At 39.8% G+C, this 121,896-nt stretch overlaps 4 protein-coding genes across 5 annotated transcripts; 2 read left to right on the top strand and 2 right to left on the bottom strand.

Moving 5' to 3' along the window:
• Nucleotides 1-218: 218 nt before the first annotated feature.
• On the top strand, nucleotides 219-29,576 carry adam10a (ADAM metallopeptidase domain 10a). The gene is made up of 16 exons (XM_036136364.1): nucleotides 219-449; nucleotides 11,060-11,210; nucleotides 16,674-16,792; nucleotides 17,122-17,280; nucleotides 19,379-19,479; nucleotides 19,785-19,943; nucleotides 21,213-21,305; nucleotides 21,471-21,654; nucleotides 23,055-23,218; nucleotides 23,304-23,487; nucleotides 23,579-23,729; nucleotides 23,829-24,012; nucleotides 24,587-24,698; nucleotides 25,101-25,321; nucleotides 25,436-25,562; nucleotides 26,922-29,576. Exons 1-16 carry the CDS (start codon nucleotides 398-400, stop codon nucleotides 26,987-26,989), a joined length of 2,229 nt encoding a protein of 742 aa, XP_035992257.1. The 5' UTR covers nucleotides 219-397; the 3' UTR covers nucleotides 26,990-29,576.
• Nucleotides 29,577-29,892: 316 nt separating this feature from the next.
• On the bottom strand, nucleotides 29,893-44,806 carry lipca (lipase, hepatic a). Of its 2 annotated transcripts, none has more exons than XM_021312043.2 (9): nucleotides 44,397-44,806; nucleotides 41,912-42,096; nucleotides 41,511-41,693; nucleotides 41,316-41,433; nucleotides 39,899-40,132; nucleotides 34,961-35,203; nucleotides 33,408-33,522; nucleotides 32,872-33,090; nucleotides 29,893-30,257 (listed from the first exon to the last, which is right to left on the bottom strand). In XM_021312043.2, the coding sequence occupies exons 1-9, from the start codon at nucleotides 44,476-44,478 to the stop codon at nucleotides 30,101-30,103; spliced, it is 1,536 nt and encodes a 511-aa protein (XP_021167718.2). In that variant the 5' UTR covers nucleotides 44,479-44,806; the 3' UTR covers nucleotides 29,893-30,100. The 2 variants fall into 2 exon arrangements, with proteins under 2 accessions (XP_021167718.2, XP_012710635.2); XM_012855181.3 differs by having other exon boundaries at nucleotides 41,511-41,690; nucleotides 44,397-44,803.
• Nucleotides 44,807-48,159: 3,353 nt separating this feature from the next.
• Nucleotides 48,160-69,917, bottom strand: aqp9b (aquaporin 9b). Its single transcript, XM_012855183.3, has 7 exons — nucleotides 69,807-69,917; nucleotides 67,801-68,087; nucleotides 66,943-67,069; nucleotides 57,582-57,719; nucleotides 57,358-57,476; nucleotides 55,287-55,504; nucleotides 48,160-48,458 (listed from the first exon to the last, which is right to left on the bottom strand). Exons 2-7 carry the CDS (start codon nucleotides 67,900-67,902, stop codon nucleotides 48,296-48,298), a joined length of 867 nt encoding a protein of 288 aa, XP_012710637.2. The 5' UTR covers nucleotides 67,903-68,087; nucleotides 69,807-69,917; the 3' UTR covers nucleotides 48,160-48,295.
• A 2,802-nt stretch (nucleotides 69,918-72,719) lies between these two features.
• Nucleotides 72,720-106,583, top strand: aldh1a2 (aldehyde dehydrogenase 1 family, member A2). The gene is made up of 13 exons (XM_012855179.3): nucleotides 72,720-72,960; nucleotides 82,616-82,720; nucleotides 83,714-83,854; nucleotides 84,208-84,337; nucleotides 86,501-86,562; nucleotides 87,224-87,352; nucleotides 91,695-91,808; nucleotides 98,634-98,736; nucleotides 100,962-101,146; nucleotides 101,798-101,962; nucleotides 102,901-103,058; nucleotides 103,821-103,895; nucleotides 105,480-106,583. The coding sequence occupies exons 1-13, from the start codon at nucleotides 72,844-72,846 to the stop codon at nucleotides 105,550-105,552; spliced, it is 1,557 nt and encodes a 518-aa protein (XP_012710633.2). The 5' UTR covers nucleotides 72,720-72,843; the 3' UTR covers nucleotides 105,553-106,583.
• Nucleotides 106,584-121,896: the final 15,313 nt, after the last annotated feature.

Raw genomic sequence — 121,896 nt, 5'->3', positions numbered from 1 at the left:
GCACACATGAATACAACCAAGGGGGTTAAAGAAATATGCAGCCGGGGATACCCGGAAGTCTCAATTTATCCGTATGAAATGATGAGCGTGGTCGTATCCCTGCCCTGCTGTAAACCGAACTGTTGTTTAGTTTTTAGAGGTGATTCGCCCTGCCGCTTCACCGGCTGAATGGGTTATCTTGGCAGAACACACCGGAAGGGAGGCGGGGCCGGGGCCGCCCGTGTGCGTGACTCCGTCGCGCGGAGCCGCCGCCGGTGTGTGTTCGTTATGGGAGCCAGATAACCAGGAAGAGGGCGATGACTAAAGCGCTTCAAGTGAAACCACAAAGCGAAACGAGAGGCACTCTGCGCCTTTTGGCCGTGTGTGTTAGTTTGCTAGCCCCAAACGGCATTCAGAAATGATATTTGTCAAGTTGCTGCTGGCGTGTTGCTGCCTACGGGACGTTGGAGGTAAGTTTGCCGTTATTGCCTCGCGCGGCGAAAGTGTTCGGCGGTGGGATCAAACGGCTGTTTAACCTGCTAGCTGGGTGGCTAACTATGGCGATAAAAGTGCTGCTTGAACCCGTGTCAGACGAAATTAGACCGTGACAAGGTGCTTCCGGCATCAGGCTCAATAACTAAACGCGAGAAAGCCCAGTTAAACGGAAGAGTCTGAATTTTGACAGGTGGGGGGAAACTTAATGTCACCGCGTCAAAGTCTACCTGGAGCAGTTCGGGAGGAGGGGGGCAGCTAGAAAAAAAAATATATTATGAGAGAAGCAATTACTACTGTGTGAGATGTTTAAAAGATGTCAGGATGGAAAGTATGCCCTCTTGGTTTAGTTGGGGGAAAGAATACTCAAATAGCAAACTTCCGATAGGCTTTGATTAGTCAGCAAGTACAAAAATGACTCGACTGATCATAATAATGACTCTTCTGTGTTGTAGAAAATCAACCTGAACAATAACAGCTCACTCTTTGAGTCATACTGGACAAACAAACATACATCTGAAGTGTCCTTTTCTTTTCAATGTAAAAGTAGAAGTCTCACAAAGACCCCTATTTAACAAATGCAGCTGTGTAACTTATACTTCAGTCTTTTTGTCTTCTTCATCCTAATAGTGCGCTTTGGGGTCCTCTGGTCTTAAATGGTATACAAGTACAGGCCATTTACCAATTTGTTTTTCTTCGTCTCCACACCCACATTTTGCCATGGAGCTGGTCTTATCAGCTTCTGGTTGCTCAACAGATAAGCAATAACGTATCTTTGTAACACAATAAACCGTGGCATGCTATTTTGAACAGGTAACCGGAAAAAGTGACATAAATTCAGTCCATGGTAACAAATGACTTTGCTTTTAACAATTGACAAACAAGATATATTTCTTGTTCAAATAATGTTTTTAAAATAAAATCATCCTATTTTCATGCTTAAAGACATCATCATCAGTGCAGATATAATATTTATGAGGAGAAAATGTGTTTTTGAAATGTTATTACACAAGCAGAATCCCCTTCTTGAGTCATCAGATAACTGGGTCCTCCCCTTGGTCCAGTGGCTCCGCATCAGTGAGAAAACTGTTCAGGTATTAACCTGTTCTCGGCCTCCTCTGGTTCTTTTATCTGATAATGTGGTGTTTGCATTGTAGACTTCTGTAGTAATAAAAAGACTCTTCAAACCACAACTATATTTTACCATATTTAATCTAAATGGCAGAGGAATGGTTTACAGACACATCAGCGCTGACGGGCTCTTGATCGAACATGACGCAACGGCAATGAACGTTGAATGATCATTTCTTAAGCCTTATAAAGAAGTCTAGGTACATGCCCATGCAAGGACTGTACGCTTCCTAACATGTCGTCAGTAAAATAATGTGTCACCACTTGGGTGCTACCTGATGACCCTTCAGCCTTGTGTCCCAGACTGTCTAGGTGTGCATGCATCTCCCAGGACCGGCGTTCCACTCGCTCATCCCATTTCTACATTCTACTCATACGCCACATTTCTAACAAAACCCTCCCAACATTTGTTATGTACGAGGGAAGTGCAAAGACAAACTGTGATCTTCAGTGGTTCTGGGTAAATGTGTCAACACACTCCGAGTATTGAGGAACTTCTTCTCGTTCCCACAGTCACAAGACCAAAATGATGCCCTTTTGTTGTCACAGGCCTTTGCTTTGGGAGTTCTCGTTCTTGTTCGCGACGCATCGTCTGGGCAGAACTTTTGTCTCTCAGGGGTGTCCGACAACTGTTGTGTTCATGGTCAGGGTTTGGACGGGCACGGTGAAGTAGACCCTAACTCTAGTGGCCGCGCTGTTGTTGGAGCTCCCAGGTGCTAGAATTCAGAGTGTGACCGCTAATCTCTCCTGGGCAGAGATCAACGCGCTGTGTGTGGGTGCATGCTGGGTGTATCGGCGTGATCCGACGAGAAAAGTTATCATACCGCTGGCTGATATCCCGAAGTATGGAAAATGTCTTTTGTCATCCACCTCAGCATCATCATATGTCGAACTAAGACACTGCGTTCATCCTGGTACTGAGTGGTCGAACATGCCACCTGCGCTCACTTATTTTCCCAATTTCTTCAGCAATCGCGAATAACAAGGAATCCTTTTCCTCTTCTGCTTCAGACATTTTGTCCTCCTCCTCTTTTTCCTTCATCAATTCAAAAACTACCGTCTCTGCTGTGCTATGTTTTCTGTCAATCTTCCATATTCTGCTACAGTGGGCGGGACATTCTAGGAGTTCGGCAGCTGAGCTTCTCGTGAAGGACGAATAGTCAGAGCCAAAACGAACTTTGTTCTTGCTCTTTAAGGTGGCAGAAATATTTAAATTCTTCGGTTCTGGCAGAGCATGTAACAGGCTAAATATGTTATGCTTTTGGCCTTCTCAAAACATTTGGTCCACTTCCGGTCAAGTGTAACATCACACTCAGTCAACCCACACAGCCCTTTTTATCAATTCCTGTGTCCACTTGACTGACGAGATCTGTGGCCCCTTTGTCATAAAGAGAAACACACGTACCAGCTTTGCACCTCCGCCTCCCGTTTGTCCCGACCAGATGGTACGGAGAGAGGTTCCTTTGCGGTTCATCGGTAAAAGGTACACTTGAACTGTGACATCTTGTAAACAGCAGCGGCAGCTGTACCATTGATGTCCCATGGGTCAGTCTGAGAGCGGAGAATAACCACACACACACAGATGACGCTGCATCGTATTCCCTGCATCGCATCAGTCAGTTTAAGTATATGCCTCTTGATCCTATGAAAAATTATTTAAGCTGGATGTCAATCTATGAATCCTCCCTGGATGGAGTGTGAAAATTGCACATGTCTGGGCCAAGGAGGACATTCGTTCACTCTACATTAACAGAAACACCTGTAGGCGGTGTCTTGTGCATTTGATTGCTATTTGAATTTTGTAAAATAATTCCAGTGGGATAACATCGTTTTAAGATGGGAGGCAGAAATAATCTTGGTTAAAGTTGGATGTCTGCAGACTATGCAAACAAAACCCCATTGTTTTCTCCAGCTGTTCCCCTGTCCTGAGGATCAAGCTCCCTCAGGACATCAGGCAGGTTCTGTTGGCGTTTTTAAAGTTCAGTTAAAGACCCATTTGTTTCTGCGTAGTAAATTGTACCTTCTGTTGTTTTATCTGATTTATCTATTTCTTTATCTACACTGTTTTAGTTAGTCTTTTATCTCCTTATAACTGTTCAGCGCATTATATGAAAGCGCTTTATAAATAAAAGTATTATTATTATTATTATTATCATCATCATCATCATCATCATCATCATCATCATCATCATCATCATCATCATCATCTGATAATCTGCATACATTATATTATCTGGGCAGATTTATGTTGATTATTTATTCTTTCTTTTTTCCCCCCTTCTGTTTAATTGTGCTGCAATATTTTACTGTATAAATTTTGATCAAAATAAAAAAACAAAAAAAATAACTGATAATGCTGACCTTAGATTCTAGTGCCCTTTTCCATAAAGAGAATAAATGCAGCGACTGTTATTTTTTTTCTGCCAATCAAGATTTCTGTATTCTTTGATGCCTGACCCACCGATATAATAAAAAAAAGGCTATAAAACTGAAAAAAAAAAAGAATAAAATGTGCTCCAGGTTCTGTGAGTGAGGTATTAGTTTAGAAATAATGACAGTAACAGATTTAAAAGATTATCCACATTTATGGATCAAAGTGCATATCCTTAACCTTTATTAAATTGTTACTGAAATAAAAAAGTGCATCAAAGTGCATTTGCTAGTTGATCTGTTTATAGGGTAGAAATGGTGGAAGTTCTAAGTTTGATGCATAACAAGTTTGAATTTTTCAGCATTTTGTTCGCTGATGAGAGACGATCAATAAACCTGTCCTATTCTGTATCTCTATTGTAGACAGGTGTCTAAAATGAGCGTCAAGGGCTGCAACGCACAGCTTGTATTCTTTTAGATTAATCTATCAACTAATATAAAAAAAAAAGCTCAAATATAAAAAATCTCAAAAATTAACAGACTGAACTACAAAAACAATGAAACGGATCAAAGTATAATTCTGAGTGCAATTCGAAAGGAAAACATGTTTCCAATTATGCTTTTTAGTTAAAATGTAATAATAAAGACAGTATCTGGAAAAATTTAGAATTTGTTTTGTTTAAATCCAATTAATTTTATATACACATTGAATTAAACAGGATTTAAAATGGACAAACTAAAACGATGTGGTCTTCTGCAAGAAGTCTGCACATTACCACAAGCAATGACAGGTAGCCAATTAAGTCAGATGTGCGGGGGCAACGTAGCAGATAGACATCTTGTCTCACCGGTATATTCAGCAGCTTTTATTAAAAAAAAAAAAAAAACTTGCTGTATTTATGTTGTCTGGTTCATCAGCATTCCCTGAATCAATCTCTTTAGCTGCTCATCCATGATGGTTGTGCAGTTCCTGTTAAACGTCCAATCCTCTGTTTATTGTTGCCTGAATTGAAGTAGTGCTTCAGGTTTGAAAACTTTGCAAAACTTTAAACCACATCATGTTTAGGGAGGAAAAAAGATGCGCTATTCGTCATGTTTTTTATTCCCCTCCCCAAATACCAATGCTGACAGAGCCATCCAGTGGCCTCTTTAACAAAATGGAGGTTTACTTGTTTTGAAATTAAGCATTCAAAAAGCTACCTTTTTACAAATTTCTCAAATATCAGGAGTCTCTTCGGACCACATTTGCTCTCAATGACTTTGGCTAAAATAGTAGAGAATCAACTAATGTTTTTAAATCCATATACAATACACAAATGCAGGTTTTGGCAGCTTTTCATTTTTTCAAGGAATAAATATATTGAATTTCCACAACAGAATGGCAGCGAAAGCACCAGTGATATTATTTTAGATTCATTTTTCTTGTTGTTAGGCTGCTTGGTTTGTAAAGTGAAATCCCGTTCTGTATCGCTTGTGAGCTTCCGGCCCTCTGAATCAGGTGAATTTAAGGCCAAAGAGCCGCAGCAGCTTTCCAAGATTTTCTGTAGCATTTCGGTTCGCACCAAATGCAAATTCAGCGATAAACATGCACAGCTGGCCACAGCAATTACACAGCGGACAACAAGCCAGAAATACAGGAGTACAATGGCGCCATCTAGTGACACTTTCACTTAGCTGCCGCTCCAGTCTCCTCACTCTTCTCCAGGCTCAGTCCTTTCTGGACTCGTCTTGGTAGTAATAATTGGTTGGGTCATACAACTCAGGCCGACCTCAGACCCACTATTATCAGCTTTTCTTCCACGTTGAATGAATACCGCTTCAAGTCCGCCGCGGTCCTTCACCTCACGTCACATCCACATCCAGTTCCTGATTGGTTGTCGTGACGCGACAAGACACAACAGTTCAGATTTCTCTACTCCAGCAACTGTCGCGTCGCATCAATCACAGGTGTCGTGTTGCTCTGGCTTCGATTTATGGGCTTGACAGACGAAAGCGACTGATGGCTTTCATCGCCACCGCGGTGAAGACCCAGCACACGGGACGCGGCGGCAGTGTTTCAAACCGCCCTGTTGGATCGCTTGTTTCCCAGAAATTTTATTGATTATGAAACTGAACAGGTTCTGATATTTTCAAAGCAGTCCGTGACCGATGAGGATGAAGAGTCAGAAGATTTTTGCTGGAATCTTTTCCACTGAAGAAAAATACAACCAGGTTCATCCTATATTACAGACAAGGAAACTGATCCAGATTAATGGCTGTAGTGCCTATCAACGGTGTTACCACCCCTTGTGGTTAGGGTCGGGCATTTACCTTTCTTTAAACACTAGTAACTAAAAAGAAAGACCTATGGACCTGCTAAGGCCTTGTCCTCAGCTTTTTTTTTAAACCCTAGGTACCAACTAATCTCTCTCTGCTCTCCTCCACAGGGATGCTGCTGCCTTTTGCTTTATCGGCACATTGCCACTCTTCCACATACGTTCTCCACTCATGCACACCATACACCACTGACTTTACTGACTTCCTCGCTTCATGTCAACAGTTTTGATTTTAACCTTGGTGCGATTTAAAAGAAATTGCTATTTTAAAATTGCTATGCATGGTATGTCTCCCTTTTTGTTATTGCCCTTGGAGCTAGGTCGTAACAAACGGCGGAATAAGTTGAACATTGTTCCGCTTTGTTGCGTCGCCTCGCAAGCCCGCGTGTGCACGTTCACGTGTACTTAACGTTGGATCTTAAGATAGGCTTTATTGATCTCACATTGGAGAAATTCACTTGCCACATCGGCTCATAAGAGAAGGTGCAAAGTAGGAAAGGTGCATCAGTTATATACAGTGAATCTTCATACGAGCTCAAAACTTCACTCGCTGGAGTTTCACCGGTCGCTTGTCTGGAAGAGGGCAGGCGATTGTCGCCTCGTCGCACAGGTCCCATAGCAAATGATTGGAGAGGGAGCAGCGTCGCTCCCGGTGTGTCGAGTCCATCCATCAGCCAAACTGCACCTTTTGCGTTGCTAGAAACACATCTACTGCGTCGCTCCTGTGTTTCTGCCACATTCTTGTTTGGTGTGAACGCACCTTTAAGCAACTTCTGTGGCTTCTTTGGGTGGATTGCTGCTTGAGAGTCTTAAGTATGAAGCACAAGGTCATTTTATTTAGACCATCTTCATGCTTTGTTGAACCCAAAGGAATTTGCGTAATAAACACAGAAAGAAATCATGCAGGGTTAGGCAAGCGGCCTTGAAATTTGCACGCATGTCCTGCCAGGTTATGTGTTGCGTCTTTTTTGTTGCCGTCAGTAAGGCTTTCAAGCAACACGAGTTGCAGTGCAACATGATCCATTTCCTCCTACTACTGTGTGGAGGCATTTCTTTAGAAGTCAGCCTCTCACGTAAAGTATCTCATTGTTACTTTTGACACAACGGAGAACATAAACGAACCGGTTCTGTGAACTGTTTTGTTTTCAAGCTGCCATCAGCTCGCCTGCCTGTCTCAGAGGAGTCGGGTCCATGCTGTCACCACTTCCTCTGTTCCTGTCAGCAGTTTGCTTTCTGTCAAGAGCTGCGCTTTGCACAGGCACATGAAACTGATTGCTCTGCAACCCTGATTTGTGGCAGCCTTCACAGTGAAACAGACAATTTGTTTTAAGTATCAGTCTTTATTAGCATTCGTTATTACCCATCGAACAATTGTGTAAAAGGTTAGGAGTGAGCCTGGGCTGTTCCAGAACAGAATCCCAGATATGTTGATGTTTTTACCCGATCGCTGCTTGAACTTTTCCAGAGACTTTGAATCGCTCAGGGCAGCAGTGAGGTTCATTACTGGTGAGACACCAACGCCTCTGGAGATGGATGTACAAATATACAAACCCAACATAGACTCTTATATTTGAATTTTGATCGTAAATTAAATATTTAGTTGTTTAAAAAAGTTTAAGTATCCTTAAACCATTCAGTACTTTTCAACAATACAATAGAAACAAATATTTAATATATGGTGAAATTAGATTTTTTCGTAAAAGTGTAATATCTTAAATACCGCATTATGTAATAATGTAATAAATTTAGACTTCAAAATATAGTAAAATGTAAACGCTGCAAAATCCATGAATGCATTTTGTAATAGTTTCTGCCACATTATGTTAAAACATTATGAAATTTTGTAGTATCACAACAATTTCGCTGTCTCTCTTTTTAAAAAATGAAAATGTAATAATGATGCGCATTATGCAGGAAAATATCACAAACCGTCCTAATCAATATGCATTTAATAACCGTCATGTATGTATCCTAAACATTTAAATCTCAGAAACTCTGTTCAATAAATGCCAAACTTCTAGGGGCTCATTTATAAAGCTTGAATACGCACAAGATGGGGCCTGAAACTTGAAAATATGCCATCCTCATGGCAACTCTGCCCCAGATTCTTCATCATCAGGGGGAAACCTTCCCATTTTTTCTGGTCACACAGCTTCAGAGGAATTTCAGCACAGACTACATGTCCGTGAGGCTTTTCTCTGGCTTAAAACGGCAATCAGCTTAACTTTTTAACATGTAGACGACATCTGATTTTCACATTTAATAAGCTCCTGTGAAATTCTTTTCGCAGTTTCTTTGCTTTTTTTTTCTGTGGTTCTCTTTACAACATGAAAAAAAAAAAACATGTCCAGGTGCGCATGGTTTTATAAATCAGAATATTTTTGGCTGTACGTACACTTTAGTATGGATTCCACGCAAAGTTTTACAAATGAGACCCCTGCTCGTTTAGGGAATCTTCTTTTTATAAAAACACGTGCAAACTTGATAAGCCGATCTACAAACCAAGTGCAACCAGGACTACGTCAGCAAAATGAGAGTAGCAGGCGCAACCCATGTTGTGTGTTTTGCAAGTAACGCACATTTTGTAGCAACTATTACAAAAAGCGATTTTTAAGACGTTTCATTACATTTTGAAGTCCAAATTTATTACATAGTGCAGCATTTTAAACAAATTAAAACAAAAAAATTTGTTTGATCTTACCTTCGTGTATAAACTGTGCCATGAATACCGCCGTCACTGGGTTGTAAAATTCGTCCTCGTTTGCCTTTTTAATTTTTAAAAGTCTGGCTGCTTCCATGGAGATGAGCCAATCACCAAGAAGGAGAGTTGTCCTTCACCAGTTCTGGCCCGACTGTATGTGGTTGCTGTAATAGTTGATTTTTCTTCTCTTCCAACACCCCAGAGTAGAAATAAAATGATGGTTCTGCAATACATAATTAAACACTTTGTATAATAGTCATTGATTGCGCTTCATTAGCTATCCTTTTCCAAATGCTCCTTTGGGTTTTATGGCTCCAGACAAATTTTGTGTACTACGAGCCAGGACAAAAAAAGCTCCTCGTTTGGAAAAGGTCGCTGACCCCGGTGCCAGACCCAGGATTGAATATGAAAAGGTTACTCTCTAACAAGTCAGCTTTTTCCTTTTGTCATCATTACTTTGCCACGTCCTTCTGCACGGATGTTGTAAGCTGGTGTAATGTTATTTACGTTTGTGCCAGATGATCTTTCTCCTCGGCTAGAAATAGTCTCATCACCTCCGCTCAAAGCCAGTCTTGACTGTCCTGAGCCTGGCTGTCGGTCGGCTTGCTTTGTTTACGTTATTCTCATTTCTGAAGACGACAGAGAAAGGCTGATGGTTGCGTTATTTTCCTCCGTGCCTTCATGAACAAGTTGCTGCTAGCCTGGTAGCGCCTCTCCCTCCCTGTTCGGGGAGTTATGACTCCCACTTACATCGCAGTTCAACGTTGCAGAGATAAGCGGCGGGGTGTGAAAATACAAGTATTTGGCATTTAAGTTCCTGCATGGGAAAACGAAGAGTCTTTGGCAGCTTTTGTGCTTGTTAAATGAAGTCTTGTTTAAAAGATGAGTTTTATAGTTTCTAACTCGCCTCTCAGTCATTTATCGTGTAACATACCTCCGTACTGAGGCGTTTAAAAACTTGGTAGTGGTGCATTAAGCCGGTGTTTTTTTTTTTTTTTTTTTTTCAACCCTGTCTGTTTTTAGATGTTTCTTTGCTTCAGGGTATCTGATTTCAAAAGATGAATGATTAATTAACATGCTTTATCTGAATTCCAATCCCCTGAATCATGTGCGTCAAAAGCAGGGAAACATTTAAAACTTAACCAATTAGTAAAGGCTTGACTTTGTCTGATTTAAAAAAAAAAAAAAAAAACAGACTTTTCTCCCACCTGTGTTTCATTACTCCCGCTTCTCTGGTCCATAAACGCATCAACAAACATCCTCCTTGATGCACTTGAACTATATGGGAATAATCTTATTTCTCTAGTTTCTGTTGAATTCAAAGCAATTAAATTGCTGACTTAAAACAACGTTTACACAGATTAGTTTTCTTGGTACTATAGACTTCAAAGAGAAATTCACAGTGAGCAGTCAGAAATTGGTATCAGGCAGTACAAGCCTGGTAGGCGCCTGTATAGATTATGCATCACGTATCTTTGGTTCCTCTATTGTTCTCAACAAATTGCTGTTGTTCTCAATGAGCCCAATGTTAATTGTTCACTCATCTAGATCAATAATTAGTTGTTTGCTGAATTCCAACAGCAGCAGAGGCCGGCGTTTAAATGGCGTTCGGCATTTCCGTGGAGCTTACTATTCAAGCAGCCTGCAGCCGTTTCATTCACTCGACTCGCACAGAGGCGCCCTGTTCTCAGGAGACAGATCCCCAATCACCTGATGTGCATCATGTGCCGTGCTCTGCTCCCCTCGTGCGTCAAACTGAGGGCTTTCTGTGTTTTTTTGTGGAAAGAACAAAGAAAAATGATTGGAATGAACGATAACTGGATTAACTCGGTTGGTTTTTAGGCGTTCAGATGAATGAGCCTTTTCCCAACTCGTCCCGAGACTGACAGTTTGGCTTTATTGGGGTTGCAGACATTCTCAACATTTTTTTAGCGCAGCTCCAACGGCGTCTTCATTCAAACATTTTGACTTATGACAGAAATCGAGTTTGCTTCGATCAATTTAAATAAAAAAATCTTGTTTTTTTTTTGACCAACTCGAAAACTAACGTGGCCTCGAACTATCTTTTCAGGGCAGTTTGGAAACCCGCTGAACAAATATATTCGGCATTATGAAGGTTTGTCGTACGACACAGAAGCTCTGCACAGCAGCCACCAGAGAGCCAAGAGAGCGCTCCATCCTCATGACCAGACGGTGCATTTGGACTTCCACGCTCACGGAAGGTCAGTTCAGTACAAACTCACATCCTTCCTCTCTGAAATCCTCCTTATCTGCTGCTGCAATTTGAATTTGAGTCCTCCAGACTGATTCAGGTCACTGCCTTCTGGGGAAAGGTTGTCGTACATCCAACAAATCAAAGTTTCCAACAGCGTAGAAAGCATTAGCATATGTTTGTCGCTCACTAATGTTAATCAGTTATTCTGTTCTAAAGCTTCTACCTGGATATGGACTATTATTGTCATTCACACTCTGCATGCCCGCATTAGACTTAAGATATAGGTTTCAGTAAGCAAAACAATAAATGTAGATATGTAGAGAGATGGGGGAGGCATCGTGACTGTGGAAAGTGGTGGTAGAAGAATCTTTAAATGTACGTTTTGCATTTTTGTTGCAATATTTACGATAAATAATTGCTTTTGCCTGTTTTCCTAATATCAAGCAGCCCTGCTCTGTGCAGGAAGTATACCTGCCAGTTTGGAAAGGCTAGGAGGATTTATGGCAGACAATTCAAGTTAATCAGTGTCAAGGCCGCCAGAGGAACCTATTCTTCATGTAAAACTATTCAAATGTGAAAAGATTAAGAGGATTTTATGTAAAACCTGCACTGTTGGGTTATTTTGTCACTTTGGTGTTGGATGGCTGTTAAAGAGTTATTGTTTAGTAACGGCGTCCACGGTCAGAAATGTGTGCAACATTTTGTTGGATTTTATCTGAACAACAAATGAAATCTTGTACACGGAGAGGGTGTGCTGTGTTTGAGGGGAAATGTCATCAGTCACAATAATGTGTAATTTAAAAAGCTGAAAAGACCAGACTTTCCACATTCTTGAACACCTTAGTCACAACCGGTGCTCTATTTTCCGTTGAGAGGAGAATCTCCATACGTTTGTTCATACTCACTTTGGTTTAAAGTGCAAAAAAACAAACACACCAAAAAGAAAACAACAAGATGAACACTCTAAAGGTACATTGTGTAAGAATACAGGTTCCAAGCATGTTTGGAAAATAGTACTTTGTAGACTGTCTGTTGAAATATCTTTTTTTTATGGCTGAGATTTTGTAGCTCTTTGTAAAGAAACAATGGGGTGTCTGTAAAATATGCACCCAGCAGGGGTGCATATTATAATAAACACTGTTGGGTTAAAAAAATGCTTTTTTATCATGTATTAATGTGTGTTTTTTTAAAATATAATTTTTTTATCTACAGTATGTATTGCTGCATCAAAGATGAGGGCATTGAACTTTCTGTTAAAAATGAATATTATTGCTGATAGCCAACCAACACAAAAAAGATTTTTATCAAGAAGTGCCATTCAGTGTTGCTTTTCAGCTCTTTTTTTTTTTTGTATTATTCCCAGTATTAAAGCGCCGTGACATGGTGGCGATCATCAGGAACGTATCTAAGAGCAGCAGAGCTCTGGCTCTCCAGGACCCGCTCTACGGGGGTTTAGATCAGGGAGGTTTGCTGGCCAGTAAGGCACAGAGAAACCATGTTCACTTTTGGAATTGAATCACTCAAATATATTTAATTTTCTGATATTTTGAGTTATTTGGATGCACCTTTTTATTTTTGCGTCTCCCTTCCTCGGGGATTAGGATGTTCTTTTTTTAGTACAGATCTTTTAGCAGTGTAGCATATTGTATGAATGGAGTATGGCTTAGTTGTGTGTTCTGTCTTTCATTCATTTTGCTGAGTACATGTATGGAGATTGCATGTTTTCTCACTGGACCATTTATAGCTTAACGGATGTACCACAGATGCTACAAGTGTCAGTTCTTAAAGAAAGTAACCATTTAAAGGGCACATTATGAAAACCCCTCTTTAATAATAGGTACATGGTTATAATGCAACATCCGTATACTTGTCATATATGGTGTCTGTATATAATTTTCCCTCAGATAAGATCAGGTTTTTCTTGTTTACTGCTTATCTCTGCTGGTGGTAACCACACCCATTCCCACCAATGACATGAACATAGTAGAGCAAACAGCTACCCTCTGCTTCCCCCATTATGCTCGACATACACAGAGAGGAAATACTTTGCAAACTGCTTAGTATGTTGAATAAAACATGTGCAATATTCGTAGGATATAGAGTTGGACCTCATTTTGAGAATTACCTGTTATGTTGATCTAGTTTGCTGGCTATGGTGACCTTTTTTCTTTGTTTTTGGGTTGTGTACTTGTCTACATGTGTGCATGATGGTCACATGCGTGTGACAACATCTTTAACATTTCAGATATGCCTAGGTTTTAGCAGTCAGCTGCTTTAGTAAAAACAAAAACTCTCTCCCTGTGAAATGTGAGTTTATTTCTTTCAGTTCAGGGCATGCTGCACATTTAATCTAAAAGCATATTTACATTTTAGCATTTAGCAACAAATCAGCTGGCCTTTGGATTATAGAACAGATCAAAGATTTAGGCACGTGTTCAGGTATCTTCTGAAAGACGAGGGTTGTCCACATCTTAGATGAATGCTTGGTAATTAATTTTTTTAAGCTTTAACTTTATTGGCATGTTCATGAGAACACAGGAAGTGGACATAAAGGTTGTTTTGTTTTGGATAAATATTAATTGGAAGTAAAAATAAAAGATTGAGTCCTCAAGGTGGACTTCTAGTCTATTTTTTGTCGTCAAAGGGTTAAAATATTTAAAGGAGCAATAAGCGATATTTCACCCTTAGGTGGAGCTTGAGGACTGTCTGTAAACCAAAACGTGTATCAAGCCACGCCTCTTTTTAACTAGCTCCAGCACTCACCACACATTTCCCCTTCTCATCCAGCGGCTCAAATGAGCCTGTTTGCAAAGAATAACAACACAATAAAACAGCATCATCTTTCAGAGGAACATGTCTGAAGTAGCTCATAACATTAGAATGCTGTTAGCAAGCGATGTAAACGAGAGACTGGAGAACAACACAGAGAGAGATGGTGTGTGTGACGTTTAACCATATTATATGGTTACATTTAGTTCTTCACAAAACAATTTTCTAAGTCTTTCTATCTAAAATAATGAAATATCGCCTATTGCTCCTTTATTTTCCCATTTATTATTTATTTATTGCTGTAATTTGTAATAGTAATTAGAGATGCTACACACAATACAGGATGTTATGGCTATTTATAATGAGCAAATCTTGTTTGGTTCAGACAGACGGTTATATTGCATTCATTGTTCCATCTGTTTTGATTTGGTCTTTGTTCAATTTCTTTTTACCTAACCTCTTAAGTTTACTTGGTGCACCTGAAGACTCTTACATGAAATAGCTTAATTTATCTATCTAATGCCAATCAAACCTTAATCCTTTGAATGGAAATAAAATTTCACAAGTTGAAGGATGAGCATTTATTCAGTTTCTACCTTGAAACATTATGTTCCTTATTATTAACATTCGTCTCATATCCTGCAACGTTTTATTAAAAAAACCAAAAAACAAACCTGCCTGGAAGTTGGGGGAAACTTGGGGGTAGAATGATGAGCAAAATGTGAATCCAGGTCAAAGATTTATTCTGGAGAGTATTTGGTTTACTATAAATTGTTGCCAGCCTTTTTAATGGATCTTCTCATGTACTGGTGCTCATTAATCTGTCACTAAAATCTCTTTTCTAACTGTAAATAAATTTTTAGCATTTTGAAACGTGAGGTTCACGGATATCAAGTTTTTCAGTGGCTGACGCCGATCACAAATCAGGGCAGCCGGTCATCCATGGCTCTTTTTGTTTTTATTTTATTGGATAATAATCTTTTTGCAGTTTTTTATTTTTTTAACTGTTACCAATGTTTATTGCCACTTTCTTATGGCAAGAAACATCTGTCCACTTGTAAGATGAGGAACGTTTGGCTGAAGCAGCTGCTGCAATGACACAAATTACTCCAGATGTGAATAATAATAATTTTACTTAAAAGCCACCTGTCAGAGCACTCAAGGATACTGTACAGATCAAGCAGCATAATAAAAATATAGCAAGATTTAAACAACAAACAATAAAAGTTACAGTGAACCGGCAATCACAAAGAGGAAGCAGTAGTGACCAGATGTGTTTTGAGTTTAGACTTGAACTGGTTGAGGGTTTCGGTATTGAGGATGTCTGGAGGGAGAGCTCTGCTCCTCATGGTGCTGAGGCAGGAAGGAGGAACAGAGAAGAGGATCTAACGGTGCGGGAGGGAGTAGCTATGTCAAGGAGGTCAAAAAGATAGGGGGGACCAAGGTTGTGGATGGCCTTGAATGTGTACAGATGAATTTTGAATTGTATTCTGAATGTAATCTAGGGCTGGGGTGGAGGTTGTGATGAAATGAGGGTTTTGGAAAGGCGAGCAGCTGAATTTTGAACCACTTGAAGCTTATGGAGAGATTTTTGAGGAAGGCCAAAGAGAAGAAAGTTACATTGATCAATGCGTAAGGTGACAAGGCAATGGACACAAATTGATGGATGGTGAAGGCAATTAATATTGCGAAGATGGAAAAAAGGCAGACAGGGGGATATTTTTAATGTGAGAGGTAAAGGATAGAGTCCTATTGAAGATGACCCCCAGACTGTTAATCTGAGGCGATGGGGAGACACTGTCAGCTTTGGATAATATATATTTGGGTCCTACAAGGTGGAGCACAGTTTTTTTTTCTGGGGAGAAGGAAATTGTATCAAAGGCTGAGGTCAGATCCAGAAGAATGGGAATAGAAAGTAGACCAGAGTCAGATGCCATCAGAAGATCATTGGTGATTTTTATGAGCGTGGTTTCGGTACTGTGGGTGGAACGGAAGTGTGATGTTCCCTATAACTTAAATCTTCTACAACTTACCCTCTTTTATTTTACCATTGATTGTGTGGTTTGGAGAATAAAAACAAAACAAAGTATTACAAATAAGGTAATGTCAGATCTACCTCCTCTGAGACATGTTAATGGTGAGAACTAATTAAGTCTTAGCTCACTGAAGCCTACTCTATATCCAGCCGTTATAAGCAGAGGTTATAATTTCTGTACCAACCAAAGTAATAAAGTAGAAATGTTGTTTGAATATCCACAAAAATGTGTCTGCTGCCATTTTGCCAACATAATGAAGGCATCATGGTTGAACTTGCAGAAGCTCAGTCAGTATGAGGCTGTGATGAATCAGACCTGAGTCATGTGATTACTTAAGAATACAGGTAAAAGGGGTATTTCTATATTAGTTTGACGAGTTCAGTACGTCACTGCATGTTTCTGGGAAGCTAGTGGCTCACATGGGCCTCATGTTGGTGATGAGTGTTTTTTATTTATTTATTCTTTTGACATCCCTTTTACACTTTATGGAGGATTCTGTGGTAGAAGTGGTAAAGCTTGAAGTGTGGATGTTTGTATTGAAAGCCTGCGGTCCTGATTGTGGAAAGCTATAGGGCTGTGTTCTATACAGACTTTATTTTGTGATCTGTCACAGCTTTGATGTTTGTTTGTTGCCGAGACTAATTGTCACCCTCTTTTCTCTCCAGACATTTTAACTTACGGCTGAAGAGGGAGACGCAGCTCTTTTCTCCGGATCTCGTCGTTGAGGTATCGGGGAATGAGGAACCGGTTGACACCTCACATATTTACAGTGGAGAAATCTTCGGTAAGGCCATCTATTTCCTCACCTGGTCCTCTATTTATAGTTTCTTTAAAGGGTAATGTCTGTTAAATCCATTCATATGATAGTAAACTAACAATAATCCAGGCCAGAGGGAACCTGGTGGGCATGCTCCGGTGTGGCTTTGTTTGATGAAAGCTTCCTTCATGCTGGTTCTGAGCAGCGTTCTGCCAGCGTCCTGTCCTGTCCATTGATTGGGATTTTTACTTTATTTAACTTGATTCAGATGTGTTCTTAGCTCAGGTTATCTGGTTAACAGGACATGGCTTAACGGTCTGAGAGATTTTTATTGCACTTTTTCCTTTGTCTGGCAGGTGAAAAGGGCAGTCTGACTCACGGCTCTGTGGTTGATGGGCGCTTTGATGGCTTCATTAAAACTCACCAAGGAACGTTTTATGTTGAACCCTCAGAGAGATATCTGAACGACAGCAAAGTGCCGTTTCACTCCGTCATCTATCATGAAGATGACATTGGTAAGTACGACTAAAAGCGTGAAGTAATATGTGGAAAATATTTAATACATACAGGTACATGTCTAAGATTTAAATACAGTGAAACGGTTCAATGTTTCTTTTTGTCTTCGTCATTTCTGAAAGTGAAGATGCTATGGATCCTTTACACATAGAGTAAAATATTTCAAGTCTTTATATCTTGTAATTTTGAGGATTATGGCTCATAGATCATGAAAATCCAAAATTAATTTCCTAGAAAACTTGATTATTGTGAAAAAGTTGCATATTGGAAGCTGTTTGTGTCGCACCGTAATCTGCTACTTAATTCAAAATGGCTGCAAAGGTTTCCTGAGCCTATAAATGTTCTCTCTCCGTCTGGGTCATCATGGTGAAGACCGATAACTGGACAGATGTCCAGAAGACCACCATTGACACCCTCCATAAGAACAATGAGCCACACACAGACATTGCTAAAGATGCTGGTTGCTTGCTCTCTATCCAAGCACATTGATAGAAAATTGAGTGAAAGGAAAAATTGTGGTCCAGAAAGATGCCCTTACAACAGGAAGAACCGCAGCTCTAAGAGAGGAGCATCAAGCAGAATCCAGTCAAGACTTTAGGGAAGCTTCACTAGGAGCTGACCGAGGCTGAAGTCAGCAAATCAACAGCCACTACGTGCAGATGAATCCTACACATGTGCTGAAAAATTTACTAAGCCACTCCTGAATCAGAGATTGGACTGTTGCTCAATAGTCCAAAGTCCTCTTTCCGATTAAAGTTTATATTTAATTTGTGCCACAGCTCAAAAGAAGAGTGGAGAGGCACAGAATCCACGTTGTTTGAAGTCCAGAGTGAAATTTACACAGTCAGTGATGATTTGTGGTGTCATGGCATCTGTGTTGGTCCCCTGTGCTTTCTGAAGTCCACTCTGAACACAGCCATATAGAAGCACTGATTTCATTTCCCAGCAGGATTTGGCACCTGTCCACGCTGCCAAACATACCAAAAGCTGCTTCAATGACCATGCTGCTCCTGTTCTTGATTGGCCAGTAAGTTCCCCTGAGCTGGACCCTGTAGAAAATCTATGTGAAGAGGAAGATAAGACCCCAGACCCAACAATGTGACGTGAAGACCGCTATCAAAGGAACCACAGGCTTATCACCCCACAACACACTGCACTGATGCAGCAGCTAATGCAAAAGGAGGCCCAATAAAATATTGAGAGATTAAAATACTTGACACTTCAGTTTCCTTCTTTATTGATCTTACGTAATATTTAAAATTTCTGAGGCACTGAATTTGGGGTTTCCTTATGGCGTGAGCCAAATTAATCGAAGTTATGGGAAATTAGGACTTGAAATATTTAACTTCATTTGTAAGGAATCTCTGTTTTCTTTTTGTAATGAATGACAAAATATTTAACTGTTTCACAATATTCTTATACTAGAGATGTATAGGTTGGTATACGTTAATTTTGATAGCATTTGTTTATGATTTTTTTGTTAAAGATGATTTTCAAGTCTATTGAGATGCATATTCACGTTTATGTATTTCTTGGGTCCTATGAAGTTCAGAAAAGTATTAACTTTGCTCTTTTTGTTTTCCAGGCTAAATAAGGGTGTGAAAATTAAGCATTATAAATAGTTTTAGCCTTCAGACTGTACTATTTTTCATTCTATACAGGTCCAACATTTTGGATAATATATTGTACAAACAAGCTGAATGCTTTATAGTTAATTTTTATACAAAAGATGACACTATGGTGCCAGATTTTGGCTACCGTGCCTCTAATTACAGAGGAAAGAAGTATTTGATATAACACTCATATTTGCATGTTTTCCAACTTACAAAGAATGAAGAGGTCTGTTATTGTTATCGTAGGTACACTTCAACCGAGACATATAATGTTAAAACAAATCCAGAAAATCCCATTGTGTGATATATAAATAATTAGATTTCATTATATTGCATTAAATAAGTATTTGATCTCCTACCATCCAGCAAAAATTATGGCTCAAGGTTTACTTGATCAGCCCTTGTTTACAAAGTGTTAAAAATAGATGGAATAAGTTGCTTAATATTTTGAAAGTCATTCACTTTTCTCAACTCTATGTGCCAGATTATCCTCATAAATTCGGCTCAGAGGGAGGCTGTGCTGACCACTCCGTGTTTGAAAGAATGAAGAAGTACCAGGCATCTGCAACTCAGGAGCCAGACGATGTAAGCGACAACATCACAGCTTCTGCTGCACAATCATGCTTTAAAAAACACAGATGTGCAAGGATGTTGAGATTAAAAGCTCCTGTCTTATTCCAGCCTTTCTTGCGATGACAATTGGAGCAAATATTTGCTATCAGCACCACTGTATGGGCTTAGCTAAATCTGTGTTTTTAATACATCAATGGAGCTTAAACTGCTTTTCCTCAGTTGTTTTACTTAGACAGAAAAACATGTTTAAATATTTTGCTAAATAAAATGAAAAAAAAAATCTGAACTGACCTAATTGTGTTTCTTTTTTTAAACAGGGGGTAAGCAGGCTGAGCGCAGATGACGATTCTTATGGTCCAGTAATTCTGAGGAAAAAGCGAGCAGCAGCAAAGGATAAAAACACCTGCCAGCTCTATATCCAGACTGACCACACCTTCTTCAAATACTACGGTTCAAGGGACGCTGTCATTGGCCAGGTACATACACACACACACACACACACACACACACACATACACACACACACACACACACACACACGTTGGTATGTACATCATTGTGTGGACCTTCCATTGACTTACATTCATTTTGCATTGCTTTCGGTTACTTTTTAATTTGGCCATATTATTTAATCATAATGTGTAAAAATAATATGTAATTTTTATAATATGTAAAAAAATTAATAATAATTTGTGGTCATATTTAATTTGACCACAGACTGCCACTCTGGGTCTCTGAGTAACCCCAGATCGCTCCCCAGGTGCTGCACAGTGACAGCCCACTGCTCCCCGAGGGGATGGGTTAAGATGCAGAAGGGAATTTTATTGGAATGTATGTTGCAATGACAATAAAGATAATTAAAAAACACACACACACACACACATTAGCACATGCAAATTTGTATCAGAGTCCGAGGGCTCTGATATCAGTCCCTTTGTGAACAATAAGAGCCATGTTACGTGGATCAGTCCCTCCTTCGTGAATCTCAAGTAAAGAGGTAATATTTGTGCAGTGATGTTGAGGCTACATTTACAGAAATGTGCAGTTTGATATTCCTGAGAGTAAGACTGTGCAAATAGGCATTGACAGTAGTGTGATTGTAACATGATGGACCACAAAGTTCTCAGCACGGCGTGATAGCCCCCATAGTTCTTGGAAAGAAGCTGTTTCTTATTCATTCTGGATTTGATGCTTCTGAAGCGTTTGCTTGATGGCAGTGGGGCAAACAGAGCGTTGCCCGGGTGGGTGGGATCAGTGGCGATGCGTCTGGCCCTTCTCTGGACCATAGTGTCGCACAGGATTAACATTTGTGTTGCTCGGTGTCCGTTCCAGCACAGCTGGAAGTTCAGACAATCCCAAACCTTTTTTTTGCAGATGTGGAGCTAACAGAGCTGCACCTTTTGCTCCTTTTAGACACGAAGCACGCCGGACTCATTTGTCAAGACTAAAATCCTTGCACGGCTTGTGGCTGTTACGATGAAACTAGAGCTATGAGAAACTGGATGAACTGAAGACATTGCTACACATTGAATAAACATTATAAAATGTATCTAAAGTCATGCACAAAATACAGTGCGGATTCTCCCTGTTTTAGATCATTCATAACAAATCAGCCTTATTTCCACTTTATCCTGTGTCTGTTATGTGATTTTAAAAACCTTCAATGACGATGCGAAGTTGTAAAAGCATTCTATCGACCATTCTACATGCCTAACCACTTATCTAATCAAGTACATGTTCTGCAGATCACCAGCCATGTGAAGGCTGTTGACACCATTTACAAGGCCACAGACTTCGTGGGCCTACGAAACATCGGCTTCATGGTTAAAAGGATCAAGGTGAGTTTCATAAAACTGACCTAACTGGTGAAGCTGTGGTGCAGATTTGGTTTAAAATGAACAGATATGAACCAGATTAAACTGTCATGAAAAATCAGCCAGCAGCCTGGAGCATAATGAATCTTTCTCCTCTGAATTTGAATCTGTTAATGCTGTTTCTTCCAGATCAATGTCACAGATGATGCGAAGAACCCCACAAATCCTTTTCGCTTCCCCAACATTGGTGTGGAAAGATTTCTGGATCTCAACTCTGAACAGAACCACGATGAATACTGCCTGGCCTACATCTTCACAGACAGGGACTTTGATGACGGTGTGCTCGGCTTGGCTTGGGTCGGGTCTCCCTCAGGTCGGTATCTCACCCAGACATCTTTCATCACAGATGTAAACTGTGGTTCACACATTTTTTTTTTTTGTTAAACGTAGTTTCATATCCTCTAAAACGATTTTCCTTAATCTTTTGCTATGTGTAGATATGAGCCACAAACGTTTAAAAAAATTAAAGTATCCAATAAATACGCCTAGCAGACATGCAAGCCTTTAACTTACAGACTTCGTTCATGTCATAGTTGATGCAGGAGGATTTCCCACAGAAATCAGTGCAACAATGTCATTAAGGCCCAATAGGATACATTGGAGGTTGTGGTTATAATTAGAAAAACATCACTGGATACGGATGCTTTCCCTTTTCTTGTGGCACTAGTGGCCTTTAGTTGAAAGTAGGCTGGCAGCAAATGCAGAGAGAGAAGGTGAAGGCGTTCGGCAAAGGTTCATGGGCTGGGACTCAAACCAATAACAGCCGCCTGAAAGACTAACATAGTCATATGCACTGCAAAAATGGAACTAAAAATAAGTAAAATTTTCTTGAAATTGGTGTTTTTATCCTTGATTTGAGCAGGCAGGTCTAAATCTGGCAGTGGAATAAGATTTTTTCACTTAAAATAGGGACATCTCCATCATTTCGAGTGCAGTATATCTGATTATCTAATTTTAGGGGTAAAAGTACTAATTCCATTGGCAGATAATCTTATTTACTGGCTCAAATCAATGACAAACCATTTCAAGAAAATTGTGCTTGCTTTCAGTTCCCTTTCTGCAGTGTGTCAATATGAGCATAGATTATTATCAAACTCTACATATTCATCTTTATCCTGTTACGAAGCTTTCAGTCGACTCTGTTACCTCTTTAGCAGAGTTTTTTTTTTTTTCTGCATTGACACCTGCTGCACCGCAGACGCACTCTAAGCTGCCAGTTTCTGTCTTGTCGGCATTTCCTCTCTGCGTATAACACGTCAAGTTTCTTCTTAGAAAAAAGAAACTTGAAAATGAGAAAAGAAAGCAAAAATATATATTTTTTTGATTAATATCGCTCTACTCATATTTTAGTTAATCAACTTCACTTTGATTATTATTGTTTATATGTACAATTTTTTTTTTTATTTTTTTTACAAAAGAAATAAAGGTTGAATTGATGAAAATATGCACAGTAAAAATCTGCGCCCTCTTGGATTCAGCCTTTATAAAGTGCTGTGGTTTCACTTGAGTCTTGTCTTTCATTTGTTTAGCTAACAGGATTTAAACAATACTATAAATCGTGTTTGAGTGTCGTTGAACACTCCTGGAAGACTTTTGATCAAAATTTAACTAATTTTATTTAACTTTTGATTAAAATTTAAGGTAATTGTTTTGGTAATTGCTAACTCTTGCGTTATTTTGTTTTGCTTCTCTTTACTTATTGCCGCTTAACAGGAAGCTCCGGCGGCATCTGTGAAAAAAATAGGCTGTACTCTGACGGGAGGAGAAAGTCTCTCAACACCGGTATCGTCACTGTGCAGAACTATGGATCACACGTCCCTCCAAAAGTGTCGCACATCACCTTCGCACATGAGATTGGACACAACTTTGGCTCACCTGTAAGTTAACTCAAGTGCTGCGGCTCTCACAGAAATACTCCACTCCATACTCCTGCAGGTGATTTACGTGCTTCCTATTACACAGCATGACTCTGGGTTGGAGTGCACCCCCGGAGAGTCTAATCAAAAGATTAATAAGGAGCAGGGCAACTACATTATGTACGCCAGAGCCACATCGGGGGACAAAATCAACAATAACAGGTTCTCCAGCTGCAGCATTCGCAATATAAGCGCTGTTTTGACGAAGAAGAAAGACACATGCTTTGTTGGTAAATGGTTTTTTCTTCTTCTGATGATCACAGTGGAAAGGATTTAGTATGTGTGAAAGATTTGGTATTAATCAGGTGCATCTCTACGCAGAGTCCGGTCAGCCTATCTGCGGCAATAGAATCGTAGAAGACGGAGAGCAGTGCGACTGTGGCTACCGCGACGAGTGTAAAGATCCCTGCTGCTATAATGCCAATGAAGAGGAGGGCAAAAGGTGCAAACTTCAAACTGGAAAAATCTGCAGGTCTGGCTTTCCTACTGGACATTTTATCAAACTAAAAAAATACTGCAATATTGTCATTTATTTTAAAATATTGCATATATTTATTCCCCTCCCCCACAGCCCCAGCCAAGGCCCGTGTTGCACAGCCACGTGTCAGTTCAGGGGCTCCGAGGATAAGTGCAGACCAGAATCTGATTGCGCTTTTGAAGGCTCTTGCAATGGAATGACTGCAATCTGTCCAACCTCGGCACCGAAGCCCAACCTCACCTCTTGCCATGGAGACTCACAAGTTTGCATCAGTGGGGTAGGCAGATAACTACAGATGGGTTTGTCTTTATAGTGCAAATAATTCTGAAAGTCAAATTTCTCTCTGACAGGAATGTGGAAAAATAGAGTGAAGGGATGATAAAATACAGAGCAGCTCTGTTGTGTGGACACAAAGCAGAATCAGAGTCATAAAGCATCTACAGGCGATATTACTACAGCTCCTCATGGGCATATATTTTACATTTAGCTGCTAAATAGTTAATGTATCCCACTTTTTTTGGATAAACTGGGAGTAAGGGGAATCCATTTCATACACCAAATAATAAATGTACAAAATTAGCAAAAGTTCATATAAGCTCTTGAGCCTTGAGTCCAAATGATGCTTTTTTCTCTAATATGCTCCAGGTTAAAAACTAACCTGTGAATGACCTTAACATTCTGATATCTAACACACCGATATGGTGATAAATAAAAGCACGTCCAAAATGAACTGGGTGCATAGAAAACAGAACAGGAAAGCTACTCTTTGGACCCTGAGGGTTAAGTCATTTTTTTAATTTCTTTCTTTTTTTTTTTTTTCCCCCTCAAAACGTCCTGCTTGGTGTGTGTAGGTCTGCTCTGGTTCTATCTGTAAGAAGTACGGTCTGGAGGTGTGCACCTGTGCCATCCCAGAAGGCAAGGACGAAGCAGCAGAGCTTTGCCACGTTTGCTGCATGGAAAAAAGTGAGTAAACATGCCGCTCCTCCTATGAATCTAAACTTTACAAGTTCAGTAATAATCTTCAGTTCGAAGTATTTGCAGTGTATACTGAGCAGTACTGTCAAGAAGCAGACATTCTGTCTTAATCCTTTTTTGTTTGGGGGAGGGAGGGTTTATGTTGTATTCTGATTATCTGAGAAACAAATATTAGGTTTGTATTAGCTGTAATCCATAATCATCCAAATTAAAACTCTTTAAATATATTAATTGCTACATAATGATTCTATACAACAGAGTTAACTCTTTGGATCAGATTACTGAGATGAATCATCCTTTCAATGCTTTTCTGATTATTCAGCCTCACACGTATATTAGCAGACCAGTATTCTTTCTATAAAATGAAATGTTGACTTTTATTTCATCCAGATGACCCCAGCACCTGCAGCAGCACAGGCTCAGACAGATGGGCTAAACATTTCAACCATACAGTGAAAACGCTGCAGCCCGGCTCTCCCTGCAACGACTTTAAGGGATACTGTGACGTCTTCAGCAGGTGTCGACTGGTGGATGCAGACGGACCTTTGGCAAGGCTGAAGAAAGCCATTTTCAACCCAGAGCTGTACGAGAATATCGGAGAATGGATTGTGGTGAGCGTTTGGCTGTAGGCCTACATGATAAATAAAGAAATGCATAAAGCACCTTTCTGTCGCAGCCAGCATTGCCTGCCTGCAATATGACGGCCTATATTTTCTGATGTTTAGGCTCACTGGTGGGCTGTGCTGTTGATGGGTGTTGCTCTTATTTTGCTGATGGCGGGCTTCATCAAGGTCTGCAGTGTGCACACCCCCACCAGCAACCCCAGACTTCCTGAACACATGAAACTCCAAGGTACAAAATAATATAAATAATGCATCTTAATGTAAAAGTAATTTTTTTTCTTCTTTCCAAATGTTTTTTTCTTAAAGAAGTATCATACAAAAGACCACAAAAAAGTGCTTGTATCCAGAGATATATGGATTGTTATATTGTTACAAATAGATGCGTATTGTTGTAATAGCTTGAGGGAGCACATGCACAATGTAAAAAAAAAAAAGTTATATTCTGCGTTTAATCTCTGATTTAAGTTAACATGCAAGTATATACAGGGATTGCAAACTGCCCTGTCTCCCATGGTTAAATAGGAGTAAAAATAAGTTATTCTTTTATTCCTCTGGAAAAATATTGGACTTACACTGCAAAGATGGAACTAGAAATTAGTGTATTTGTCCTTGATTTGAGCAGGTAAATAAGATGAATTTGCCAATGGAATAAGATTTATGCACTTAAAATAGAAACAATTCATCTCCATCATCTTATTTTAAGTGCAGGATATCTAATTATCTTATTTTAGGGGTCAAAATACTCATTCCATTGGCAGATCATCTTATTTACCTGCAAGGATAAATACACTAACTTTAAGAACATTTTACTTATTTTTAGATCCGTTTTTGCAATGTAGTTTTATTTGAGAAAAATCCAAATTTGCTATTCAGTGCAAAATCCCTTGTTCATGAATAACTGCACATTTCTGTGAAGACTAAATAGGGTTGTACAACGTTTAAGCGCATAGAGAGAGTTCTTTGATCACTCGTATCTGCACGATCTCTTCAGATGTGCAAAGTGCTGGCTCCTCTATTATGGCCTGATTTTGCTCACCCACAGCTTTTCCCCAGGATTTAGGTTTGGGGGCTGAGATGATCATGAATAAAGGTTGATTTTAGTATCAGGCGAACCATTTCTCTGTTAATTTGACCAAATGTTAGAAGATTTGTCACAATTGGGTGTTTCAACAAGTTTAGATGACTGTTTCCCCACAAAGTCCACCATATTTTTATTAACATATTAATATGTAATAATGTTTCAAAGAGTCCAAGTTGCCAAACTCAACCTGGAGTGATGATGTAGAGTCTTCTGTAAAGTCCAGGCAGAGTTTTTCAAACTCCATGTTTACTTTTGTGATGGTGGGACAGCGCTAAATACATAAAATATAAACTTGTAGTGCTTTTCAGTTGCTGTTACGAATGTGCAGACAACGGGGAATTTTCACCCTGTTCCTGCTGCTGAGAATAGGGACAGTTTAGACGCAGCCATTCATGAGAGGACCGTGAGAAATTAGCTTCCCTGTAAAGTCCTGTTTATTCTACAGAGGAGACAGAAAGTCTTGGGTTTATGCTAATTTATAATTTCATCAACGTTCATATCTTCCAGATACACTGAGAAGACGCAAACGTCCGGCTCGCAACCCTCAGCAATACCAGATGGCACCGATGCATTGAGACGGCGCTCTGCTCTCTGCTGCTGTTCTTAGTGCCTACAACAGAACCACTTTACTCCAAAGAGTTACCTTTACCACGTAATGCAGATTTTAAAGAACTATGAACTAAATATGTTTTATTGAGTGGGGGGCTACAGTCTTTCCCCACCTCTGCTCTGAGAGCCACATTATTAATGGTTCACAAGGCTTTTATAAGAAACTAATCTTTCATGGAGGAACCTGAGGAAGTTTGTATTTTTTTCCCCCATTTGGTCTTAGTAATCTTGCTTTGTTTTTCTTTGAAATATTTTTCTTAATTTTTTTATGACTGTGGATGAGAGAAATGGGGTTTTGTTTGTGTGGCCTTACTATTATTATTATTATTTTTCTCCAGTCAGCATCTCCTCTCTGAAAGATGTTGGGTCATCAGTATGATGGCAGCTAAAATGTCGTTACAAGAGTTTTAGCTGCAAGTTTAAACGATCCAATTGACATCGCTGGAGGATTTATTATTCTCAAACCAAATACTTTAGATTTTAATAGCAAACATCCTAATTGTGTGATGTGGAGTCCCCCCCCCCCTCTTATTTCTGATAAAAAATTACATTTCTAAAAGGGTCAAGGTTGTCTACAGTTCTAATTCACTTTCTCAGGATCACTAAATCAACAATGCTGATGTGTAAAGATGACGGCAGGCATTTTTCACTGGAAAGCCTGTATACATGGGTTTCATGTCCAAAACAGGAAGACCATAGATTAAAGTCCGCTCTAATCCCAGAGGGCTGTTTAGATTTTGGAGACTTTGAGGTGGTTTTGCACTTGTTTTGTACACATGACTGAATTACTTAGAGAAACCCCTTTTTTCCTTACTGGGTTATTCCACACTTTTACGCCATCGTAGCTGGAATATGCTCTAGTAAGTTAGTAAGCTGTTAAAGAAACCAGGCCAAAATAAAACCAGTGGGTCCAGCCGTCAGCCTCTGCAGCCTTTTTGGTGGGAATGTAAATGTTTTTCTTTGAGTGAAATTTATTGCAGTTCAGATAACTTTGTGTGTTTGGAGGAACTGTGTCTTATTGGGGGAGTAAGTCTAGATGCTAATTCTTAATTGTGTTACTACTGCTGTAGGTTGGGCTTGATATAAGAGTGAAAGATCAGAATATCTTCTACTAATGTCTTTTTTTTTTTTTTTGCTTTGCTCTTTGGGTTTTTCCCTCTAAGTTGATTTATTGTGTGTTCTGCGCTGTCTTGGTATGCAAAAGTGCTTTAAAATGTGCCTTCATTATGCAGCATGACCAAAGTTGGGAGGAAAATGGTGCATGACTGCTAAACGTGGACTACTGAAAGTAAGACATTTGGACGTCTTGGGGTTTATGCCTGTGTACCAGGAGTGTGATACACATTTACTGTATTTTCCAAATCTTGAACAGCTCTTTGCAAAAAAAAACAAACAGATTTTCTGGTTCGGATGACGATTTAAATCCCAGCCCAAGCTTCAGTGGTCGTCGTTCAGGGTAAACTTAACATTACATAAGCGAGGCCACTGCAAGGTTGTGTTTTTGATAAGATATGCAAATGTGTATTTTTAAGCTCTTGATGCGAGGTGTGATTTAGGAGTTAGGATCATTGCCATACGGAGCAGAGCTACGACCCAAAGTTGTTTTTTTTGTATGCAAAGTGCCAGGTCTCCACTGATCTGCCTATCCAGAGCATCACTGAGCTCTTCAGTGGAAAGATGGCCTCATCACAGTGAAATGCCTTCTTTCTATTCATCCAAACACGAACACGGGAAATGTTTTCATACAGACGTTGCTGAAGAAAAGCAAACTATTTAGCTTTTTACTGCTTAATTTTTGGTGTTGATGGTGTTATTATTTATTTATTTTTTTGTTTTCGCATTTTTATGGGTGATTTTTATTTTTATTTTCCCCACCCCTCCTTTTTTTTCCATTTTGAAGCAGTATGAAATATGAGATCCTCAGTAAGTTGATACTTTGGGAAATGTTGTTTATTCCTTGTGATGTTAAAATGTGCACTGACATAAAAGAATCCAAATCCAACAAGGTAAAGATTCCCAACCACTGTCTGATTTTAATGCCTCCTGTCTTTTTATATCATGTTTCTGTGTCCTCATTTTGTTCTTTAACCCATTCAGCTTATTTTAAACATTTTACAACCTTGCAGCAAATGTGCAAAGACCTTTGTCTGTAATACAAAAGTGTGAGTATATGGTCGTAAATTAGATAAGTATTCAAGGTGTCACAACCAGTATGACCATAAGAACAGTGTACCAGTTTTCCTGCATGGTGGTAGCGGCATCATGCTGAGGGTCTGTTTCAAAAAGTGGACTGAACCAGATAAGAGGAGAACCTACATCCTTAAACTTCACATTATATTTACGACTATAGTACTTGATTAAAACGTGGGCTCAACTGGTTATTCTTACAGAAAAGAGACGCCAAACGTTTTAAAACCGGAGGATGGATGAAAGGAAGCGTGGTCAAATATCTATGCAGAATTATAGCCCATCAGGACCATGCTGATGGCTACACAAAATGTCATTGGAGGTGTATGTATATTTTTCACTGTAAATTAAAGAAAATTGACTGATTCTAGCGTGTGCACCCAATTCTGGTCCTTGCGTTATTCCTTCATGGAAAATGAACGTCTCAAATAAATCATTAAAGGGCCCTAAGTTGAGGTAATGCTGATGAGTGGATGCAAACTGATGACCCTAACCGGTAGATGCACTGTATAAGAAGAAAACACGAACATCTGATGGGATTTTGTTTATGCTACTGAGGTGATATTTGTACATCAATACCGTTTTAAAAACGGAATTATGCCACAAATATAAAAGGGATATTTTATTTTCAATACTGTTAAAATTAAATCTGAAAAACCTTAAACAAGAAACAGCTCAGCGGTGTCTGCTGAAAGATATAGTTTATTAATAGTTTCATTTATCACAGTCTATTGTAAACGGTTTCAACAGGTGCTTGTTTTTAAGCTTCCAGACAAATTTATCAGTGCTTTTTTATTTATTTTTTCCTTGAATTATTTCATGCTGATTTCTTAGTCTGCACAGCGTCATCTTTTGAGGAGCTTGTTTCGTGTGTTGGAGAGCATTCGGTATCAATATTTAGTCTGTTGAACAGATGTATTCATTTTCACCGGTCTGCTGTGCTTTCTCCTGCGCAGCGTTGGCTTGTCCTCTTTGCAGCGCACAAACACCTTATCTTCACCAACTTCAATGTGTGGTCCATCGTTGTTCATGGCGCAAAATGATGTCCTGCCACAGAAACACAGCATGTTAGGGTGCAGGCTGTCTAGGGTTATTTGGATGTAGCAGTGAAATGTCCACTAGATGGCGACAAAAGCATGTGAAGATGATAAGGTGAGCGGTGGCTTACAGCCTCTTTCTGAAAAGGCTTATTTAAATAGTGTGACCAAGACCTTCAGCAGTACTGTATAAATATCTAATTAGAATAAAAGATCCAATTAGAGTAAAACTGGACATTGCCCGTCCATTTTTTTTTTTTTTAATAAAATGTAACGCATTGTTGCGTATGAGCTAATGTACTCAAAAAGACTTCTGGGGTCTTCATAGAATACCTGGAGTAATGGTAAGATTAAAAACTAGATTAAAACTAAATATTATTTAGTGAGAGTAGCACTACGTCAACATTTTTACCCAAAAGTAAAGTATTCAGTGAGACGGCTACTCGAGTACTGAGTGATTAATAACGGCTGATGATTTAACATTCAAAAATTATGCAGTCAGACAAATTTATAAGGTTTTTGTGCAAAGTCTGGTATTTTAAAGATGAAGATTAAAAAATCTACAAGGAATAACATAATTGCAAAATAAATTCAGGCAGAAGAAACTCTCTTCTAAACCATTTTTTCAACATTAAACTTAAACTATAGAGCAGTTGATGCATATATGTTAGAACAGTGCAAAGTACTTCCAAAGACATGATCTACTTTTTTTTTTTTTTTTACCTCCAAATGGCTCAAAGAGCTCAGCAGACAGGAAAAAAAAAATAGCAAAGATGTGCAGATGTGAAAATAACAAAGCATGTGTACAAATAAGGCGTCACAGTTTAACATAAAGTCTAAGTTTTTGTCTCTGATGCATTTTTGGTTAAAACAAGTATGTTCTTTATTCATGAAGTCACAGTGGGTAGAATGGCCAGAAATTTTACTCAAGAGTAGCGATACTTTAGTAATAATGAGTCAAGTAAAAGTAAAAAAGTATGGTAACACTTTATTTGAAGGGGTGTACATTAGACTGACATTACACTGTCATAAACATGACATAACACCTGTTATGAACATAAATGACTCTTTATGAATGTTTATGACTGTTGTCATTAAATGTCATTCGGTAAATTATGACACTATTAATGCAAAGTTGACATTGTTTAACATGTCTTTGTTATGACAAGCCCTTAACTTAACAAAACCCCAAGTCAAGCCCTTAATTTAACCTAATCCCAAATCAAGCCCTTAAATTAACCTAATCCCAAATCAAGCCCTAAATTTAACCTAATCCCAAATCTAGCCCTAAATTTAACCTAATCTCAAATCAAGCCCTAAATTTAACCTAATCCCAAATCAAGCCCTAAATTTAACCTAATCCCAAATCTAGCCCTAAATTTAACCTAATCTCAAATCAAGCCCTAAATTTAACCTAATCCCAAATCAAGCCCTAAATTTAACCTAATCCCAAATCAAGCCCTAAATTTAACCTAATCCCAAATCAAACCCTAATTTTAACCTTGTCTCTGTTAATGTGAAGTTGTCATAACAAAGACATTTTTAACAATGTCAACTTTGCTTTAATAGTGTCAAATTTACCAAATGACAATGACAACAGTCCTACACATTCATTAAGTCATTTATGTTCATAATGTCATGTTTATGACAGTGTAATGTCAGTCTTATGTACACCCCTTCAAATAAAGTGTAACCAAAAGGGTAGTGGAGTAAAAATACTCCTAAAAGTACATTTTATTCAAAAGTTACTCAAGTAAATGTAACTGAGTAAATGTAGCTAGTTATTACCCACCTCTGATGGATTATATAGGCATTTTCAACTGGTTGCACTGGATTTTATTAGGGGATATCAGAGTAAAGGGGACAGAATACAAATGTGCACCATAGTTTTCTTTGAAAAGTGTTTTGGAAAAACACTGCATCTCATTGTCCTTTCACTTCACAATTATGCTGCACTTGGTTTTGACGAGAAAATGAAAAAGCTGCAGGAGCTGCAAGGTACTCTAAGTCCTAGGTAGTATGGCAATGCTAAATACTTATTTACTTATGCACTGCTGCTGTGTCGTGCAGGGCATGCGGAGCGACCATCTGCCTTACTGTCCACAGTTCAGGTGAACAGCTGTAATGGTGAGAGGAACCACCATTTCTGTTTAAACCGCATCATTTCTATTAAAACTGGCTCTGACTCGTCATATGCTGCAGTTCGCATGTCATCCACGTCAGGTCTGGCTGATTCCAGCAAAACAATAAACACTTTAATTCTGATACAGAACTGCTGTTTAAAAAAAAAAAAAAAGTTTAGTGGCTAAAGGGATTTTTTTTTTCTGCCATCGAAAACGACACAAGAATATAAGCAGAGGCAAAACTGGTGTTTAAAAATAAATTAATAGTTTGTTTCTTGATTGCGGTTTGTTAATTTACTGCTTTCAGCCAAATACATAATTTAAATAATTTGCTAATTGTTACATCATAGTGGAACATTTTGGTTAAAAAAGGAAAAACTTGGCTTTAAAAAAAAGTTTCCAGCAGGAATAAGACAAAGGAGTAGATTAAGTCTAAATAATAATTTATGAGTTTTGTGTCATACGTGTGTTTAACTAGTGAAGGAAGGATGTGTGCTGTACCTGTCCTGTGTTTCTCCTGCTTTGACGCTGATTTTTCCCACCATCATCTGAGGCTTACTCCTCTGGCCGCCCCAAGGAAGGATGCTTTGCATCCGAGTCCACACGTTCCTCCACAGATCAGACGTCTCCCAACTCAGCTTCAGCATCATTAGCTCTCCCAGGTCCTTGTCCAGCGTGATCAGGAAGGAGAAGGTTGTGTTTCCATGAATACCTTCATCTCTGCATGGCGGGGAGATCAGGAAGGAGTGAGGAAAACAAGACAAATTTACAGTTTCACGCTCTTGTCGTCTCAGAGTGACAGCTTGTTGATGTGACGGCCCACAGCTAAGGCAGATGTTTCTGCTGGCACTGGCCAGTTAAATGATTTTTGATTCATGTAACATGAACACATGTCCTGTGCAAATAATTTATTCAATTCTATTTTATGGTTTTCTTGAGCTGCTGCTTGTCAGCTGCTCTCTTTAACTTGGGCAGATTTAGCAGCTCCGTTTAGCAGGTCTGGTGTGAGCCCGACGGCAGGCCGCTACAGTACTCACATGGTGATGAAAAGATCTCCGCTCTCCTCCTCGGTTCCTTGGAGGGAGAAGATGAGAGACGGCGTGATTCTTTCCGTCTGGTTGACAAACTGGATCCTGAACTGGTAATGATAGACTGCAGAGAAGCAGGATAAAAACAAACCACAGGGGTCATGGATTCCTGAGCAAACAGTTTTTAAAAAATGGGCCACTTCAACGCGAGACGGTACAGTGGCTTGTAAAAGTATTCACACCCCTTGATCTTTTTCCACACCTTCTGTCATGCTACAACCACAAACCTGAATTTAATAAGATTTTATGTGTTTGGTCAGCTCAAAGTAGTGAATAAGTGTGAAGTGAAAAGTAAAGCTTGCCCTTTTTTCCCAAAATTGTTCAGAAAAGTCACCTAATGTAATGGCTTTAGTTTGGCGGTGACTACATTTAATGTTAGTGTAAATCCAGATGTTCTGTTAAAGCCTCAGAGGTTTGTGAAAGAACATCAATGAACAAGCGGCATCATAAAGACCAAGGAGTTCAGCAAATGGGTCAGGGATAAAGTTTAAAGTAGAAATGGGTTATGAAACTATATCCCACGTTTTGAACATTTTACAGAAAATAATCCATCATCCAAAACATGGAAAGAATATGGGTCCAGCTGCAAACCCACCTAAACACTGGCTTCCACCTAAAGCAGCGGTGTCTAAACTTTTCACCTATTGGGTCAAAATTGTTAAATCGAAAGCACTCGAGGTCCAAAATATGAATAAAATACTAACCCTGCCCAACAAAATATGATAATTCTTAGAAAAGATATTAAACTGTATTTTGCCTATCTCATCAAATGCATTACAAACAGATTTTAATGCACCAAAGTCGGCATATAATAAAAGTCATCCTACTTATTATGAAATTAAAGCAAATGTAAAAAGTGTGCTTAATAAAAGACAAACGTCTTATGTAGTCCTGAACACTCAATTAAACATTCAATTGTAAGATTTTAACTTGTCCATAATAAATGTACCTTAATTATAAATAAAAAAGTTTCCGTCTGAAAAGAGCCAAATCTTTCTTGAAATTCAGTTGGAGGGCCGCACAAAATCAGCACAGGGATCACAACTGACACCTGGGCCACACAAATTAGCATATTTTTGGCATTTGGTTGCACAATTTTTTCTGTTTTGGGGTATCAGATTAAATGGGGCTAAATACACATGCAAACTACACTTTTTTCTGCATTTCTTTTAAAGACATTAAAAATGCCTTTAAAAGAAATGTAGAAAACCCTGCTTCGTTTGCATCCAATTTTACAATTAAGCACTATTCTGTTTTGAAAAGCCACTAAAATAGGATTAAGTTTGTGGTTGTAACTTGACGAAATGTGAAAAGCGAAAAGGTACAAGAGGTACGAGTACCTTGTCAAGGCAGCTTATAAATCTGCCGCGTTGTTAGTCAAAGTAGATAAATGATCCGGCAGAAACCAAAATCAAAGGTCACCATCTTGACCCGGTTTGGCGCTGCTGAGTGGAGCGGCCTGTAAATGCATGTGATTCCCATCCTGCTGAGTTCATACGCACGTTTGTACGGCATCCGAGATCTGGTTTTCAGGTAGAGCTTCTTGCTCCTTGCGGTGCGGACCTTCCTGATGTCGTAGCCCAGGGTGTTGCAGCGGTTCTTCCTGCAGTCCAAGCAGATGCCCCTGACGAAGGCGCTGTTGTCGCTGCACCTGTAGGCCATGCTCTGCTTGTCTTTGTTCAGCAGAGAGTCCATGAACAGGTGGACGGAGCGCTCGTGAGCGCATTTCACCGTCTGCTCAAAGCCTGTGTGAGGGCAGAAACGGTGAGAAGCACTACTGAGCAGGTCAGAAAGCAGCTTATCGACAGCATTCTTCATCATTAAATTCTGACATCTGATTGCTTCTTTTTGTCACATCTGTATCTCAGCTCTGAGTAGACCAGGGGTGTCAAACTCATTTTGGTTTAGGGGCCGCATACAGCTTAATCTGATCTCAAGAGGGCCACACAAGTAAACTCATTGCAAGATTAAATAGAACTAATAAAAGTGGACTTGTTGTTGATTTTTATATTAAATGAATTTCACTTTTACACAATATATTATGAATAACCTCAGCGTTTTTAAGAAAAGTATTTGCAATTTCAACAACTTTTACTCAGTTAAACATTTACTTGTGCATTATGCATAAGAACTGATCACAGTGATTGTACAATGTTGAAAAACATTTATTCACATTTTTTGGAACTTAAAGGTATACTATGCAACCAGGGTTGATTTTCCAGCGAGGCTCCCCCCAGAGGGTGAAAGTAAAAGTGCACTGTCGTAAAGATGCTCAGCTGTTCTTGTTTCTCCGTCAAGCCAGGCGCGGTTGTTTTGAGCTTAGCAGACAGGCGAACGCAACGAAAAGTGGAAAAAACGGCAGTACAAACAATGACTAACACAGTGAAAGTATGAACATCAAGCTTCCCGCAGCGCTATCTTGGCGAGGCGGTTTTATTATTATTATTATTTTTTTTTTTTTTTTTTATGTTGGCGAGACGCTACCGCCGCCGCCTCGCTAAGCCGTGGCCGCCTCGCCAAGCTGCGTCCGCCTCGCCAGTTTTATTATTATTATTATTATTTTATGTTGGCGAGACGCTACCGCCGCGGCCTCGCCAAGCCGTCGCCGCCGCCGCCGCGGTAGCGTCTCGCTAACATTAAAAAAATAAAATAATAATAATAATAATATTAAAACTCGATATGCTTGCATGTTTATTTAACGTTAACACGCGGTTCTTTGTTGTTGCTTTCGCGCGTGCATATAGTGAATGGCAGGGCAAAAACACATGGAGTTCTCGCTGTAAAGCAAGACCGACTCTCGCAGTCTTACACGAGACTTCTGAGCCTGTGGGTGTATTTCCCCCACAGACCACCAGGGCGGCCGAGAAAACCTTTGTTCGACCTGAAATTACTCATTTAATCATCCAAAACGGTATGGAACACATTAATTAACTGAAAAATGTTGCATAATATGCCTTTAAAAACACTGTCCTGCATGACAAAATACATCAAACAGAGAAAAATTAAGAAATGACTTAAAATCAATATTCCACATCTGAAGCTCAGTGCTACCATCTGCTGATTAAAACACAGCGCTCCTCGTGGACAATATAGGAACTGCAGGTTGTCAATTAAACAAAGTATGTTTTTTTTCAATAATTGTTTTATCCATCTCTTCCTTTTATCTCCTCTTTCACCTTTTCCTGTTTTTTCTTGTTCTTCCTTTCCTCTCCTACTTTCCCATTGTAGTGTCCATATCATTTGAGCTATTCCCCGCATGAATCATAATAAAACTATTCACATTCATAAATCAAGTGGAGCACTATGGCAAAAGCAGTACTGCTCCACTTGTGAAAGTCAAATCTGATGAGCTCTTTTTGGCATTAAGACAACAATTCTTATTGCCACATTGCCAGACAGGACACTGGATAAAAACTTTTTTTTGAATAATTATAACACATTTAGCCACCGGGTCGGACTAAATTGTTCGGCGGGCCGGAAAGCGGCCCACGGGCCGTATGTTTGACACCCCTGGAGTAGACGGTTGTCGCCTGGGGCCAGCTCGGCTCAAAGGGACGGACACAGCAGATAGCGTTGCATGTTGCCAATTAACTCCTAAGGATGACGGACGCTTTAATGTGGCCATCGCTGTCAGATTATGCAGATGTGTTTTCAATTGAGGGGAGCCACAATTCCCAGTGTGGGACCGCAGGCAGTTAAAGGCATCAAAATCAAACTGTCAGCTAGCAAAAAGATGAACCGCTGGCCAAGATGTGGCTTCCAAACCACCCGTGTTTTCATTTGGAAAGAGCAATGGAGGAATTAAACTGTTGTGATAGAGCACAGAGAGCAGCAAACCAGAAAAAGCACCAGGCAGCTTGACATGGCGTTCCCGTCTGCAGTGGGTTGAAAATGAGATGCAACGCGATCAGCGGGTCAAAGAGACTCAGAAGAAGAACCAGTCGTTGGCTGATGGATGCCAAAAACACACCAATTTAGGTTTGATCTGGATTTCACGATTTGCCTCAAATAAAACAAGCACAGCCCATAACATAACGGCCATGTTGTTGTTGCATTTGAGCAGCGTTTCATGAAACGCTGCTCCACTAAAGAGGCAATTTCTTCAAAAAGCACAAAAAAACGTTTAAGTTGGAATCCATTCAATGTCGACACTGCCTGTCTGATAAGACTTTAATAAAAAATATATACTGTATGTATATATACAAACAAAAAGAATCAAACAAAATGAAAGTATTGTTCCTGTCCCTTGTTCTGATATTAGAAAATATAATGACTTGCAAAACTATTCACACCCTTTGAACTTTTTCACATTTTGTGACATTGCAGCCATGGACTTTAGCAGATTTTATTGTTTTTTTTTTTTTGTAGAAGAGTGATGCAAAGTAATGTGTGATTTAGAAGTAGATGTAAATGGATCATTGGGTTTAATTTTCTTTTTACAGCCAAAAGTCTTAAAAGTGAGTCAACTCCACCGAGTCGACACTTTTGTTGAAGCACCTTTTGCTGCAGATATGGCTGCAAGTCATCTGAGGTTTTACTTCACCAGCAGCTATAGATTATTAAATAACTCAGTCGTGTTCGATTTCCAGGGATTCATAGTTGGGTTCAAGTCTGGACTTTGATTGGTCCGTTCAAACACAAGAATGTGCTTTGATGTAAACTATCTCATTGTAGCTCTGGCTGTGTGTTGAGGGCTTTTGTCCTTATTTTTCCAGCATTGCCTTGTATTTGACTCCCTCCATCTTCCCATAAACTCTGACATGCTTCATCCTCCTGGAAGAAAAGCATCTACATTTTTCCCCCCAATGGGATCAGAGAACATTCATGTTTCCTGTACGCCCTATACGGCCTTTTGGCAAACCAACTTTCTGTCAAAAATTGCTTTTCTTTATGTGATGCCGCCATAATGGCCAGATCTGGGTGTAAGACTATCATTTGGAGCGGTTTGCTGCTGAGTGTGACGCAGTCGGGATGAGAGTCAGCTCTTCGATGTCCGAGGCCATCATCCTCGACCGGGAAATAAGTGCCCTGCCCCATCTGGGTTCAGGGTCAGGCTCTGCCTCAAGAGGAGGAGCTATAATATCAGAAGTGATGGAACGAGTGAAGGACAGACAGACTGGGGCTGCATCTGCAGTAAGTAAATAAGAGCTGAGGGCATAAAGCAAAGCTATCGATTTCCTGGTCTGTCTATGTTCTGCCACTCATTTACAATCATGGAGGTATTGATCATGACCAAAAGAGCAAGATCCTGGATACAAGCGGCCAAAATGAGTTTCCTCCAGGCTGATGCGATTTGAGCATCTAGACCCAGAACTCACGGGAGAGACTACACATCCTGTTTGGAACACCTTGGGATCCCCCAGAATGAGCTGGAGGAAGTCGCTGGGGAGAGGGATGTCTGGGGTTCCCTCCTGGACCTGTTGCCCTCATAACCTGCTGTCAGATGGATGGGTAGACATTTATTTATGATGTCAAAAGACTATCCCATCTGGGCTGAGAGCAACTTCAGCTCCTCCAGAGTTACCTCTGGCTCTTTCTTTCTTCTTCTATTAAATAAGAAGTTCTTCTTGCCCAGCATGTACACATGGCGTCACAGTCCTGCCCTGGTACGTCTGCAGTTGCCGCACGTTTTTTTCATGCTCAGACGACGGATTAAAAAGAAGTCTGTGAGATGTTCAAAGCTCGTTCTCTCAGCAGCAACAAGCCTCTGAGGAGACTAAATGGTTAGTCTCCTCCGAGGCTTTATCAAGTTCAGAGGAACCCCAAAGCGCTTCACACCACAATCAGCGATTCATTCACAGATTCACACCCTGACGGTGGTGAGCTACATTGTAGCCACAGCTGCCCTGGGGCAGACTGACGGAGGCGGGGCCGCCAGACAGTCGCCGCCCACTGGGGCTTCTGACCGACCGGCAGCTGGCAAAGCAGGACAAGCGTCTTGCCCAAGGACACAACGACAGAGATGGACAAACAGAGGTTTTGAATCAGCAGCCCGTTGGTTACAGGACGAGCTCCTAGGTCCTGGGCCACCATCTCCCCGAATAGGCGACTTCTCAAGGCTTTATACAGGAGTATGAGGGGCTGAATACATACTATGCCACACTTTTTATTTTTAAATTTTTTTTTGTGAAAATAAAATCGGATAAATGCTCCACAGTTCGTGGTTTCAACACAATGAAATGGAAAAAAGTTGGAGGGAAGTGAATATATTTGCAAGCGTTGAGGTATCACCCCTGGACAGCCTCTGTACATAAACACCTTTTTGTTGTTTATTGCTGCGTTATTATGCTGTTAAAAGCCATAAAATGATTTTTGTCCAAAGCTGTAGCATTTGGAGTCTGAAATCGTAGTGGACCATCCGGGCTTCTGCTGGTCTTGATTCTAAGAGGATTAAGTTCAACATGAGGTGTTTTTTAAAAGTGTGTTTTTCAGTGTCATACCAAGGATCCCGTATTCGCTTATGTGGTCGTAAATGTTATGAAAGTCACATCCAGGCTGGAAGTCTCCTCCGTTGGGATAGAAGTCGTAATGTGCCACGGCTTGCTTGATGCCCACGCTGAGGCCCAAACGCTCGTGGGTGAAGGTGTGGATGGCGTCCACAAACTCTGCGTCATCGGGAGAAAGTCGGTCCGTGGGAGACATGCCCTCAAACAGCGGCCCTGCCGGGTCCAGGCCTGCGGAGAGAGAGAATGTGCTTTAAAAACTAAAAATAATAAAAGTAAGGCCTCCTCCAGAAGAATTAAAAGATTTATTTTAAAATTGTGCGAACATACATGTATTTAAAGAGAATCTTTTTTTTGTGTCAAAGCAGTCAGTCTGTGTCAGGACCTTATTCACATGGAAATGCAATTTTTTTATGTTTTATTATTTCTGTGTAAAAAAATATTTGAATGGCTGTTAGGTGACATTAATAATGGATCCTTCAAAGCCAGTGAAGCCCTGTTCATTCTGAATATGTGCTTTTAAACTGTGCTCTGTGTATTATTTTAAGGTAATTTAAATTTATATTTTATGCAAAGCTAGGCCTGGAAGCTTTAGGCACAATAGAGATCCCTGTAGGTACAGATTGCTGCCATCCTTGTGCATTTTAATCTGCGTGACGCCTGGGATCGGTACATTCTTTGACCTTATATTTTACAGCACTTTAGTCCAACTTGGTTGGTTTTCAATGTGTTATTTTCTATTTAATCATTACTAAGCTCAATCTCATCTTTGGATTTGATTAGTTTTTCACAAGTGTGTCACACCTGGTCCAAGTTTGTTAAAATATTTCACCCCTAGGATCTTTTTGAACTCAGGATGCTACTAACCTTGGCCCTAAATTAGTCGTTGATTTACAAAATTAAACCCCCCACCAGGACAAGTTACAGACATTATAGCACACATACATAGTCAACATTTTCCACAAAATGAAGTGTTTAAAGTCACGTGTTTCAGATTTTGACCTGGATATGATCAAATGCAGTTTAAATCCTTTTAAAACAAAGTGGGTGTTTAGTTTATCACTGAATTAGAAACTTGTACACTTGGTGTATGTTTTCTTACGGTGTTCCCAAACCCTGTTGAGCAGAAAGGTAAATAAGCAAGAGAAAATTAATTGAGAGGTGAAATAACACAGCTTTTTTCCAGTGCTAGGACTGATCCCCAAACCAGGTGAGGAGTCACATTTCCTGTATCAAAAACTGCTCCTTTCCGGCCAAATGTTTCTCTTTCCAAGAGAGAGAGGGGTTATTCTGCAACATTCTGCCTTTGTTATTGTTGCGTTTCTTGGAAAGTACCAATCTTTCTTTTTCCCTTTCTAGAACAACAGCCTGGAGCGATCCAAAGAAAAATGATGAAAAAAATAAAATAACTCACCGGTAATCCTCCCGATCTTGTCTGAACCTTGCAGGAAGCTTCCAGCAAACCCAGATATGTGAGCTCCCAGGCTGTATCCAATCAGATGAGCTTTTCTCACCGGGTACCGGTACTCTCTCTGTTTGGGATGTGTTGCACTTAAATACATTTGTTTTCTTCGCGCTTTAAATGTGGTCCGTGCTCAGTGAGTCTGACCTGAAGAGACCGCAGCAGATGAGCTATATCCTTGCCCACAGTGCGGGTGCTCTGCACAGCCAGGGGATAATGTTGATGAGCCAGACTCAGCCAGTCGGTCATCACCACGTTAACATCTACAAGGTTGCTCTTCAGGGTCGTGGCCATCCTGAGCACCCAGCTCTCCATCATGCCATCCACCTTCAATAATAATAAAAAAGAACCAAAGCTGGATTGTCATTCTGCTTCTTAATAAAGCCAAAAATGTTAAGATGGGCACTCAGGTTAATATGTAAAACAATAGGAGCATTTCTGACTAAGCAACCCGTGGTAATGGTTGTTTTAATGCTTTAATAAACATGTTTCCTTTCTTGCTGTCAGGTTGTGGGTTTTTTGTGTTCAGCGAAGTGAGTTGACCTTACCGACCACCCGTGAGTGATGATGATGAGGGGATTACTGCTGTTGAAGCCGCAGGAGGTGAGAGTGTGCAGCTGCAGAGGGTCCAGCGTGCAGGTGTCCTCACCTCCCAGAAACAGCCTGAAGACTGAACTGCTGACATACGGCTCTTTCATCCTGAGGACGCCCCCCTCCTCCGTGTGCGTTACACCTCAGAAATCAAACAGAAGCTCTGCTCGTTAGGTTTATTCTCCTCGATTACGGGATATTCTACTGGATGGGTTTACTTTGAGGCGAATAATTAGAGATATTTCATGGAAATCCACTTGAGTTTTTGAAGGTGGAACTAACAGTTTTATTCGTAAAAAAAAATGTTTAATGGAAAGATTAAAAACTGCCTTTCATTCCTTTTCCCAACTGGACTTTAACTATTGGAAAATATCATTTGACCGCTGATTGTTTGATCCCCAATGTGTAAATATAAATGACAATAACAAGTTCAAATGCTCAAAATTATCCGTCATCTATCAATCAATAATGCAAACTCAAAAAGGAGTTTCACTAAGTTTACATTTTCATTCCTTCCCCATTTTCTTCCCCAATTATTAGGTTTACAAATAAAAGTGTATCACTGTAACAAATCGTCCACATTAGATGAACAGTCATATTCAATAAATTAAGATATGCATTTCTAAGAAGCTTTTTTGTCAGATTAAAAACGCAACAACCTTCAAACTGGTATTAAATATACTTTTCTATAAGCCCCCATTTCTGCATTAAAAATGTATTGGTCTGATGCAAAATTCTAACCTTAAATGCTGTGTTTTTATTTGCCGGAGGTAGAAAAAAACCCTTAATTAACAGAATTAAAGGCTTTAAAACATAATCAGAATTATGTTACAGAAATAAATGAACCTTTCAATAATATTCTAATTCACTGAAAATGACTGTAGTGACAAGTCCAGAACTAATGCACACACAAAATAACATATCCCTCAAAACTAAGATAACAAAAAACATTTACCATAATAGACTCTGAGATTTAAGCCCAAATAACCCTCCGTATGTTGTGAAAATAATGTTATTAGTTATATCTATTAATTGTTTCATGCTATTATGTCCAAAAACGGATATAGAAAATTCCTCCAAGTTGTGCAACTTTAATTTAATGTACCCTGGTCTATCTACCCCTCCCACCCCCCCCCCAAAAATAAATAAAATAAAAATAAAAATCCCTTAGACATACATAAACATACTTTCCGTTAAACCGTGTTAGTATGCTCACAATAACAAGCAGGGTTTAATTCTTGTGGCTCTTTTTTTATGTGTCACAAACTTCTGTAAATATTTCCCAGATCTCCGCTTTAGATATCTTGTTTTGCTTATGATTAGACAGACTCAGCGCAGATTTGTTGGCAGGCGTGCATAGATGACTCAGTGAAATCAGTCAGCTCTCATTCAGCTAATCCATGCACAACATTTTCCCCCAGTCAACCCCTCCTTGCTTCACACGTGTACAAGCAGCAGATTTTCTTTGAGAACACAGCAGATTCCGACCTAAATGTCCCTCGCAACAATATGTTCTTGTTGTAACTCTATTTACATAAAAAAAATTAAAAAAATAATAATTCAGTGCCCTTTTTTGGTGTCCAAGCTGAAGTTAACTCTTTGAGCAGATTTGGACTCACTTTGCCTTTTCTTTGTTTGGTCTCTTATACTGCAACACCGGATTATCCATGATGACACAGACAACTATTATATTCACAGAGAGCGAGAGTGCACAAAAACATGCACATTCAGACTTTTGTAAAAAAAACATAACAAAAAAAATCGTTGACTTTGGTTTCCACATTTTGGCACAAGTATGTACGCTGTGTGCGAGCCAAGGGGCTGCACAAACAGCCCAAAAACAGAAAACAGTGTGTTTACAGTCCAACAAGAAACACATGTCAGGATTATTACGACAAATCACTTCCAGATAAGGCCCCGTCCTGATCTGCTTCGTTTTTCTTATTTTTAACAGCGCTTGTGGTTGAACCACAAGGCAAAGTGTGACAGATGAGATATACAGACCGTGCAGATGCAAAACCTATTTCAAAGACGGCTTAAGTCCAGATAAGAGATCAGAAAATGGGAAATTGTTGCACATTTTCCAATAGAGCAAATCCTGAGCATAATGCAAAGCAAAACTTTGCACTGAGCGTCTCGTAAAATGTTTGAAATATATTTAAAACCCTTAAATATCCTCATGTTGCATCCATTTCAATTAGCAAAGAATAAGGAGTTTAGTTTAAATCTTAAAAGTAAATTTATATAAACTTGGAAAGTACATAATGTATTTAAGACGTTCATGGACATTGGCCCAAATATAAAATATATCTACTCACAATATCCGTCAGCTGTACAATATTCCCTTTATTTATCTTTATGAATTTCCAAATCACCGATGAAGATAAAAAAGACAAAATAAAATCTCTTATGTCACCTTTTGTTTGATCGATCGACACTTACTTGCTCTGCTTCCTCTAATTTTCTTCCCCTCACCGAGGTGACACGCTATGAGCAAACAGCACAGGATTTTGAGCACAGACATGGCTCCACTCGGGCGTTTTTGGTTTGTTCCTCTGAACCGGGGGGGTTTTAACTCTGGAGCTGAAGAGTTTTGAAGGTGAGCTCCCTTTGGTGAAGAAGCTCTGTCAGAGAAGCCTCATAGCTGTCCGGAAACCTGAAGTCAGGTCATCGTACTGCGCTGAACGGACAGAAAGGAGACGGCGGTCCAGACATCAGGTGGTTTTACTGCTGACCTGATTGGCTGAGGCCTCATGGTGTACATTCAGCCCATTGCGAAAGAGGGAAGGTATATGGGCAGAAAGGGAATTTGGCAGAAACCCATCACTCTTTTTTTGTGTTTTTTTTTCTGTAGAGCCTCTCCAATCCCACCTATAAGTACAGGTCACACTTTTCTGTATGAACTGGACTCGCCTGACTACCACGATGAAACAGTTAAAAGACAAGGGGCTGAATTTAAGAGCGCTTGAAGGGGGGAGTTTTCCCACAATGTTGCATCACATGTTTGAACAGCTTACACGTCGTACTCCGTGTACCTGGTTCAGGCTAAAAGTTGAGCGTAATCGGGGCAATGAAGCAACATGGTGGCTCCAGCGAATCCATCACGGGCAAGAAAACAAGCAGGACTTTGACTTTGTTGTCCTGTTTATCCTCAATGTGCCGTTTCCGTCTGGCCGCGATAAGCACCTTGCTGCGCCATCCGGCAATAACAGTTTCAATGATCAGTTGCATCTATGATATTTCACTGGAATCAAAGTGGTGTCCAGCTTTCTTGTTTCTTTCAGAGCAGTGAATTAACCTTTTGCCCGGACTGGTTTCCAGTATCAGGCTGACTGTAGGTCAATGCTGGGAGCAGGTTCAGCACACAGACAGGGTTAATCATCACACAGGGGTCAGGAAGACCCTAACAGTGAACCCAGACGCGCGACTGCGTCTCCTGCAGGCGCCTGAACAGCGCGCAGCTCAAAAATGCAACCAAATAAAAAAAAACATCCTAAAGGGCGAGTTCAAGTGTTATAAGGTCATACTATTTAGTGATTTCAACATTTATTCAGAATGTGGGCATATGTCGCATTATAATTAACTCCCTTTGTATGTATGTGTCAAATGAACAAAAGAAATTAGGGTAAAATATTAGGTTAACTGTTTATAAATTAAATTATACATGTCACAAATTGACATTGTCATTAAGGGTTTCATAATAAAATACATTCATGATTATATATAATCCCCATGTTGTTACTTTTACGGTACAATCCACATTTCTTCTTCTTTTTTTTTTACATGACAGTCTTATGTGATACACTAACACAAAGTAGTATCTAAGTTGGAAGTGGAAAGGTAAATGCTACGAAGATTTCAAAATTAAAAAAAAAAAATCTAAATCTGAAAAGTGTGGCATGTCTTTGCAGTCAGCTCCCTTTACTCTTATATAAGTCCTTTAAAAAAGCAATATTTTAAGCTTACCTTTTAATTCTAGTTGAACAAAATATCAGGCTTTCAGAACTATTAGTATTTTATTTTATTTTACTTACTGTTTTATTGTTAAGTTAAGGCATGCACTGTGCTTAAACATAAATGGCTGCATATGCTGATGTGAACTTTTATTGGTACATTTGAACAAACCCATCTAATTTAGGATTTCCTTGCACTTCCAGAGAACCCCAAAAGGAACAGTTTTCTCAAGTTTAAGCCAGAAAGTGAAAGTTTCAGCACCATGACAATGCAATAAATCCTCAAGTATGTATGTAAATCATCTGTTGGGAAAAGATACTTAAGACCAGCAAATTTACAGAGAAGAAATTTTGCCAGCTTGTAACATGGATTAAGAAAATGAGCAGGCGGCTAATTTATTCGTAAAATCTTCCCAATTGTTTTAACATCTTCAATTTAGAAAAATGAAATAAAACCATTGAAGTGGAAAAATAACTTTTATTTGCACTGATTTACCAAACATACTAACATTAACATGCCACACATTTGTGTTTCACAACAAACAGCACCACCTCTTTATCCTCCATTCAATTATCTTTGCTTTTCAGAGAAAGACAGTAAACTTGCACATGGTCCAAATAAGCTCTCTAAAATAAAGTTTAAATCATGAGATACAGTGAAGAATGTAATCTTTATAAATGTCTAGCCTTCTGCAAATACACAATATGCGGGACTAAATCTAAAATGCTTCAAAACTCCAAAATTTAAATATTTCCCCCCACTTACGAAAAAAGGAAAGCAAGCAAAAATCATGCAGTTTTTTAAATCATTAATTTCCTGTTGCTTATTGGGCTTAATAAATTCTCCTTGCTTTGACCCCTTAAGCTCGTGAGTCCCCTTCCAAGGGGGCTTGAGCTCTTTAGCAACAAACACGGGCTTGTAGCAGACCAACTGAGACCGATACACACTTATCATATTCCAGATCTTCATCTGAGACTCCTCTGTAAAAGTATCTACCAAATATATAACAACCTCCCACATTTTCAATTTCAAGAATAAATTCCAAATTTCAAAAATTGTGCCAAAACTGTGTCGAAATGGCACAAAACAGTATGGGGTCCACCTGGATTTTTTTTCAATCTAAACATGCATAACTTCTTAATCGCTTGGAAAATAGACCCTTAAACACAAAGATAATATATCTGAAAAGGTTTTAGCTAAACACTAAATCCAGATCTTCAGGTGAGAAACATTAAAACTGACATAAGACTATTTAAATGATTTAAGGCTGGATAATCTGTGTAGATGGCGTAAAAGCGGCAATATTTCAAATCCAATAAAGCAATGAAACAAGCAAATTTTTTTACAAGCATGCAAAAGACAAAGTAAAAAAGAAGAACGTCACCCCTCACCCCAAAAAGTATGTGAAAGAAAAATGCAAAGAGCAACTTTCTCACAATAAAGGTTCAAATTCCAATCCTGAATCTTGCGTTGATTGTTTGACTGTAATGAAAAAACTGCTGCAGTACCTTGAAGACTCCACTGACCGTCATGAACCTGATGATGTTGCATAGCTACTGTTCATCTGGATAGAAAAAGTCCGTCAGGAAAATGTATTCTAGCCACTGATTAAAAAACTGTAAAATGCATCGCTTTAGACACAGGTCTGGCTGGGATTGAACTTTATAGCAAAGATACTTTGGTTACACTTTATTTGAAGGTGTGTACATAAGACTGACATTACACTGTCATAAACATGACATAACACCTGTTATGAACATAAATGACTCTTTATGAATGTTTAGGACTGTTGTCATTAATTGTCATTCGGTAAATTATGACACTATTAAAGCAAAGTTGACATTGTTTAAAATGTCTTTGTTATGACAACTTGACATTAACAGAGACAAGGTTAAATTTAGGGCTTGATTTGGGATTAGTTTAAATTTAGGGCTTGATTTGGGATTAGGTTAAATTAACGGTTTAATTTGGTATTAGGTTGAAATAAGGGCTTGGTTTGGGATTAAGTTAAATTTAAGGCTTGATTTGGGATTAGGTTAAATTAAGGGCTTGATTTGGGATTAGGTTAAAATAAGGGCTTGATTGGGGATTAGGTTAATTTAAGGGCTTGGGGTTTTGTTAAATTAAGGGCTTTTCATAACAGACATTTTAAACATTGTCAACTTTGCTTTAATAGTGTCATAATTTACCGAATGACAATTAATGACAACAGTCCTAAATATTCACAAAGAGTCATTTATGTTCATAACAGGTATTATGTCATGTTTATGACAGTGTTATGTCAGTCTTATGTACACCCCTTCAAATAAAGTGTTACAGATACTTTTTCTGGTTTTGATAAATAATTATCTCTCGGTTTCTTTGCTTTGATTCTCTTAGTTGAAACTTTAAGTCATAGTAATAATGTCATATTTGTCCTGAACGTTGTTGTCCTCGTGTTTCTGAGGCTCAGGTTGGTGCAAGTCAATGAAGAGAAAGTAAATCCCAGCTCCAACCGCTCCACCCACCATAGGTCCCGCCACAGGGATCCACCACCAGCAGTCTCCGGCTCTGCACACATGACACGAAAGGATCGCTAATTATATCAATACTACACATAATCCAACAAACTTTCTATACTATGTTATACTATGCAATTCTATGTTATTCTCATGTCCCAATTTTCAAAATATTTGACTTTTTGTGAACTATGTGCCATGCAAAAAGACTTTATCTATGGATGAATTTCGTCAAATGACAAAATCCTGTTGAATCAAACACCTTAACATACGGTGGGCTATACATACTAGATTACAAAAAGTGTGGTGTCAACCTTCTAAATGATTGAATTCGTGGTTTTAACCACCTCCATGATAACAGATTTACAGAATCAGCACCTAGCCTTGCAGACTGCTTCTACAAACAGTGGAAAAAAAAAAAAAAGCTGGTCGCTTTCAGAAGCTCAGTGACTTCCAGCGTGGAACCATGAAAGGAAGCCACCTGTGCAACAACTCGAATTATTAAAAATATCCTCTCTACTGAGTATTCAGCCGTCAACCAGTAGAGGTGTTATCACCAGATTCTGAGCGGCATACATAGTGCACAGAGGTCAGTAACTTGCTGCAGAGATATTTTGAGTGGCAGAAATTATGAATATGAAGGAAAATGATAAATGCTTTGGCATGCAAGTGTGGCGTGTATATGCATTCAGCACCTCTGAGGCAATACTTTGTTCAGGCTCAAGGTCAAGCACGTCCTCAACAACTCGTGCTGCACAAAATGCTTTACAAAACAAAATGGAACCAAAATAAATGAAATGCAGGACAATGACGCAATAAAAAATACAAAAGAGAATTGTAAAAAGAAAAATCCAATAGGACACTAAAAACAGCTAAAACAACAAAGAGGAAGCCTGTTAAAACAAAATGGTTTAGTTTATCATTTACCGAAAGCCAGTCCACAACAATGTGTCTTCAGTCGAGGTTTAAAATGCAGATCTAATATTTAGAGGCAGAGTCCAGAGTCTTGGACCTGCCACAGAGAAACCTTTTTCACCTCGATTTAGAGATAGATGGACTGGACAACACTGTTTTTTTAGCTGGACCTCGTGGTTATTTCTAAAGCATCAATAAATAGGAGCTCAGATATGTATGAAGGGGCTTTGATTGTTCAGTGATTTAAAAATAAAAAGTATAATTTTAGAATTGGATCCTGTCAGAAAGAGAAAACTAGTGTTGAGACAATAGCTGGTAGGTATACCTTGGCTACCTCCTCCCTACCTTGGTTACCTTGGCTAGGAGTCTCAGATGGAAAAAGCTGGAGTAGAACGCTGAACTCACCTACACAGATTAAAGAATCATCTAGGTACTCAACAAAGTTTTTAACATTTTTCTTAAAATAAGAGAGTATAGGGTCCAGTGCACTGTCAACATCGTAACTAACAGGGCTGCAAAACATGTAAATTGTGTAAATGTATTCCATTTTAAAAACATTTAAGGACTTTTGCAGTTTTATCTATTGACTGCGACACAATAACAACTGAAAGGAGTCTGTCTCTGCTTTAAAAGGCAAATAAATCTGCAGGCCATCTACAAAGCAGTGAAATTAAAGATTATGCCCTGAAAACAATGACCTCATGGGCAGTATATACAGTGTAAACAAGGCTGGTCCCAAAATCGAGCCCTGAGGCACACCATTACTAAGAGGCGGTATTTTTGAGCTGAAGAGAGCCCATGTTCACAGGAAAAGTCTTTCCAGATAAGTAGGGCCAAAACCACCGAAAGACAGACCCTTTTAAGGGCCAACGCATGATTCCAGCCGTGGTAAGAGGATATGATGTTCGACTGCAATGAAGGCGGCAGTCAGGTCCAACAACAAGAGAGAAACTGAGCTGCCAGAATCCAGAGTTTAAAAACATCATTAAAAACACTTAAAAGTGCAGTTTTAGTAGTGTGGAATAATTTAAAACCAGCATGAAGCTTTTCAGAGATCTCCCTAAGAACGAGGCGGGAGTGTATCTGTAAATAGACTTTTGAAAGGAGGCAGAGCTTGAAAATGTACCTGTAGTTAATCGGATCAGTTGGGTCAAAACTGTGTACATGTAAACAAACAGACAGCGAATCCATTCTTCTTCTCCTCTGCCATGTCTGCATTTATGTCTGAGGGTGTGCGTAAGTTCATTCAGCCATGGCTCTGACAATGGCTCAGAGCGCACAGTCCTGAGTGGTGAGAAAGTGAGGAAAGTGACACACAAGTCAGATATTTCTGTACCGGACATATCCGACCCCTGAGGGGAACACAAAGTCCAGTATTTACCCTTTTTCATGATTAGGGCGAGTGACTCACTGTGTCAGGTTAAAAGAGTCCATGCCTTTTAAAAAGTCCTTGACCAGATGTTTGCACACAGCACAGGACTGTTTATGTGCTGCTCAAACAGCTGGAGTTCAAAGCCGTAGAATGAATTATGTTGTTGTCTTTGATGGCAACTAAAACGAGTGTTGTACCACATTTTGCCGCAATTGCATCCACTGGTCTGTTAGGGTACGTCTTCATTAGCTTTGCACATGTAGATAATAAAAGTTTGCATGGAAAACAGCTGTAAACAGATATTTTTTAAGTCTTGCCTCAAATCCTTTAGATTTAGATGTAGACTTTGACTGGGCCATTGAAACATGTAAAAATGTGCTTCAAACAAGTCCATTGCTACTCTGGCTGTTGATTGTTCACTGCAAAAAAGGAACTTAAAATAAGTAAAAATGTTCTTAAAATAAGTGTATTTGTCCTTGATTTGAGCAGGTAAATAAGATGATTTGCCAATGGAATAAGATTTTTGCACTTAAAATAGGAACAATTCATCTCCATCATCTTATTTCAAGTGCAGGATGTGTAATTATCTTATTTTAGGTTTCAAAATACTCATTCCATTGGCAAATAATCTTATTTACCTGCTCAAATCAAGGACAAATACACTCATTTTAAGAATATTTGACTTATTTTTAGATCCATTTTTGCAGTGTTGTCCTGATAGAAGGTGATGTTGTACCCCAGACTCAAATGTTTTGCAGCCTCAAACAGGTTTTCGTCTGAGTTGATCCTGCATCTAACTCCTGCAAACTCTGACCAGCATCCTTGTCCCTGTTGAAGTAACCTCATCCCCACATCATGATGCTGCCACCACTGCTGTTTGTGGGAATGGTTTTTAACATAGTTTTTAACATAGAAACTTTAATTTTTGGTCTCGTCTGACCAGATGTTTGCTGTCTTTCCTACATGGCTTGGAATAAATTTGGTTTCTCATGGTTGTCTTTCAGGGTGAGCAAATGATCGTCCAACGGGGCTTTTGATCTCTGCAGCTCCTCCAGAGTTATCATGGGGGTCTTGGCTGCTTCTCTGGTTAATGCTCTCCTGTAAATTCAGGTGGTTGCCCTTGTCTTCATAGTTTTGCATTTGTGCCATGCTTTCTCAGTTTTAGATGATGAATAGAACAGCGCGGTTTCTGTTTGTTCTCTAATGTTCTCTAACAAACATCGGTGACCTTCACAGAACAGGTTAATTTACACAGAGATTAGATATCATACAGGTGGACTCATTTAATTAATTTGGCAACTTTTAGGGGCATTGGATATCCTGTAAGGGTACCAGTGTGAAGATGTGCACAATCTAGTGTTGGTCTATTGCATGAAATCTCACTGAACTGAAAGCTTCAATATCTGGAAAAGTTAAAGGGAGATGAGTACTTGTCCTAGGCACTATAGAGGCCAAATTGATTTTTTTTATTTACATTGGTTCCAAATTTAGCCTTAATAAAGACATCATTAAAATCTTAATTTACTAATTTAGTTGAAAGGCCATACATTATATATTTTTATTTTGGTACAGTTCGGCCAACAGTTAAATTTAATTGACTTTACCCTGAAATTGGTCAACGATCCCTTACTGTATGATGGGTTTATCAGGGATTATTGAGATTCTGATCAGTTTCTGTGGATCTATTCTTTCTTCCTTACTCATCTTCCACTTTCCAAAGGAACCCCCCCCCCCCCACATTGTTTAGTCAGCCTGATTTAACCAGTTAACCACACTTATCCAGATTACAGCATAGACCTGAGGAGCTCCGCCTGTTGATCATGTGTCCTCACTCTGATTTTGATTCCCTTTAAACTCGATTATTGAGTCTGAAGGAGATTACAGAGAATGGCAGGTCAGTGTCATCGTGTGAGCCTTTAATGGAGGTAAAAGGATTGATGAACAAGTGTAAACAGTCGTCTGCGCAGACTACGTGTCTCTTCTGTGGGCAGTCAGGAAACTGGAGGAGGGAGACGTCTGGATTATAGACTTAAATCTAAGATGATCAGCTCGGGAGGCGCACTCTCTCCAGGTCGCGACTATTTCATGAGCGCATGCTGATAAAAGGTTATGGTTTACAGAAATAATGTTGGCAGGAGGTTATAAATGCATTAAATCAAATATTCTGCATCCATAAATATAGCGATCGTTATGGGACCCACATCAAGAGCAACATCTCCCGTGTTAAATCTTTAGATTCTGCGTCATTTTTTAACTAAATTAGGGAAACTGCTTTTGCAAATCCTCAGATTTACTGAGCAACCCTCTTACTCAGGCCTGCACCGGACTCTCCAAAAAGCACCTTTTATTATCTGAGCCGTGTTTTGTTCTGAGTTTGACAACCATAACAACCCCTCTCAATGCGTTTAAGCAGTGACATGCACAGACGCTTTCAGGGGCAGGGGTTAAAAAGATTGGTTCAGAGCGGGGTCAAGGATGACGGCCGCAGAGGGCAAAGGCACAAACAGCACGTATTTACCGACGATCAAAACACCGAAGCTGACAGGGGCGACCGGAGGAATGTGTCCCAGCCTTCTCCTGATCACACCATTTCGGATGTGAATTAAAACCTAGATCATTATGGCCGGGCCAAGAATCAGCTCAGGGGTAAACTGCCTTGCTTTCGGCAAGTTTTTAGATTTCTATACACCCCAAAAACATATTTCAGGGTACAGAGGTGTTTTATGTTAATCCATTTATATGGATTAACATCATTTCATTTTATGTGCTCTCTATGAGGAATACCTTAAGATAGATGCTCGACTTTTGGCTTTTACTTGACGTTTTAGATGTTATGCAATTAACTTTTTCCTCACCGTCGACCAGCTATTGTCTCTAACTACCACTGGTCATTCATTAGCGTGTCACTGCAGTCAAAAAGCAAAACCTTCATCACAGCTTTGGCTTCTGGGTTATCCACCAGGTGAGTGCTCAGCCATGCAGATAACACTTCCAGCAGGCCGGGAGTCAACGGGATGCTAACTGGCTGACAGCTGTCAGCTGATGTGTGTTTTATTATATTATTATTATTATTATATGAGCAGACTATTTTCATTTATTTGATTCAGGAAGGGGGGGGGGGGTTATCCATAGTTGTTGTCAAAACAGCTGAAAACATGAAAATGCAAAACTAAAATAAAAAAGTAGTTGAACAGGTATTGATCAGTATCTTTCAACTGTATCACCTTAGACCCGGGCGTAAAGAGGAGTGCATCTGAAAGTAAAATTATTATAAACTTTTCAGGCTCACACAGTCATGATGAAAGATAAATTAAAACCCCTTTTCAATCCACAATCCTTTCGCTAATCAAACCTCAACCATCGTTGTGTCCAACAATTAAAACTTGCTTAAAAAAACCCCTACACAATTAAAATTGTTTTTTTAATTTTTATGTTTCTATCAGGGTTTCACGCTGACGAAAGAAGGTCCCTGGCTTGAATCCCATGTTGGGCTTTTTCTGCATGGAGTTTGCATGTTCTCCCAGGGCACTGGTGATTTCTCACCGGGCGCTCTGATATAATCATTGGTCTCTGTTAATTTCCCTTAAGTCTTAACGAGTGCCTGCATGCTTGCTCTGTGATGGACAGGCGACCTGTCCAGGGTGCCCACCCCCCCACCCAGTAGCAGCAACCCTGCAAGACTAGCGGGTATAGACAATGGATGCATGCATGTCTCAGACAACCATGAAGCAGTAAGTTGCTTCAGTAAAAAGAGAGAAAATATGCAATAAACTGGGTAGGGATTTAAAAAATTGTTAAATTTAAGAAATCTGCTAAGAATCCAGCGGGAGTTTTGGAACATGCTGAAGAACCAAGGCTGGTGATACCGCGTCCCGTTGAAACGTAGGCATGACCAAATGTTTTATTTAAACGATGTGACAGACTTTATCTTCCTAATGCTTCGGTCTTTAGATATTTAGCCAGTTTTAATTGTGATGCACTCCTTGGTGTCCATAAGCCTCACTTCTACGCCTGTTTCTGAGTATCATTAATAAATAAATGTAAGTTGATGTGTAATTTAGGTGCATTTTCAGTCGTAGTGCTCCTAAAACGGAAATCATTACTTCATTGTGCGGCTTGTGAACAAAACCTCATCACAGTGCCGGACACAAATCCCTGAAATTTAACTCTAATGAAATAATTACAGAGAGCTGTATATTTTTTGGAGGTTAGATGATTTATTAGTTTCATAACTTACAGTGAAGATAAAAGTGAGTGCATGCAGCTTTGAAGCCAAGGAGCATACAGTACAGTGGTTCTATTTTGGTAATGAACCTTTAAATATTTCAGATTTATATGTGGGGGAAACTGTCAAGTGTCGAAGGCCTATTTTTAAAAACATGCATTGTGTTTGAAATATTAATTCAGATTGAAGAGGAACAGGGATGCTGCTGGAAGTGCTGCTCTTCATAGGAGAGAACAACGAGCAGATTTCCATCCCTTCCTGTTCCTCCAACAGTGAGTTCATTTCCACCCCTTTTCTTGTGAAGTTTTTTTCCCCCTCATGATCCAAGGATTGCACAAAGGAAAAAAAAAAAAAACGGCTAAAATTACCTGAACACCTCCATGCCCCACCCGGCCACGGCAGTGAAGAACCGTGGGCCGAGGTCTCGCGCCGGGTTGATGGGATAGCCGCAGTTCAGACCCATGGAGACGCCGATGGCCATGATGATCAAGCCGATGCACAGCGGCTCCATGCCTTTTGGGGCGCCGATGTTCTTCCTGTCAGTGATGGCCAGGATGCACAGAATCAGAGCACCGGTTGCAATGACCTTGCAAAGCAGAAGCATCAGATGGTTAACACATTGTTCCGGGCAGATGGGGAAGAAGACAATGAATTTGTTTTGGATCCTTTGATCTTCTTTGAAATGGCCGACCAGGGTGCTGGCATTGGCTTTGGTGCAGGGTGCAGGGTGCCCCCCCCCACGCCCCTGCCACCCTTTGAGTTTGCTTTAGCTGTTGAATTTGCTTTTCGAGAGGATGTTTTTGAGTCCTCTCATCTGCTGCATTGACCTCCGCCCTGTGTTTCTCTAAGCCTATTAGGGGGTCTCTATTCCTGTTTCACGCTGCATAAGACAGCTTAACTTTGCTGCCCCAAATGTCTGCTTATACATTTGCTACCCTAGCTGCATCAATGGTATATTGTCAAGCATAAAAGCTGTTTAAAGCCAACAACTGACGTAAAATTCAAACATTTAATGTTTGCAAAACTCAGAGCTCAACTTTCTTTCATCGGTTTCTATATGAAAGTTTCCTGAATCCCATTATTTTCTCGAATGACACAATATTTCCAAAGTGGCAATTATACCAAATTTTTTAAAGATTTATTTGCTACAACAATTAAATATATATATGAATATAAAAACAAAAGAAAACATTTAAGTGTCTAATCAAAAGGATCCTTTTTTTTTTTAGAACTGCAGTTATCTGTAACAGCATGGAAAGCATGTTGACTGAAAACACTAATAAACTTTTTAGTACTTAGTCTATAAAAATAAAGGTTCCGAGTGTTTATTTTTAATCCACAGTGATAGAAAAGGAAGCACACATCTTGTGTAATTCTATGATTTTGTTCTGAGAACGATCCGTCTTTTGAAAGTGTTCAAAATTATTTAGTTCTAACCTAAAGTGCACAAAGTGTCTTAAAATTAAATATCTATTGAACAAAGTGGGAAATTTGTGAAAAAAACTAAAGACACCACCGAAAAGACACCTGCAACATGTTTATAACCTGGTGGAGTTTATAAAAAATGCTTTAATAAATGTATTAAATTTAAGATAATTTAAGCTTTTCTGTGTGTGTGTTTAGTAAAAGCATGTAAACATAAGTAATCATACAACATTTGTCTTACATGGCCTAAGGAGAAAAGGGACACTGCTGCTAAACTGCCCAAAAGCTTCCTTTTAGATGAAAGTTCAATTTGCATTTTATTTGAAAAATAGTCCCTGAGACTGCAGGAAGAAGGGAGAGGAACAGAACCAGAGTAGATCCAACATGAAGTTTTTTATCTGTCTTTTCTACAAAATATTTAGAAAAATAATTTGGGATTTTCATAAGATGCAAGACAATCGTGGAAATGAAGAGAAATAAATGTGTCAAATACATCACACATCAGTTCCAGTGTCCAGTAACTGCTGGAGACACCAGCCACCCTGCAAGCTACACTGCTAGGATAATCACGCCTAGACAATGGATGGATGGTAAATAAAGAAAATAAAAAAAATAAATAAAAAAAATAAAATGCTAAACATTTTCTTGAGATTAAGGGTTAGATTTTTCTAAAATGTTTTGGTTTGGGATTAAACTAAAGCAAGTAAATATTGATTTGTTCTTGAGGATTAGCGCACATCTTCAGAATCTCAAGTAATGTGGAGCAAACTCAAATTTAAGACTTTATTTACTCCAAAATCCCTTTTTTGTCGTAGTTATTTCTCCTATTTTTATGCTTCGGTGCATCTTTGAGGAATCATGAAATTTGGCACACTTTTCAGATTGTAAGCTCATATTTGTCGTGTGTATACTGAATACATGATACGGCACATTTTTTTTTTTCTTCAATCAATTTCAAGTATTTCCCTCTAAGACAGTCCCTATCAAATGAAATAAACATGCTTTGAACTTCACCTGGTCAACAAATCCATTTAGCACCGAGAGATGTTTTGCAGGATAAGAGGCAAATATGTTGGCCGTTGCATTTTCACCAGTAACTGCGAGCTCTCCACCGGTGTAGTCCATCAAAGCATCTGAGGGGAGGGAATCTCAACTCAGCAAAACATAATGCAACACCATTAGATGTAAAAGCAGTCCTTTGCTCTTCATTTCACCTCACATTCTACGTTCAAACTCACCGTAATACAACCCAAAGACAGCACAGGAGCCAGCAAATGCTCCGAGGAACTGTGCCACCACATAGACCGGGAACTTCTTCACAGGTAGCTTCCCCAGAATCACCATGGCCAAAGAGACGGCCGGGTTCACATGGGCTCCTGGAAAATTCAACAAAGTCACCGGTAACGTCCAGCAGCTTGACAGAATCATGGAAGATTCAATAATGTCAGAACAAGAGTTAATAATAATAATATTTTTTCCCCTTTACAGAGAGCTACCATGATTTAAATCTAACCTCAAGGGTGAAAACCCACACAGTATAGTCACCAACCCGACATGAAGAAATCTAAAGCTAAAATGGAAACGCTTTGTTTGAAAAAACAAATCCACCCCATGAGCTAATGGCTTTTGGATCCACCTTTAGCACCAAATGCATTTTCTGAACGGCTTTATCACCTTGGTGTGGCGGATTTTTACCATTTTGGATATTTAGATTTGCAGACTTTTTTCTTTTCAGCCACTTTATGACATGATTGGGATCATTGTCCTGTCCCTTGATGTGACGTTAAAGAAGAGTTTCAGTTTCCCACTGAGCTTATCGTTTATGATCATGTACTTTTTTGGTAAATTTGATTTATTGGTAAGAAATGTCTTATTTAAATTGTTAAAGATTCATTTATAACGTCTGGTTGCATGATTAATGCATTGCTAGTGTTAAAACTAAAACAGCATACGTACATTTCAGTTAAAATAGTGCATTGTATCATTGTTTAACTTATTTTAACATCTACATGCTAAGGAGAAATGTTAATTTAATGATTGAATATAATTTATTTAAAAAAAACGAATTAAATTGCAACTTTAATGAAGGTATTATTTTGTCAGATTATTTAGTAACAGCTAAATATTCCTGACTGTAGTGATTTTGATGTTCAATTCACATCTTTTGCTATTCAAGGTTTTCAACCTGCTCACTCTACAAGAGGTTACTAAAATAAAGTAAAGGGAGAATGAGTTTTCCCAGCATCCTTTTGTTTGAAGCACGCCATTTTCAAGTTGAACAAGACCTAAAAGAGCACAGAGATCTTGATGTGGAACAACCTTCAGCCTCACATTTGACTCAAGAGTAAGGTTCTTATGGAGATGAGTTCAGGTGGACCAAATGTTTTCCACTAGAGAATAATAATTATCAGTGGAGAAGGGTGGACTCGGGTTGTTAAACTTGTAACCCTTCCTAAATTGATGCACAGTAACATTTACTTGCTGATCAGTTGATCAATGGCGTTTAATCTGATGTGCCTTGGTGCTACTTTAGTACCATCCATTTTTCCCTCGTCTCGGACCAGTTTCCCAGTCCCTGTTGCTGGGAAGCATCCCCACAGCATGATGCTGCCACCGCCATGTTTCACTGTGGGCACGGTGTTCCTGGGCTGATGGGATGTTTTTGGTTTGTGCCAGACACAGCATTTGCCTTGGTGGCAAAAAAAAAGTTAATTTTTTTTTACCTGACCAGAGCACCTAACTCCATACATTTGAGGAGTCTCCCACATGCCTTTTAGGAAACTTAAAGCATCTCGTCTTACTTTTAATATTAGGTAGAGCCTTTTTTGTCTGGTCATTCTTCCATAAATCCCAGCTCTGTGGAGAGTACAGCTTTGGTGGGGGGGGGAGGGGGGGGGGCTCTCTCTTGGCAGGCTCATTGTGGTGCCACTTGCTTTACATTTGAAGATGATATATATGATGGTGCTCTGGGAGAATATCAAAGATTTTAATATTTTCCTCATAGCCCCGCCCTGACTTGTACTCTTCAATAACTTTGTCCCTGACTTGTTGGGAGAGCTCCTTGGTCTTTGTGGCTGTGATGCCCCTTGTTTGGTGGCTATGCAGCATCTGGGGCCCTTCAGAAAAGCTGTGTTTATGCTGACAGATCATGTGACACTTAGATCGCACACAGGTTGACTTCATTTCCCTAAATGTGTGACTTTTGAAGGTCATTGGTTAAACCAGAACTTTTTAGGGGCTTCAAAGATTGCCAGCTGTTCTACATGTTTTCCACTTGCGACTGAATCTTTGTCAGTGACAAATGAGGGATTCTGGGTGTTTGGAAAAGGCTTATAACTCTTCCCAAATTGATGCACACCAATCATTTCTTGCTGAAATGTTGATCAAGAGCACTTGATCTGCTCACATAGTTTTTCTCACACAGTTCTCACATTTTTCCAATTTTATTTATTTTTTTGTTGTGCATATTTGTAGAATTAAGGTTAGATTTAAACTATTTTGCTCTGCAAAACCTTCCAAAGACCACAACTTGAGGTTATCTCAGTGCGTTGTGAATCCAGCAATCACCACCAAACCACGTTCAATAATAAGAAGTTTTAGTTTATTAATTAGCGGAGTGAAGCTCTGGAACAGCTTGCCTGAAAACATTAAACAATGTAAAAGCATCCAGCAATTCAAAAAAGAATATAAGAAAAGTATTTTTGATGAATACAAAAAAGAGTAATATATAAAAAGTTGGTATACTGTTTGTTTTACTGTAAATATTTGTCCTTTATCTCCATGACACATGTAACTGAGGGGTAGGGCTTAATAAGCTTATGCTTCATCCTACTCCTTTTTGAAACATGATGTATGTTTATGAAGTATTAAATGTAAACATTGTTAAATCATATCATGTTCCAAAATAAACAACAACCAACCAACCAACCAATAATCCAAAATTTTCTGTCTCTTGTCTTTTCTGGGTTTGCGCTCCCTCTGCTCTGTTTTCCCATATTTTGTCCTGAAGTGAAGTGTTGTGCACATTCCAGCCAATTGTTACCAAGTGTGGGGTCATTTATTTAACACTCTGGGATCTTGGCTTTGACCTCAATGGGCTAACACCACTGGGGGGTATCAGCCATGCGCCCATTGTTAATCGCCCCATCCTGTTCACAAACACTGACCACGACAACCAGCCAGCCCTGGCTGCCTGAATTGCATCTGACATAATCTGCCTGAATCTGCTTAAGGCACACGTAGACTGCGGGTCATTAGAGTGACCATGATGTGTCACACTTACGGTACACTGTCAGCTAAAATCTTTGGACTACAAAGTGATCACAATTGTGTTTTCTTCTCCTATGGGGCCACTCTGCCAGGGGAGCCCAGAAAGCCAGGCTTGTCACACCTGACCCCCCTCATCTCCGCAGACCCATGCCCCTGTAAAGCTCATTAGTCCAATACCTATGATCATCTTCAGAGATGTCGTTGGACAGAAGCTTCCCACCGAGCTGTGGACCCCGGGACTAAATGGCCCAGTCATGCAGCAAAAGCTTTCCATATATTAACCTCTCTGTCCTCAGGCTTCTCTGCTATTCTTCTGAAGTCTTCAGACTCCTCTTAATGGGGAGGCGATTGGTGAATAATTGCAACGTTCATCTTCAGCACCGATTCATGGTTTGATCTTTTGTTAATCGGAGGATTTTCTCTAAAGAGAGACACGCTTCCTCAAATACACTGAAACCATGAAACTCCCAAACTACTGACATATATGCCAAAATATACAAAGCTGTCATGAAATTTCTGCAGGAGTGACATGTCAAGAGTTTTATTTTTGAGGAAGCAGGGTGGAAAAACTATATTTTTCACTTTTTTTTTTGTAGTTTGCATACATATTCGGACTTTACCGTCTACAAAAAAGACCTAATTACTGCAGTTGTGTTTTTACACAGACCAACCAGGCGTACAGTGATCAACTTTAGAGGAGCTGGCTAATGGCTTTCTATACCACAGGACAGAGCTACAGGTTGGTTGCACTCTCCTCTTTCAAACTTGATTAATTATTCCTTTCATCATTTATTATGCCTTCAAATGCCTCATTTAGTCTCCCTCTCTCCTGCTCGCTCTCTGTGTTTTAGATTTCTCCTCCCAGCAGGATCTGGGTGGAGTTTTAGTTTACCAGAAGAAACACACTGAATTTGCCCCACGCAGCCAAACATTCATATGCTGATGAAACAAACTGTTAGACAAAAATGTAAAATTGTGTAATAAATTGCATAATATCTTTTTTTTAGTAACATTTAATTTTGAAGCATAATATAAGAAACAATGATAAGAAAACTGTTGTTAGAAAATTCTGAGTTTTTATAGGATGCTTTTAAATAAATACATTTACAGATATTCATGCTTTTACATGTTTATTTTAACATACATTAACCATTTACAATAATAATAATAATATAGATATTTCTTCTACTGTATTCAAGTCTAAATGAGTTTAGGGTTTGGGGATTTTTCTTTTTTTTGCTTTAGTTTTGAAAGTACACATACAAAAAACAACTGTAAAAGCAATGTATGCACCAACCTGTTAAATATGTCTCTATACCTAAAGTATTACAATTGATAGACACCATTTTCACTGGACAATATGAATTATTTTTAATGCATTTTTTGTTGTTGTTGTGATTCCAAAAAAAACTTTACAGTTCATGAAACCTCTGCTTCTCAGAAGGTGCAGCAGCCATCTTGGCCATCTAGCACTTAGGTCCTCCACCAAGGGGTCAAGCATAAGTTTGGATTGCTCACAGGAGGTTTTTGAGGAAAGTAGTGATTTTGTTACCAAAATGTACCATTTCTGAATCACATTTTTCAACGACTACTACCTCATTAACTACCTTAGTAATTTCCTCAAAACCCTGAGGTGGTATTGTACCTATTCTATAAATACAGTTAAACCTATTCATACACCTGACAGATTGAGGTTAAAAGTATTTTTTTTTTTATTTCTTCTGTCTGGAAGTAATAACGTTTTGTACGTTTCAGACAAGAATCCCATAGAACATCTATAGTGGGAGCTGCAGATTAGGCTGATAGCATGGAGGCCTTCCAACCTCAAAGACTTGAAGCCCATCAAGAAAAGATAACTTGTAAAAAATACCAGTACATGCAGAAAGCTGCTCCATTATAGAAAGGGTTTGCTTGTTGTGATCCATTTAAAAGATTACTTAGAAGGGTATATGGGTTTAATATTTTATTTAAAATATGCCTTATTTTAAATAACAATGTAAATACAGGCCGATTCTGGTACTCCTTTTATCTTGTTTTATCATATTTTATGTCCCGATGTCAGAAATAAACCTCCTGGTTGAACGACTATCACTGAAAATGTAAAGCTGATAAGGGTATGAATCATTTTAAACTTAAGCATACATAACCATTAGCATCTAATGTATCAATTATGATTCAAAGAATGATATAAATACATTCAAGGGATTTTGTTTTGCTTGGCTTAAAGACATCCAGTGACCTGTTTATACAGAGATTTCAATTCTTCTGACCACAAATGTTTTGTGTCAGGGTAAAGAGGTAGAGGTAGAACATCCTGTATCAAAAATGATATATTTTGGGGTTATATAGTTAACTCACATTTCTGAATATAAATGATCTAAATTCAACCGTTAAGACACTTGAAGAAATTTGTCATATTACAACTTATTTAATCTATTTGCTCAACTAAAACTGCTCAATTCAAACAAATGATGAAAGTATGCTTTGTTCTACCATGTTTTGAATAATTACTTGAATAGTAATACATTTTATATACATTCCTTGTAAGCCTTTTCTGTGATAACCACCGCTATGATGTGGCGTTCAGTGACACAAACGCCCACAGAGCTAATTTGCTCAACCGCGGGACTCAGAAGGATTATTATACAACCCATATGAAGCATATTAGCCCTGCTGCTCTCTGCTTACAACAAAACAAATAAGTTGATCAAATGTGATTCTATTAAAATGTTCACATTTAAACAATTTTGAACATTAGAATTACAAACTTATACACTTGATTGAATTTGCAACATTTGAGTTTCTACTTTTTAATACCCTCAGAAACAAATTTTCATAGTGTACCTATGTGCTTAGATAAAGACGGCAGTGTCCCAAAGAAGCTTAGAGATGCTTTTTTAAAAAAATGCTTATGCAGCCAAAAATATTAAGCATCTCTTCTTGTTGTCAGAAAACAAACAAAGAAAATCCTGTGAGCTGAAATGTGATTTCCTCTGGAATGCAGCATTATACACTGTTAAAAAAAAAATAAATAAAAATAAAGGGAACACTTGAACAACACAATGTAGCTCCGAGTCAATCACACTTCTGTGAAATCAAACTGTCCACTTAAGAAGCAACACTGATTGACAATCAATAACATCTGCTGTTGTGCAAATAGAATAGACAACAGGTGGAAACTAGAGGCAATTAGCAAGACACCCCAAATAAAGGAATGGTTCTGCAGGTGGTGACAACAGACCACTTCTCAGTTCCTCTGCTTTCTGGTTGATGTTTTGGTCACTATTGAACGCTGGTGGTGATTTCACTCTAGTGGCAGCACGAAACGGAGTCTATAACCCTCACAAGTGGCTCAGGTAGTGCAGCTCTTCCAGGATGGCACATCAGTGTGAGCTTTGGCAAGAAGGTTTGCTGTATCTGTCAACCTAGTGTCCAGAGCATGGAGGCAATACCAGAAGAGAGGCCAGTACATCAGGAGATGTGGAGGAGGCTGTAGGAGGGCAACAACCCTGCAGCAGGACTGCTACCTCTGCCTTTGTGCAAGGAGGAACAGGAGGAGTAATGCCAGAGCCCTGCAGAATGACCTCCAGCAGGCCACAAATGTGCATGTGCCTGCTCAAACGATCAGAAACATACTCCATGAGGGTGGTATGAGGGCCTGATCTCCACAGGTGGGGGTTTTGCTTACAGCCCAACACCATGAAGGATGTTTGGCATTTGCCAGACAACACCAAGATTGACAAATTCGCCCCTGGTGCCCTGAACTCTTCACAGATGAAAGCAGGTTCACACTGAGCACATGTGACAGAGTCTGGAGACGCCGTGGAGAACGTTCTGCTGCCTGCAACATCCTCCAGCATGACCGGTTTGGTAGTGGGTCAGTAATGGTGATGGGTGGCATTTCTTTGGATGGCGCAAATTCCTCCATGTGCTCGCCAGATATAGTCTGACTGGCATTAGGTACAGAGATGAGATCCTCAGAACCATTATGAGACCTTAATGCTGGTGCAGTTGGCCCTGGGTTCCTCCTAATGTAAGACAATGCTAGACCTCATGTAGCTGGAGTGTGTCAGCAGTTCCTGCAAGACGAAGGCATTGATGCTATGGACCGACTGCCCGTTCCCCAGACCTGAATCTAATTGAGCACATCTGGGACATCATGTCTCGCTCCATCCACCAACACCACGTTGCATCACAGACTGTCCAGGAGTTGGTGGATGCGTTAGTCCAGGTCTGGGAGGAGATCATTCAGGAGACCATCTCCCACCTGATCAGGAGCTGCCCAGGCGTTGCAGGGAGGTCATACAGGCACGTGGAGGCCACACATGTTGCTGAGCCTCATTTTGACTTGTTTTACGGACATTACATCAAAGTTGGGTCCGCCTGTAGAGCGTTTTTCCACTTTAACTTTGAGTGTGGCTCCAAATCCAGACCTCAGTGGGTTAATAAACTTGATTTCCATTGATAATTTAGGTGTAATTTTTGCTGTCAGCACATTCAACTATGTAAAGTATTAAATAAGAATATGTCATTCATTCAGATCTATCGTGTGCTATTTTAGTGTTCGCTTTATTTTATGAGCAGCATATTTTATCCTGACTGATATTTATAGCTGGGAAAGGGCTTATTTGGGTCCCGTATTGCACATTTGTCAAAAATGGCATGGTGTAGAGCGTAACAAAAAATAATTTGAGAAAAGAAATGAAGAGAAAAGTGTGATGCCAACATAAAGCCAACGTGCTTGCAGACAGAGCTGAACTAATTCACTGAATGTGTTTAATACTTTATCAAATTAACAGATTATACATTTTCTCTGTCTCTGTCATAGTAAACTTAAGGATATGCCACTAGACATACTGCAACCATAAATTAATGGACTGCTTTATTGCTTCCTGATGGTACTGAAAGAATATTTTGCTTAGAAACTTGTGAGTAAGCATGGGACAATTACCAGCATTATGGTACAGCCATGTTTAGATAAAATAGGGTTTCTAAGCAACAAGTATTTAGTATCAGAAATGGCAGAAAAAAGGCCTGCTGTGACAGGAAATTCCTCAGCTGTAAGGTGCAGAGTGCTGCCCCCTCCCCCATGTGGTGCTGTGCATTGCTGGTCAGCTGGCTGAATAAAGTTCTACGATTTGACACCAATTAAGCAATTAAGGCAACGCTCCATTGCCATGTTAATATTTTAATAGTAGAGTTAACAGGACACATTAGGCCGACTGTGACAGCCTGGCTAAACAAACTGCTAATATCTGCTTGTTAGACTCTCAGTGATGCTGTATAAAGAGCAGAATGACAAAAAGGCCATAATATTCTGCCCGATGACCACTACTGCTAAATTTAACCAGTTTTTATTCTATATCTTTGTTTAAATCTACCTATTAAAATAATGTGACTATAATTACTAATAATGTGACTCTGGGATACTTAAAATATCCCAGAGTTGTTTTAATAACTCTGGGATCCCAGAGGGAAATTGAGTAATATCCCTCTGGGATTATTAAAGTATGTCTGACCCTGATGCTAAAACGTATAGATGTCTTTATTATTATATATAATAAACATTTCCCTTGATATTCCCTTGGAGGGGATGTTTCTCTGTGCCAACACTTTGTGGCGCATGGAGAGCAAACTGTGGTCAAGGGTCCTGCTCACGGACCCAGAGTGACAGACCGAGTTTCAAACCGCCAACCTTTGGGGCCTCTCCGAGATGCAAACGCCCGGCAATTGATGCTGTAATAATCAATGTGTTACATTATTTTAGCCGCACAATGAATAACTGCTGCTGTTCTGTTTTAAATGAAACCAGAGATAATTTTATGCTATTGCTTTTATTTTTGCTCGTTTACCACGATACCGTAATAAGGTGTGCACTCTACTGGAATTTCATAATCCCTATTTATAGGGGAAAATGGGTAGAGATGCACCAGTCAAACTTTGTGTGCCAATATCAATTTCTGATTATGTTTGAGGTCTGACCCGCTGGCTCATATTTTGACCTATTCTGATTTTTTTTTTTTTAAATGGACAACAACACATAAAGAGAAAACAGATTGTGTGGCAGGTTCTTTGACAGTGTATATTGTATATTTGAAATCAGAACAAAAGGAAGGGATTATAAGATCATGATTGTGGTCATTTATGCATCAAAGCTTTTGTTCCTAACCTTTATGGAGGAGTTCTTGGTTTGGATCCATTTAATGAGCAGAAAACATTCTTTTTTTTTTGTATTTAACTTCTCAGTCACCATTTAGAGACGATTTGGAGAAAGGCTGTCTTATTCCGATCTATTGCCAATTGACAGGTGCACACGTGAGCCTCTCTTACCTGACACTCCCCCCGCCATGTAGACGGCCATCATGACTCCCAGGGTGAAACCGATGTGGATGGTGAGCGGCTCTCCCAGAGCCCCTTTGCTCAGCACCGTCTGGGCCACTGAACCGCATCCAAAGAGCTGGGACACAGACAAGAACAAAAAAACACAAAGAGCGCGGCTAGAAAAGGCTCATTGTTTTTAATCATTCCAATTAGGCTCACCATTAACACTAGCCCGCTTGTCCACAAACAGCCTCCGACTACCACAGACAATTCGTCCAAGCTGGAGCTCAAAACAATAATTAATCCCTCACTTATTAGGTAAAAGGCACAAGTGATTCAGAGGGGAAACAAGTGTTGAGGCGAAAGCGGTCATCCACAAATAAGTGGGGTTGTTGTGGAAGCTGCTTCGCCCCCTCTGATGGGCCACGGCAGACATTAAAGCAGACTTTTCTTTTTTTTCTTCTTGTCTTTGAGGTGACAGCTGGAGCTCAGAGGGTTTTCAGGTGGAGGCTCAGGCAACTCTTTAAGCTCATTTTATACCGCTATAATTTGCTGAAGCTGCATAATTCTGTTTGTTTTGTATATTGTGCAACATTATGATCATAAGAAACACCTTTTATGTGAGAAAACAGTCCTATGAGATCTGCATTAGTCACATCTTGCTGTTTTTTTTTTTTTTTTTTTGTTCAGGACAGTCTGTCACGTGAAATAGAGAGCCTCCAATGATCTGTTGTCAGAGACATTTGAGGGACAGCAGTCAGTCCGCAGAGACTGTGCCTGGCATCTTATTAGCAGAATGCCTGACAGCTTTAGAGCGGCTGTCTAAGCTGGCTGACAGGTGCAGAGGGAGGGAGGAATAATACTCACTATCAGGACAAAGATCCCCAGAAACTCCGCCAGGAACTCCTTCAGGACGTCCCGCCTCAGGCCAAATTTCTCCTTCATCTTCCTCCTCCTCTCATCTTCCATGATTTGCTGCTGCTGCTGCTTGCTGTTATTTTTCTGCGACTCTTTGATGCCTTCCTCCGACCACAACAAACAGCCAGCAACTCTGATGGAGTCAGCGAGGAGCGGAGGGCGCAGGCTGTCGCCTCCCACTGTCGGACGCGTTAAGCTCCCTGCGTCTGATTCCCGGGATAACCACAAGGGGTCCACTTTAAAAAAAAACAACAACAACATTATTATTATTTTTTTATTACAATACCGGCTCCAAATCAGCACAGCACCAACCGAAACAAGAATCGTTCAAATGATTCTGGTCGTTGAATTACAATGATTGGATTTCTAGGCAGTTTGCAACAATAAATATAAAAATAAAACTATCTATACTTAACGCAACCCAGAAAACGGGGATGTTTCATCAACTTTTTTTTTATTTGACGACCTTGAAGATCTTTAAGAGGAACATGAGATAATTTATTTTACTCATTGCACTCTAAAATTGTTTAATGTTTAAATAACTCACTTTATCGTCAGTGTCTCTATAGTGGAAACAGAGCTTATTTATTTTTACAGGGAAATTAATGTTAAATGTCCCCACACTAAGGCATAATTACTGTACACCAACAACTGCACGGTAAAACCAAGCAATGCTATTTTGCCTATGCCCCCTGTTTAAAATGCTTTCAGTGATTGTTGAAATTCATCATAAAGAAACGGTGTATTTTACTTGTGTAAAAACATAAAGAATGACATCAGTCAAAAAATATATAGATGCATAAGTTAAGTCAGTAACTGTTGCCTTCTGTGTTTCGTTTTTTTCTGCAATTAGTTAATCTTACACTGCTTTAGACGTTGCAATTTAGCATTTTCGCAGAATGCATTGTAGATTTACTGTAACAGCATATAAACTGGTCATACAAACAGTAATGCTAGGTTAATTTTGCTATTAGACAGTAATTATAGTCACATACTATACATGATCATTAAGGGACTGTTTTCAATACAGTAATTATAAACTTGAAACATCGTTTACAGTGTGGGGTTTCTTTGATTTTACTGACCTTGATTTATACAGGTTAAACCTCATTGAGAAACTAATTCTCATACAATGAAATTCACATATAAATAGTTTATCTTTAGCTATGCAACATTTTATGAAAGATGATGAGCCTTTACAAAGACCGGTTTATTTTACGATCATTGAGATCATAAAATAATCTATCGAGTACATACTTGAGTGAAGATAAAAACCACTTGTTGCGCTGAACAATTAGAAGAGTCACTAATTAAATACACTATTTTATTATCTATTCGTTGACTTTTTTCTTCACTTTTTAATAAAAAAATTGTATATAAAAATGTAAAATAAATAAATAAATAAATCTCTTGAAAACTATATCTGTAATTTTTTTTGGAAGATTTAAGAACAACTAAATCTATTAAAACAATTAAGATATTGAATCATCAATACCAATTTGAAAATCGTTCATGGAAAAAAAATTACAAGCATCTAAAACAGTTTAACTCTATAAACATCCACCAAAATCACCAATGTGATACAATAATTATTATGATTATGATTATTATTCTATACACTATCATTCTATGTGTTACATGAACACAAGGCTCTGCATTTTAACAAACTTTTAAAGCATATTAAACCGATAAGGTATTATTTCTGCGACTTTTAAGGTTCTGCAAAAATATACAACATTTACCAATTATATATATATATATATATATATATATATATATATATATATATATATATATATATATATATATATATATATATCTATATTTATAATAGATTATATATATATCATATATATTCTATATTATATATAATATATATATAGATATATATATATATATTATATATCTTATAATATATATTAAAACAAACTCTCTGACGACTCAGTAGTTCTCACCTGTTCCCCTCCCGCCTCATGCGGCTGTAAGCCAAGATAAGTTCCTTCGTCTCATCACTTTTGCCATATCTCCACAGTTTTCTCCTGCACTTGTCACCCCCTCAGCGCACGCAGCATTTGACAGCCATCAGCTTGTGCAACACGTCAAGAACTCCTGCACACAGTCAGCGGCTCGTTTCGTCCAACAGAGGGCGCTCCATGAATGCGTTTGCGGCGCCGCTGGGACCGCTCACACCTTCTCCCCCGGTACGTCTTATCTTCCGTTTGCTGGGCGCTGTGAAAAAAAAAAAAAGAGAAAAGAAAGAAGAAAAAGGTGAGGAGACAGGCGGAGGACGGGATGTTTTTGAATCCATTAATCAATGTCACGGCTGCAGGCACGTCCTCTTTGATGTGAAACAGACACTTTGGAGAGTGTCGCCCAGGCTGTGAAAAAGCACTGATGTGCTGATGGAGGAAAAGCACCCACTCAGGGCTTTGCAAATGATGGAGCTACATCTGTCTCCAAACTTCTTTGTCCTGTCAAGAGGCTCGGCTTGTAAAGGCGTCATATTAACCGAGCAGGAAAGTGCTATAGTTTTAGTTGCAAAATGTCCCTAATTGTTGTTTGTCGATGCACATCTCAAACACAAGTAAGAGCTTCGTTAATCCTGCGTCGTGCTGCGTCTTCGCTGAACTGAGAATGCATTTGTGTCGTAAGGAGAGGACCATGTGCCCTCCTGAAAGTTTTTGGGAGTTATTTTTGCTTTCCTTTGACTTCACCTCAATGATTTGGATCAATAAAAAGTTTATTGTCAGGTAAAGACAACTAGAGTAAATAGAAAGATGATTTTTTTTAATCATCTTTCAAATGCTGCGTTTATTTATGAAGGCAACCAAGCTATCAGAACCAACCTGACTCCCATCCCCATTATGTTATGACTCAACTTGGATTTACAATGTCATTTTGGATGGCTGAGTTCAATACCACTTGCAACCCATGTTGAATTGCTTCCTATAGAATTAAATTACTTAAATAGAACCTGACTGGCAGCATGAAGCAGGGGCTAAAACAGCTCCAAAAGCAACATGTTATGCCCCGAGTGAAGCCATTTCTAAGGCTGTGGGTCTCCTGCGAACCGCTGTGAGTATTGTTGTCCACAAATGCAGACGTCAAGGACGAGCAGTGATCCTTCCTGGCCACCTTCACAAAATTACCCCAAAACCACGCAGAGAACTCATGCAAGAGGTCCCAAAAGAATCCAGAACAACATCTGAAGTGCTGCAGGCCTCACTTTGCCTCTATTAAGGTCAGATTTTACTGTTCAACAATGAGAAATAGTGGGCCCAAACGACAACGGTGGAGAATTTCTGAGGTGAAAAACAATGTAGACGAAAAATAAATCAAAGACCCGTCTCACAATTACCAAAAAAAAAAAAAAAAAAACCCCAAAACATTTTAATGATGTCCAAAGCTTTGCGGGAAATATTCTGCAGACTTGCAAGACAAATGTGAACGTTTTGGAAAATGTAGGTCCCATTACACCAAACACAGCATTTCATACAAAGAACATCATACAAAAAGTCAAACGTGGTGGTGAGTTTGTCTTGGTCTACTGTGTGCTTTTTCAGGACCTGGTAGACTTTTAATTGGTGGAAACACAAACTCTGTGGTCTACCAGAAAATCCCAAAGAAGACTCTCTGGCCATCAGTTTGTACTTTAAGCTTCCACAGCACACAATCAAGCCCACCTCTAAATGTCTCAAAATAAGGTGGGTTTTGGATTGGCCTAGTCAAAGTCCAGACTTAAAGCCAACAGAGAAGCTCTGGTACACACGGTGAATTAAAACCAACTCTGCAAAGAAAAGAGAGCAAGAAATTCCTCAGCAGTGCCGTAAAAGACTCAATGGCAGTTATGAAATGGCTTGAAAGCTCTACTAGTTGTTCTGTCAGGAGGTAATTACTCTTTAACATAGGGGATGAGTTGGTTTGGATAGCCTCGGGTTCTTTTTATCCGATATTAGAAATCATTTGGCAGTCTGTAACATAAATGTAAATGTGGGCACATTTGTAAGGTAGCAAACACTTTTCCTCGGGTGCTGTGATTTGCGGATGTTTATTGGGCGCTTTGGGAAAAAAAAAAGAAAAAAAAAGAAAAGGAGTCTCTGGGAGGAATTATCACCTGCAGGACAAATCTGTGCCAACAACACCCCGTCGAGCTGCAGCAATCCCTGTAGTCCGCAATTTACATGACAGCGCCGGCCGTGGGGAGGTTGTGTTAGGCAAATAAGCCCACAGGGCGAGAGCGAGCTGAAAGGGAGTGTGACACTTTTATGTCACCTATATGCAGGAAATTGGTAATGATGGCCGGGGCTATTATTTTTCGTGCATTTGAGCGACGTGGATTAAGTTCTATTTATAAACTGAACCAAAACATTATTTTTTTCCCCCCCCCCCCCTTCTTCTTCTGTATAACATATAGAAGCCAGCATTCTTAATTAAAAATGATTCTGGTCTGGGACCCATTTGCACAAAGCGCAGTCTAAAACCGCCGCAACGTTAATGCGCTGCGTTATTATCGCTGCCGAGCGCAAGTGTGCGATAATCAGTTCCAGATCTCTGCCATAAGTTGCGGCAAGGCGGTATGAGCATATTTGTGTGTATGTAAAACTATGAATAAGTATGTAAAAAAAAAAACTCCCAACTGTTGCTGAGTGAAAGCGACTGAGGAAAGCGAGCACTACTACGGCGGGAGTGTGTGAGGTGAGGTGGGTGGATGGGTGGGGTGCGTGCGTGCGTTCCTCCTCCTTAACGCGCATGGCTTGAGGTCATTTATGTAAATTCTCGGATTTAATTTTCAAAAGGACGGCCCTTTCTCCCCCCCTTTCTCTTCACCCAATGAAAACGAACCACCACCGACACCTGGCTATAAACCCAGGAAGGAACCCGAAGCTCTAATCAGAAATCCACTGGAAGGAGGAGAAAAAAAAAAGGCTCAGTGAGCAGGGAAGCAGGCAGGCAGGCAGGCAGGCAGGAAGACGAGCGAGCGCTCCAGCCGTGATGACTTCAAGTAAGATCGAGATCCCCGGAGAGGTGAAGAGCGACCCGGCTGCTCTCATGGCATCCCTCCAGCTGATGCCCTCGCCGGTGCCCAACCCGGAGATCAAGCACACCAAGGTCTGTTTCCGTCCACCCGCCTCCGCCTCCGCCTCCGCCGCCGCCGCCGCAGGCTGCGCGCACAGGTCAGATCCGGGAGCTGGACTTTTTCCAGAGTTTGCGCGGCGGTCACGGACAGAATATCACAACTTTATTAATATTTTAAAGTCCCAAATTGAACGAAAAGCGTACTTGCTACAATTAGTGGCGTTACTTAAGTTTTAAGATTTTTTTTAAACTATTATTTATAACTGCGCTCGCACATGCTCCCTGTAGACTATCAGTGCATTACATGCGCACTACTACGCTTAACATTTTACTTGCACCGCGACGATTATGATAACGTCTTTTAATTAATTTCCTTAAGAGCCCAAATTAAATTGAAAGTTTTTTTTTTTAATGTGGCAATAATAAAGGTGCGCGCTCGTGCTCCAGGCGCTGGTAATACATTTCCAATAACCAGTCACGTGCTCCCCCTGTCATGCTGTTTCAGATTTTTATTTCACCTGGGCTGCAGACATTATTACATTATTTCACGTCGCAGCGGGAAACCAATTTATAAACTGCATTTTTATGGGGCTATTAAATTTTTTTATAGAAAACAGCAAATCTGGAACAAAAAGCCCCTCTGTTGTTTTCCATTTCGTTCTCATCATGAAGCTTTTATGTTTTTTTCTCCCCCTTTTCCTTGTCACTTAATTTACATTATAATAGCTCACAGTGAAATTAGGCCTCGGTGGAATTAAGAGAAATTCACGCAAAAGCCTTTTTTTGGATTTACAGTGTTTGCTTTTTATGGCATTTATGATGTCAAAGCAACCTGCAGTTCAAATCCAAATAGCAGCTTAATGCTGTGACCTGAGTGAGAGATTTTTTTTGTCTTCATTGACCTCAAGTTGGTTCAGCGGATAAATTGTTTGGAGGTTAGAATGTGTGTGTTGCGGTGGCTGGCTGGTCGTCTCTGCTGGCAGGGGTGTCCAGGAGATCCAGAAGCAAATGGAAAAAGGAAAATGAATCGAATAAAAGTATCTGACGTCTGATACAAATGATGGTACATAATGATAAAAAGCACTTAATCCAAAGTAGGGTGTTTTACCATTGGGATGGAAATCAGTTTAACCATCTCGAGGCAACTTTCACTGAAATATGTTAGTTTATTCTGCCATATTTCTGGAGATTTATTTCTTTATCTTGGTCCTGCGTGTCTTGGAGTAGATTGATTCAATCAGCTCCCTCTTTGGATCCCGGCAGGAATGTGTAGCTGGAGGTCTCGTCGCCAGCTCTGAGCAGTCAGGACCCAGCCCGCTCCAGTTTGTGGCCTCTTAATCGGTCCTCCTGCACAACAAGTGTTTTTATGATTGCAAGACAAAAGGGCGCTTACGGAGGACAGATTAATGATAGCGTGCCGGGAGTAAGCGCTCGCTGTTAACACATATCTCGGTGTTTTCAGAGCAAAGGCCACGCGGCTAACACAAGCACGCAGAGGATGGTACATGCTGAAAGTCGAGCCCGGGCGTTCGTTTCCCTCTCGCGACGCATGCAGGGCGTTAGACGAAGGGTTGGACACGACGGAGTACAGGAGCAAATTCAGGGAGTGATTTGGTGAATTAACTCCCAGGAATTTTGATCGTCGGGTCCCTGTTGGCTCGGTGTGCTGGGGGGGTAGAAGGGCCGTGATTTATGGGCGCCCCTGACGTGGACTCTCTTCACACCCGGTTCCTGATCTCCACCCCGCTGACTGTGCAGGAAAGACAGCGTTCTTCCTTGAATTTGTCCACTTTGGGACTTAAATATCCAATTTTAATTAGTACTAATTACGATAATTAGTAACCTCTTTTTTTTTTTTTTTGGATTTCAATCTATGGATTGCATCAGGCGCAACTGTAAACAGAGATATGGCTGATACATTATCATGCCCTGACAGATGTCCCATAGAACAGAGAGACATGTGATAAAAAAAAGGGTTATTGCCACTAAGGTTTGCCCCTTGTCCCTTCACCGAGTCATGAACTGCTCGCCTTTCAAAGCCACATTGTGTAACTGTATTGGACGTTTCCCTTTGTGTGCAGATCTGGGAAAATGCATGCATAATTCTCTTTTTAAAATAATAATAATAAAAAAAAAACCACTTTAATTTCTTGCCAAAACCACAAGAAGGGATGTGGTTGCTCACAAGCCCCAACCCCCGAGAGTATTTTTTTTTTTTGCTAGAAGTCGCCAACAGCTGGCAGAAATAGTTTCAATGCTGATAAAGGAAGCCATGAATAAAAGAGTGATGATGACAATTTATTGATGTTTTATGGCTTTCCACTCGTCGCAGAAGCAAGCGAGGGTGAGTTGGTTAAAGTCTCGCTCCTTTTAGCAGGTGATACTTCTGGCCTTTGTGTTTTTTTTTTTTTTTCTTTTTTTGCACAGCTTAGTGATAATGACTTGTTAAACCAGACACTTGGTGGGACAAATTTAACAGGAGGGGGAAGTAAAAGTGGGTCTTTGCTCCTTTTTTTTTCTCTCTTTGCTTTCACAGAGCAGTCTATAAAAGTTTTCAACGTGTGGTTAAAAAAAAAAATCCAACACGTTATTTCAATACTGATTTCATTTTAAACTTAAATAAAAAAAAAAAGTGTTTTATGATTATTTCACTTCATCTAAATGAAACGCTTGGTTGACTCACGTTGTTTATTGAAGACATTTTGTTTTTTAACAATTTCCACGCTGGTTTTATTGAGGCTATAATTGGATAACAACCTCTGATAGCGGCGCCACAAATCTGGAGAACCACAAGCTACCAAAGCTCATTAGCCTTGTTCAGTGTGTGAGAGTTACAGATCTCCTAATCTAATCGAAAGGTATAAATTTTCTTTGTTGCTTTGCGCATGGTGGCATAAGTGCACTTTTCACCATAGGAACTCGCTCTGAATCGGCCTGCTGAGGACTTGTGTATTTGTTAAGCAGTCAATGTAGAGACGTCCTCTTTGGTTTGCGTGAAGAGGAGGTTCCATCAATCTGTCACTGGTTGAGATAGTACAGATGGAGGTTTGGGGCTCCCCGATGCTATGGTGCTGTCCACCGGGGTGTAAATTATGACCCTGCCTCACTGTGTGGGTTAGTGGCCCCGCCTCGCCAGAGCCTGACCTGTAGTCCTGGAGTTTTTCACTTCAAAACCACCATCTTACCGCGATCAAGATCAAACAGAGCCCAAAGTTAGAGGATACGGCACAGCTAGATGATTTATCATGACGAGCACAGCGAGAGCCTCCTCTCTCTCTCTCTCCCTGCTTTCTTCCCTCCCCTTGTACGATCCTCACATGGCCGCAAAGCTCTGCAGCGAGCATCTCTATGGTTGTGACAGGCTAAGTGTGCACTGCCATCAATGTGTCCGTTGGTGTGAAATGCCTACTTGTGCAGCGAATGTAAATTACCGTCTCGGCCCAGACGTCAGCATCATGTCCCCTGGTCTCTTAATCACAGCTGAAGGGAGAGCAGTGACAGCGAGGTTACCCCTCTAACTTCCTCTCCGTTCTTCGCTCGACGTGTAAATCCTCTTGGTGTCATTATAAAAAAAAAAAAAAACACACACACACTTGACTTCATAAATCTGTTGCACTAAACTCTTCCTTTATCGCACACACACACACACACACACACACACACACACACACACACACACACACACACACACACACACACACACACACACACACACACACACACACACACACACACACACACACACACACACACACACACACACACACACACACACACACACACACACACACACACACACACACACACACAGCCTTCCTCAGTGTTTATTTGTCCGTGAAAGAGCACGGCGTTTTCTTTATAAATGACTTCCTCTCTGTCTACTGATCCCCAGAGTGAAGCGATGCAAAATTTTTTCCTTTAACACTCCCTTGACTTGAGTTTTAAAAACTGTAAAGTACACAGGAAACCTGTCAACCCCCCAGTAATTAGAGCGAAGAGGTCAGTTTTCATTGGTGATGCATGGCAATGAATCTGGCGGTTTTTTTTTCTTTCATTAACCCTTGAAAGCCTCACGCAAGAAATAATTGTAGGAGGATTTAGTTGTTTTTCTTAAACATTGCCTGGTTTTCTAATATTTGACACTTTAGACTTTTTGGAGTTATTCTTTTATTACTATAACCAAAAATAAAAACAGGATGTGTGTGCATTCTAAAAACACATGGCACACCAAAACAGCATTTAACAAGAATGAGTAAAATACAGTTGAAAAGCAGATATTTACATACTGTGTATAAAAAGACATAAAACCTTTAATCCTCACTGTCTGACATGTAATCCGACTTTAACTTTCCTGTTCTATTGGCAAGTTAGAATTACCAAAATTTGTATTTGCAAAAAGTCAAGATGAGGATCTTTTGGCGGCACACCTGTGGATGCACGTTAAGACCTGCCGCTTCCTTGTTTGGCATCATGAAAAAAAAAATCAAAAGAAATCATCTAAAATATCACTATGAGGGAATTGTGGAGCTCCAAAACTCGTATTCCTCCTTGACAAAATGTCTGAAGAAGCCATCTTCATCTGTTCCAATGATTATACTGAAATATAAACAGTATTGGGATGTCCAGCTCTCGTACCGCTCAGAAAGGAGACGGGTTCTGTGTCCCACAGATTAATTTATTTTGGTGTGAAATGGTCACATCAACCCTAAAAGAGAAGCTAAAGAGCTTGTATTGACGATGGAGGAAGCTGATAAGATTTTTTTTTAAACATTATCCATGTTAAAACAAGTCCCGGACTGACATGGGCTGAAAAGCCACTCAGTGAGGAAGAGGCCATCACTCCACAAGCAACATTAAAACCGAGACAAGGGTTTATAAATGCACACAGGGAAAAAAATAATTTAACTAATTAAAACATTTGTGGACGATGACTGCACAAAATTATTCACAAAGTGGCTTAGGGACAGCAAAGTCGATGTTTTGGAGTAAAGCCCTAATTTCTGTCCCAAAGACTATTTGTGGTCACAGCCGTAAAGGTATGCATGAACAAAATGGCCCACAGATCTGACTCAGTTACATCGGATCTGCCTGGAGGACCAGGCCACGACTCCAGCCAACCGTTGTGAGAAGCTTGTACAAGGAAACCCCAAAACTTTTGTCCCAAATCATATTCCTCTAGAAGTTATTCTACCAAATGCTAAACAAAAATATGTAGACCTCTGAAGAAGAAAAAAAAGCCTGTTAGAAAGTTGTGTTCTTTTTGTGGCACTTAGGAAATAGCCATAATTTGGGTTATCATTACTCGCCTAATGCAGGAAATAATTTATCTGATATAATGTCTGATCATCATAAAACGTTTTGGATATTCATATAGCAACATATTTGCTCAATTAAAAGCAGCAGGTTTTTGAGTAACGTGCAAACTTTTCTGAAATACTTAAACAGTATTACTGCTAGACCTCTCAAAAAATAATGTAATGGATTCTGAGAAAACAACTGAGTTGATTTTAAAAAGCAGTGCTTGAATCCATTATTTATTTATTTTTGTCACATAGTCTTGGAGTCATCCCTCACACATGCGGCGACAGGAAAAAGATGTATGCCAGTCAACCACAGAGGGGTCGCCCTCCCCAAAAGGCAGGAGTGCGGGGTGGCATTGTCTCTGGGAGTGTGAATGAAAAACATGAAGGCTCCATGGTGTCAAACATGTGAAGAGAAGCAGGAGGAGGAAAGAAAAAAAAAAAAGGAAAACCCACGGCGGCTCTCCCCTTTCACATGCTCTCCTCACTTGTAACAGTAGTAATTATAAAGACTTTCTGAAACCCATCCAGATGTAGAAAGGAAACAGAGGTCCTGCGATAGGGGAGGATATGAAACTTCCTGCTCAGACGAAGCGTTTTCAGAGCCTGTAGGACACGTCTGGGCTGTGGGATCTCGTGGTGCGGCGCATAAACACACACACACGTCCCTAATCCAGCCACCATCCTCCCTGCTTTAAAGAAAAAAAGGCAAAGGGGCTTCACACATTCCTTCGGCCTGCTAGCATCTGAGCCGTGAGAGGAAACAGAGAGCCAAACAGATGTTTCGTTGGCAGCAGAAAGTATTTTTGGCTTCTCCTGCTTCCCATTGCAGGGCACTTAAAAAAAAAATTAATGATCACAAAATGTTAGGAAAAACTGTTTACCCAAAGTTTTTTTCTTTAAAACGAGAGCCGCTGTCAGAAATGAGATCTCTGCACAAGGAAGCAATTTGTAGCCGACTCAAACGGCGCGGGGATGAAAAAGCCTAATTTTAAAACTTGTGAGTTTACATCATTCCCTATCTTTAGGTTAAAGCCCAGATAAAGCCCGCGCAGATGACGGGACTGACAGCTTTCACTGAAAAGCACGGGCAATGCTAAATATTTGCAGCTGCCCTGTGACCTGTGCAGACATTCTTGGCCTCCATTCTTCGCTCTCGTCCACCTCAGGCGTCCGTCATACGGTTCCTTACAAAAGAATTAATGCTCTTTCTCCTTTTTTAATACGTTTGTTTTTTTTGTACGATAGAGCAGAACAAGGTAGATCATAACCGTGAAGTGAAAGCAAAACGATTTAAACAGATTTCTGCCAAAAAAAAAATCCAACTGTGGTTCAGTGCGTACAGTGCTCCTCTTGCAATACGAAAGTGGAGGGTTTGATTCCACCTTCTTCATGCAATCTGTCGATGTGCCCCTGGGCAAGACACTTGGATACCGATCTGCATCTGTATGAACGTATAATTGTCTATGAGTGCGATTTTATGAACGTGGCTGTGGCCTTTAGCGCTCTGAGTGGTCAGTATGTCTAGAAAAGTGCAAACCTGCTTCAAAATGTGAACCCAGTCCTACTTAGTTTGATACCCCTAAAAAAAGAAAAATTTGACCCAGTTTCCTTTATAGGTCACTTGTTAAATAGAGTCTACCTGTGTGCGATTTAATCTCAGTGTTAATACAGCTGTTCTGTGAAAACGATGCGACTCTGGAGGAGCTGCAGAGATCCACAGCTCAGCTGGGGAGAACATGTTCAGCTCTTAGTAATGTGTTGCAAAAATGTGGCCCTCATTGAGATCAGCCTGGCTCTTGCAGTTTATCACAAGCCATGTAGGGACGACAAAAATCTCACGAAGGAAGGTGCACAGGTAAAATTGGACCATAATTAGACTTTTTGGGCTAACCTTAAAAACCCTGCATGTGTCAGAAAACTAACACTACAAGTCAAGCTGAACCCACCCTGGTGGTGGAGGTGTCACGCTGCACTGGAAACTTTTAATTAGCAGATAAATTTGATACGAGGATGGCTAAATCCTCGGCGATCCAGGATGAAAACCTGTTAGAGGTGACAGAGGTTCACCTTCCAGCAGAAAAACGTCCCTACAAAATATGTTAAAATGGCCTAGTCAAAGTCTAGACCTAAATCCAGCTGGTAATCTGTGGCAAGACGTCCAAATTGGTGTTCACAGACTATTTTGCAGAAAAGAACGGGAGCATTTTTTTTCTCTAAATGTGGTAGAATGGTAGAACAAGTTTTCCCTACAAAGACTTTACAGAAACGCACTCAACATTTTCAGATTTGTATTATTTTGTCTTTAAATATGTGCACTTCTTCACGTCGGTCTCTGAAAAAAAGTCAAATAAAATTAAATTTATGTGGTTGTAAGATGTCGAAATGTAAAACCGTTCAAAGGGTGCGATTAGTTTTGCCAGCGGTAAAGCCTATTTATTGATTGTTGAACAACGATTTACAACTGAAAGTGTTGTTTGGTAAAAAACAAACTAATGGCTTTTCTAGTAATAAAAGGAGACGTTTTACTGCACTTTCTCGATGGCGGCTTAAACTTTCATAAACACAGACCCATTATGAGAAGCGATAGCAAAGACCCTGCAGGGAAAGGGAAAAGAAAACACCATTAGTCATTTGAAAATGTGCACCCTTGCACTTGTTTTTTCATCCTTGTGTTCTTTGCCCCCTTGTCGGAACGATCCTAAAACAGTAATTTTAAGAAACCTTGAGAGTTGATTTACAACCCGGGCCTGTCATCTTAATCAAACCCCTCAATGGACCGGGGACAAAAGTCCAGCACCAGTCTGAGCCCAGCGAGAGGGCCGAGCCAAGCGGCATCTGACAGTGGTCCTTTTCTAGCCGTGATTTAGGTGGGGCCTGCTCCACAGCGGATTTTTTTTTTTTGTCGTCGTGCTTTATCCCTTCTCCTTTAGGCGCAACCAACGAGAGAGGTTACGCCACGGATAAAGCTGCCCATGGTCCGCATTCTTGCCCAGGCTGTTGAGGCTGTCAGGGGGGCTCCTCTGATTTAGGGTGCCCCACTTCAGTGGCCCCTATAAATTTAAAAACTAATTCAGTGCTCTGCAGGACTTTTTGTTGTTTTTCTTTTCTTCTTCTTCTTTTTTTTTTTTTTTCGCGGCGGGCCTTCTTCTCCTTATAGTTACTGACAATTTTATGAAGTGCTCTTAATGAGCAGCAGATTAAAGGTGGCCTCCGATTGTAAGGCGTGGAAGAATACATGCTAGGGGCCAGAGAGGAGTCTCGCTACATGTGTGTTTCGGCGTGTGGGTGACGCAACATCTTAGATATCTCCTCTGAGGTTATATGCATAACCGAGTCTACGTTATCGGTCAATAAGCTGGATGCCATAACAGCCTGAGAGCGAACAGAAAAAGAGGTTTACAGCCAATTAAATAGCACTTAAAGGGCGGTGTTTATTAGGGTAAACATACTGGAGAGTTTAGGAGGGCTCAGGCCGGTGGGATACTTGAACCCTGCCTCTCAGCTTTGCTCCCAGAGCAGAAGAGAAGGATGGTAAGAGCACATGTATACACAGAGGGATTTATGCCAGCAGATGCTCTCCTTGCACTCTATCTATCAGAAGGACTGACAGCCATTAAAAACAGACCGTGCGCGCCCCTCCTAATGAATCTAAACATGTCTCCTTCAGCAGACACACCTCGCATTTCGTCGGACTCTTCATCTGGAGCTCCAGAAAACTCTTTTTCGCCGACACAATCCTCACTCTCCCCGCCGTTGTCCAAACATTTATTTTCCTTTAGCTCGTTATGGACGTTAAAGACGTCCTGTTTGGAGTCCCGGGCGGTTGTTTTAACGGCAGACTCGCTTTAACGCTTCACAGGAACCGAGCGCAGCGCCGTGTTTTATGATCTCGTAAATGAGCGGCGATGTTGTGAAACGTGTGTCTCTGTTGCTTGGGGGGGTGGCTGGGTGGCTGGGGGTCTTGTGTCTGATAGGGATTTATCCCCCTCCATCCCCACCTGCACGCACACACGCACACACACAGAGTCTCACACTCCCACCGCCCCCCTTTGTCTGCACGGTGGAGCACTCCCCAGAGAGCAATGCTGGACACACAGGAATCTCTGTCCAGATTTCCAGAGATTCTCCCATATCGTTTACACGAGAGGCTGGACATGCTGGGCCTACTGCCTGAGAGCTCTTAGTGTTTCACAGACGGAAGGCGCTCTGCTGCAGCCACAATAGTGTGACAACCAGGTTACTTAATGTAGCATAAACATGCAATAAGAAGTAATCATCCTTTCCATCCACTGTTGCAATATGGCAGCAGTCAAAATGGAATCAACTTTGAATTGGTAATTGTTGCATGCAACTAAAAAGTAAAAAAAAAAACGTTTCTTTTGCAGATTTTCATCAATAATGAGTGGCACCACTCCGTTAGTGGGAAGGTCTTCGCCGTCTACAACCCGGCTACCGGAGAGCAGATCTGTGAGGTCCAGGAGGCAGATAAGGTAAGTCCAGAACAAGCCCAGAGGCCTGGATAACACAATCCAACATTATGGCAGCAACACCATGGCACTGCTGCTCTATTTAAATTACAAACTGGTATATGGGATAAGTAAAACTGCAATATAGTCTTTAAACATTGGTATTAATATAACATTAATGTTATTTTGAGATAAAGTTGGTCTGTTTATGATTTCTCTGATATATTAGAGTTTAAGGTTTAAGTTTTTTTTCTCTGACTGGTAGTATTATCGACCAATTATATCCTCACTTGAATCTGATCAGAGCTCAGGATTAGGGGTATATATATATATATATATATAATGACAATGAGTCATTATATAAGGTCAATAAGATTCAGTTTAATCTTATTGAATGAAACACAATGTTTTCACTTCAGCGGTTTTGATTTTCCCATGATGTCACAAAAGGACTTAGTGTTTGAAATGTTGCTTCATCAAAAGCTTGCAAAGCCATGATATCATCATCTGGACTTCCCATTAAAGTTTAAATTTAGTTTTAATGTAATGTGTGTGAAACTTCTAAATCTGAAGGGGAAAACAACTCTAAACAAATTTTCCCCTTATTTTGGCATGCTGGAAATAGCAAACAGGAACTGTTTGGTCTGATGTAAGGTTTGACATTGAGGAAAAGAAGGTTACTTGTCCCTTATTTTACAATGATGTTTGCATACACTCACAAGGATGCTAAATATAAAGTCCTCTATTGACCCTCAATAAACACTTACATCCCGAGTAGCTTTACTATGATATTTTTCACGTCTATAGAAACAGATATTATGTCCTTATTAACTAGGAGACAGATCCATTTATATAGTTTCTTTATTTACTTGTGAGCTTTGCAATCTAATAATCCATCTTTAGCCAATGAAATTACATTTTCAAACACATTTCTTTCACTGAGACATGTTATTAGCCTGAAAACATCACTAGTGTTAAATCATTCGATATATTTGAGATAATTATCGTGTCTTGTAGGCGGATGTTGATAAAGCGGTCCAGGCTGCTCGCCTCGCATTTTCTCTGGGTTCGGTCTGGCGAAGGATGGATGCATCGGAGAGAGGACGACTCCTGGCAAAACTGGCTGACCTGGTGGAGCGAGACAGCGTCTATTTAGCAGTAAGTGGATGAACAATGAATCTCTATATCTATGTATATAAGGGCTAATCAGCATTCTGGTGCAAAACTGTTTTTTTTTTTATTTCATTTTATCCGTTTGTTTCTTTTCCTTTTGTATTTCCAAACTTTTCCGGTGCGTTTCATTTCCTCCTGCGAAGCTGCTCTCGGTCTCCTTCGTCTTGGCAAATAGAAATATTTGCCTTGCCTTAAAGAGAACTGACGGGCTGTATTTGTAGTTCAATGTTATCTTGGTGTCACTTTTCACCCGTGGGTGAGTGTAAAGCATGAACTGGTTCAGATCGCAAGGTTATATCACATTTTTTCCCCAAAATGTCTCCCTCTTCTCTCCCCAGACTATTGAGTCGCTGAACAGTGGGAAGCCTTTCCTGCCCACCCTGTTTGTCGATCTCCAGGCAACTATAAAGACCCTTAGATACTTTGCCGGATATGCAGACAAGATCCATGGAACCTCCATTCCAATGGGTGAGAGCTTGCTTAGAGGAACTACAGCAGGGGTAGAAGGAAATCAACTTCATTGATGACCGCTAAAGAGCCAAAAATATGATTTTGGAGCTGAAAATGATGGTGTCGTTTGGAGTGTGATTTAAAACGAAGCCTAATTTTGGTTACCAAAGCTGAAAAGCTGTCAAACACTGGAAATTTGGTTGCTTAATTATATTTCTAGTAGGGCTAGACGATAATTCAATAACAATATATATCGATCGATAGAAAAAACGGGTCAATAAAAAGGGTCAACAGAATAACAGTTTCCCTTCCTTTTGCATTCTAGCCATGAAGGTTAATACTACAGTCGTTACATCCTCCCAACCAATCACAACGCAGACCCAGGAACGCTCCGTTACCAAGCTCCGCCCCCTTCAAAGGGTTCAGAGAGCACACTTTCTTTTTTCTTTTTTAAAAAAACTTGCAGTTTTGGTAAAAAAAAGTTGGTTGAATAAATGGCTGACCTTAAATTCAGTGTTTGTGTGTTCTGCATTTAAAAATAGGTCACTAAACAACAGCATAAAAAAGCCAGGGCTGCACTTATATATAAGTAAATATATGTTTAGAATTTGTTGACAATTATCGATCAATATGATTTCTATTTTATCAATATGCTTTTTTTTCCTATATCATCTAGCCCTTAATTTCTAGTGCCGTTTTCTTTATCATAAGCTCCCTTCTGGGTATTTAGAAACATTTACGAATATGTAACAGGTCATGTTTTATGGCCCTTGAGGCACTACATACAGCATGGATAACCTGATTTTTCTAACGTATGTGTCATGTAGGTGAACAAGCATAAAAGATAACAGGTGTCACTCAAAAGCGGCATAGTTAGATGTAAGTTATGACCAGCCAAACGTTAAACATATTTACTTTAATCCATTAATCAATCTGTATTAATACGCTTTATTATCAAAGCCTAAGTTTAGATGTAAACTTTAAACATAAAGACTAATGCTAACGCAATCATTTAAATTTAGTAGCTGTTTTATAACAAAATTGGAGCATTTACATATTCTAGATTTTGCATAAGAAGTGTTCTCATACTCAGAAAAGAAAGACAACAAATTGGTGGATAATCCCAACCCCTGTTATCCATTCACTGTTCTAAGGTTGCAGCCTCCAGTTTCGTCCCCCTGACACAGTGAAATTTGCTGTTTGAAGAGGTCGGCTGTCGATTTCAACAGGAAGGAGGAGAAAAAAAAAGAATGAGAGCGCGGACATGAGAAACCTGTTGATACCACCGCATTGTTCCTCTCAAAGCTTCTGTTATTTGCTGCTGCCAGAGCGGCCGCGGTGTGCCTTTTCCCAGGCCTGTGCTCTGAGTTTCGCTCCTCTTGGAGGCTTTTCTTTTTTTTTTTACATTAAAGGAGCAGGGATATTCCTATAGCCGGCATGATGTAAGGAGTCCTGTTTGTTCACCTGTCAGGATACGGTGCAGTACACCCACCATCAACAGCCCCCTCTGTCTCTCTGGCATGTTAAACCGGGGCTTGCGGTATTAAATTTGTATCACAGGCAGCGTGTCATGAATAGGGAGTGTCATTATGCCGAGCACCTTTGGCTCACCGCTGTTCACAAGGTTCTACTGTTTCCCACAAAAGCAAATATTTGGCTTGTCATCTTCCTCTGATCATTGCGTCCAAACGCAACATTAGGCAACAATCAGCTGACCGCTGTTGTAATAAATTCTTACACACGTTTCTCAATATGGATTGTTTTTGCGGCGCGTGAACAAGCATGGCACACCCTCCGTAACAACCTCCTTTTACTCAGCTAATGCGAGAGGAATGAGCGAACCTTTCCAGCATAACACCCATCTGTATGACCTAAAACACACACACACACACACACACACACACACACACACACACACACACACACACACACACACACACACACAGGCCTCGAAACGTAATCTCTCACTTGGGTAAAGAAAGCAGGAATGTTCAGCGTGGATTCATTTACAAATTAGCATCTTGAGTTGACAACAGCGGCGGTGTCAGGTGGTAAATTTTTAACATGTGTTTGAGTTACTTTTCAAGCTTTTCAGCAAAAGTTAGGATTTAGTAACCCAGATTTTTTACTTTTTTATGTGTGTGTGTGACTGCTTATGTCTGCATGTGTTTTCCTTCACAGATGGAGAGTATTTGACATTCACCAGATATGAGCCCATCGGAGTTTGCGGACAAATTATCCCCGTGAGTATAAGCCTTTCTTCAAGTGACATGCACAGCAGTGAGAGGAAGAGAAAGGCAGATAAGAAAGAACCTGGCTGATTATGAAAGAGAAAGTGGTCGGTTTATTGGATTATGTTCTGATTTTCCAGTATTTCGCTGACAGTCACTGTTTATTTGGATAAAACCCACTCAATAAGACCCCCCCCCCCCTCCACCCCCACTCCCACCCCTAAATTACTGTGCCAGTGAGGTTGAGTAATTATAAATGAGAAATGAGAAGGGATTTCACTTGTTGGGCTTTCAGGGAGGGAGAATGACAAGAAAGGAGGAAAAGGATGAAGGAGACACTGGTGATTGTGCAAGAGTGCAGAAAGCGTGTGGTTCTGCCCCGAGCCCCATGGGCTTCTCTGTAAGGCAGAAATAACACAGGCCTGCGTGCTGTACAGCGATACGGCTCCATTGCACATGTGTTGCAATTTCCCGACTTTCTCAGAATGCTGTGGGAAGCGAAAACACCGAACCGGTGCCGAGAACATTTTCTCACTTGACTATGTTTAGACAGAACGAAAATGAGAGTAAGTGACTTAGGAGCGATGAGTTATTGAACTTGACTCGTGACCACCCAGTGTGTCAGTTGCATGATTTTTCCGGCTTGTGTGTGCGTGTTGCGTGTTGTGCGCAGTGGAACTTCCCTCTGATGATGACGGCGTGGAAGCTGGCCCCGGCGGTTGCGTGCGGAAACACCGTCGTCCTGAAACCAGCTGAGCAGACGCCGCTCACCTGCCTCTACATAGCGGCTCTCGCCAAGGAGGTAAACCTTACAGACATTCTGCCAACTACACACGTCTCATTAACACTGACATTCTAAAAGTCATCATTTATATTTCATTTCTCTTTTGCTGTTGACGCTAAAGGCACAATCTGGCCTGTGAATTTGGCACAACACACTATTTGGACAGCCCAGTGTTAATGTAGCTTCAAGGCGACAAAAACAGGGTAACACTTTATTTGAAGGGGTGTACATAAGACTGACATTACACTCTCATAAACATGACATAACACCTGTTATGAACATAAATGACTCTTTATGAATGTTTAGGACTGTTGTCATTAATTGTCATTTGGTGAATTATGACACTATTAAAGCAAAGTTGACATTGTTTAACATGTCTTTGTTATGACAAGCCCTTAACTTAACAAAACCCCAAGCCCTTAATTTAACCTAATCCCAAATCAAGCCCTAAACTTAACCTTGTTTCTGTTAATGTCAAGTTGTCATAACAAAGACATTTTAAACAATGTCAACTTTGCTTTAATAGTGTCATAATTTACCGAATGACAATTAATGACAACAGTCCTAAACATTCATAAAGAGTCATTTATGTTCATAACAGGTGTTATGTCATGTTTATGACAGTGTAATGTCAGTCTTATGTACACCCCTTCAAATAAAGTGTAACCAAAAACGGATCTTTAACATTGTGTCACCTGCACTCACCGGGGCATCTTTTCAGACTGAAGTCCTGCTTTTGACTCGTATTTTGTGGATTTTTTTTTGTGTGTGTGTGACAGACCAACACAAATGGTGACAGATGAAACACGTATATCCAAAAAATCCTGTCAAACCAGTTGCACTTTGAGGTTGCATGAATAGTGAATACAGCCTACATGTGTGTAATTTAATCTCAGGATAAATCCAGTTGGTCTGTGAAGACCTCAGAAGTTTGTTATAGATGTTCATTCAACAATCAGCAGCATGAAGAGCAAAGAGTACAGCAGACAGATCAGACTTAAAGTTATGGAGAAGTGTAAAGCACCGTCAGGTTATAAGACAATAAACCAGGTTTTAAACGTGTCTTGGAGCACTGTTCAATCTATCATAAAAAAAAAAAATGGAAATATAACCTACTAAGGCATTGTCGACCACCAAAACAGACATACTGGGCAATTAGAGCCTTGATCAGGGATTAAAAGCCAAAAGACCCGTTGTAACTCTGGAGGAGCTGCAGAAATCAACCGCTCAGGAATGAGCCTTTAATGGTATGAAGAAAGCCATTGTTGAAAGAATGCCCCTAGAGGTCCAGTTTAAGGTTTACCACATGTCAAGCAAGGCTCACAGTCAACATGTGGAAGAAGGTGCTCTCATCAGATGGGACCAAAATTTACCTCAACAAAAAAAAATGCTGTGTTTTGGAAAATCAACACGCTTCATCCCTCTGAACACAGCCTCCCAGAGTAAAAAAAAAAAGGGATGGTGTCAGCATCAGGGGATGCTTTTCTTCAGCAGGGACAGGGAAGCAGATCAGAGCTGATGGGAAGATGGATGGGGCTAAATACAGGGTAATCCTGGAAACAAACACTATTGGAGGCACCAAAAGACCTGAGACTTGAGTTGAGGCTCACCTTCCTTCAGAACAGTGACGATAAACACAGACACCCAGGGCAACACTGGAAACATATAGATCAAAGCGTATCCATGCGTTACAATGGCCTAGTCAAAGTCCGGACCTAAAATCCAGCTGAGAGGCTGTGGCTTGACCTGTATGTTGATGTTAACCGAGATTGTCCATCTAATCTGACTGCGCTTGAGCTGTTTTAGGGAAAGAACCATGGACAAAAACGTCAGTCTCTAGATGGATAAAGCTGGTACAGAAAATCCCCAAAAGACTAAAATAATTAATGTTGACCTAGCACTTAAAATCCCAACAATCCCAATACATTGTGGTTTGTGGTTATAACATGACAGAATGTAAGTTGATGTACATTGTGCCACAACACGGATAATAACCAACAAATCAGGAAAACACAAGTACAGTTCTTTCTTTCTTGTTGATATGTTCTTTATTGTGACTCACCAACGTTACTCCTTCCTCAGATTACACTTTCTTCTGTCACTCATGTTTATTCTGTTGTCCTGCAAAAACCCACCTTCAAAAATGTTCCTCCGCGAGAGTCTTGTTACATGTGAGACGCACGGAGATCTCTGTGGGAATCCCTGTGGTATTTCGTCCGACACTCCCATCATTGTTAGTATAAAAACAGAACGTTCGACTTTGACAGACTCCACAGAGAAATGTTATGTTATGAGCTACACGTTCATGGGAAAGGACCGCTGCCTTGACAGCGGTCCAGAAAACAGTAATTGACGAGTCAGACAAAAAAAAAAAAAAAAAGGAGACTGATAAACAAGCTGGCTTTTTCAGGTTTCTGAGTGGAAAGTTTAGTGGAAGGAAGAAAAAAGTGACTACACAACAGGGATATTCACAACCTTGTGAATATCCTTGTGAATAACTTTTATAATTGATGTAAATTTAAAAGCACACATTTTTGCACTATTAATGCCTTTTCTTTGCACCATTATCTTTGCACTATAAACATGGTTGAACATTCTTTTGCACACTTTTTAAAAACTGCTTTTCTCCTGCACTGTTACATTCTTATCACTGCTGCACTCTATATTGTACCGTTATTTTTATTTCAATTGCAATCTCATTACATTGTCGTAAGCTGTGTGCAACGAAATTTCAAACGACAATAGCGTTTGTGTAAGTCTAAGTCTCTAAGTCTAAGGTTAGGTGGAGAATTGTAGCCTGCGCTGGATTTGTAAACTCACAATCCCTGCAAATAGTATCCTCTCATTATTTCCGAAAAAATAAATGCAATTTAGAAATGTTTCTATCGTGGAGGCTTACCAAAACTGAGCCAGTTTTGTTTTGGAGCTTTTACACTGTAAGTGGCTGCAGATGCTCAAATAAATATTTTCAAAAAGAGAAGAAATGATTGCTTCATCATATGAGAGTACTGAGTCATTCCAATTACTTTGCCTCAGAGCTGTATGACTTTCTAGTAATCATTTAAATCAGGTTTACTTTAGGCTCTCTGATGGTCTTTCAAAACTTTTCAGCAAATTTTTTTTTCTAAGTATTTCCGTTCAATCATTCTTACCTTAACAGGACGCAGTATAGGGTTAGTTTAAAGTTTGCTGAGTGGGAATCAGACTTAAAAGACTTTTAACAGTATCTGAACTGAACAAACTATTTGACAGAAAACCTGCAAAATGTAAGGATCCTCCAGTTGATCATCTGCTGTAAGTTCAGCAAATATCTCTTAGGAATCTCCGTACTCCTTACTGGTACCAATACTACTCTCAAACATATTTCATACTTTCAATTAAGGAGATGAAGAGTCCAATTTAATGCAAAATGTTTTATAACTTGTCGTTTTATGGGTAGACAACAATGGTTTATCTATTTACTTGAGGAGCCTTTTCATGGCTGAACAAGATGAGGTAGTTTAACAATCATTCATCTGACAATTGTTCATAAAGGGCAGAGAATAAGGTAAAAAAAAAAATGGTCAACGTCCTGAGAAAAACTCCCAAAAACCTTCAAAAAGCCTAGAGGACTACAGATTAAAAGTATTTAAAAGATAATATGAAAGTTTGAAAGCCACATTTTAAAAAAAAGGTGGATGCCTAAACATTTCTGCACAGCTCTGGATGCTCCCTATAATTGCAAAGGGAGTTGATTACTTAGCTTTGATGAAGAGGAATTTGGAAACTTGCTTGTTATTTCACGGGTTAAACCTGAAATATAAGCGCTGACACATCACAAGAATGCGCTGACAAACTGAATATAAGATCTAAAGTATTATCTCATATTGTAATACATACAGTTCAGCTCAGGCAGTTGAGTCAACAGAAAGTAAGATTAAGAACCCTAACAAATGTGTTTTTCATTTTAAACCAGTAGTGCGTGGTAAATGGGTTGCAGTGCATTGAAAAGTGCAGCTGTGCAGATATTTCCCCTCCTTTTCAGACTCAATCTTCTGAGCCGTCTGGACAGAATAGAAACAAACACATGTGCAAGTTAAACAGCACAGGAACAATCCAGGCTCACATTACGATTCCAGTCCCGCTAAGTAATGTGCAAATGTAAGTGTCCACATCCGCTCTGTTTCCCGTGTGTCCTCCCCGGGCTGCGCCTCTTTCTGGAGACTATCTGTCTGTGGCCCTCTTCCTTGTGATGTTCTCCCCGTTCCCTAGTTAAAGGCAGGTTGGGCTGGGTCCGGATTCCCCCCGCACTGCCTGCGGTTTTGCTTGGCTCTGCTGTCATCTCCGCTAAAGCTTGTTTCCTCTCGTATTGTTTTGACAGGCCGGGTTTCCACCGGGAGTCATCAATATTTTGCCAGGATACGGTCCAACAGCAGGAGCTGCAATTGCTTCGCACATGGGCATAGACAAAGTGGCTTTCACGGGATCAACCGAGGTATGTGTTTCTCAGATCTGCAGCTGCTGCTCGCTTGCTTTTGTCACAGACAGCGAGTGACACAGTGACCAACATGTGGCGAGCAGAAGGAGCAGGCTGGGTAATTAGGGGATGTTGTGTGCGTAGACTTAATAACAAACAAATGGGGTCTTACATAAGTTGCCTGGCATGTCATTAATCCTTGTGACGGGGCTTTGATTTTATCTGTCACACATGCACATATAGTTGAAACCAGATATTTACATACAGCGTATACAGAGTCAGCATTAAATAGTTTTCTCTTGCCGTCTCGATATTATGCCAGACTAAACTTCAGTCTATTTCCTGTTTCTAAATACAAGAAGACTCAGTTGGAGACAAGGTTTAGAACATCTTTGCTAAAAAGTCACAAATTCACATGCATTTCCGTTTTATTCGGTAGAATTGCCTCTTAAAACTTTAAAACTTCAAAACGCAAGTAACAGTTTGCTGGAAATTTGGCCCATTCCTCCTGACACAACTGGTGTCACTGAGTCAGGTTTGTAGGCTGTCTTAATCACATAAACCTTTCCAGCTCTGCTCAAAATTTTCTGATCGGACTAATATCAGGGCTTTGTGACGGCCGCTTCAAGATATTGACATTGCTGTCCTTAAGCCGCTTAGATGGGGGAGGCTTAAGGACAGCTGGGGGGGATCGCTGGATGTCCCACCCAGGGATGAACCAAACTTCTTGAGGTCCACCATTCTCCTTCAGAAATCCTGGCTTAATCCTTTAGATTTTCTCATAATGTCTCACAGGGAACCAATGTTTTTGATGTGTTGCCTTAAAATACATCCATCAGTAACTCAAATGTTGTGAATGACTTAAGTAAACATTAAATATTATGATGATCAAATACATTTTTTAAGGGTTTTCTCTTTCATTGTTCTGGCTTTTAGTAAATATAAATCATTTTTGGATCCCTGGCTGTCCTGAAACAGGAAATGTTTTGTCTGATATAATATAAGACAATGAGGGGAAAATGTTGCGCAACTTTATATACAGTGTATGTATATGTGTGGTGTTGTATTTGTAGTGTCAGAAGTATAAAACATGTTTCCCTGTGATTCTGTGCTCCGGTTGCCTTCAGCCATCTCTTCCATGTTTAAAGTTTTTTTCCTTTATCTCACTGGATCTAGAGCGGATAAACCCCGGCTTGCTTTGTAGAGCAGGGAAGAAGCTAATACAAAGCAAAAGGACATACCATTTTAGGTTTGGAGTGTTGTGGTCTGAACACATTCCTGTGGCAGACAGCAGAGAGACAGCAAATAACCTCTCCGTAGATCATTTATAAACATCTGTCATTTCCACCCAACCACCTTCTCTGTTCTAAAAGTAGAATATATAACATGATGTGTTTAACAAGTACCTTTGGAAAGTGAACAAAGTTTCCTCTGACTCATGTATGTTGGTGCTGTAAGCAACAGCTGATAAGCCCTTGCAGGCTCAGACATAATACATCACTGTCTGGAGCCACATACACACAAAGAGTGAAACTGAAATCCAGCCAGCCAGAAACAGATAAATGATGACAATCTCACAGCAGCATAATATAGTTTTATTTAAGTTACTGATGGGCATAAAACAATGTGACTCCAATAAAAAAAATCTCTGGAAGCAGGAAGTCGCTTAGAGTTATTTTGGTTTTATCTAGAATCAAAATCTGAGTCAACTGTACCAAATGTGGTAAAGAACCATGAACTGGTCTCGGCTTAAATACACAGTTTTTAAGTAATAGTTTGAATGAAGTTAAGTGAGATTTGAGTTATGACAATTTGTCAATTTGCGTTTGACCAGTGCCTAACTTTGTTATTTATTATCTGAAAATTTACAATAGTCTACCACTTGCTGCTTTGAGGGACTTTTGTTTCTTCACATGAATTAACCACACATCTGATAACTACTATGAAGCCAGAAGACATATGTTCCCACGATGCAAATCATGTCTGAATTCATGTGGTTTCATGGATGGCTTCAACTACACATGCTACAGGAAAGGGGAAAAGGAGCAGAAAAAGACAAAAATTTCTGACAGCTTAGACATTCTAAACCTTCAGAAAAGAGGCATGTTATTTGTTCCTGTGTAAATTTAGTATCTGTCTTCCCATAATGTAGTCAAGATATTATTAGCCAAATAATCAGAAAGTATGTTAGGCTGATATCAGTTGGAGCCTCTTCAAGCTTTTGGCATGCTGAGGTTAGTGAATCTTAAGTAACATTATTATTGGGGCATTGCTTTGCCATTTGAGTAGCATTTTTCCTCTGGTTTATGGTGGTGGCACATGCTTGTAGTATGTACAGTGTCTTAGAGATGAATTTAGAGATTAAATTGTGCATGCCCTAATATCAGATGTGGAGGAAAGGGATGTAGGAGTGTTTTTTTGAAATGCAGAACATATACATCATAGTCTCTCTTAGAAATCTTTATTTGTCATTGCAATTGTACATTCCAACGAAATTGCACCCATCCCTTAGTGAACAGTGGGCAGCTATTAAAGCGCCCGGGGAGCAATATGGGGCTAAGGGTCTTGTTCAGGGACCCACAGTGCAGTCTGCAGGGATCGAACCGGGTACTTCTCAGAGTGCAAGCGCACTGTTCTAACCACTCCCTGCTAATGGTGGCCTACGAGTTAGAGCAGAATTGGAGTATCCACAAAGGTGTTTTGTCGTTTATGCTGTTCGACCACATGTAGTAAATGTTTTTTTTCCAGCATATTTTGTTAAACAATGACATTGTAGCTTCGCCTCCGTCTGTAAGGCAAGCCAAGGAAAATTTATTTGTATAGCACATTTCAGTACAAGGACAATGAAAAAAGTGCTTTACATGATTAAAACAGAAAAATAAGAAGAGAAGCTGCATGCGCCTCACTCTATCATCTAACAACAAAGATGGCGCCGTCTAGAGTTGCCGCTTTGTCATGGTTGTTGGTAGTGTCCTCAGACTCGGTCCTTTCTAATGAGTCCGCTCTACACATCGTCACATGTCCCCTGTGTCCGAACCCCGCCGCTGTGCTGTGTTTACATCACAAGAATTGTCTGCTTGGTGCATGCCTTGTGTTTTTTAAATGTTTCTTTGCCAGTGTCACGGTGCCACCAATGGTCCCAGCCTCTCCTCTACAGCCTCTTCAGTTGTGTTGTATTCTCTTGTGTGGACGCACATTTTTGATTTATCGTTTATGAAAATGCACCGTGTTTGTTTCCGTGTAGACAAGGCACGAGTGATCAGACTCGACAATGCTGTTAGCACTTAAAGTGTAACTCACCCCATGTAAAAGCATATTTCTGCCCACAGACAAATGTGACAAACTCCATCAAAGTAGGCGGGGATACACGGGAACAGGAGGGGAGGGGTCGTGTTCAGGCTGGGAGGAGGCAGCTGCTTGATTTGCCATATTGAATCATGGGAAGTACGCAGAGTTATGCTGATAGTTACGCCACGGGTCGGTCTTTTGTGGTGGAGGATTTTTCACCCCCATCGTCCCCGGAGGTGGAGGGAGGCTTGTGGAGCCCAGCGGGTCAGAGCCTTATCAGTTCGAGCCGCTGGCTCAAGACGCTGACTCAGTGAAGCCCAAAGCAGGTGCTGCAGAGGCAATGGAGGACAGGTTTGGTCCAGTTATATATTGTCATATTCCCCACTTTGTAATCCAGGCGGGATCACTGGCAGCTTTGCGCATCGTGATTCATTTGTAATGTGGACATGAAGCATGGTTGATCTTCTCTTTGCGGCTTCAGCGATACAAGGAGGCTGATCTGGGGCTGGCGCTCTCTGTCTGCTGGCTGGCTGTTGAAGCCGCAGAGCGCGAATATCCAATATCCAACCCAAAACCAGCTTCACCACAGTCTCACACCAGCCCCTTCCCGGCTGCCTCAAGACACGAACGGCAGAACAATTAGTTGCTTTCTCGTAATGTTGGCAATAACACATAAAAAGTCGGTGGATTTGTTTCTATTCGCTTTTTTGAAGAGGAAAAAGTTGCTAGAGGGTTTGAAAAGTGCAACAATGCTCGCTATGGAGGCACTAGATAGAGCTGTGTTGTTGTTTTTTTTAAGACAGAGCTGCTCTTATACTCCAGAGCGACAGAGCTACCGACGTCACTAGAACAGAATTACATCAAGTCATCCAAAAGCAATGTTAATTCAAAATCCACTGCAAGACCACCGTTTAACCCTAGGAGGGTCCCACACTGATGAATTTAGACACAAAAGCAGGATTTTAACGAATATGCACTACTTTTTCAAAATAGTTACCAGGAGATGTAGACAGTACTATAGGAACACCATGTTAACACTTTATTGTCAAAAAAGTAGATATGGGAGTGAGTTACCAAGACACCTTTTGATTGAGCCTTCTTTGCCCGGATGAGCGAAAATAAAGCATAATTTAGCTGAATTTTGTTGTTTTGAAGCCTCTGTTCCATTTTAAAGCAATTGCTACTTGGCAATCATAACTAAATTAATTGTGCTCCCTAAAAACCAACTCACGGTATTAAGAAAACATAAATACAAAAACATTATTTTGCATTAGACAGCCACGCTTTAATTTTGGTTTTCAACTTTTAAACATAAGAATTATTTTGCAGTCATCGGGGCAAATGTTTCCTAGAGGAAGGTAAATCTACTTGAGAAGCAAAAGAAAATGTAAAAGGGAAACAACAGAAACTGTTGCTTATAAAAGTGACTTATAGCTATGGTCTAAAAAAAAACCTATAGGTACTGCAGAGCAAAAAAAGATACATATGAAGAGTTTATCTGCAGTATTTATACAATAAATGTCTTTTGGTAGTCGATTGGTTATTCACTGTTTATTAACCTCAAGAGCCAATTTCATAGACATCTATTAGGCTTTTATTGTAGACTGTGGTCCCTATTAAGTCAGTTCAGGATAACCTTTTACTCCTGTTATTATTCTTGTTCACTTTTAGTCTGTTCATCCTGATTATGTAATTTATTTTTTATATTTTTTTTGTAATCTGTTATAATAAGATCAATTAGTCATGTGTTTTTAAAAAAAGAATCACAATATTAAAAGTGAAAGCTAAATCGTCCGTACAAAACACATTCCTTTCAGATTTTAAATACAGATTATCTTGGATTTTCCTGTCATTGACTGTGTCTGAGTTAAAGATAAGAATACACAAACGCATAAACATGAATCCTACCCTGAATATTTTCAGTATGTCCATTAGGAGTGGCCCCGGTTTGTTTGTACTAGCTTCCCTGTTGTTTTACGTGATCTGGAGTCAATTAGTGTGTGAATGAGGCGGCGCTGTCGATGATGCCTGATACCCAGACAGTGAGTCACTGAGCTGTATTAGCAATAGTGAAAGATACAAGCATCCCCTCACAGTCTGAACCACTACAGGTGGATTTAGGGGAAAACTCGTCCTCTTACTGACTCACACGAGTCTGGTACTCCGCAGAGAGGACTCTGAAGTCCCAGCATGTTTTCTTTACTCTGAAATAAGCACACACAAACATCCATTGAGTCAGCCACTTTACACTCTAAAGCAAAACCAAGTGTTGTGTTGTTTTTATGCAGCTCACGAGCCAGGCGTCAGCTTCGCTCTTATCTTCATCAGTTCAGGCAGGAAGATACTGAAAGAAGATGAGGCTTTTCCATGTTGGAGGTGGGGTGTTTTAGGTTGGACACTGAGAGGGTAATTTTCCACTTGATCTTGTCGGTTCCCTTGGAAAATAAAGCGGGCCGTGTGAGTAACAGGAAAGATTAATGCTTGCTTGCGGTGTAGGATTGTGAGGGAGCTGTGGGGGATTTCACAGGCTTCTTATCTGTCTGCTCTGTAGTGCATCAGAACGGGGAATTATTAGTCCAGTCATCAAGACATTGTACAGATACTTTGTTAAAACTGTGATTCAAAACATTTCCAAACTGGAAAGATTTTGTTCTTTGCAAAGATATGATTTTATTTTGTTCTTTTTTTGTGTGAAGGGATTGGGGATATAACTTATGGAAAGGGGTTAAAAAAAAGCTTCAGTTTAATTGTTTTGAGCTTTTTCTTCATACTTCCATACGAACACTTTTTGTGAACCCTTTACACTCTGTTTGAGCTGCCTTATAATTAAACTTTAGATGCATTTTTCTTTTACCTGGGATGAACAAATGACAAACCTTTAACTAAAGCCTGCCACATAACAAGGCAATCAACGCCGATAAGGCATTCAAATCTCAAGTTAAAGTACGTGAAAATGCATAGCCCAGATTAGGAAATAGCAAAACTGCATGAAAACAACTACATACTGTTTTAAAATGAATTATACATGTGCTCTTTCTGACCAACGAGGGGTTGCTCATGTTGAATGATGCGCTTAAATGTTTTATTTATTGTTCTCCAGTTTTGGTTATATGATATAATCTCTCCCGATAAGCAGTGAAGAGGAAATAGGAATAATGGGCAGATAAGGACAAAGCCAGAGGCAAATCCCCACTGGTTTTTCATATCAGACCACGAGACCAGTTTCATAGCAAACAAAACGTCCCACAGTTGGCTGGATCACAGGACACCACCCACACACCTTGCGGTTGCCTCTTCCTGCCCCTCGCTGCATATCAGATGCTGTTCCAGGCTGAAACATCATTTTGTTTTCCTGCTGCTGTCTCCAAAAAACCCGTAATGGATATTCATTCTGTGTGTTTGCAGAACTCATGTTTCATGCAGCTGGCCGACTGTTGCATTCCTTGTTTGGAGCTAAGCAGCTTCTTTTAAGATATTTAATGGCTCGGGCTGATTTACTGATCTGGCTGCAGGCCTATCTCTCTTAGTAAACCCTGGATCTGTTCTCTCCGCCAGGTCGGCAAGCTGATCCAAGAGGCGGCGGGGAAGAGTAACCTGAAGAGAGTAACGCTGGAGCTGGGAGGGAAGAATCCCAACATCATATTTGCAGATGCAGACTGTAAGTTTCAAAGTAATCAGAGCGCTTGTGCCAATGGTTGTTGGAATGGCCCTCTTTAAGATGCTGCTTGTTAATGTTGGTGTCATAGTTTGGTGCTATTTCAGAAGCTAAATAAGTTGGAAAGCCTATAAAACTTTGGGATATACATTAGAAAAGGTGAACGTGTTAATATTTTTCATTCATGCAGCGCCACCCAGTGGTATCAAGAATGGCCACATTGGTCACACTGATGCTCTCTTTCTGGCCTATTGACCCCATTCATTCAAACCCAAACAAAAAGGAGGTGGAATCACCGTTTCACTCTGTCTTTATACCAGAATAACAGTCAGACATTATCTTTAGCGAAAAAGGCACACCTTTACAGCAAAGTCTAATTCTAGCCAATCAAACTGTTTGATCTTCATGATCTTCACATAAACAATAAAGATCTTGATTAAATAGATCTATTTGGATGCATAGTGGCCTCTGCCTTTATTGATTCCACTAAAAATCCCTATAAAAATAAATGGCCTTACATATGGTGTGACACGGAGGCCTATTTCTCTCTCATAGCCACTCTTCAATATGGGAAAAGCAACAAAACATTTCCTGTCAAGTAAGGCATTCGTGTAAATAAGGTCAAAGTAAAAATTTAAAAGTGTAAAACGGCTGAGAGGTTAATTAACCAGGCTGGATGAGAAAACTGGAGAGATTGTGCAAAGAGGAATGGCCAATCATCTGTCTCACTGAATGCTTCGATGTTGTGAAATGGTGCAGCTGAAGATCAAGTGTTGTCCTGCTGACAGAGTGGATTGATAGTGTGAAATATGAAAAGCAGGGGGGAAATTAATCCAGTAAAAAGTACTATCTCTTCTTTTTTTTTATCTCTTGTGCCCAATTATGCTCCTGAAAAAAAGCCTTCATTTTGAGATTTTTTTTTTTTTTTTACACATTTTTACTAGTAAGTGTGGAGTGGTTTTCGTCAAGCCATATATTCTGCACTGGACGGATGACTTATTGCCTCTGGGAGCTTAGGTTAAACCTCCTCAAACACAGACAAAAAAAATATTTCTAAGTCCTTTTGATCCTTTCAGTCAGTGTCATATGTGGGGAGTTCTCCTCTAAGCAATTTAGAGGTGGATATCTAAGGAAATTAAGATTCTCACAAGGTTCGGAAACGTCAGCTGCTTTTTCTTGCAGATTGTGATATTTTGTCTTTGGACAAGAAAATCTTTACTTGGGGACAAAATATGATGAACAACTCATGAAACTCAGCATATACATTGTCAATATTGGATCTCTGGTGTTAGTGTCTTGGTTAAATGTTTCTAAACTGCTGTATTGTACTTCCCTAAAATATGCAAGAATAAGCCTGCTTTACACATTCTACATCCCCAAAAACAACACAAATACACGCTTTATGAACCAACAGCAGCTACTGTGTTTACTGTACAATCTTTTATTTTGATAAAACTAAGTTTTCAACACTTTTACTCAAAAATTGTAATTGTTTTGATCTGCGCAATGTAATAAAAAAAATGGAAACCTTCACTAATCCATTAATCATTTTCAGTTTTACTTGTTGTGGTGCGTGCAAGTTTAAGTCTGTTTTTTAAATTCCTTTCCACTGTGAATAAGTCATGTAAAGCGTGAAAGATAACATCTACAATATCTGCTCCGCATACAACTCCGTGACAAGGGCTAAAATTATATTTTGTTTTCAGCTGATACAACAAGCAGATTTGTCTTTGCCAGCAGTTTATTCAAACGAAAGCTCACCTCAAATCATCGAAAAGCTTGAAAGGCCTTTTCTGTCCTTCAAAAAGTTCTGGTTGGATGAGTTTCATGCAACCTTAAGGTGCCCAACCAAACTGGGGGTGCAGACTGTTTTCAAATGCTTTCAACAGGCGTAAGAGGGGCTCGTTGGGGCCTGTAAATCAGGAGAATGGACCCTGACTCAGTCGGGAGCTTCAGCCGAGACTCATAAATCACAGGGGTCCATTAACCCCTTCTGGGGAAGAGCAGGGTCCATCCTGGCGGTGTCAGATTTGCATAGCGTGGCTCCAGCAGCACCAAAAATATGTCTTTCTCACGTGATTTTTATACCAACATTACATCTGTTACCACGAAGAAAAAGAAGAATATCAAACATGTTAGTGCTCAATAAATATCCGTGAAGCTAAAAGCTTTCTTTCAGCCATTTAATTTGTGTATTGATCATCTAAAAGCTCCTTTTTCTTCCACAGTGGACGTGGCGGTTGAACAGGCCCACCAGGGCGTGTTTTTCAACGCAGGCCAGTGCTGCACAGCGGGTTCCCGCATATATGTGGAGGACTCCATTTATGAAGAGTTCGTCCGAAGGAGTGTGGAGCGAGCCAAGAGGAGGACAGTCGGCAGCCCCTTCGACCCAACGACCGAGCAAGGCCCACAGGTAAAAATCAATAAAAAAAATTTATTACAATGTTATTAATGTAGCGCCAATTCACAACACACATCATCTTACGGCACTTTACACACTGCAAAAAGAGAACTAAAAATAAGTACAATTTTCTTGACATTAATGAATTTGCCCTTGATTTGAGCAGGTAAATAAGATTATTTGCCAATGCAATGAGTATTTTTACCCCTAAAATAAGATAATTAGAAATCCAGCACTTGAAATAAGGCGATGAAGATGAATTGTTCCTATTTTAAGTGCAAAAATCTTATTCCATTGGCAAATAGTCGTATTTATCTGCTCAAATCAAGGAAAAATACTTTAATTTCAAGAAAAAATTTCTTATTTTTAGGTCTATTTTTTTAGTGCAAAGTCAGTTCAGTCAAACCATGCAGACAGATTGGTTAAGACGTTTTCTGTCTAAGGAAACCCAGCAGATTGCATTGACACCTAGTTTGTTTTGTCTTCTATCTTTTTACCTGTTTCTTTTGCTTTTCAAGTCCTAATCCCTGCATATGCTCTTAATCATTTCGGTTATTGAATGCACGTTAGAGATGAGAAATGGACGGGTAGGCTACGATTAAATTGCCCATGGGGGCGAATAAGGTTGCCTGAATCTGAATTTGAATCTGTTTCACCTCCCAGATCAGTCGGGAGCAGCAGAATCGTGTGTTGGAGTTGATCCAGAGCGGCATCGGTGAAGGAGCCAAGCTGGAGTGTGGAGGCAAAGCTCTGGGCCTGAAAGGGTTCTTCATCGAGCCCACCGTGTTCTCCAACGTGACGGACGACATGCGCATCGCCAGAGAAGAGGTACGATGTCAGACAAGACGACACTTACATATTATTTCAACATATCCGAGTAAAACTGTGTGAGTGTGCAGGTGTTGGAATAAATATTGTCTCTACCTGAAAAAGTGCATCAAACACGATAACACTACTTGTTTTATTAGTTCTCCAGAAACCTCTATTCATTGCTAATAAAGTATTATTATTATTATTATTATTAGTAGTAGTAGTAGTAGTATTATATCTCTTAGTCTATGTCTTAATTTTTTAGAATACCATTTTTTTTAATAAATATAAATAAATCAAAACAGAACATGGGGGGTGAGGGGGGGGGGGGGTTAGCTGAAAGATGGGAGAATAAACATTAGATTAGGCCCAACTTTGCAGGTGCTGTCGTGAGATTCTCATAGTGTGATAATTTGATTAAAAATACAGTTTCAAGCAGGATCTAATTGTTTTTATTTGAAACAGCTTTCCTGCTTTTTGAAAACTAACAGCGAATATATTTCTTTCACAGCCTTTAATATATTTAAAAAGCTGTCACTATGTCTATAACATGTCATTAAAGGGACTTTAAAACCACAGGAATGATACAACAGAGAACTGTTTTCAAATCCTAACTTTTTAAAATCTCGTCACACTGCGTTACCAGTAATCAGCTCATGCCTTTTCCCCACATGGCCTTCAACAATGCAGAAGTCCATCAGAGTGGATGAAATCTGACAGAGTATTATTCAGAGAGAGCATTTCTCACACAAAAAAAAACTGCAGAAATAGCACCCGTAGATAAAGGTAAGAACATGAAAATAAAAATGAAGTGCAAGTGAGGGACAGTATAGATTAGAAAGCTGTGTCACGCCATATAATATGATATATAATATACCATTTTTTTCCTTCAATGGCATACCCCTTAAAACCACACTCCTCACAAGCAATCCAGTAATTCTCCTGTCTGCCTGCAGATTTTTGGGCCGGTCCAGCAGATTATGAAGTTCAAAACGATCGAAGAGGTGATCGAAAGAGCCAACAACTCTGACTACGGTTTGGTCGCTGCTGTTTTCACCAGCGACATCAACAAAGCCATGACCATAACCACAGCCCTGCAGGCCGGCACTGTGTGGTGAGTTGGGTTTCCTGTAACTGGCTCCATTTATCATGTGGGAAATATTAAACATTTCATCCATCCAGGACGTGTAAAATGACACCGCGCTATCTCGCTGTTATTACACACCGCGACAGCTTTCCTCGTTGCCCACAGCTCGCAGAAACGTGAGATGAAATTTGTGCGATGTAATCGGACGTGTATGCAATCGTGATACAATCACTTGTTGAGTTCTCCCAGGGTTGTTTGGTTTCATTTGTAATTACCTTCAGATGGTTATGAGTAAGAGCAGGAGTAAAGCGAACGCGCAGCATCTGCCAGAAACATTTCGCTGCCCGTACCTCAGTGGTCTGGTAGCTGAACAAACGTTTATATTGCAGCTTTGTCCTTCAGTTTTCACGTGTCCCAGTAACAGCACCACCAGCGTTCACCGTCACACAAACAGGGCAACACTAACAAGAACATCTTTGCTAAAGACGAACGACACTCTAAAAGTTTACTTTTTAGTTATTTTTCACAAACTTGTGTCCTTTTTACGTAAACTGACTAAACCCTTAGTAGTCCTTAAACTTTTTAGCTGTTTTTTTCCCCAGCCAGCTGTAATTAAATGTATTCGGAGATATTTGATGGGGTTCAGCGGGTTATAAAAACAGCCTGCAGTGACGGCGGTGGCATATTTCAGATCTGTCTTCCTTAATGCAGCTTACGTTGAGCTCGGCTTTGAAGCAAACCACGGGAGTCAAATGCATCAGATTGATCAATGCTTTGTGTATTTCCCAGGATAAACTGCTTCAATGCTCTGAGCACACAGTGTCCGTTTGGAGGATACAAAATGTCTGGCAATGGACGTGAATTGTGAGTACGGTTTGGCCGCCTGCCCACCACACGTACACAAATTAACCACATTATCGCTATTAATGACTTCATGTTTCAAAACAACATTTCTTAACCTCAAATAAATCTGTTTTATAAAAGGATATTGCAATATTTCTCCCTTTATGTGTCCCTAGCAGTGTACCGTTGAAAACCAGATGTTTACATCCTCTGTATAAAATGATGCACGACCTTTTATTTCTCACAGTCTGACATTAAATCAGACTAAAAGTTTCCTGTTTTAGGTCAGTTAGGATTACCAAAATTATTTTCATTTGCTAGATGCCACAATAATTACACAGAGAAGTATTTTTTAGAAGTTTCTTTTTTATTCTTTCAAATTCAGAAGTTTGCATAAAGTTGCTATACATTCAAACATTTGAGAAAGACGATAAAGGCATGCATTATTAAGCTTCTGAGTAGGTTAATTCATGGTTTTGAGTTAATTGGGGGCACGTCTATGGAGGGATTTTCAGACATCTCAAACGCAGTGCCTCCCTTATGTGACATCATGGAAAATCAGCCAATATATGAGGGAGATACTTGTAGATATTCATAAGTGTAGTTCATCCTTGGTCGCAATTTCCTGATTTCTGAAGGTGCCGTATTCATCTGTTCAGTTCATTCTTCTATTCAGCATAGGAATGTGTCGCTATCACACCACTCAAGAAGGAGGTGGCTTCTTTGTTCCAGAGATTAACATATTTAGTGAAATGTGCAAATCAGCCCCCAGAAATGAGGCAAAAGAAACTGTAAAGACTGGTAAAGCTGAAATGAGGATGTCATTGTCCATGGTGAAGTCCATGGCTTAAAAACCAACAAAAGAGGAAGAAGCCATTACTTTAAAAGTGTTGTTAAAACTCAGATGACCGGTTGTTTACATACAGAGGGGCAAAAACTTGGATTTACAGAGAAATGTCCTGTTGTCTGACTATGGCTGTACGGCCGTAATGATCCTCGTTGCATTTGTAGAAAAACACTAACAGGCTTGAGTACAACTTTACATCTGTGAAGTAAGGGGATGTAAGCATCATGCTGTGAGGTTTTTGTTCAGTCTTTTTCTGAAGAAGGAATCGGTGCACTGTACGAAATAGATGACACAATGTGAAAAGAACATTATGTAGGAGTATTAAAGCAAAATTTCCAGGTATCAGTCAGGAAGTTAAGGCTTGGGCACAAACAGGGGTTCCAAGTGGACGATGAGCCTAAGTAAAGTACTTAGAGCTGACTCTGCTACACCATTTCTGTCAGGAGGCATGGGCCTAAATTCCAATAAACTTTTGTGAAGAGCTCCATGAAAGGTGATATAGGTTAAAAGGCAATTCTAAATGCTAAATAAATGTATGACAGTTTCTGAATTTAAGTGCAGAAAAAAAATATTTCCTAATATCCTGACATTTACCAAACAGAAATGACCTAAAATGATAAGACTTTGGTCCCATTTAATGTCAGAGAATTGGAGTAAAAGATCATGTGGCTTTGCATACAGTTTATGTAAATATCTGGCATTAAAGTTTCTTAGTTATCTATTTAAGTGATCCGAGCTGTTACTGTTTCCTGTTTCAGGGGAGAAAGTGGCCTGAGGGAGTACACAGAGCAGAAGACCATCACAGTGAAGATGGTCTCCAAAAACTCTTAAAGGCGGACACACTTCTCCTGGAGGAGGCCGCGTCTTCCTCACCGCCTTCATCGCCTCACTGTCCACAGCAACAGACCACACCGACCGTCCAAACTAGCTCTCCGTGGTTGAATTCAGGCTGTACTCACTCGCCGCCTCTGGTCCCCCCCCCCCCCCATCACTAACTCTGCCTGGCGGTCAGCTGTTCCCCACGCGGCTATCTCCAGGTCTCAACTGGCAACCACTGACCCCGCCCTCACACCGTGTACCTCCTCCACTAACGACACTAAAGCACTCACAGAGATGGTTAGGGAGGCTGCGCTGACCGCGTCGTCCAATAACATCATTCCCCCAGCCGCTGCATCCCCCCCCACCCCCCCTCCCCTCTTCTCTCCAGATGCTGGATGCTCAGAGACTCGGTCGCTGCACTTGCAATAAGCCCTTTACTCGTCACTTGTCACGTGTTGGGAAGCGTTTTTTTTTTTTTTTTTTCTTTTTGCTGTGCGGTATGATTGTCAAAAACCTCATGTGTCATTGTCTTGGTTAGAATTTGCGAGAGCACGCCAGCTCATTCGAGACCACTGATAACGTTCGTCAGCCTCAGACGTGAACGGATTGAAATGTTAATTCAGAGTTTAAATTGACTTCTAATTGTCTTTGTTTATATATTAGCTCATACGACCTAACACTGTATGTAAACCTTCGACCGACGTAAAGATGTTAAACTCTTAAAAAAAAAGCCTTTTACTCTCACTTGCTAAAAGAAAAAGAAAAGCGGAGTAGGTGTATTTTAAACTTTTGTAACTGATATCATTGATGTCCATCTATGTTTATGTTTATACAACCGTATGCTATAAAATTATAAAATGACTGTAGTTTTTTTTTTTTCAGTAAAATGTTTGTTTTTTCCTGTAAAAGGTTTGAGTGTTTCATTTATTTTTTTTTATTTTTTTTATAGCTCTGTGTTAACTTAACAGTGGCTCAGGAGGTTGGGCATTTTTTTTTAAAATCATATCTGCAAATTCATTTCTCATTAAAGTCATCTGACTGATGAACGCTTTTAACATCCTTTAACAAACGACAGTGCTGTGAACAAATATTTAAAACCCTGACACGTCTCTTAATTTTTTTTTTTCACAAATGTTCATCAAATACATTTAACTATCAGACAAAGACTTGCAGAGTAATCACAAAAAGTAATTTCCATATAATGATTTCATTTGTTATGGGAATAATGCTATCCAAACAGACCTGGCCCTATGTGAAAAGGTAATATACCCCTTGTCAAGTTAGGAGTTAACTGAAATAAAAAACACATTTTTTTTGTGGTTCAGTTGCACCAACTACCCCACACACACGCCTGATTATTACCAGACCTGTAGAAATTACTTAATGGGCCTATATCATCCAAAGCTATGTGCTGTGGTGCTATTCCTTCATCCAAATCATGGCCAAAGTGGCATTTTGCTAGATTCATGCATGTCTGAGTAATCCTCATAGATTTTGCTCTCTGAGCAGCAGACCCTCCCTGTCCTGGAAAAACAGCCTCGTAGCGAGGTCATTACCGGCCCCCTAAAGGAAGTACCTACCTTGACCACGCTGCCCCTGCCCAGTAAACAACACGCCCGCTTTCTCCGACCAGCGAGTGGTGATGTGAATCATTTCTGCTCAAAGTTGAGAGGAAGTGCCTGTTTTTGCACTTCATCTGCACAGTGACAGCAAATGCTGTTTTTTTTTAGACAGGCCAAAAAGTTCAGTTTTAGGCTCATCTGTGCACAACACTGTCTTCCATGTTCGCTGTTTCCTCTGAATGGCTTCTAGCAAACTGCAGAACAATCTTACCACACTTGCACAAAGCCCAGATTTGTTATCTCTTTAACGAGTATGCCTTCTTGAGATGTGGATATCTGCAGCTCCTCCAGAGTTGCCATTGGTCTCTTGGCGGCTTCTCTGATTAATGCTCTCGTTGCCTGGCCTGTATGTTGAAACAAATTCCCCACACTTATCAGATTTCTTTAAATTGTGAAACAGAACACCCACACTATTAAAACAATGTATCATTTTCCTTCATCCTTACAATTATACATTGAATTGTGTTAATATATCACTTTAAATCCTGCTGCAATACATTAAATATTTTAGTTGCAATGCATCAAAATGTAAAAATGTACCGGGGTATCAATAGTTTTCAAGGCAGCGAGTTGGACTTGTTTATAGATTGAAGGTGGAAGCCCGAGTTTAATGAAAATCAAAGTTTTGAAGTTATATTGATGGAAAAGACAGATTTATGATATCATTCAAAATTTAAGTAATGAAATAAATGTAAAGGCAGGGCTCAGTTTTTGGTAAACTACTACAAATTTTCATTTTTTTAATGATGAGGTAGAAGGTACCATCTAAGGATTTGATTTTTTGATTATATATAATGATTAATATACTGATGAACGACACAGAAATTTAGTTTTGTGCAGGTTAACTTAATGTGCTGCTATTTTTAGTTGTCCTGTTAGCGGCATCTACTGGGCAGGTAGGCTCAAACACTCCAGACAAGAGACCGTTAAAGATATTTTTACCAACCACCACAATTGTCTCATTGTCACAGATGATTCAGTTTGAAATTGCTTGTATTGCTGAAGTTGTAACAAATGTTTCTGATTACTAAGTCAAAAAGAGGAAGAGAAGAAAGGTCATGCAGATAAGTCAAAAGTTGATACAGCAAACTCTACACACCCACATAAAGAGAGTTTTTTTTTGGTGTTGGGTGGTTACCATTTATCTCAGGCAAGACTTCAGTCATCAAGACTTGTGTCATTCGTGACCTATAAAAACAGGAAAGGGTAGCTCCCGTCCCCATTCAGTGTAAAACTTGCCTAATTAACGTCTTCTGACTTTGTCAATAATGTCTGGCTGATTTAGTCACAGCTCAGGATTTCTTTGGAGCAAACGAGGAAGTGAAAGTAATTACACCGTGTAACATAAATTATGTGAATCCTCCTGATGTATGCAATATGATGAGCACAGACCGCAAAGTTAGAAATGCTTTTGTCCCTTAAAATCCCAATTAAAATTTTACTTTAACAAACCTTTTTTGAAGGTAGACAGACAACTCTTGTGGTCTGTCTTGGGTGATCTGAAGCTTTGAGACATATGCGGATCTCCACACTTAACCACTGTAAGATCTCTGTGATCCACATGCTGCGTAACAACACAACACAAATCAAATCATCTACACACCCATCCATGGTCTGCATGTGCAACATTATCTCCAAACTTGATGATTCCTACTTGGTGGTTAAGCGTTTCTGTTTGTTGGTATTGTGACGTTTTTAATAATAAAACCACTTCAATAGAGAAAAATGGGAAAAACCAAATCAAGAAATCAAAGAATGCTTTTAAGTCTGTTTGATAACCAAGACATAAAAACACAGAAAATTATCTTTTAACCATTTTTCATTTAAAAATGTTTTGGTTCTCCCACCTTAACGTACATTGTCATGTGATTTGCCTTTGGACAAAGGTGCACCACATTACTTTAATCCAATAAACCCAAGAGGTGACAGACTAGAAACCTTCCCTTTGTCCAATAATTTGTTGGATTATTAGCTTTTCCTTCCACAATGACTTTCCCAGTCGGGATCTCCAACCTCTGGATAGTGACATATTTATTGAAGCACTGTAAACACAACAGGGAATGCAAGCAGAAGCACATGCACTAGTTAAAAGCAAATCCATGAATGTTTAGGTACTATGACCAGTTAAATTTTCAGATTAAAATAATCACAACTTTAAAGAAATCATAAAATATTTATACCTATCTTCCCTAGTTTTATTATGGAAAACAGACAAAATGACTTTATATAGTGTAGTGTAGTATAGTGAGTTTTGCCTTGCTGGGGAGGGAATTTTAACCTAACTCCTTTTACCGGGTTCCTCAAAATGTCCTTGGCAAATTATGGTTCTGGTCCAAACAATACTTATAACCACAGATGGGGGTCCAGGATTTCCAAAATTTTAAAAGTTTGCCAGGCTGTTATGGCTAAGGTGTTTATTTAAATGCCAAACAGAACATGGTGCACATAAATGGGACTGACAAAAAGTTTAATTTAAGTTTTTTTTTCTTGGAGGTTTTTACAGCACTAGTGGCTTGTTTTTTGTACAGTGGGCTGTCAGGTATGGAGGGGGAGAGACATGTGGCAAAGGACCACAGGTCAGATTCAAACCTGGGTCGGCCACATCAAGGACTAAGGCATCCACACATGGGTCGTGAACACTAACCACTGCACCACCAAAGCACAACCCTCAATCAAGTTTTTAATTCATTTGGTTTATTACAGATATCAGATAAGGTTTGAAAAAAATAACTATTTGTCACTTTAAATGCTGATTAATGCTTTAAAATGTAAGATAATAGAGCGCCATGATGATGGCAGGCAGGCAATTGAAGGTTTAGAAAGATTTTAATCACAGCAGTAACTTGTGGTTATATCTTTGCCAGGGTCAGGGAGACAACGCCTGCAGTGGAAGATTCTTAAATGTGTTGCCAAACTTGGGGTGGAGTAATCTTCCTTTCCCAGGAAGGCCCAGCTCTGCGCTGTTGAAAAATTAGTAAATAGCCGAGGCCCTAGCACCTGCTTATAGATTTTGACTAGGCAGAAGTTGTTATCGTTGGTCCAGAGTCCTTAAAAAAATAACTTCTTAATCATCTAATCTGTCTGCATTAAATTGGCCTCCGGTAATAAAGTAAAAAAAATCTTGGTGTTATTTTTGACCAGTACGTGTAATTTAAATCCCATATTAAACAGGTTTCCAGAGTTTCCTTTGTTCACCTCCGGAATATCGCCAAAATTAGAAACATTCTGTCCAGGGGTGATGCTGAAAAACTAGTCCATGCATTTGTTACTTCAAGGCTGGACTATTGTAATTCTTTACTACCAGGAAGTTCACAAAATGCAGTTCAAAGTCTTCAGCTGATCCAAAATGCTGCAGCAAGAGTTCTGATGAAAATCAACAAGAGGGATCATATTTCTCCAATTTTAGCTTCCCTTCATTGGCTTCCTGTTAAATCAAGAATATAATTTAAAATTCTTCTTCTAACGTATAAAGCCCTTAATAATCAAGCTCCATCATATATCAGAGCTCTGATTACCCCGTATGTTCCTAACAGAGCACTTCGCTCCCAGACTGCAGGTCTGCTGGTGGTTCCTAGAGTCTCTAAAAGTAGAATGGGAGGCAGATCCTTTAGCTATCAGGCTCCTCTCCTGTGGAACCAACTCCCAGTTTTGGTCCGTGAGGCAGACACCCTGTCTACTTTTAAGACTAATGTTAAAACTTTCCTTTTTGACAAAGCTTATAGTTAGAGGAGCTTAGGTTACCCTGCTCTATCTCTGCAGTTATGCTGCTAAACGCTCAGGCTGCTGGAGGACATGAGGGTCTATTTTTCTCACTCTGCTGAGTTCTTCTACTGTTGTTTGTTGTTATTTACACTTTTGACTTTTTGTTCTTTGTCATTTTTCTCTTCATAGTAGGTACACCTGGTCTGGCATTCTGTTAGTTGTGACATCATCCGAGGAAGACAAATCATCCGCTATTACCATATAACATAGAAAGGATTCCTGGATCAATGTGTGCTTCTGTGCTTTTGTGTCTCTGCTCTGTCTTCTCTAACCCCCTGTCGGTCGAGGCAGATGACCGTTCACACTGAGCCTGGTTCTGCTGGAGGTTTCTTGCTGTTATAGAGGAGTTCTCCTCTCTACTGTCGCTTCATGCATGCTCAGTATGAGGGATTGTTGCAAACCCATGGACAATGCAGACGACTGTCCACTGTGGGTCTACACACTTTCAGGAGGAGTGAATGCTGCTTGTCAGGACTTTGCTGCAATCTGCTCAGGGCCGGCCCGAGCCTCTTGGGGGCCCTAAGCAGATTTTGATTTGGGGGGGTCCCCCTCCCACCACACAGAATCACCTACGCTAGAAGATTATTGACACAAATGTCACGCTATAATGTTATAGCAAATATTATAAACAAACACAGCGACGTTATTTATTAATACAAAATAAATAAACAATACTTAAAATACTTCACTCTTTTATTAAAACTTCTGAATACAAACTGTCACTAAAAAACATTTGTTGAATCTATTACAATGTGACGTACCTTACCCAAAGTCCACATCAATTGGTTGATCAGTCTCTTGTGACGACCCCGTCCCTGGAAGTACATGCTGTTGTGCACACGAGTCTATAAACTCTGACCAAACTGTTAAGAAATTTGTCTAACCAGGTCAGAGAAGACTGATCTTTTGAGATCTGCTCGCATTAAATGTGTTTTATTTAGCTTTCATCAGCATGATATAAAGCTCTTTGTTATGATTTTCCACCGTAAGGTGCATATTACGAACACTCGTGTCTGCTTTTACCAGTAAATTTATCTAGGAAAGCTTTAAACCTCGATAATAACAACGAGATTTGACTGTGATCCAAAAAGAAGCTTCCAGACATCCTAAGCACTGGGCCAGAATCTGACCATGCAGGTTGACACATCTGACCCAGTGAAGCGCTTTTACCTTGTTTTGTTTAACGTCGTGGTGCTGAAAGCAGGACGGATCAAGGGTGGTTCAAAATTATAGTTTAAAAATGATAAGTAGACCATAAAACTCCTTTGGTCATGCCTCTTAGAGACTGACAAACAGCAAAATTTTAGATTTTGATAATTTAATAAGTAATTGATTTCTGTTTCTGATCATAAAAGTATTTCCTTTAGAAGCAGCTTGTAATTAATAGTCATTGTTTATCTTCGCTTGTCATTGCGTGTCATGTTTCTTTTAGCTTTTATCAACAAGGAGGAGATACTGAGTTGTTTATTTTTGTACTTTATTTTTTATTCTATGATTAGGTCTAAAATCTTTAGTAACAGCGTCAATTTTAGTTTTTGTTCTCAATTAACGTCAACCACAATTGTTGATAAATAATTAAACTAATTGTTTCATGAACATTAAAAATAATTCAAAGTATCTTAACAGTGTATCGTAATAATATAAATTAAATTTTAATTTTGATTTTAATGTATGTTTACACTAACGAACAAGTAATGGCAAAAGTAACTATAATTATGTGAGACAATAAGAGAGATTAGAATGTTTCCTTTTCAAATAAATATTTTAGCACTTATTTACTAAAATGATGCAGATAACACTCCAGATTTTCAGTGCAGACAATTCTCACCCCAGAGTGGAGGACATAAGCTTGTTAAAAAGACCACACACTGACAGGGACATTCACCCTTTGTCCAGATGCACACTCATCCTTCCAAAACTTTATGGATTTCGTTAATATTCCAGCAAGACCGTGCTGGTTTCCCTTTCATCCGTTCTCTCAGGATATTTTCTCACATGAATCACCAAACCCCCCCCCCCCCCCCCCCCAGGAACGTCCTTCACTGTCTGTCCACTGTTTGTTAAAAAGGAGCTCTTCGTTTTTCGCCGTGATGACTCTTAGAAAGAATCCCGACAAACACAGACAGCTGTAGTTTAACAGTTTAATAACACTGCTGGGCTGATCGTGAGAGGGGTCGGATTCTTCTCACTGAAAGGTTGTGCAAGCGTCTCCGTACATGCTTCTCATTCCAGGACGGAGCCAGGTCGAACAGATCTGCCGAGCAGACGCTCCTTCTCGCAGTGATGATGTTATGAGTTAATGTCTGTGTGAAATGAAGATGGCATGTCTGCTTAACATTACAGGAAATAGCTGCTACCTAAATCTTTGTCTTGGATGCGTCTTTCTCTCTGTTTTATTTATTTTGAAAAAGGTTTAAAGAAGCATGTTTTAACAGTGGGGAAAAAAAGGCTAAACTAAACAAAGGTGATTTGTCCAGTGAGGAGGAGGAAATTTGGAGAAATGTCCAACAGCAGCAGCTTGGAGATCTTACTGTCCGGCACCCTGCTGAAAGATTTAGAAGTGCTCTGTTGTGCAGCTTGCATGTAATTTTAAATCTTCCCTAGTCCTCATCTGTATTCTGTCATAAATCTCACCCCTTTTTTCCTACATAGAAGATCTTTGGGGAAAACAAGAGTGCTCACTCTATCCTTTTCTGTGTCAATACATCAATTTAGCAAGATTCAGTTATATAGATATTTTTCGCCAACAAAAAACAATTAAGTTCATAACTGCAGTCAGAAACACCAGACAACATGCCATCACTCCATGTCTGGTAGTGCAGCTTCTGACTCTGACCTAAAAACGCCCCTAATTGTGTATGAAAACGGGAGTTTTAAAATAATGGATCTGCTTTGAAAACAATTTGATCTGACAACCTGTAAAAATCCAGAAGAATATGGAGGAATTGAAATTAAAACACTAAACTTTTGCAGTCTTTGGAAATGTTGAACTTATGATAGAACAAAACGGTTCTGTCCATCTTACATGAGCGATAGAACCCAGACGGTAAACACAGTGGACCTGACAACTAGAAGTGGCTGAGCTGACAATATATATATGAGGGGAAACGGGAGCAGTGGCAGGTGGAACTAACTACAGAGGTGAAAAGAGTAAGATCTAATTAAGAGAAAAATTAAAAGGGGGAAAAGGGGCAGAGAACTGAGAAGAGCAGAGGGAGAAGGGAATCTAACAGGGAAACATGAAGATGACCAAATCTAAAGGGAAAAAACTAACTAAACTAAGGAAGAGCAGAGCCAACAGCGCTACTAAAATAAAGACCAGAAGCAACACAAATCTAATAATCACATGAATGCATCATAAACATGAATACTGAACAGAAACTTAACTAAAGAAAGGCAAGCATAAAATAAAGATCTAACAGAACTACTAAAATAATAAAGAACATCAGACAACTAGACAGAAGCTAACAAATACCAGGATATATCATTAAGATAAAAACTAAACAGATGACAAAAATTAAGCACTAGGGATGAACGGTACAAAATAACCAGACTACAGGATCCTGCAGGAAGCTACAATAAGTTATCAAACCCCTGGGGATCCTGACAATTTTGGTGACAATCACACCTTCAATCTCAGTGTTTAAGAACTTCGTCAGAAACTTGGGGGTAATATTTGATTGGGACTTTAAATTCAATAAACAAATGAACTCTGTAGTCACATCCTGTTATTATTGCCTGCGTCTTCTGGCCAAGGCTACATCTCCACGACTTGGAGAAGGTCATTCCTGCTTTTAATAGTTTGATACTCGACTACTATAACGGTCTTTATATCCCCGTCTCTCTTAAACAGCTTCAACTTTTAACAAACATCTGTAGACGCGAGCATGTCACCCTTGTTTAATCCTCCACACAGGCTTCCTGTCCAGTTGAGAACTAATTTTAAACTTTTATTGTTCATTCTTAAAGCTCCTAATGGCCTGGCTCCAACATATTTATCTGAACTTTTACATCTGTCTGAATATGGCAGATCCCTGAGGTCATCAAATCAACTTTTATTAGATGTTTCAAGCTAAAGCATTGGGGTGACCAGGCATTTTCAGAGGTAGCATCGCGGATTTGAAACCAGCTCCACTCCTCCCCAGACTCAGGCATCTTAAAATCCAAGCTTAAGACTCACATTTTCCGGCAGGCTTTGAATACCAAGTAGCATGGTGGCATTTTAGCTATAGGATTTCTATTTTTCCTGTTGTCTTTCTTTTATGGCTGTATGTGTTTACGTATTGTGGTTTTACTGTTATGTGCTTTGGTCACCTTAGTTTGTTGTTTTAAAGCGCTATATAAATGAAAACGAGAGCTTCGACATGAATCACGTGATCTCAGTTTGAAGGCAAGTTTAAACCCGATCAAGACTAGACATGTGTCAGAGACTTCTCAGCAGTAAATATTAGGCTCACTACATTGTTGTTTAGCATTCATTACAGAATGCCTTTAGCTAGCCCAAACATAAATGCACATAATAATAACGGCTATTGTGCTGTGAGACTACAAAGGCCACAGTCCAGAGCGATTTCTTTAAAAGAAAACGATGTTGGTGCTCTGTCATGAGCACATCTATATGATTCATAAGTCACTAATACCCTCAGTTAAATCTATCTCATAAAACATATTTTGCATTATGAAGTGATGTCTTTAAAGACCGGTCAAGCCGTTATGGGATAGATAATGTATTAGATGATTTAAGCAACGTCTTGGAATTACTCCAAGGTTAAGTGGTAATCCTATATCCATCAACTCTTGAATCCCAGTACAAATGACCTGGACTGCGTATTTATTGGAAGGACCACTTATGAAGCTTGATAAGTATCATTCACCTGCCATTAGCCTATGCTCAGAAGGATGATCTATGGGAGCCGTTTGTATGCTAATCTCTCTGTCTGTTCAATAGCTTCAGAGGTTACATTTAGCGGCACGGATTTCTCAGATTCAACCTGTGAGATATAACTTTGTAACGAAAAGAAGTGCTCTGTGATCTATGGGTTATCCATGGTGTGCCAAATCTAATCTGGAACTATCAAATTTATTCATTTGTGCTGTCAGGACTTAAATGAGGCAGTGACACTGCAGCTATGAATGTCGTCATAAAATATCAGCTGGACACGTCTATAGTCAGGCTTGATTGGTGTCTTTTTCTATTAAAATAGGGAAATATGTGTCAAGAAAGGACACCTACCTACTCTTGATGAGAGTTTTAGCTGATTTAAAAATCTTTTTTTTTTAATGGTAAATCTAAAGGGACATACAATGTAAACCACCTGAAACTGCTTGTAAAGGATGTTGATGTGTTATTAAAGCAACAGCAGAAATAACCTGAAGCCTGTCTTCATTCTGCTATTAGAAACATAACAAACATAGATTGTAATAATAAATCGACCCAATCTCTTTTGTCTGATTGATTCTGACCATGAAGTGCTCTAGATTTCCTGGTGGATGACGGAGCAGACTAAAATCAGGCAGATGACATGGCACCAACGATCATCACTGACTGTAGGAACCTCACACTGGACCTCAGGCAACTTCTCCAGGCTTTCTCATCTGGGACCTTGATTTCTGAATGGAATAAACAACATATTTTCTTCTTTAATTAGGATTTCATACCAACATGCAACTGTCCAACCTGTTCTGCTTGATAGACCTCTGTCGTTGGTTCAGGGCTTGCTTAATACAAGGCTTTGGGCAATTTAAGTCCATGTCCTCCATGTTTCTTTCTTTCTTTCTTTCTTTCTTTCTTTCTTTCTTTCTTTCTTTCTTTCTTTCTTTCTTTCTTTCTTTCTTTCTTTCTTTCTTTCTTTCTTTCTTTCTTTCTTTCTTTCTTTCTTTCTTTCTTTCTTTCTTTCTTTCTTTCTTTCTTTCTTTCTTTCTTTCTTTCTTTCTTTCTTTCTTTCTTCAAATAACTTTGGTCCTCGTAAAGTGCTTTGTTATCAGTTTTATCTGATATTAGTGTCCTGAGAAACACATTGTTTTGGTATCCACTTGAGCCATAATAATAAAAAAATAACACATCAAACATTTGAAACATTCAACTCTTTGTATAAGAAATCTGTATTATATGAGTTTGACTTTTAGAATTGAATTACTTAAATAAACGTACCCATTGAGGAGACTATTAACATGTTAAGATGTTCCTGCATAATAACTCCGACGCATACTCGTCATGCCGGGACACAAACTGACTTTAACTCAATTGGGAAACCAGTTTTTGAAATCGATAATTATCATCAAAATGACTTCTCATTGGAATATAATAAAATGCAAAACAACCTCAGTTGTACAATAAATTTAAATTAGAGCTTTTTAAAACCCCCTACTACAAACATAGGCTTATGGTGAATTTCTTTGCTGAAAACCTGGTAGTAATCACATTTACTGTACGAAAAGCAAACAGTAATACTTGTTCCACTCTCACAAACAACTGAAAATCAAAACAAATCCATCTGATATATCTTGTCTTACATTTCTTAAACCGAGAGTGTTTCAGTACATTTTCTTGTGCAGCGGACCGAATAATGTGTCTAATTGTATTAATTGATACTACAAAAATTCTGGTGTTACATGCTGTTCTAAAAAAAATATTTCTTTATAAAAAACTTGCATGAGTTCGCAATAAAGCCCTTTGGTGTACATTTCACAAATACTTCTCCTGTGAGCTCCGTTATTGTGAAACAAATGCATAGAAAGACATATTTATGGTGATGTCAAAATCGTGAGCTGAACAGGAATAAATCTTTAATTTTTAGCTCTACAAGAATCATAAAGTATATAAACACTGAACTCCCACGGAAACGTCAACATGTTTCCACCGCTCTACTTGGATGTCGTAACAGGCTGGATGTGGAAGGCATTCTCCAGCATGCCGTTGATTTTTTAACTCAGGGCAAATACTTCTGCTTATATCACAGTGCTCCACAGTTGGCTTTAGAAAAGGAACAACAGAAACTATCTGGGAGTTAAACTGATGCTGTCTTTAAAGACAAATTGTTTACGTCTTTTAGAGTAATCTTGTGATGGTCTGGTATTTAGTTTTTAAGTGGCTGTGGAGAAAATGATCCTTAAAAGCTAGAAAAAAAAAAAAATCATCGAAAACTTAGCTCAACTTCCTTTCTGCCTGTGGATACAGAGCAGCACAAAAACAAGCTGTCACAATTCACGTTTTCTGTTGTGTTTCCTTTCAGATAATTTCTTGCCTTATTCAGTTCATTGCTCTCTGTTTATTATTGTCATTAAGGTTTTGTCCTAATTGGTTGGACTGGGTTCTTCCGTCACACTCTCGCCGGTTCCATGTCCTGTTCTCCTTGGGCCAGTTTTTATCGTTACATTAATTACAGCAGCTGAAACCTTTGTGGGAAGGGATTCACAACACATATTCTAAATTCACATTAAAGCAATGGAACATGAATATCACCGCTGCAAGGCTCCTTTCTCTAACTAATAGTGGCTTTTGAACGCAGATTTACATTTAATAAAATATCCCATCTGATTCTGTCATTGTAGCGCTGCTTCTTTCACCGTAGACTTTGAAAATGGAAAATGGAGTCACAAGAATCAAACCAGAGTGGTAGAAGAGGAAATAAATCTGCCGCTGCGACTTTTGATCTTTTGATGAGAGGCGTGATGTCTTCTGAGGTAAAAAAAAAAAGCTCTAAAGATTTAAGTTAACCGTGTTCTCTTGCTAATGCATCATTACGGCGGAAACTCAACAACGTAGGCAGTTAAACGAGAGTGAGCCACATGTCACACCCACACGCACTGACTAATCCAGTCTATAGAGGGAGCAGTGGTAAATAGAGGAAAACTCATTTGCATGTCGGGCAATTGTAAGGGCATGTATGGGAAAGAAAAATAATAATATTTTCCTTTAAACCTTTGCAATTCTCCTTTAATGTCACATGCTGTGTTTTGCAAGTAAGCCTAAAAATTTGGTTCAGATTGATTGTATCTTGGCAAAGCTCCTTATTCCCCACGTTTGCTATTCCTTGTGGCATGATTTCAGTGGGACTTTTCAGCTTTCTTACTTTCAATAATGGCTTACTTTTTGCCCATAAAGATGGGTGCAGTACACAATTGTTGGTTGTCCTGTCAACAGATTCTCCCTCCTGAGCTGTGGATCTTCACAGCTCCTCCAGAGCAACCATGGGCCTTTTACCTGCTTTTCTGCTTACCATATTAGACGGAAGGCCATGTCTTGCAGCTGTGGCATCCTGTTTTTCTGAGGCTAAAAGCTCATTATACTGTTGAATAACCTGCTTTTAGCATCTCCACAATTTCCTCTGTGACCTGCTGTGTTTCTTGGGTTTCTTGGGATGCGGTTTGTTTCACTAACGTTCTCCAACAAACCTCTGAGGCCTTGATAGAATATCTAGATTTACACTGAAATTAAATTACAAACGGATGAATTGAATTGAATCATTGAATTGAATCATTGCCTCCCTTTTGAACATATTTTGTTGCAGTAGATTGTGTTTGGATGTGTAACATGAACACACACACCACTTTTCAGATTCTTATTTTTTAAAGATAGTTATTAATCATTTCCTACCATGTCACAATTATGCACTGATCTGTGTGGGTGTATCACATAAAATCCCAATAAAACAGAAACATTTGCGATTGTAACAGTTCAAAGGGGCTTAAATACTTTGAACAAGGTACTTTATGATTTATTTGTCTTTTGAGTTTTTGTAGTGAGATTTAAGTAATTTCACTGTAGCCGATTCTTTCAGATGCATTAAAAGTCAGCTTTGATCCCTCACTCCACGAGAGCCATAAAACAGGACTTACTGAGGGACACGTAATGATCTTTCTTTTAATTGATTAGGGCGTGTTGATTATTCATTACTGATGAGTAAAAGCTCGCGTTAATGTAGTGGATGAATTCATCTTTCCCACTGAGCCTTTTTTCCCCAGGTTGATCCCATTTACAAAAGCAGGTTTTATCAATGCAAAGCCATTTCATTTATTATATACATCACTTTTAACCTCAAAAAGACAGCTATTACTCTGTACAAATAAATCACTGCTCATAACCAGATATGCCAAGAAAACCAACATCCTGTCCACTCAGGTCGTTTGGATGGAGTGAGCATACGACTGATGTCAGCAAAATGGAAAGAAAAGTATAAGCAAAGTCTTTAAGCCGATCTGGGTCTCTGCCAGCCAGCTTTAAACCTTTGCTCTTTTGGTTTGGGAGTTAGCTAGTTTCCTTTTTCCTCTGACATCACTCCAGGATCTGCACAATGATAACACAGGCCCCGATTGCATGACATTACTGCTTCCTTGAACGCACATGGGAGATCTGCCTAAAAAATCCCACACGGCTGCAGGCTAACTGCAGTTTCCAGCGCACACCAGCTGCACAGCTGGTGTCCATGGGAGAGACAGAGCGGATACACAAATTCCAGACTGTTATGAGGCAGGGAAATATAATTCCTTGGGCAAGAGTTTTCTGATAGTATGCTACCCTTTGAGGTGTAACCACAAATGTTATTTCCTCTTGTACCACAGACATGAGACCTGCACAACATCCGTCAAGTGTGTGCATAAGGTTGGATCAGCTCAGGTCTTAAATACTCTGTTAATGTTTCAGACAATAAAACTCACTGTGCTGTGAACAAATTTTAAAATCAGATAAAGATAACCCAAATGAATACAAAATACACTTTTCAAGCAATGCCTAAATTTATTGAGGGAGAACTATCCAAATCAGCCTGGCCCTGTGTGAAACAGCAATTGTACCTTACTCTACTAACTGGTTGTGCCACGCTTGGCAGAAACAGCTATCATTAAGCATTTAAAGTTGGTAATCCTGTTCAGAAAATGGTCCTTCCGTCCTGAAAGTAGTCAATACATTATGTATTCAGAAAAAGGAGGTTAAAAATCGATCTCTGTGGGTAAAAACACGCTTAAGTAACGGCAATGTCCGTGCTCGTTCCGTCCTGGTTTCTGCTTGCTGGCTGCGCACTTGTAGTGTTTATGCATCCGGTTAGGTTGGCGGCTAGCTTCGGGGTTAGCCGTGAACATTGTAGCTCTTCTGCTCTCACCGTAGACTTTGAACAAGGCGACGGTGTTGCAAGAGTTGCAAGAAGCAAACCACATTCATGTTTAAGAGAAGAAGAAGAAGAAGGCCTCAGTAGAAAGAAAGAAATCCAGAGTGGATTTGGCAAATTTTTCCACGCGATTCCCCTGAGGAACGGAAGAACAGGTAAGATGGTCTTGTGCATGTGAAGTTATTCAAAAAGGGACCTGGGGAAACTTCTGGAAAAATCACAGACTCCACCTATAAAATAACTACTAATCAGCAGAGGTATTTCAGCCCATTCATCTAAGCAGAATTGTAATTTTGCCACACCGGCTGGTTGTTGCGCGTTTAAAGCCCGTTTAATGTCGAGTCACTGCATCTCAGTAACATTTAAGAATTTGAGTGGACCCCCTCGAAAGCTTAATGTTGAGCCATTCAGAGTTTGGGCTCATAATGGTCCTGGAGCATAACCACCAGTGTGCGTTAGCTTAAGCTCACAAGACCACCACCAACCGATTTGCTGTCTGTATGATGTTCCTTTGCTGAAAATGCTGTGTGAGTGTTAAACCTGATGTAACACGACGGCCACTTTCCAAGAGGTTGTGCAGCGCTCCAGCTGCAGTCGGAACATGGATATCCTGGCTTCCGAGTCAGAAGTGGGGCTGTAAAAGTCAGACTTCCCACTCGGACAGCTGGAGAAATTTTTATGTCCGATTGTCAGATCCAGTATGGTGGATCCTCACATCAACAACAGTAGGCTGTGATAAAACATGTTTATTTTACAAGACACAGTTGTATGAATGCATCTAAAATCAATGTTACATGTAGCGGCTGCAACTCTGAACCAAACAAATCAAAATTGGTGTTTGCGTGTGGAAAGAATAGCTTTAAGGGACG

Source organism: Fundulus heteroclitus, chromosome 4, assembly GCF_011125445.2.
Source record: "Fundulus heteroclitus isolate FHET01 chromosome 4, MU-UCD_Fhet_4.1, whole genome shotgun sequence".
In the NCBI taxonomy this organism is placed as follows: domain Eukaryota; kingdom Metazoa; phylum Chordata; class Actinopteri; order Cyprinodontiformes; family Fundulidae; genus Fundulus; species Fundulus heteroclitus.
Note: the sequence above shows the minus strand (reverse complement) of the source record. Positions and strands in the feature narration are given on the sequence as shown.

Bases quoted from the DNA above. Each gene is read 5' to 3' on its own strand.
- adam10a (XM_036136364.1), top strand. From the start codon at position 398: ATGATATTTGTCAAGTTGCTGCTGGCGTGTTGCTGCCTACGGGACGTT. The intron at 11,211-16,673 runs GTCAGTTCAGTA...TTTTCTCTCCAG, and splicing joins GACTTCCACGCTCACGGAAG to ACATTTTAACTTACGGCTGA. The intron at 19,944-21,212 runs GTACATACACAC...CATGTTCTGCAG, and splicing joins GGGACGCTGTCATTGGCCAG to ATCACCAGCCATGTGAAGGC.
- lipca (XM_021312043.2), bottom strand. From the start codon at position 44,478: ATGTCTGTGCTCAAAATCCTGTGCTGTTTGCTCATAGCGTGTCACCTC. The intron at 41,434-41,510 runs GTCAGACTCACT...CATCCCAAACAG, and splicing joins ATCTGCTGCGGTCTCTTCAG to AGAGAGTACCGGTACCCGGT. The intron at 33,091-33,407 runs GTGAGTACTGTA...CCCGCCATGCAG, and splicing joins GGAGATCTTTTCATCACCAT to AGATGAAGGTATTCATGGAA.
- aqp9b (XM_012855183.3), bottom strand. From the start codon at position 67,902: ATGGAAGATGAGAGGAGGAGGAAGATGAAGGAGAAATTTGGCCTGAGG. The intron at 57,720-66,942 runs GTAAGAGAGGCT...TGAATTTTCCAG, and splicing joins CATGGCGGGGGGAGTGTCAG to GAGCCCATGTGAACCCGGCC. The intron at 57,477-57,581 runs GTGAGTTTGAAC...CCCTCCCCTCAG, and splicing joins TGTCTTTGGGTTGTATTACG to ATGCTTTGATGGACTACACC.
- aldh1a2 (XM_012855179.3), top strand. From the start codon at position 72,844: ATGACTTCAAGTAAGATCGAGATCCCCGGAGAGGTGAAGAGCGACCCG. The intron at 82,721-83,713 runs GTAAGTCCAGAA...CGTGTCTTGTAG, and splicing joins AGGTCCAGGAGGCAGATAAG to GCGGATGTTGATAAAGCGGT. The intron at 91,809-98,633 runs GTATGTGTTTCT...TCTCTCCGCCAG, and splicing joins CTTTCACGGGATCAACCGAG to GTCGGCAAGCTGATCCAAGA.